Consider the following 144,179-nt stretch of genomic DNA (forward strand, 5'->3'; position numbering starts at 1 on the left):
AGATGAGAAAGGGAGGGACCTACTGCTACGCCAGGCCTGAAGGAACAAGGGGAAACACGGTGTGATTAGAAACGAGGTGAGAGGGGCGCCTGTGTGGCTCAGTTGTTAAGCGTCTGGCTTCAGCTCCGGTCATGATCCCAGGGTCCTGGGATCGAGCCCCGCATCGAGCCCCCTATCGAGCCCGGCATCGAGCCTCGCATCGGGCTCCCTGCTATACGGGAAGCCTGCTTCTCCCTCTCCCACTCCCCCTGCTTGTGTTCCCTCTCTCGCTGTGTCTCTCTGTCAAATAAATAAATAAAATCTAAAAAAACAAGAAAAAAAAAGAAATGAGGTGAGAGCTAGAGCTATGGAAGGAAAGCTGCCTGGAAGAACCGAGGGCCATCGACAAAACACAGCCATCTCCAGGACCACAGCCAAACGGAGGGAGCGGGGCAATACCTTGGGTTCTCTTCGTCCTGTGCCCTCTCTCCTCCTGGAGCTCCCTACCGCCAAACCCAGTGAGCAGCCAGAGGCAAGGGAGCCCAGGTGGTGCCGCTCCATAGGGTCAGTCTCTAAGGGTACACCTGGCAGGGTGGACAAAAATGCAGAACAAATGTGGCTGGTGACAAATGGAGTATAATCAGTATAATATTCTGTTAAGATAAGAGATTACCAGTAATTTACCAGATTATAGAAAGGAGGGAAAAAAAGTCTGTTAGGAAAAAATGAGTGAAGCGAATGAAATATTTTTGTAGCAGGTGGATGTGTGCCCACATGATAAGGACAGTTTCGTAAAACCAAGTAGTTTCTTTCTAATCTACTAAATTATTTGAAAGAGGTAACATAAATGACAAAGGAGGGTTAGCCAGTGAATACAATTTATTCAGATTTTGCAATGAATTGTGATAATGCCTTCTTATAGACGATGAAAGATACTTAATTCTCGTGGAATAAGGGATAAGGCAAATAGTTATAGGTAACTTGGTAAGGTTTAGCAAATTAGTAAGAAACAAAACAAAGAGAAAAAGAGACAAACCAAAAAGAAAAACCCACAGACTCTTTTTTTTTTTTAAAACATTTTATTTATTTATTTGACAGAGAGAGAGAGTACAAGCACGGGGAGCAGCAGGGAGAGGGAGAAGCAGACTTCCCACTGAGTAGAAACTCCCCAGGCGGGGGCTCAATCCCAGGACCCCTGTGATCATGACCTGAGCCGAAGGCAGACACTTAACCGACTGAGTCACCCAGATGCCCCAAAACCACAGACTCTTAACTATAGAGAATAAACTGATGGTTGCCAGAGAGTGGGTGGGGGGCTGGGTGAAGTAGGTGAAGGGGATTAAGAGTACACTTCTCATGAGGAGCACTAAGTAATGTACAGAATTGTTGAATCCCTATGCTGCACATCTGAAACTAATGTAACACTGTGTGTTAACTATACTGGAATTAAAATAAAAAAATAATAAAGATTTAGCAAATTAGACAAGGATTTCATATTACAATGGACCCTCAACAAGGATTTCAACTGCCTGGTTTCACTTACAGGCAATTTTTTTTTTATAAATACAATATAGTACTGTAAATGTATTTTCTCTTCCATATGATTTTCTTAGTGACATTTTCTTTTCTCTAGCTTACATTATTGTAAGTATACAGTATATGATACATATAACTACAAAATATGTGCTAATCGACTGCTTATGTTATCCATAAGGCTTCTAGTCAACAGTAGGCTATTAATAGTTAAGTTTTTGGGGAGTGAAGAATTATTCATGTATTTTCGACTCTACAGGGGGTTGGCACCCCTAACCCCCATGTTGTTCAAGGGTAAACTGTAATTCAACTAACAGTAGGTTAAGATATAGGGTACATGTGCCATATTTCAGTTTGTAACCTGGAATTTGATATATTATAAAAAGGAAAAAAAACCTGCTAACCTTGGCCAGAGATAATCTAGGAAAATCAAACATTGGATGAGACCTAACAAGCGTCGTAAGCGGGCAACATTATTGTAAAATATAATCATATTTGCTTGTCTTATTCTGAGATGGCTCTCTACACGCAGCTGGTGTCTTCCAGGCCAAGGGTGAGCTAGAGCCTGGGTATTTCTCTGCCTTTAGGACCCCGCTAATAATGATTGGCTCTACACTTCACCCTGCAGCGCTCCTGAACTCCGGATGGGTGCACTGGTTGTTGCAAGAAGTGCAACATTAAGTGGTTCCAAACACATTTGCTACTGCACTGTGTCAATCCTCTGTGTCCTCTTCTGCTGCTTTTGGTTCCTTTCTGTGTGTAAGAAAGGTGCCAAAACCATCACAGCTATTGCTGTGCCAAGTGTGTCAGACTGCAGCATGGGGCGTTCGAGAATTCTTCTCACGTCCCCTTTGTTACCTGGTTCCCATAAACAACAAGTCCTGCGCTCACAGGTCCCTAAGTGGTTTCAGTGAAATGTCTCTTTTACACATTCTTCTTTTGCCTCCCTGCGCAGGGTAACTCTCATGCTTGCAAGGCACTGGGCAGAAGCAGGGCCCTGAGGCACACACTCAGGCTTGCCTTCTCTGCCACACTGGTGCTGTGTCCTTCAAATGCTCTCACCTCCCTTACAAGAACAGCTCCTCAGAGCCAAGCAAAGACACCCTGCAGCTCTTCTGTCTGTCCAAAGGGCATCTGAATCTCGAGACACACACAGCCTGAGTTAAGAGGAGCCCTCCTATGACACAGCCCCTACTTCCTGAATCTATTCTGTGTGCTGTAAGAGTGGTGAGTTGTGGTAACACTGCAGAAATCCCCACTCACTGTCAACCACGGAAGGCTCCAGGCCTCTTCCGATAGTGAGACATAGGGAACCAGGGCATCTTACTCTCCCTGAATTTCTGTAGCCCTCCTTCTGGAGAGAGTTCAGAAGAGCAATGCATTCTTGTGTCTTCTTGAAGAATTACAGGTTTTGTATTAGTTTTGGTGGCATCAACTATTTTATTTTTATTTTTTTTATTTTTTTTTAAGATTTTATTTATTTATTTGAGAGAGAGAGCACACGAGAGGGGGGAGGGTCAGAGAGAGAAGCGGACTCCCTGCCGAGAAGGGAGCCCAATGTGGGACTCGATCCCGGGACTCCAGGATCATGACCTGAGCCGAAGGCAGCTGCCTAACCAACTGAGCCACCCAGGCGCCCGGCATCAACTATTTTAGAACCTAGATTATTACAGTTGAAAATAAATGTGATTTAGAAATCCATCTAACCTTATTTCTAATCCCAGCCATTACTGTTTTCCTTTGACCTTTGGAGAAATTCATTAATTTTTCTAAGTACAATGTACTTTTCCTGATGGATAAGGATGCTCATTACTCCCTTTCCTTGGGCCCCTGTATATCTCTTTGACCTGTGCTTGTTTTGTTTGTTTGGGTTAGAGCTCTGCATCTCTCCTAGAGGAGCCAGAAGCATCTTATAGTGTCCATTAAAAATTAACCCTTAACAATTATTCATAGTTGTTGAGCATAAATTAATAAGATGTCGTTGACACTAAGGAAGTGCAGTGGAGAATCACATGCCACAAAAAGGCTGTCATCCCTATTTTCAGATGGAAAGACTAAGGCACTGAGCAGGGACATAACTTGCTAGCATTGGCTATGCCAGGAAAGCCTGACCTGAGCCTCCGGCTTCTGGATTATTAAAGGTTCCTCCACTCTGAGTCTCTTTTCTCCCGGTCACTCTCCCACCGTTCCTCCAACACCACTACTCTTCTACCTCTATCACTAATAACTAAGGGAAGAAGACAGATGCTAACCCACTTAAAACAACAGAAAATTTGTTAGACGGAATGAGATGATTTAGATAAAGATGAGATGCTACTATACATGGGTGAATATTGGAGTATTTAGACTCACTATTTTTCAGATAAATTGACTAAGAAATAATTCCCAAGATTCCCTAAAAACCTTGGGCTTCTTTCCTGAAGCAGTAAAGAGGAGATGTCTGGAGTGAGATAGAGAAAGAGCTTGTTAACCCCTAAGACTGGGGCTTGAACACAGCCTCAGTTCGACTTTATATAAAAGAGAGAGAGGACCTGAAAAAAGTGCAACAACAAAATGTCAAGTTCACTTCTAAGTCTATAAAACAATAAAGCCGCACAGTACAAAAGGGAGGAAAAGAGTCACATCCTTTCAGTCACTTACAGCCTCCTCTTGTGGGTTGGGCACACTCTTCTATGAAAATAAAACATTTTCCTGAGAATTGCTTTGTTGGTACTGTTACTTTCCTCAGAGCTATAAAATGTGTAAAATATGCCTTTCCAGGGGCACCTGGCTGGCTCAGTTGGTAGAGCATGTAACTCTTGATCTCAGGGTCATGGGTTCGAGCTCCATGTTGGGTGTAGAGATTACTGAAAAAATAAATAAATAAACCTGAAAAAAAATTTTAAAAAAGGTTGGGTAAGAGAGGCTCTTAAAAAAACAAATTAAAAAAGTAAAAATGCATTTCCATATTTAGATAAATATTTCAAGCAAGTTTTACCACTGCATACATTGAAGGTAAAAACTAACTCTAATTAGTGTTTTGTTGGTGCTTGTGACTTACACGCTTGGCTTTGAAGATCAAAAAATAATACACATGTGCTTACATATTATTTACTTTCTCCCACACACTCTGATATTATCTGGCCATTTTCTAATTTAAAACTTCGGCATCAAAAATATTGAGTCATGGGTGTACGTATGTTTAAACACCAGAGTTTCAGGGCAGTGAAGCCGGAGGAAGGTGCAGTGGTCAAATATACTGAGCTGATACTAGGCTCTAAGACTAGCTTTGTGGCCTTTGGCAAGTCACTAACTTCTTGGAGCCTCAGTTTCTTTTCTATAAAATAGGAATTAAGCAAGATAACGATATGTATGGTGCTTAGCACAGTGTCCAGCATGAAGTATGTGTGTGATACATGTATAATAGTGGTTATGAATGTAGTCTCTGGAGCCAGGCATCCTGGGTTGAAATCTCAACTCAAGTACTTATTAATTGGTCAAGTTTCTTAATCTCCCAGTGCCTCTGTTCCTTCCTCTGTAAAATGAGAATAATTATAGTGCCTATCGTATAGAGTTGTTATGAAGGTTTAAACACTTAAAATATGTAAGCCCTTCTGAAAAGTGCCGGGCACACAGTGCGTGTTCAATAAGTGTTAGCTATTAATATTCTTCCAAAACTGTGCTAATGTGGTAGCCACATGTGGCTCTTGAGCATCTGAAATGGACTTAGTCCTAGTTGTGATATGCTCTACGTGTAAAATACATATAGAACTTCAAAGACAGTATAAAAAAAGAATGTAAACTGTCTCAATATTTTTATATTACACATTGAATTGATATTATGAATATATTGAGTTAAATTGTTAAAATGAATTTTGTGTCTTTTTAATTTTTTAATGTGGCTACTAGAAAACTTATAAGTACGTATGTGACTTGCATTATATTTGTATTGGACAGAGGTATTCTAAAACATAGAAATCTTAAAGCAAGAAATTCATCAAAAAGAAACTCATTTTTTGGTTTAGCTCAAATCTGGGATACTTGTGATATGCTTTTAGTCATAAATAAAGAAGTACTGAGGAGAAGCAAAGGAATTACAATGTACTAAGTGAAGCCATTAGAAATTGCTGCAATTTTAGGTTGTGTTAATTTTTCCAGGAGTGATGCTCCTTTCTCCTCTGGAGTGTTTTGTTCAATTTTGAGATTACATTTTAAGACAGACACAGGCAATCTAGAGTATATCCTTGGTAAGCCTCCTAGGAAAATAAGAAGTTTTCATCACCATGCCGTGGAAGAGAGAAACTGTGGGTGGGTAAGAACATGAACATACTCAGCTAAGTGAGGAGAAGACCTAAGAAGCATGACAGCTGTCACCAAATACCAGAAATGTAGATTTGCCACGTGGAAATGGAATTGGAAATGGAATAATTGACCCAAAGGGTTCAATTGGGTTCAAGTTAGAGGGAAGATGATTTCAGCTTTAATATAGGGAGCAGCTTTAACAATTAAAGTTGTCCAAAAATGGAGTGAACTACCTTATAGAATATTCAAGAATTTGCCACTATAAATGTAAGCAGGGTTATAGATAGGGTTAATACATCCAGTAGACAGAAAACCTCAGAAGCTATTCAAACTCTGAGATTCCATGATTGAGGCTTTGCCACTAATTCTGGTAGAGAGCTGCCAATTCATGCGTCATGACCAGAATAACTAGAGTTCCATGATTTTAATTAGCTTTCTAGTTTAGGTTTTTTTTTTTTTTTTTTTTTTTTGGTTCTTTGTTTAGAAGATACAGATGTTCACTGGTACTAGCTCAAGCAAACAGGAGTTCTTGTGGGGATCCATATATGGTAGATAGGGATCTCACAAGAACGCCGGGAGAGGCATAGTGATACAGCGGACTCGACGGAAACTGTAACAGGAACTGAGGCTACATCTGCTATCTTCCTCTCAGAGTCTGGCTGATCTCTTCTTCATGATAACTCTGCTTTCCTCCGCACGCATCCTCGGTCTAGCCTATTCTTGAAACTGACTGGCTTCATGTAACTCTGTTCATGCACCATTTCTGCTCACTAATAATTTCAGCTGGTCTTTCAAAGTTTCTCTGGACTTGAATCTACTCATGACCTTAAAACTTGGGTTCTCCCATCTAAATGTTTTGGTCTTTCATTTTCCCCAATTCCAGTTTATGAGAAAAAGGATTGGCCTAGCTTTTTTTTTTCCAAGCCAGATCACTGGCTGCAGTATGGATGGACTTTCCTTGGGTGAGATGGCTTCAGCTGGTCCAGATAGCTGGGGTTGGGAAATTTTATTTATGTGGGAGGGGGAAGTTTCCGCCAGAAACAGATGTGGGTGGGGCAGGGAGTTACTGTTATTTCTGGTATCACTACTGAAAGATGGAGGTCATGGAGTTTATACTCAGAAATTTGGGAATGCATTTCAGTTTATTCTGTGTATTTTTTTTAATCTTTTTTTTATTTTATTTTATTTTTTTTATTTTTCGACACAGAGAGAGAATGCAAGCAGGGGGGAGTGGGAGACGCAGGCTTCCCACCGAGCAGGGAGCCCGATGTGGGACTCGATCCCAGGACCCTGGGATCATGACCTGAGCGGAAGGCAGACGCTTAACGACTGAGCCACCCAGGCGCCCTTATTCTGTGTATTAAGAAGAGAGACCCTATTCAAAAGATTCTGGTTTGAGATTAATGATAGAAATATGAATTTTATTCTAAGATGTGTTCTAAGAACTTGTTACTCAAAGTGTGTTTCATGGACTAGCAGCATCAACATTGCTTAGGAGCTTGTTAGAAATTAGAAACTCAGGCTCCATCCCAGATCTACTAAATTAGAATCTACATTTTAATAAGATTCCCAAGTGATTTGTATTCACATTGAGGTTTGAGAAGTGTGGCTCTAGAATCAGTTGATCTGGTTTAGGTCTTTTAAGTTACCAAAGGCTTTTACTAGGGAACTTCCTATAGTGTGCTATAAGCATGTGAGAACCAAGTGCTACATTGTCAGAATTTTGTGAATAGGTTGAATTTATGTAGAGCCAGTTGTTGAACATTTACCAGCATTCCACTGGACAGTTCTAAATCTCCTAATTCAGTCTGGAATTAAAATAGTCTCCTAGAGGGCACCTGGGTGGCTCAGTCGATAAGCGTTTGCCTTTGGCTCAGGTCATGATCCCAGGGTCCTGGGATCAAGCCCTGCATCGGGATCCCTCCTCGGAGGGAAGCCTGCTTTTCCCTCTCCAACTCCCCCTGCTTGTGTTCCTGCTCTCGCTGTGTCTCTCTCTGTCAAATAAATAAAATCTTTAAAAAAATGAAATAGAATAGTCGCCTAGAGGTTGTGGGACAGAGTAACTTCCATATTGGGGTGGGTGTGGAGCAAGACAAAATGAATTTTAATTCCTCACCAAATTTTCCACCTTATGACTAATAAATCATTATTCTAGATAGATGTTTCTGTATAAAAAGAAATAATCTGAGTTTGCTATAAGCACCAGGAGGGAAGGCAATCTCGGACTTGGTGATACTTAAAATATGGATAGACAAACAGGCAGAGACCAGAAAATTTCCCAGCTGGTAGCTGGACAGTTTTGGAGCTGAAACCTAGGTATGGAATAGCAGTTTCTGTATAGAGGAGAGGTAAGGGTGGGAAGATTCTGGTCCTAGAGACATACCACATATGGGAATTAATGCTTTTATTGCCTATATTATACTGAATATAAAATTGTTAAACAAAACAACTCCAAGTTAATGATAGGTATGGATGCCAATGTTTCATGGTATCACATAGGGAGTGGTTTTTAAAGTGTGGTCTCTGGACAACTATACCTCTTCTCAGCATCACCTGAGAAGCTATTATAAATACAAATCCATGGGCCACACCCAGGCCTACTGGATCAGAAACTCTGGGGGATAGAGCCCAGCAATCTGTTTTAACAAGGCTTCTGGGCGATTCTGATGCATACCATTGAAGTAGGAAATGTCACTGAGTTCCTTATTTTTGTCCAACAAGAGAATCCATTTTCAACTTGAACCCAAAATGGGAAGTGACTCTTCTTGCAAAGGAGTTTCCAGAACAGCTGAAAGATGGTTGGAGAAAGCAGAGAGCACAGATCAAGGGAACTGTGGGGTTAGGCAGATATTTAGAAGCTTTTCCCAGGGAAGTTAGCCAAACAGGCAGGCACCTGGCATGTTGCCAAGACTCCTGGAGAGTATAAACTGTCCTAGAAATCTACTGGGAAAAGTTGCGTTTAAAGTGAACTTTAAGGAAGTGCATAAAGACAGCCTAAAGACTCTCTGCAAATACTAATAAAAGTTCTGATATAAAGAATGTGACATCCTAGTCCATGTATCATACATGTATCAGCATATATTATATTAAGAAATAAGCAGATAATGGAAAAAAGGTGCTAGGACAGCTTATTCATTTTGCCTCTCTGGTTAAGAGCTCTCACTGGTTCCTCACTAATGACAACTTGTAACATTTAACGAGTGCTTACTCTGTGCCAGGTACTGTAGTAAGTACCTCAATAAATTATCTCATGAGCCCTGTATCCCAGATAAGGAAATCAAGGCTCAAAGAAGTATAGTACCTTGCCCCAGATCATATAGCTGGTAAGTGATGATACTGAGATGCAAACCCAGGAAGTTTGATTCCAGAGTGCCATTGCTTAACCAAAAGCTCCACTGCCCCTCTTTAGTGAGAACTTCATTGCATATTAAATATTTAGAGGCTTGGAGTTCCTATTTCAGAGTATGAATTTTTGTAGTATTTATTTATTTATTTATTTTAAAGGGAGAGAGAATTTTTTTTAAGATTTTATTTATTTATTTGACAGAGACATGGCAAGAGAGGGAACACAAGCAGGAGGAGTGGGGGAGGGAGAAGCTGGCCTCCGCTGAGCAGGGAGCCCGATGCGGGACTCGATCCCAGGACCCTGGGACCATGACCTGAGCTGAAGGCAGATGCTTAACGACTGAGCCACCCAGGCACCCCGAATTTTTGTAGTTTTTAATAAGCATCAAACTAAATAACCTCTTTACATATTGGTATATACAGATAACTGGACTCTGGACCCCATCTGACTAATGCCATCAAGTTCTGGTGGTCAAAGTGGGCAATCAGAGAAATCGCACCTCTTTAAGAAGGACGCTGCTTTAATAAGCTACTACTACAAGCATACTACATATTACTCTGAGTCCCAATATCAGGTGCTTAAATTATCTCGTTATAACAGGAGACATAAAGAAGTACACAGATGGGGGCCAAATGACCCTGGGTACAGAAAAGGGGAGTTGTAGATGCTCAGGAAAAGCACCTTTAATCAACTTTTTGTCTGGAAATGAATTTGGTGAACTTGCCCTAATTCTTGAATTTACCTTCAAATGAAATTAGTTTTTAAGCATCATGAGAGCAATGGCTATGTTGGTTTTGTTCGCCGCATCTATGCATAGCCAAGCACACTGCTTGACACACGGGAAATAGGCACAGATTTGTGAAAAGGGAGCAGAAAAGAAAAGAAGGAGGGAGAAGAGGAAGAAAGTTAATAAAGGTAGATTCAAGTTCTTTGAATTTGGTGTGTGTGTGTGTGTGTGTGTGTGTGTGTGTCTAACAGTCATAAATGGGTATGGAACCTTTGAAGTAACTGCTTAGGTGTTAATAGGATAGGGGAATAAATTAGAAATCTTATTCTTCTTGTAGTTGAGTACAATATATACATAATAAATAAATCATCTGGGAAATTCCTACTTTGATCCAGTCCAACTTCTCATGGGCAGCTTCATGGAAGAAGTTAATTCTGCTAGCTTGCCATTTCTAATGGCCAGAAGGGAGCTCCAGTGTGTGTGTGTGTGTGTGTGTGTGTGTGTGTGTGAGAGAGAGAGAGAGAGAGAGAGAGAGAGAGAAGGGATAGAGGAATGTTGGCAGGGTGTTGAGGCTGGGAAGATAAGCAGAGGCCAGAAGGGAGCTCCAGAAGTAGTTACTGGAAGGCTTAGGGAGTTAGAGAGTGTGTGTGTGTGTGTGTGTGTGTGTGTGTGTGTGTGTGTGTGTGTGTGTGTGTGTGTGTGTGAAGATAAGCAGAAGTAGTTACTGGAGGGCTTTTATTTAAACTGGAAAGCGATATAATCTATGATCAGATTTTTTTTAGATTAAACTACGTTGACTACAGCTGTGACGTAATGGAAAGGATACTGATTTTTTCTTCCAGCCTTAATAACCTGTGCGTAGGTCTCAAGACTTGCCATTTTAAAACCAGAAGAGTTATATAAATTTTTTTCAAGTATTATTCAATTGACCCTAATGGCTCAGCTTGCCAGCAGAGAGAAAATATAGAATACACTGATTAATGTTAAGATGAACTTAAAACTACGCTGATCTCGAGTTGAGATAAAAAGAAAGTTTGTTGGGGCACCCGCCTTGGGTGGTAGTGGAAAGTTTGGTGATTTTAAAGTTTTTACAAGGCTGGAAATGGGGCGATGGAAGCTGGTGAGATTCTTCAGATTTTTTCATGCTTTCCTGGGGACTCTCTCAATATATTAAAGTTATCGTCCTGAGTACAATTGAAGACTCAAAAAGGAAAGAAGAAATAAAATAGGGTAACGCCAACAGGGCCATATTTTCCATGAGGGCAGATTTCTCTGAAGTTGGTTTAAGCTGTCGTACCGGAACCACGAAACACAGGGTCCTAGCACGGAAGACTGACTGTAACACCGCCACGGGGCACCGGCGTCGTTCGCGGTTCCTTGGCGGCTTGAAAGCCTATTTTGGTTTCCGCCCCTTTTTCTCTTGCTCTTTCTAATCCTTCCCCCTCTGCAATTACGGCCAGGAACCCTTTTGAAATTTCTTCTAAGTTGAAGCGTAGGACCAATTTCGTCAACACAATCCGGAATGGTCAACATGGCGGCCGCCGTAAGGTGCCTTGGTAGAGGTAACCCAAGAAGTTATCTGGGCTTGGGGGGAAAATAGCTCTGGTATGGAGTCTCCTGTTGTAAGCCGGACTCTCCTAGGCACGGGTCTGCACTGGGGGCTCGAAAAGCTTCTCAGGGCTCTAGGTTCTCCAGAGGTTATTACTACTTAAAAGCGACCTTATCAGATGTTTCACTCCTTTCTGGAGCTGTCCTTCCTAGGGGTGGAGCGGGAGGGGGATGTGCACTGCCAGTTCTCCACCCACCCGTAGGGACGGACGTGAAGGCGCGGTTCTGTCTCCAGTACTGGGGGCGAGGGCTGCGCGGGAGAGTTTGATAAGCGAAGTGAGCTCTGGTATGGCAAAGGTGGTATGTTTAGGTGATCTACATCTGTAAACTTTAACACTTTACAAAATGCTTGGTGCTTTGGGAGTACATCGTTGCAGGCAATTCTAATTCTTAAACGTCCAGACGTTGTCTAATTCGCATCAACATTTATCATTTGGAGACTAATTGTGTAGTACTTCTTGTTAGCAGCTCTTTTCAGCAGTTAGTAAACTCCAATTTATTGTCTAGGAGACAGCCCTTTTTTGGTGCAATGCTTTTTTTTTGTACAGTGCTTTTTAATTTTTGTTTGGTGTTTTTGAAGCACTGATACGTATTGTTATTTAATTAAGGTAGCTCTTTAGGTGGAGGCAGTAGCCAGCATCACTCCCATTTTACGGAGGAATCAGATGGTCCTGTTAAAGTATGTGGTAGCACTCGGATAACTAGTAAGTGGCAGAGGCAAAACTGAAGCTTCACTCCTAGGCCAGTGATTTTTTTTTTTTTTTTTTAAACTACATCTTAGTTTTCTCTCTGAGCTTCTTACAGGAACGCCTAGTATTAAGACAGGATTCTGTGTTTGGAATAGTTGTTTAAAGTGGTGGCAAGAGATCACAGCAGACCCTGATAACTACTAAGTGAGCAAACCAAAAAGTATATCTTTACTGAAAAGAGACTTATGGTATTTTCTTCATGTATGACAGAAGTAACATTATGTTAGACAAATCAAATAAATCAAAAAGAGAACTGAAGATTATCGTTCTCTCCTTGCCACGTTTTCTCTTGGCTTCTAGGATTCCTGACTCTTGGTTTTCTTTTTATCTCACCTGTCATTTCTCATATTACTTTGCTGGCTCCTCCTCTCCCCAATCTCTTACCTTGGAATGTCTCAGGAGCCAGGATCCCATCTTTGATCTTCATGTCTTTTGTATATAAATTCACTCCTCTTGTGATTTCATCCAAGTCTCCTGGCTTTGACTATTTTCTATATCGTAATGGCTCTCAAATTTATATCTGCAGTTGGGACCTCTTGTGAACTTTAGATTCTTAAACTCGTCTACCAGTTCTAGATCTCCACTTGTTCATCTCATTAGCATTTAACACTTGTCTAAAATCAGACTCATAGCCTGCAGTCTTCTCCATCTCATTTCAGGGTAACTTCATCCTTTCAGTTGTCTGGGCCAAAACCTCAGAATATCCTCAACTCCCCCTCTTTTTCCCACACTTCACATTAAATAGTTGACAAATCTGATTGGTTTTACCTTCGAAATAAATCCAAAATCTAACTTCTCACTACACTATAGCAACTACCTTGTATGCCATTACCATTCCTCACCTGGATTTCACTGTATTTTCAACAAGTATGAAATTGGTCCTTTGAGAACTAAGTCATGTTATTCTTGTGCTTGAAACTCTGCAAGGCCTCCCCATTTTTCTTAGTCCTTAGAATGGCCTACGGTTGTGCTGTCTTTATTGTTATCCTCTATTGAGCACTTCAGATGTGGTTAATCTGAATAAAGTGTATCAAATACACATTAGATTTTGAGGACTTAGAACCCAAAAAAGTAAAATATCTGAATTTGTTATATTGGTAACATGTTGAAATGATAATATTTTGGGGTATTAGCTATAATAAAATATGTTAATCTTTTCTATTTTTTTTTAAGCTTATTTATTTATTTATTTATTTGACAGAGAGAGCAGGAACACAAGCAGGGGAGTGAGAGAGGGAGAAGCAGGCTTCCTGTCAAGCAGGGAACCCGATGCAGGGCTCGATCCCAGGACCCTGGGATCATGACCTGAGCCGAAGGCAGATGCTTAACGACTGAGCCACCCAGGCACCCCTAAAATATGTTAATCTTTATTAATTAATTTCACTGGTTTCTTTTTTACCTTTTTTAATGTGGCTATTAGAAAATTTAAAATTATACATGTAGTTTACATTCTACTTCCATTGGAGAGCACTGACCTAGGGTCTTCACATCATCTTGTGCCTGCCTTGCCACCCCCCCCCTTATCCAATTTACCTCTCTGACCTCTTCTCCAGGTACCCTCCCCCTCACTCTGTGTGCTCTAGCCACACTGGCTTCCTTGTTCCCTAATCAACACCAAGAACATTTCTGCCTTGGGAAGACTTTCTCCCAGTTGGGGTGAGTCTTGAACACTTTTTCTAGATATTTGTGTAACTAATTTTCTCATTTCTTTCAAGTCTTTGCTCAGGTGTCCCACCTTTTTGATGAAGCCTACTTTAACCATCTTACTTAAAATTGCAACCCACGGGCGCCTGGGTGGCTCAGTTGGTTAAGCGACTGCCTTCGGCTCAGGTCATGATCCTGGAGTCCCGGAATCGAGTCCCGCATCGGGCTCCCTGCTGCTCAGCAGGGAGTCTGCTTCTCCCTCTGACCCTCCCCCCTCTCATGTGCTCTCTCTCTCTCTCTCATTCTCGCTCTCTCAAATAAATAAATAAATAAATAAATAATCTTAAAAAAAAAAAATTGCAACCCACTTTCTCTTTGACTCCATTTTACCCGCTGGGTACCCCCATCACTACCATTTTGTGTTATTAGTGTTGTCTCCACCCACTAGGATGTAAGCTCCATGAGGACAGGAATTTTTATTTGTTTTGTTCCGTAAATGTTTTTTTTTTTAATTTTTTTTAAGATTTTATTTACTTTTTTGTCAGAGACAGCACAAGCAGGGGGAGCGGCAAGCAGAGCAGGTAGAGGAAGAAGCAGGCTCTCCGCCAAGCAAGGAGTCCGATGCAGGACTCAATCCCAGGACCCTGGGATCATGACCTGAGCCAAATGAAGTCAGACGCTTAACTGACTGAGCCACCCAGGCGTCCCTGTTCCGTAAATGTTTAAAGTGGTGCTAGCACATGTTTTGTTGGCATATTGTGTTGAATAATGAATAAATCAGTGGATCTTCAACATAATGCCACCCCTCTTCCATGTGTTGTAACATAATACTTAAAGTCATTTGAATCCAGTTTTTGCTTTCATTTGTTCAGATTTCTTTCCTCCATTCAACGATGGTGAATAAACTGTACACATTTCCCTCCCCATGATGCTTATCATTTATGAGGAGCAGGCATGAACTGGTTAATTATTTTCTTTAATTACAGTTGTTCTAAGTGATGTGAGGGAAAAGTACAAGGTGCTATAAGAGTGTTTGTGAGAGACCTAGTCTATTCTGAGTCTTTAGGGAAAACTTTTCTGAAGAAGTTTTAACAGAGTCCCTGAAAAATGGTGGCTAATTAGGAATTAGCTATGGAAGGGGGAGTGGAAGGTAGTAGGGGAGAATGTTATAGATGGAGGGAAGATTATATTTGAAATACCAAAGTGGTTAAAAAACACAGTGTGTTTAAGAAACTGAAAGGAGGGAGCACCTGGGTGGCCTAGTCAGTTAAGCATCTGCCTTTGGCTCAGGTCATGATCCCAAAGTCCTGGGATCGAGCCCTGCTTGGGGCTCCTTGCTCAGAGGGGAGCCTGCTTCTCCCTCTGCCCCTCCCCCAGCTTGCTCCCTCTCTCTCTCTTTCTGAAATAAATAAAATCTTTTTTTTAAACATTTTATTTTATTGTTATTTGAGAGAGAGAGAGAGAGAGCACAAGAGGGGGGAGGGTCAGAGGGAGAAGCAGACTCCCAGCTAAGCAGGGAGCCCGATGTGGGACTCGATCCCGGGACTCCAGGATCATGACCTGAGCCGAAGGCAGTCGCTTAACCAACTGAGCCACCCAGGTGCCTGAAATAAATAAAATCTTAAAAAAAAAAAACAAAACTGAAAGGAGACCAGTGTATTTGAAGTACGGCAAGCATGAGAGAGAGTAGTGTTAGATGAAGCTCACTGTAGGTTAGAAGTAGCTCATGGAGGACCTTGTTAGGAATTTACTTTATTCAAAGATCAAGGTGAAGCCATCCAAGTGTTTTAGGGATGTGATGATATTTTCACTTTTTTTTTTTAAAGAAATTATTTATTTATTTATTTGACAGAAAGACAGCAAGAGCAGGAACACAAGTAGGGGGAATGGGAGAGGGAGAAGCAGGCTTCCCGCCGAGCAGGGAGCCCGATGCGGGGCTCGACCCCAGGACCCTGGGATCATGACCTGAGCTGAAGGCAGATGCTTAACGACTGAGCCACCCAGCCGCCCCAATATTTTCATTTTTAAATGATCCCTCTTACTAGTAGGTAGAAAAGAAATGGAGAAGACCAAGAGTGGAAGATCGAATAGTTTGTAATTTGTTGCAGTAATCTATGTGGTAAATGATGGTGGTGTGGACTATGATGGGTGTAGTGGGAAGGCAAAGACTAGATGGATAAGATCTTCTAAGGAAATTGAAGATTATAGAACTCTAAGCTTTCAGTATCAGATATAAGAATAAGCTAGGAAAGGAGATGGAGTAATTTCCATCTCATTGCCAAGGGGTGGGGGAGGTGGGAGTGACTTTTGAGAACGAGTACAGATTCGGGTAGGTTCATAAGTCCTTGAGATAATTCTGTTTTCTCTGAAGTAGCAAGTGAGGTTATCTGCTAAGAGTAAAGGGAGAAGAAATATGTTAAAGGAGTGTAATAATACAGATAGACAAAATGACCCCAGAGGGATTGAAAATGCAGATATTATGGTCTAACAGTGCTATTTAAATATAGTTGACCCTTGAACAATGTAGGGATTAGGGGTGCCCCCCCCCACCCCATGCAGTTGAAAATCTGCATATAATATTTTTTTGAGTTTCTTTCTTTATTGAGTCTGTCCCCAGCCAGGGGAACAGCGACAGACCATGGTAACTGTCACACAACCTCCCTCCCCACTGTCCCCCACCCTGTCATAATTTTTGATGCTTCAAAAACATAACTACTGAGAGCCTAATGTTGACTGGAAGCCTTACTGATAACAGTTGATTAACACATATTTTGTATGTTATATGTATTATATACTGTATTCTTACAATAAAGTAAGGTAGAGAAAAGTATTATTAAGAAAATCATGAGGCAGAGAAAATACATTTACAGTACTGTATTTATTGAAAAAAATCTGTGTATAGTGGACCCATGCAGTTCAAACCCATGTTGTTCAAGGGTCGCTATAGTGGTATTTTTGTAATTTGGTTTTTATTAGTCTGTCACAGTTTCATAGATTTCTGTTGAAAAGTTCAATTTCTGGTTGTCATGACTTGGGGATTTTAAATAGTAGTGGTTGATTGTTTTATAGTAGGTTGCAATTGATGTATTCGAGAAGATTATTATTTTGAGGACCTTACCAAGGTTGTTGGGTTCTTGTTTAGTACAATTAGAATTATTTTTTATTTTATTTATTTATTTATTTTTTAAAAGATTTTATTTATTTATTTGACAGAGAGAGACACAGCGAGAGAGGGAACACAAGCAGGGGGAGTGGGAAAGGGAGAAGCAGGCTTCCCGCCGAGCAGGGAGCCCGATGTGGGACTCGATCCCAGGACCCTGGGATCATGACCAGAGCCGAAGGCAGACGCTTAACGACTGAGCCACCCAGGCGCCCTAGAATTATTTTTTATTGTTTGGAAGTGTTTGCCCAGCCTTGAACGGATAATTGCTGTTCCTTCATATACCATGTGTGATTTTTTGAAGGTACCTGGCTTCTTTGAAGATGTGGAGGATCTCCTCTTAAATTGTTGCATACCACCATAGCCCACTAAATTTGAGATTTATGAGGGCAGGTACTGGATCTCTTGTCTATTTCCCTTTTCTTCCATAGCCATTAAAGCCCCAGAATTCCCAACATTAAACAGGTTTCCTACACTGCCCCAAATGTTATTCCTGTATGTTCATAGAATTCAGTTTTAGTGATTATCTTGTACTTCAACTTTCTTTTGAAAGATTAGGGATGAAATTAAGTTGTTAGGCATGTGGCTTTGATGGTATTTGAACTGATGATAAGAAGGAGTAGCTAAGGGAAGATATGAAGATGGCACATCCCAGTCAAATGTAACATTAAATGCAATGGCACAGAGGCAGCAATTAACTTGAGGGATTCAAGGATTAGAAAGTAGGATCATAGTGAGCAAGTAGGAGAGTGCTATTGAGTGATAGGCAGGAGCCAGCGCACAGAAAACCTTGTAGACCTCAGTAAGGAATTTGTACCTATTCTGCATGCATAGTGCTATGCACTTGGAAACTTACTAATGAAATGAATTCACTTGATGTGTAGGTAAGTATTATAATTCCGATATTACTGGTTGTTGCGTGGTTTTATATAATGAATGGATTTTAAGATTAGATTTTAAGTCATATGAAAATCTAGTTGTAGAGTGCTAATTTAAAAAAATTGAGCTGAAGTCCATTCAATAGAAAAGACAATTTAGAAGGCCAAAAATATGGAAACTTACTCAAATGTTTAAGAAAAATGCAAATTAAGACAATTCTCCATACCATCTTTCATTTACTAGATTGACAAAGACCAAAATGTTTGGTAACATACTACGTTGGCATAAATGTGTGGAAATTGGGGTGCCTAGGTGGCTCAGATGGTTGGGTGTCTGCCTTCGGCTCGGGTTATGATCTCCAGGTCCTGGGATCTAGCCCCATGTCAGGCTCCCAGCTCAGCGGGGAGTCTGCTTCTCCCTCTCCCTCTGCCTCTCCCCCTGCTTGTACTCTCTCTGTCTCTGTCTCTGTCTCTCTCAAATAAATAAATAAATAAATAAATCTTTAAAAAAGATAAATGTGTGGAAATAAGCAACCTTTTCATTGCTGGTAGAACTGTATATGGCACTGTCATTATGGAGAGCAGTATTTATCAAAATTACAAATGTTCATATCCTTTCACTTAGCAAATTTACTTGAAATTTCTTCTGTAAGTATATTTGTATGTGTACAAAATGATGTTTACACCAGGTTATTTAACACAGCACTGTTTATAATAGCAAAATATTATAAATGACCTAATGGTTGGTCATTGATTAAGTAAATTATATAACCACACAGTGGAGTACTTTGCAGCTGTAAGGAGATAAAGGCTTTATGAACTGATAGGAAGTTATCACTTTTTTTTTAAAGATTTTATTTATTCATTTGATAGAGAGAGTGAGCGAGAACACAAGCAGGGGGAGCTGCAGAGGGAGAAGCAGGCTCCCCACTGAGCGGGGAGCCCGATGCGGGACTCGATCCCAGGACCCTGGGATCATGACCTGAGCTGAAGGCAGGTGCTTAACTGACTGAGCCACCCAGGCACCCCAGACATTATCACTTTAATATATACATATACTTTTATGAAAGGCCCACATGAAATTATGTATACGCACCTCACATAAATGTGTGTATTTATATCTACATATGCGTGTGTGTGTGGTGTATATGTGTGTGTGAAAATAGACTCTTAACTACCTTTAAGTGAGAAAGCAAAGTGTATAGAATAGTGAGTAGAGTGTACTACCATTTTATTGAGGAGGGAAATAATATGTCTGCAAGGATGCACAAGAAATTGCTAACATGGGGTGGGGGAATGCGCGGGGCTAGTGGGAGGAAGACTTATTTTTGAAGATTTTATTTATTTATTTGTCAGAGAGAAAGAGCAAGCACGTGCACAAGCAGAGGAGCGGCAGGCAGAGGGAGAAGCAGGCTCCCCAGTAAGCAAGGAGCCCGATGCGGGACTAGATCCCAGGACCCTGGGATCATGACCTGAGCCGAAGGCAGATACTTAACCGACTGAGCCACCTGGGTGTCCCCCCTCTTTTTTTTAAAGATTTTATTTATTTATTTATTTGACAGAGAGAGAGAGCGAGCGAGAGCAGGAACACAAGCAGGGGGAGTGGGAGAGGGAGAAGCAGGCTTCCCGCTGAGTGGGGAGCCCGATGTGGGACTCGATCCCAGGACCCCGGGATCAGGACCTGAGCCGAAGGCAGATACTTAACCGACTGAGCCGCCCAGGTGTCCTGAAGACTTTATTTTTGTGTTTTCTTTTGTGATTCTTAAATAAGGACATTTTCCTTGTATTTCTGCATGTAAAAGAATATAACATATATAAAGAAAAATGTAAAATTCTGAATACTCACTATTAATGTTAAAGAAATAGAACATTATCAATTCTTCAAATGCCCAAGTGCCTTTTTCTTTCATCTGCTTCTTCCCCAGTAGTAAAGTTTCCCTGAATTTCTATTTTATCCCTCCCTTGTTTTTATGTATAGTTCTAATGCACACACATACATACAAATAATATATATATCCATACAGTATTGATTAGTTATGCATGTTTTTGAACTTAAAATAATACCAAATGAATTCTTCTGCTACTTACTTTTTTTGCTCAAAATTATGTTTGTGAAATTCATGCATATAACATATAGTTTAGTCATTTTTACACTTCTCTAGCTTTCCATTATAGGAATATACCACAATTTATCCATTCTACTGTAGATAAATGTTTGGGTTCTTTTCTGCAGTTTTGCCATTACAGAGATGTTATGATGATGATGATTTATTTTAATTCCAGTAGAGTTGACATACAGGGTTATATTAATGTTTCAGGTGTACAATATAGTGATCTAGCAATTCTAAATATTGCTCAGTGCTCATCATGATAAGTGTACTCTTAATCCCCTTCACCTATTTCATCCATGCCCCCACCCACCTCCCCTCTGGTAACCATCTGTTTGTTCTCTATAGTTAAGAGTCTGTTTTGTTTTGTTTTTTCTTTTTTTGGTTTGTCTCTTTTTTTCTTTGTTCATTTGTTTTGTTTCTTAAGTTCCACATACAGGTGAAATCATATGGTATTTGTCTTTATCTGACTTGTTTCACTTGCTGTTATAATTTTTAGATGTATCCATGTTGTTGCAAATGTCAAGATTTCATTCTTTTTTATGGCTGAGTAAGATTTCATTGTATGTATACACACACACACACACACACACACACACACACACACAGAGATCCCACATCTTTTTTATCCATTGATTGATTGATGGATACTTGGGCTATTTCCAAAATTTGGCTCTTGTAAATAATGCAGCAGTAAACATAGGGGTGCATATATCTTTTTGAATTAGTGTTTTCATATTCTTTGGGTAAATACCCAGTAGTGGAATTAGTGGATCATATGGTAATTCTAATTTTAATTTTTTTTCTATTTTTAATTTTTTGAAGAACCTCTGCATGGTCTTCACAGTGGCTACACCAGTTTACATTCACCAGTAGTGCTCTAGGTTTCCTTTGTCTTTGTATTGTTGCCAACACTTCTTTCTTGTGTTGTTGATTTTAGCTATTCTGATAGGTGTGAGGTGCTATCTCCTTAAAGTTTTGATTTGCATTTCCCTGATAATGAGTGATGTTGAGCACCTTTTCATGTGTCTGTTTTATGTCTTTTTTGGAAAAATGTCTGTTCTTCTACCCATTTTTTTTTAAAGATTTTATTTATTTATTTGACAGAGAGAGACACAGCGAGAGAGGGAACACAAGCAGGGCGGGTGGGAGAGGGAGAGGGAGAAGCAGGCTTCCTGTGGAGCAGGGAGCCCGATGTGGGGCTCGATGTGGGGCTCGATCCCAGGACCCTGGGATCATGACCTGAGCCGAAGGCAGACGCTTAACGACTGAGCCACCCAGGCGCCCCTACCCATTTTTAATTGAATTATTATTGTTGTAGAGTTGTTTAAGTTCTTTATTTATTTTGGATACTAACCCTTTATTGGTTATGTCATTTGAAAATATCTTCTCCCATTCAGTAGGTCATCTTTTAGTTTTGTTGTTTCTTTTGCTGTGCAGAAGCTTTTTATTTTGATGTAGTCTCAATAGTTTGTTTTTGCTTTTGTTTCTCTTGCCTCAGGAGATATATCTAGAAAAATGCTGCTACAGCTGATGTCAGAGAATCTACTGCCTATTCTCTCTGCTAAGATTTTTATGGTTTCCAGTCTCACATTTAGTGTTTTTTTTTGTTTTGTTTTAAGATTTATTTATTTATTTTAGATAGAGAGTGTAAGCAGGGAAAGAGGCAGTGAGAGAGGGAGAGGAGAGAAAGAAACTCAAGCTGACCCCGCTCTGAGCATGGAGCCTGATGCAGGGCTCGATCCCACGACCATGAGATCATGATCTGAGCTGAAACCAAGAGTTGAACGTTAAACCAACTGAGCCACTCAGACACCCCTTGCGTTTAGGTTTTTAATCCATTTTGAATTTATTTTTGTGTATGGTATAAGATAGTGGTCCAGTTTCATTCTTTTGCATGTAGCTGTCCAGTTTTCCAGCACCATTTGTTGAAGAGATTGTCTTTTTTCCATTGCATATTCTTTTTTTTTAAGGTTTTATTTGAGAGAGAGTGTAGAGCTAGAGAGAGAGAGAGTGCACAAGCAGGAGGGAGGGGCAGAGAGAGAGGGAGAAGCAGGTTCCCCACCAAGCTGGGAGCCCCATATGGGGCTCGATCCCAGGACCCTGGGATCATGACCTGAGCCGAAGGCAGACGCTTAACCGACTGAGCCACCCAGGTGCCCCCCATTGCATATTCTTACCTCCTTTTTCAAAGACTAACTGACCATGTAATTATGGGTTTATTTCTGGGCTTTCTATTCTGTTCCATTGATTTATGTGTCAGTTTTTTTGTGCTAGGACCATACTGTTTTGATTACTGCGGATTTGTAGTATATCTTGAAATCTGGGATTGTGATACCTCTAGTTTTGTTTTTCTTTTTCAAGATTGCTTTGGCTGTTCAGGGTCTTTTGTGGTTCCATACAAATTTTAGTCTTATTTGTTCTAGTGATGTGAAAAATGCTGTTGATATTTCGATAGGGATTTCATTGAATCTGTAGATTGCTTTGGGTAGTATGGACATTTTAACAATATTTGTTCTCCCAACCCATAAGCATGGAACATCTTTCTTTCTTGGTCTCATCTTCAGTTTCTTTCTTCAGTGTTTTATAGTTTTCAGAGTACATGTCTTTCACCTCCTAGGTTAAGTTTATTCCTTTGTATTTTGTTATTTTTGGTGCAGTTGTAAATGGGATTGCTTTCTTAATTTCTCTTTTCTGCTATGTCCTTATTAATGTAAAGAAATGCAGTGGATTTCTGTATATTGATTTTGTGTCCTGCAACCTTACTGAATTCATTTATCAGTTATTGTAGGTTTTTAGTGGAGCCTTTCCTGTTTTCTTTATTTTATTTTATTTTTTTTAAGATTTTATTTATTTATTTTAGAGAGAGAGAATGAGAGATAGAGAGCACGAGAGGGAAGAGGGTCAGAGGGAGAAGCAGACTCCCTGCCGAGCAGGGAGCCCGATGTGGGACTCGATCCCGGGACTCCAGGATCATGACCCGAGCCGAAGGCAGTCGCTTAACCAACTGAGCCACCCAGGCGCCCTCCTGTTTTCTTTATATAGTACCATGTTATCTGCAAATAATGAAAGTATGACTTCTTCCTTACTGATTTGGATCCTTTTATTTCTTATTGTTGTCTGATTTCTATGGCCAGGACTTCTACTACTATGTTGAATAAAGGTCATGAGAATGGACATCCTTGTCTTGTTCCTGATCTTAGGGGAAAAGCTCTGTTTTTCCTCATTGAGGATCATGTTAGCTTTGGGTTTTTCATATATGGCATTTATTATGTTGAGGTATGTTTCTTCTAAGCCTACTTTGTTGAGGGTTTTTATCTTGAAGGGATGTTATACTTTGTCAAATCCTTTTTCTGCATTTATTGAAATGATACTCTGTTTTTTATTCTTTCTTATTGATGTGATGTATCACATTGATTAATTTGAGAATATTGAACCACCCTTGCATCACAGGAATAAACCCCACTTGAGTGTGGTAAATGAGTTTTTTAATGTATTATTGAATTCAGTTTACTAATATTTTATGGAGGATTTTTGAGTCTATGTTTAGAGATACTGACCTTTAGTTCTCTTTCTTTGTAGTGTCTTTTTCTTGTTTCAGCATCAGGGTAATGCTGGCCTCATAAAATGAATTTGGAAGCTTTCCTTCCTTTTATATTTTTTGGAATAGTTTGAGAAGAATAGGTAATTCTTCTTTAAATGTTTGGTAGAATTTATCTGTGAAGCCATCTGGAACTGGACTTTTGTTTGTTGTTTGGACTTTTGATTACTGATTCACTTTCATTGCTGGTAATTGATCTGTTCATTTTCTGTTTCTTTCTGCAGTCTTGGTAGATTATATGTTTCTAGGAATTTACCCATTTCTTCCAGGCTGTCCAGTTTGTTGGCATATAGTTTTTCATAATATTCTCTTATAATGCTTTCTATTTCTATGGTGTCAGTTGTTATTTCTCTTCATTTCTGATTTTGTTTATTTGAGTCTCTCTCTCTGTCTCTCTTTTGATGAGTCTGGCTTAAGGTTTATCAATTTCATTGGTCTTTTCAAAGAACCAGTTCTTTGTTCTATTGTTTGTTTGTTTGTTTTTAGTTTCATTTATTTCTGCTCTAGTTTTTATTATTTCCTTCCTTCTACTGGTTTGGGGTTTCGTTTGTTCTTTTTCTAGCTCCTTTAGGTGTGTGGTTAGGTTGTTTATTTGAGATTTTTCTTGCTTCTTGGGATAGACCTGTATTGCTATGAACTTTCGTCTTAGAACAGCTTTTGCTGCCTCCATTTTGACCACTGTGTTTTCATTTTCATTTGCATGTATTTTTTGATTTCCTGTTTGATTTCTTGGCGACCCATTCATTGTTTAGTAGCATGTTATTTAACCTTCATGTATTTGTGTTTTTTCCAGATTTTTTCTTGTGGTTGATTTCTAGTTTCATAGTGCTGTGGTCAGAAAAGATGCATGGAATGACTTCGATGTTCTTGAATTTGTTAAGACTTGTTTTGTGACTTAATATATGATCTGTTCTGTAGAATGTTCCATGTGCGCTTGGGAAGAATGTATATTATTCTGTTCTGTTCTGAATATATCTGTTAGATATATCTTGTCCAGTGTGTCATTCAAAGCTACTGTTTCTTTGTTGATTTTCTGTTTGGATGGTCTATCCATTGATATAAGTGGGGTGTTAAAGTCTCCTACTATTACTGTGTTACTGTTGATTATTCCCTTTATGTTTATTAGCTGCTTTATATATTAGGTGCTCCCATGTTGGGTGCATAAATATTTACAATTGTTTTATCTTCTTGTTTTGTTTTTCCCTTTATGATTATATAGTGTCCTTCTTTTTTTCTTGTTACAGTCTTTATTTTAAAGTCAATTTTGTCCATTATAAGTATTGCTACCATGGCTTTCTTTTCACTTTCATTTGCATGATAAATGCTTTTCCATCCCTTCACTTTCAATCTGCATGTGTCTTTCTTTTTAATTAATTAATTAATTATTTTAAAAGATTTTATTTATTTATTTGTCAGAGAGAGAGAGAGAAACAGAGTGAGCACAGGCAGGGTGAGGGGCAGAGGGAGAAGCAGACTCCCTGCTGAGCAGGGAGCCCAATGCGGAACTTGATCCCAGGACCCCAGGATCATGACCTGAGCTGAAGGCAGCCGCTTAACCAACTGAGCATTGTCCCCTGTTCATTGGAATCTGGCACTTCAGGTGTGTCTCCTGTGAGAGTTGCATGTGCCCTGCTGTTGTGGCTGAGCCATGTTTGCCTTCAGTCCAGTCATCTGCAGTGGCTCTCTTTGCCTGTTGTGGGCAGGGTTTGGTCCCTGTGTTATTAGTGGACTGGTCTGGGGACACGTTGGGCTTAAGTTGAGTCAGACCAGGCATTTGCCAGGGATGCAGTAGCACCTAACTGCAGGTGAATGTGGGGGCAGGTTGCTTGGTGCCAACAAGGTTCAAGCTGACAGGACTGGACCTCCAGCCCGGGGGACTGAGGCAGATTGTGTTGGAGGGGGCAGATCTGCAGAAGTACTCTGGGTTGGGATGCATGGTGTTAGCAAGGTTTACGTGGGTCTCTTGTGAGAGGAGACTTGGATCAGAGGCCTGGCTGGAGGGGGCATGTCAGCTGGAAAACGGGGGTGGGGGGGTAGGGGTGGGGGTGGCGGTAGGGTCAGGGAGAGTGCACTGTTAGCAAGTTAGTAGCAAGTGTTGGTGCTGCACTGGTTGCCAAAGGTAGTGTGTTTATGCTGGGGGTGAGTCATGAGAATGGTACCTGGTAGTAATTTTGTTCCTGGAGAGGTCTCCCAAAGATCCCTGCCTCTCCAGCACATGCTCTGAGATTTGTATAAACAAATCTCCCTCTTGTACACCCTAGGCATTTTTCAAATTGCTGCTTTTGTGCTGTATCTGCATGGGGGCTGTTTGTTTTGCTGTCTCTTTAAGGGCGGGGACTCAGTTTCTCTTGCCCTCCTGGCTCCCTCCTGTCTCTCCCTCCTGTCTCTCCCTCCTGTCTCTCCCTCCTGTCTCTCCCTCCTGTCTCTCCCATAAGCTTGCTGATTTTTAAACTTCCAGATGTTAAGCCTTGCTGATTGTTAAGAACTCCTGAAATTCAGCTCCTGTGGTTTTCAAAGCCAGATGTTATGAGGATTGGTCTTCCCTGTGTGGGCTCCCTGGTGTGAGGGTCTGTTTCTCTCTCCTCTCTGTGCCCATGGTGTTCCTCCCTCCTGTGGACAGTCCTGCAGGTCCATTTAGCTCCCAGCCACATCTCTGTCCTTCCTACCTTCTTCAAAGTGGCCTCTTCTCTACATTTAGTTGTGTGGAGTCTGTTCTGCCAGCCTTTGGGTCATTTTCTGGGTTATTTATACTGAATTGGCTGTTACCTAGTTGTGTCCCCGGAATGAGGTGAGCTTATGATCCTCTTACTTTGCCATTTTCTCCAGAGGTCTCCTGATGTTATGATGTTGTTATTTTTGTGCATGTCTCTTAGTACACATGTGCAGGAGTTCCTCTGGGGCATATTCCCAGAAGTGGAATAACTGCATCATTGATATGTGTATGCCCACCTCATTGAATTATGCCATATTGTTTTCCAAAGTGGTATTCCAATTCATATTCTTATCTACTATGTGTAAAATTTACCCTTACTTAACATTTTCAGCAATCTCAGACTTTTTAAAAAAAGTTGCCAATCTGATGTATGTAAAACATTGCTGCTTAAATGATCACATGTAGAAACTGTTACCTGTCCACAATTTAATGAAAGCGCTGCTTGCTTTACTGAAGAAGTCTTGTGAAAAAAAATATTGTCAGCTGCAGTAAATAATATACTTAGTAATGTGGTTGATTTACATGCTGATGTAATTTTAATTTACAGGCCAACTGACCACTCTTTAAATAGCAAGGTGGAATGATATTTTATTGTGGTTTACATTAATATTTACCTGATTACTATTGAGATTGTGCGTTTTCCCCTACATTCATGTATCATTTATGTTTCCTCTTAAATTAGAAACTTGTTCATCTCTTTCGTTTATTTTTTATTTTTGTTTTTTATTTTTTTTAAAGATTTTATTCATTTATTTGACAGAGACACAGCAAGAGAGGGAACACAAGCAGGGGGGAGTGGGAGAGGGATAAGCAGGCTGATGCAGGGCTTGATCCCAGAACCCTGGGATCATGACCTGAGCCAAAGACAGACGCTTAACGACTGAGCCACCCAGGCGCCCCTCTTTCATTTACTTTTTAATTGGGTTGATCTTACATATTCTGGATATTAATCCTTTGTTATATAGGTTGCTATTCTGTTCTTCCAGTTTTTGGCTTGCTTTTCACTTTCTTTAATAAACAAATGTTCTTAACACTAATAAGTCACTTTTTGGCTAGTGCTTTTGGGTTTTGTTTGTGAAATTATTCCCTCCCAAACAGTCAAAAAGATATTTTCCTGCATTCTAAAAGTCTTTAGTTTTGCCATTCAAATGTAAATCCTTTTTTTTTTTTTTAAGATTTTATTTATTAGAGAGTGAGAGAGAGAGAGAAACAGCATGAGAGGGGAGAGGGTCAGAGGGAGAAGCAGGCTCCCTGCTGAGCCGGGAGCCTGATGTGGGGCTTGATCCCAGGACCCTGGGATCATGACCTGAGCCGAAGGCAGACGTTTAATGACTGAGCCACCCAGGCACCTCTAAAATTTAAATTAAAAAGAAATTCAGGGTACATATACATATTACATAATAGTAGAGCTAACATACTCTGTTGAGCCTGAACTGGATTAAGTTAAAAATAAGTGAAGACAGGGGTGCCTGACATGCTCAGTTGGTAAGAGCATGTGACTTTCCATCTCACGGTTGTAAGTTCGAGCCCCATGTTGGGTGCAGGGATTACTTAAAAATAAAATCTAAAACAAAAAAGTAAATGAAGACAGAATTGTTCAGTTAGATGTTTGATTGGCTTTACTTTCTGGAATTGCAGTTTCTACTCTTAGTGTTTTTGTTTTTAAGATTTATTTATTTATTTGAGAGAGAAAGAGCACAAGTGGGAGGGGCAGAGGGAGCGGGGAGAGAGTCCGAAGCAGACTCCACACTGAGCACGGAGCCCAACACTGAACTTGATCCTGCGATCCTGAGATCACAACCTGAGCTGAAACCAAGAGTTGGACACTTAACTGACTGGGCCACCCAGCCACCCCTACTATTACACTTTTTAAAGAATGGTTGAGATTCCGAAAGTATTGACTATTTTTGTTTTGAAAAACATTGATTAAGAATGTAAAAATTATGGATGTAATGGTTAATATTAATATTTTACATGTTTTTTTCCTTTCAAGTCTTGATACATCATCAAAAGCATAGTCTTTCCAAGATGGCTTATCAGACACCTCTTTATCCTTGTTCTGTATATGTTCAGGTGCCCAGCAGACATTTTGCTGCTGCTACAAAGTAAGTATTTTTTTTTATTAATTTTGTTTGTTTTCATTTAAAATTTTGATTAAAAAACATGCTTTTGTCCCATAAAGATGTACAGGGACATACAGTTGTGAAAGTTTATCATCTCTGCTTTTTTGACCTTTTGTAGTTGTAAAGGAAAATATGACTTATAGTAATACTTAACATTTATTGAACACTGACATTCAATGGCTGATTTATGTTCCGCAGCTACTTTATGTGGAAGCTGTTATTAGCATGTTCTTTTTTGAGTTGAAAAGCATGGTGTTGAAAGATTATGTAACTTGCCTAGGTTCACAGGGGTGGTAAGTGTTGGAGCTAGGACTTTGTGACATAATAAGAAATATTTATATTAGTCTCTGACTCCAGTTCCTGATACAGAGCTCCTAAAACTCCTGTAATCTTCTGAGTGATTTTAAATCCTTCTGAGTGATTTAAATCCTGGATATTAATCCTTTGTTATATAGGTTGCTATTCTGTTCTTTCAGTTTTTGGCTTGTCTTTCACTTTCTTTAATAAACAAATGTTCTTAACACTAATAAGTCACTTTTGGCTAGTGCTTTTGGGTTTTGTTTGTGAAATTATTCCCTCCCAAACAGTCAAAAAGATATTTTCCTGCATTCTAAAAGTCTTTAGTTTTGCCATTCAAATGTAAATCCTTAGTCCACCTAGATTTGATTGAGTGTGTGTGTGGTGTGAGCTAGGGATCTCAGTATACTCTTTTCCGTATGGATAATCCCTTTCCTTAATACCACGTAATTGAACTATTCGCATAGTGATTTGTAATATTTGTCATATTTCCGATATCCACATGTGTATGGGTTTGTTGCTGGGCCCTTTTTGCTTTATTAGTTTGTCTTTCTATACTTGTGCCAATAGCCAAGTGTCTTAATTACCATAGCTTCATAACAAGTTGATATCTGGTAAGGCAATTCCCTCCACTAGGAGCATCTATTATTCTAATATTTGTTCTTTGACCCATTTCCTGATACAAAGCTCCTAAAACCCTTGTAATTTTCTGGGTGATAGGAGCATCTTTTGTTCTATTTTTTTTTCATCTTTTGTTCTAATAAGGAACTCTTGGTGGGCTCCTAGATGGAGGCTGGTCACCAGAAAGACCAAGCCATGATTAGAAGCTTTCAGCCCCACCTGTCATCCAGAGAAGCTAGAGATTGAATTCATAATCGATCACACCTCCATAAAAATCCCTGTATTATGAGGTTCTAAAAGTTTCTGGATTGGTGAACGTACACATTTGCCCAAAGGGTGGTGCACCCAGACCCAACGGGAACAGAAACTCTTGTACTCCAGACTCTTGTGGACCTTGCCCTGTCTACCTATTCATCTGTATCCTTTATCATATCTTCTATTACATAATAAACTGGTAAATGTTAAATTAGTGTTTCTCTGAGTTCTGTGAGTTATTCTGGCAAATTATGAAATCTGTGGAGGGGGTCACAGGATCCCTTGATTTATAGCCAGTTGGCCAGAAATACCAGAGGCCTTGAATTGTGATTGGCATCTGAGGTCGGGGCAGTCTTATGGAACTGAGTCCTTAACTTGTGGGACCTATCCAGGTAGATAGTATCAGAACTGTTTTCCATTGTTGGATACCTGGCTTGTAACAGATAATTGGTTGGTGTGGGAAAGAAATCCACACATTTAGTGTCAGAATTGTTGTTTCTTATTTAACTGTATATCCTGTTCTACATCTTGCTTGCTTGCTTTTAACTTAACAATATATCTTGGAGATTGTTTCAGATGGAGCTGTCTAGTTATTTCTTTTATTGAGATATAACTGAAATATAACATTAGTGTCATTTGTACAACATAATGATTCAGTATTTGTATGTTTTGGGAAATGCTCACCACGGTCAGTCTGGTTAATATCTATCACTATTCAAAGCTACAATTTCTTTTCTTGTGATGAGAATTTTTGAAGACTTACACGTTCTTAGTAACTTTCAGATAGACAGTGCAGTATTATTAATAATAGTCACCATGCTGTACATTACATCCCCATGATTATTTATTTTATAATTGGAATTTTGTACTTTTGACCGCTTGCCTGCCTCTGGTAACCTGCCTCTGGTAACCACCAATCTGTTCCCTGCATCTGTGAGGGTTTTTTTTTTTTTTTTAATATTTCATGTATAAGTGAGATCATATGGCATTTGTTATTCTCTGACTTATTTCACTTAGCATAACACCTTTACAGTCCATCCATGTTGTCTCAGATGGCAAGATTTCATTCTTTTTTTATGGCTGAATACTATTTCATTTTGTATATGTACCATATTTTCTTTATCCATTCATTTGTCAATGGACATTTAGGTTGTTTCCATGTTTTGGCTATTGTAAATAATGCCATAATGAACACGCATATAATATTTCATTGTGTGAATATACAGTAATTTATTTAACCACTTACCTGTTTCCCCCTATGGCACACATTTATCTTCTCAATCTTTTGCTATTACAAATGAATAATCATGTACATAGATCTTGTCAAAGATTATAAATGTATTTGTAGTATAAACTCTGAGAAATAAAATTTTTGAATCAAAAGATATGTGCATTTATAATTTTGATAGATAATAGGTAATACTAAATTGCCTTCATAGAGATATTGCTAATTTATGGCCTTACCAGTATATTGTATTAGAATGCCTACTTTTCCATATATAGTATAGTTAAAATTTTTGAACTTTGCCAATTTGATAGGTCATAAATAGTATCAAGTTTTAATTTTTTTTCATGTCTGACAATGAGAGTTACTCAGTAGCTTGATGAGAAGTTGTGGTCATTTTTTTAAAGATTATTTATTTATTTATTTGAGAGCAAGAGTGCCCAAGCATGCATGCATGCAGTGGGGAGGACAGAGAGGGACAGGGGAGAGAGAATCCCAAGCAGACTCCTTGATGAACACAGAGCCTGATGTGGTGCTTTTCTCATGATTCTGAGATCACAGCCAGAGCTGAAACCAAGAGTTGGGTGCTTAACCCACTGTGCCACCCAGGTGCCCCTGTGGTTTTAATTTTTTAATGTACTGACTTTATAATACACTAAAAAATCGTTTTTGTACGGCAAAAAAAAATTTATCAGGATCTGAGACAGGATGGAGAGGCTTGTGCTTGCTTCTCTCTTTTTCTCTTGTCATTTTGAATCCCTTCATTGGTCCATGTCTGTGCATATACTCATGGTTTGCCGGTGGCAGATCCCTGATAAAAAAGGCCACTTTGTTCATCTCTGACTTTGGTTCTGTTTCTCTGTTGATAATAGGTTCTTTTTCTTCTTCATGTATCTCAAAATTTTTTATTGACTGCCAAACATCTTGTGTAGAACAGTTGAAACCAAAGTACCTAGTATTTATGCCCGGGAATGCACATGCCTGTTGTCACAGTGTTGAATTAGTCCAGTCAGAAGTCGAGCTAGGTTTTGCTTTTGTTGTTGCTATGGTTACCACCAGCTTCAAATTTCTGTACTTTACCTTGTGCGTAGGATGGGGGCTGGGTTGCTTGGAAGGTTTTTCTCAGTGTTCCCGTTTTATGCTCTGTTTTCTGCCTTGCCAATGCAGGCAGTTGTGCCTCAGAGGGGGAGGTCTCTCTTTATACTCTTGCTCCTTCCCTAGTGTAGATTGCTGTTGCTTATTAGTGCTTGCTAGTCTGGAGATGGGTGCAGGAGGGATTCTCTGTTTTCCAAATCAGACTTTATCCTAAGTGGGCCCAGTGTGGCTGGACCTTCGGGATGGAGTTTTCTCAGTATTTCTATCCCTTCTCCCCATAGTATTTCTCTACTGCTGGTCTTTGCCAGAGTGTCCAGGCCCTTACCCCCAGCTTTACTGTACTGGTAGAGGATACTGTGCTCCGGACTGTTTCCTGACCTACCCCTAAGGGTAGAAGTTTTTCTGTTTTTTCTTCTTTCTTTTCCCTATGCACATGGGTGATTACCTGTGCCCTACATGGTTTCAGGGTTACATGCCTTTCTAGCAGCAGTGGCTAATCTCTGTGCCTGTACTCTTTAGGGAGGCTTTCTGGGCTCCTGGCCTGCTCCAGTCTTTCCCAGGAGCATCTGGTGGAGGTCTGTGGAAAGAGCCTACAAATTGAGTATAGCCTACAAATTGAGTATGAATTCCCGTTGTGTGTGAATGTCCCAGGGGCTTTCTAGTAGCCCTAACATTATTACCTGTTTCCCTTCCTCTTATACTCTGCTATAGGTGAGAGTGTCCTGAGTATGCATGTGGAGTGGGAGAAGGGAATGTGGGCTGATTCTTCTTGGATTTAAGGCTACTTGGTTGACCTGTGATCTCAGCTTTGTGATGCATTCAAGAAAAGTGATTTTATCCGACTCTCTAGTTGTTAATACTCTTTCCAGTTTTTATTTTTTAATTTTCATTTATTTGTATTATTGACTGGGTTTTATTCTTTTGACTTTGACATTATAAGCATAAGCAGAACTTCTTTTTTTTTTTAAAGATTTTATTTATTTATTTGAGAGAGAGAGAATGAGAGATAGAGAGCACGAGAGGGAGGAGGGTCAGAGGGAGAAGCAGACACACCCGCTGAGCAGGGAGCCCGATGCGGGACTCGATCCCAGGACTCCAGGATCATGACCTGAGCCGAAGGCAGTCGCTTAACCAACTGAGCCACCCAGGCGCCCCATAAGCAGAACTTCTGCATTTAGTTTCATGAATAAACCAGGGTCAGAGATATTAGTGAATTTATTTACATGATTATACTGAGAAATGAGATGTCCAGATGTTTGCATTCCATTAATAATTCTGTTTAGTTTGACAGAAGTTGTGTATCACCATGCCCCCCAACTTCCATCCCCTAATTCCTCAATGTAAAGGGTTTTTCAGCCTTGAAGGGTCTTGGATCTCTGGGGTCACAGATCTTTAAAGGTCTTGAAGTGAGCTTTATTATAGCACTGAATTTTTTTGTTTGTTTTATTTGAGTATGACCATGGAGTTATTTTTCCTTTCATGCTTTTGGAGTTAAGGGACAGATGAGGCAGGGGGAAAGTTATTACCTTAGTATAATCTCTCTCTTTTTTTAAAGATTTCATTTATTTATTTGACAGAGACACAGCGAGAGAGGGAACACAAGCAGGGGGAGGGGGAGAGGGAGAAGCAGGCTTCCCGCGGAGCAGGGAGCCCGATGCGGGGCTTGATCCCAGGACCCTGGGACCCTGACCTTAGTCGAAGGCAGATGCTTAACAACTGAGCCACCCGGGTGTCACTGAGTATAATCTATTATTACTCATTTAATCTATGTGGTTTAGGTACCCAGGTAACTGCAGCTAAATTTTCTTTGATTCAGACTGCCAGGCATTTTTCCCTCACCTTGGCAAAAACCTTTTTTAAGTATGATTTATTTTTATTCCCCAAGAATCAAAGTATTTAAGCTCTCCTGATAGGGCCTTACAGAATTGCATGAACAACAGAGGTCTTCTGGATATGATTCTAATGAATAAAGATAGGCATTTTTTGAAGGGTCATGGAAAACTGACAGTGGGTCTATTAAATTAATTATTGACAGATTTTGTTCAGTTGTGCTTTTTTTTAATTTTGGAAGAAAGTGTTTTTTTTAGAGTCCTATTTGATCTCTGTTATAATGATATTATGCTTTTTTTTCTTTAAAACAGTGTTCCATTTGTAACTTAAAAATATTTTTACTGAATCACCTCAAATATTTTGTGAAACAAGGACCAAAGTATAAATAAACAAATTGCTGTATACTCAATGCACTCTATGTATCAGACTTCTATTGGGTGTTGAATATATTTATGAATTTAAAAATCATGTTTCAGTCACTGGGGAATTTGATATTAATTGCAATTTAAATGGACAGGTTTGGCCATGATAAAAAATTTTGTGGTGAAATCAGCATTTATGTAAAGTAAGTCTGTAGGTTACAGCTAGGACATTTATTTGTTTTGTTTAGATGGAGAGTATTTTACTAAAACATTCTCTTTAGGCTCCTTCTTTTATTGGCCTCCCTATTCTTTTACTAAATATAAAATTAAAATGTGATTTCTCTAGTTTGGAAGATTTGGAATTTTGTGGAGTACTTCCAAAGTAGCTATTGAGGCATGTTGCATCCATACACTTGGACACCTGCTTAGACTTGTTGTCATCAGTCCAGAAGGACACCTGTGTCCCATTAAAAATGAGCATTGTCATTATCTGCTATTCTGTGAATTGCTTATTAGCTGGGAGGATGCTGTTAGTTGTGGTAATAAGGATTCATTGAGGGCTAAAGAGTGTGAATGGAATTATACATTGGATTGGATTTTGAGTTTCTTTTTTAAAAATTTATTTTACTGTCATCTGTTTCTGTCACATAAATTTTATAGGACCTGTATTTGTTTTCTGTTAACAAATTACCACAAACTTTGTGGTTTAAAACATCAGAAGTTTGTTATCTTGCAGTTCTATAGGTCAAGTCTGTCATGGATCTCACTGGGCTAAAATCAGGGTGTCAGCAGGGCTTCCTTCCTCTCTAGAAGCTCTAGGGGAGTATCTGTTTCTTCTCCATTCCCACTTTTGAGAGGCTACCGACATTCCTGGGCTTGTGGCCCCTTTCCTCCATCTTCAAAGCCGGAATGGCAGATTCCCTTTCATGCTCGAATTTCTTCTGTCTCTTCCCATCTCTTTCAAATGTAGGGGGGAAAGAGGAAAGTTTCTGTGCTTTCAAGGACTTGTGTGATTAGATTGGCCCCTGGATTATCCAGATAATCTCCCCATCTCAAAGTCTTTAGCCCAAGCACATCTGCAAAGCCTTTTTTGCCATGTAGATATAACATCGTTGGAAAGCCATTATTCTGCTTACAACAGAACTTAAACCTTTTTCTAGAAATATTACTTAACTAATTTAAAACTCTGTGGTCAAAAGATTATAGGTGTGATTTGAAATAGTGTTGAGAAAATATATATTATCTCTAGCTCTTTTTTTTTTCTGTCTTCTTAGGTTCAAACTCTTATCTGTTCTCTTAACTTACCTGTTGAACATATTTTCCTAGATATTTTGTAAACACCTTGTTAGCTTTTGTTATATACCAAACCACTCAAGAATTCTTTATCATTGCCCATACATCTGTGGGTCAGCTGATCTAAGCTAGGTTTGGATGGGTGTCTCTTGGGACTTTGGCTGGGCTTGCTGCACATCTGTGAGTCTGCACATCAGTTGTGAATTGTCCAATCTAGCCTGGGCTTTGTGGGGGCAACTCTGTTTCACAGTCTCTTATTCTCCTGCCTTTGGAGTGGCACAAGCATGTTCTTATGGAAATGGCAGAAATACAAGCATGCAAGTGGAAACATATGAAGCTTCTTATTGGCCTAGGCTTAGAGCAGAGAACTATCACTTTTGCTTTATTATATTGGCCAAACTAGTCACATGACCAATCCAAGTGCTGGGACATATGCTCTACCCCTTTAAATGGGAGGAACTGCAAAGTCACTCAGCAAAGTGACTTGAATGAAGAGAGGGGATAAAATTAGGGTCGATGATGCAACTAACCCCACACTCAAACTCTGTATTGCCCCAAACTGAACTCATCTCACAAGAAACCTGTTTTGCCTTTATTTCTGGTCTTAATGATACTACGCTATGCCTGGTCACCCAAGCCAGAAACAGAAGTATTGTATAAAAATAGTCTTCTTTTTTCATCTTTATTTTTCTGCAGTATTTACTTTATAAATATCTAATCTCTCATCTTCTCCAGCCTATCACCATCACTGCTGTCATACCTCCTTGAGAAGAAAAGGAGGGGTAGTCTTTATATTGTCTCCAATCCAACTTCCTTCAAATCTGTCTCTTATATTGTAGCCGGAATATTCTACTGGAAATACAGTTGTCACTCCTGTTGTGTAGCTTCTCATTGCCTCTAGCGAAGGCCCTCTATGATCTAGATTCTCCAGCCCTATCTTCAGATGTTTCTTGCCTTCTGTTTTGCCCGGTAGTTCAGGAGACAGCAAACAATGTCTAGTGGGCCAAAAAATCTGTTCTACCATCTATTTTTGTATGGTTCATGAACATAGTTCTTACATTTTTAAGTGATTGGATAAAAAAAGAAGAAACAGTATTTTGTGACACATGAAAATTAGGAAATTTAAGCCATTTGTTTGTAAATAATGTTTTATTGGAACATGGGTACACTCATTCATTTTTCAATGTCTATGGCTGCCTTCACATTACAGTGGCATAATTGAAATACTGAGGTAAGAGACTATAAAATATTTGCTGTCTGGCCCTTAGAGAAAAATTTTGTCCCCCTCTGCTCTCATCAGAATTTATAATAGCTCTCCTTGTGTACTTGTATTCTGTTTGATGACTCAATACTTTTATTATGTTGTTTCTTTGCCTGGCTAACTCTACTTTTTAAGGTAATAGCTTTATTGAGATATAATTTACATACCATTCAATTTACCCATTTAAAGTGTACAGTTCAGTGGTTTTTAGTATAGTCACACTTTTGCCACCATCAGTGTTATTTTTAGAACATTTTTGTTAACTTGCCCTAAAACCTCATGCCTATTGGCAGTTTAGGCCCCATTTTTCTAACCTCCTCTCCCAGCCTTGGACAATCACTAAATCTACTTTCAGTTTCTATGGATTTGCCCATTCTTGATGTTTCATACAAATGGAACCATAAAATATGTCATCTTTTGTGACTGGCTTCTTTCATTTGCATAATGTTTTTAAAGTTTATACTTACTGTAGCTTGTATCAGTACTTCATTCCTTTTCACTGCTGATTAATATTTTATTGTGTGGATATATCATATTTTGTATCCATTCATCTGGGTTATTGAACATTTGGGTTTTTACTTTTTGACTGTTAGGAGTAATGCTCAGTGAACATTTGTGTACCTGTTCTCATGTAGTCATATGTTTTCATCTCTCTTGGGTATATACTTGGGCTAACTCTTCCTTATTCTTCAAGAATTGATGTTAGGGTCATCTTCTCTAGAACACTTCCCTAGCTTCCTAGACTGGATTAAATGTCTTCCCTGCCGCTCCGAGAACACTGTGTCAAAGTACTTACCCATTGTATTGAAATAATCTGTTTGCATGTCTGTCTCCTCTATTCCTCTAAATTTTTGGAGAGCAGCATCAATGCCTTATCCAACTTTGGGTTAGCTGCAAACAGTACAAAAGTTTACTTAATATTTGTTCAACTAGAAACATTGTAAAGCAGTCTATGCTTTTGAATTAAAATAAACTTAAAAAATAAAAATAAACTTTATCTTTTGTTATTTTTTGTGTTTTATGTACATTGGCTTTTTATTTTTTATTTTTTTAAAGATTTTATTTATTTATTTGAGAGAGACAGACTGAAATAGCGACAGAAATAGCCAGAGAGAGCTTGAGCAGGGAGGAGAGGGAGAAGCAGGCTCCCAGCTAAGCAGGGAGCCTGATGTAGGGCCTGATCCCAGGATCCTGAGGTCATGACCTGAGCCGAAGGCAGATGCTTAACTGACTGAGCCACCCAGGTGCCCCTACATTGGTTTAAAAAAAAAAGTTTCTTAGAATATGTACTGAGATAACTGATCTTGAATTTGTCTTTTTTTAAGGCCTGCAAAGAAAACAAAAAAAGGTGTGAAAGACAAAGCATCAGATGAGAAAAAAGATGAGATAGAAAAAATAAAGTCATACTCCTTTAGGGAAGGCGAACCTGAGGATGATGTCTACTTAAAGCATTTATACCCAAGACGGATATATGAGGTGGAGAAAGCTATTCAGTTACTTAAGAAATTTCAAACTCTAGACTTTACTAATCCAAAGCAAGGTGTTTATCTTGATTTGACACTGGATATGGCATTGGGGAAAAAGGTATGTAGACTCAACTAAAATAAATTTATTTGTGAACAGGGGCTGTATGAATTGCTGTTTCTTAATTTTTAAAGTTCCTTGTTTCCTATAATAATTTTTGGGAAGTCTTATGCTCTTTCTATACTATGGGATGAAAAATTTTGTTTTTATTTTCCAAATATAAAAATACATTGAACATACTCTGCAGAGTCAATGAACATTCATCTCCTAGTTACCTGAAAATCACTAGTATAAATTTCAGCAAAAGTAGTGTTAAAATTAATTGAGGTATTACTGTAACTTTGAAAAATGACTTAAGCTGCCTGGGTGTCATATTCCTTTTCTGTAAATGAGGGTTTGGGATTAGAGGTATGTTCCTTGGAGTCCTGCGTTGAGACTAAGTTTGCATCAGTGGGGTGCCAAACCCCTCACTCTTGCTTCAACCAAAACTTTTCTGCTTTATTTGTTTCTATGCAGTTCCTTGGATGACTTTTGTTTATAAAACTCTAAAAGTAGTAAAAATACTGAATTAGAGTTGAGGTCCATTACAACTCTAAATCTCTTTTAAGAAATCTAATTTTCTTGGAAATGGTATTTTAATTTTTATTCTGAGGATGTCTTTTTTTGGTCAAACTAGAAGGTACAAATTTTTGAATACAATTTAACAACCTCCACAACAACAATAGTTGAACACTTAGGGGAGGAGGTTATATAGTGTAGCGCTTAAGAGCATGGGCCCTGGAGTCACATTACAGTACAGGCCAGAATCCTGGTGTCACCACTTACTTGCTTTTTGACTTTGGGTTTCTGGTTTAACCTTTTCAGATCTATTTTTTCCCCACCTCTTTATAAAGGGAGATAAAATGCTTAGTTTACACAGTTTTTAAGAGGATTAAATGAGACAGTGCATGTAAAGGACTTGCTAAGTGTTTAATAATCACAGTCAACATTTACAGGAAACTTTCTGTGTACCAGCCACAATGCTAAGTGCTTTGCATGCATTTTCTTATTTAATCCTATAATAACCTCAAAAGAGGAAGCTGAGACAGAGAAACTGAAGTAACTTGTTCATGGTCACAGAATAAGAGATGAAGTTAGGATTTGAATCAAGGTCTATCTTATTTCGTAGTTCTTATTTCTTAGAAACAGTTTATACCAGCCATGCTGTAATTTTATTTTATAGCACAATTTTACTGTTAGTTCTTTTATTTTAAAAATGTTGTAGTATCCAAGATACTTTCTCACTTTCTCAGTCAGCCATTAATGTACTGTTGACCCTTGTTGACCCTTGAATAACATAGTTTTGAACTGTGAGGATCCACTTACATGCAGAGTTTTTTTTTTTTATAAAGGCAGTATACTACTATAAATGTATTTTCTCTTTCTTATTTTCTTAATATTTTCTTTTCTCTAGTTTCTTTGTTATAAGAATACAGTATCTAATACAGACAACATACCAAATATGTGTTGGTTGACTGTTTATGTTATCGATAAAGCTTTTGGTCAATAGTAGGCTATTAGTAGTTAAGTTTTGGGGGAGTCAAATGTTACCTGCAGCTTTTCCACTGTGCTGGGGGTAGTGCCCCAACACCCGAGCTCTTTAGTGGTCAACTGTGATTCATAATGAAGAGTTGTAGGACCACAAGCTTCATTTCATAAATGAAAGCCACTTGTAGACTATTAACATTGAAAGGGTACTATTGTCTTCCTAAGACACTTTTTGTTTTTGATAGAGTGCTTATACAACAAGCCAGTATTTCCCCAGGGGATGCTTCTATTGTGATTACTTGCCATTGAAATATTTACTGAAACTAGTTGTGACATGTTAATGGCAAAGGAATGCCAGTCGGTAAAATTGAGTTGCATGTCTGATGTCAAGTGTGCTTAAGAGTTTGTTCTTTTTTTTTTAACCAATGTTGGTACTTTATTATTATTATTTTTTAAAGATTTTATTTATTTATTTGACACAGAGAGAGAGAGATAGTGAGAGAGGGAACACAAGCAGGGGGAGTGGGAGAGGGAGAAGCAGGCATCCCTACCCCCCCCCAGCAGGGAGCCGGATGTGGGGCTCGATCCCAGGACCCTGGGATCCTGACCTGAGCTGAAGGCAGACGCTTTAACGACTGAGCCAGTTAAAGGCGCCCCGAGTTTGTTCTTTCTTGTCTGAAAAGAAATCCTCAGGAGGTTATCTCTACTCAAAATAAAGTTTTGCTAAAAATATAACCTTTCAATCAGTCTTAATTAGGGAACAACCTTTTTTCCCTTTCTTCTAGAGCTTAAAACTGTACTAAAACTATGGGCCTAGATTTTCCATGTGAAGTCTAAGTGATATGAGCCACAGGACTAGACAGGTCCTTGGCTAGAAAACTGAACCAAAAAGTTCTGAGGCCCTGTAGCATCTCCATCCATATTTGGGTGCCTTAATGCATGCCATTATATATTTTGGATTTTCCAACTGACTTCCCGAAAATCTTCGAAATTGGTGGGCAGTCCATGTTGTTTCAAAATAGACCCACTCAGAAGAGCCTTTCAGGCTTGGCACTCTGGCTTAGATTTGGTGTTAATAGTGACCTACAGAGCGGATTAGCTGGAAATTTTTTGTCATCTGTTAGGCATAGCTGTGCTCATGTCCTCCTTGGTGGTGTTAAAAAACTACATGTTCTTTTGAATTTAATTCAAGTTAGTAAACATTATTATTATTTTTTAAAGATTTTATTTATTTATTTGACAGAGAGAGACAAAGTGAGAGAGGGAACACAAGCAGGGGGAGTGGGAGAGGGAGAAGCAGGCTTCCCGCTGAGCGGGGAGCCTGATGCGGGGCTCGATCCCAGGACCCTGGGATCATGACCTGAGCCGAAGGCAGACGCTTAACGACTGAGCCCCCCAGGCACCCCAAGTTAGTAAACATTTATTGATATCCATCATGTAGAAAGCATTATACTAGGTGCTGCGGAAGATATGGATATGCAAACACATCACTAAATACATGAGAGATTGTGATGAATGATGTAGAGGTAGAAGCCAAGTGCTGTGGCAGTATGGAGGTGGAGAGAGAGATGCAGATTTTCATTATGATTTCTTAGAAAAGAAATAGTCTCTTATGCTTTAAATTGTAATCAGTGAATAGTTCTAGATTAATTAGAGGACATATGGTAGAATTAAAACATTGAAAACAAAACATCAGTTTTGTTTTTTTATAGATGTGAGATATATAGAAAAGATGAATGAATTTTTCATTATTATTTTTCCATTGTTGTGTATCTAGAAAAAAGTGGAGCCATTTGCCAGTGTTCTTCGTTTTCCATACCCATTCGTTTCAGAAACCAATAAAGTTGCTGTATTTACAGGGGTGAGTAACCTTTGTCAACTTTTCATATCATTTAATTTTTTGCACGTATCACATTAATCAGTGCTTAGATTAACTGAATGAGTAGACTATTCACATAGTCTTGTTTTCCCCATTTGAGGCAGTTAGATGACTTATTTGAGGTTATGTCATTTGAGAAAGAGCTAAACTAGAATATTAATTTCATCATTATTAATCTACTACATTATGTTTCTCACAAGAAACTGAAGAGAAACAGAGAATTTGTCCTACTACCTCCTGTTTCCTACTCAGAGTACTCTCTTCAAACAAAAACAATGAGATTATTATTTTTTTTTAAAGATTTTTATTTATTTGACAGAGAGAGAGGAAGAGCGCATGTGCGCACATGCAAGCACACAAGCACCCAAGCAGGGGGAGCGGAGGCAGAGGGAGAGGGAGAAGCAGGCTCCCTGCTGAGAGGGAGCCCGATGTGGGGTAGGGCTTGATCCCAGGACCCTGAGATCATGACCTGAGTTGAAGACAGATGCTTAACTGACTTTGCCACCCAGGTGCCCAGTAAAATTGTTTTAAAGCAATGGGCCCACTTAGTGCTGTGAAGACACAGAAACCACACTTAAAAATATGTAGTCTGGAAAACCAGGAAAGTCGAGGCTGTAACAAATAGAATCATATGGCTCTTTGTCAGTCTTTTTGTATTATAAACATTTGAAATGTATTTATGAATTTGTTTTGTAGAGTGTTTTGATTTTTCTGTATCTGCTTCACTTTCAAGGAAGAGATTTTTTTTTTTCTAGAAAAGTGGAGAATATAGCTGTTGGAATGCTACAAAACTTGAGTGACTTAAGGGAGTGATATATTTTCACAGTAAAACCAAATGGCATAAAGGGAACATAGAAAATAACTAATACTGTATGTATATATATATATTTTTAAAGATTTTATTTATTTATTTGACAGAGAGACACAGCGAGAGAGAGAGAGTGAGAGAGCACAAGTAGGGGGAGTGGGAGAGGGAGAAGCAGGTTCCCTGCTGAGCAGGGAGCCTCATATGGGGCTTGATCCCAGGACCCTGGGACCATGACCTGAGCCGAAGGCAGATACTTAATGACTGAGCCACCCAGGCACCCCTACTGTATATTTTTCTTTTGAATTTTTAGACAACTGGCTAAAATTTTTTTTTTAAGTTTTTAATTCTAGTTAGTTAACATACAGTGTTATATTAGTTTCAGGTGTACAATATAGTTTTGATTCTAGCATTCCTTAAGTAATTTTTCCTTTTTGGTTTGGTGTCTCCATTTAAGTTAGCAAAACTAAATGTATCTTAATCTTTTACTTTTGGAAGATGATGTATTGAAGGCATTGAAGAATTAGATTGAGCCACTTCTTAGGTTCCTAATATGTCATTTCAGTGTATTTCCTCATGTGTTATTCAAGAAACACCTTAATCTACTACAAAGTAAACTTGTTCAGTATACAGTATCTCTGATGCATCTGATTGAGAAATGATGCATTTTCAGTTAAAAGTAAAAACCATAATTTTTATTTTGAACTGTGATATTATTTCTTACCAAATACTTGAAATCAGACTGAATTTGTTTAAAGATTGATATTCAAACTATTGTATTTTTATAGAATGCATCAGAGATTAAAATAGCAGAAGAAAATGGAGCTGCATTTGCAGGAGGAATTAATCTAATTCAGAAGGTACAGTGTTGTTTTCATATTCATTAGTAATAGAAATTGTTCTCTTATCTTTGCCATCCATTGATTTATTTCATGTGAAACATAACCACCATGCCTATATCTTTTGACAAATGGTTAGTACAGCTTTATAGAACAGGGAAAAATTTTCCTGCTCTTTTGAGTCTCAAAATCAAGCTAAGAAAAAACTATCCAGACAGTCTGATATTAATTATGCTTGATTTACATCATGATTTTTTTAACCCCTTGCTTCCTATATGTTTGTAAGAGTTTTTTTTTTAAAGATTTTATTTATTTATTTGAGAGAGAGAGAATGAGAGATAGCACAAGAGGGAAGAGGGTCAGAGGGAGAAGCAGACTCCCTGCCGAGCAGGGAGCCCGATGTGGGACTCGATCCCGGGACTCCAGGATCATGACCCGAGCCAAAGGCAGTCGCTTAACCAACTGAGCCACCCAGGCGCCCCTGTTTGTAAGAGTTTTTGTGGGTAGACTGGAAAGGGCAATATGACTCTCTGTGGTTTTGAATGCGAGATTTAAAATGGAATTTAAAAGGTAGCATTCATGAATATCACTGTTCATGTTTTGAAGATCAAATATTTGTTTTGCCTTCTTGGAGTGAAAAGTGTGATTAACTTTATAGATCACAAAGGATAACATCTGACCTCTGTAGTAATACAATACTCCTGATTACTCTTAACTTTTACTCTCCAACCACTTCAGAGTGGCATAGGCTCAGCATGAGGCAACAAGTGGTTATGTAGCCTGTGTTAAGAAAGTAACAAAGAATTTGTGGAGCTTGTTTGCAAGCAGAACAATGTTTTTTTGTTTTATTTTGTTTTTTAAGAGGGAAGAAGAGGCATGTCTGTTGAATTTTGGGCGTTATTTCTGAAAATATGAATTTCAAAAGTCTTCTAAATTTAATTGTTTAAGTTATAGAATACCTTTTTGTTTTTAGAACAGGAGAAAGTGATTTGAAAATTTCTCTTTGCTCCACATCCAGATTTTGATTTGGGGAAAGTTTGAACTGGGCCCTTCTTTGGGATGTACAAGAGTGCTTGTAGTGTGTTTTTTTCCACCCCAGTAGTACTCTAAATGTGGTGGGGATTCTGGATTTTTTTTAAAAGATTTTATTTATTTATTTAAGAGAGAGAATGAGATAGAGAGAGCATGAGAGGGGGAGGGTCAGAGGGAGAAGCAGACTCCCCGCTGAGCAGGGAGCCGGATGCGGGACTCGATCCCAGGACTCCAGGATCATGACCCGAGCCGAAGGCAGCCGCTCAACCAACTGAGCCACTCAGGCACCCTGGGGATTCTGGATTTTTAAGGAGAGTCTCCAGAATGATTTTTGGGAGTAGCACTAATGGAAAATACAAAGAGATTATGCTTTCATGCAGACTCTGGGTTAAAGTCAGAGGGTGGTACCCAGTTGTTTCTGATGTATCATAAGCTTTAATTTAATAAAATTATTAAAATTCTTTTAATTTTTAAAAAATAAGCAATACCACAGATTCTTTGGAATTAGAGAATAGAGCTTAGTTTCTGGAGCCAGAGAACTAACTATTCTTATTAAATCAGTGTACTGCCTTCCATCTGTTTGTTTGTTTTTTTTTTTCTGAAAGCGTAAGAGTGTCTTGTAGAACTGTCAAAACAACAATAGAGTTTAAATGAAGTTAAATGTTAAGCAAGAAATTACTTCTCAAGAAAGAAATGGTAAAGGAGCAGAAAGTCTTCTGTAGAATTAAGTTTGTTAAATAAAACATATTTGAAAAAGTAACCCAAATAAGGAAACCAAGTATATTTTGAAATTATTTGGTAAATAAGATGTTACAGTACAGAATTTCTCTTTAAGGGTGCCAGTGGTGATTGATTACTAGAGGGAAAATGCCAGTTGTATAAGGCATCACTAACATATTCTTGCAAGTTACCCCATGGAATCTTTCAAAGCTTATCCATGTTATTTGATTTTTTAAAATTTTTTAAAGATTTATATTTTTACCTGAGAGAGAGACAGAGAGTACGCACACAAATGGGGAGAGGGGCAGAGGGAGAGGAAGAATCCTTAAGCAGAGTTGCTGGAGCTCAAGACCTGAGCCAAAACCAGAGTCAGCTGCCCAACCGACTGAGCCACCCAAGTGCCCCTCATCCATGTTATTTTTAGAAGCTATTCAGATTATGAAATAATTTCAAGACACTTTTGGTAGATAGTATCATGACTGTAATTTTTTTTTTTTACACATTTCTGTACTTTTTAGTTAGGTTAAATACTATTTTACTTAGCACTTATAGAAGGTAGATGTAAGGTAAATTTAATGAACTAATAGTCATTTCTTAAGTTAGGCCTTTAATAAATTCATTTTGTTTCATAACTTCATTTTTATTTGTCTCTAAAGCATAGTTTTCATTTATATAGTTTTGTATTATTCCAAGAGGTGATCTTAAGGTTAACTTTAACATAACTTTTAAACAATTTTAAATTTAAAGGAGCATGTCATAAAATCCGTCTTAAAAGGTCTTAGAGTAGAAATTTCACACGCAGTTCTTTGACATTTCAAAATTGCCTCTGTTTTCATATTTCTATGAATAAGAGCCATTGCATGTGTTTGAAATCTGGATCTGCTCTTTATAAGTGCACAGACTGACTAATCTGTTCTAAGCCCTCAGTTTCCTGATCTGGGATGTGTGGTCAATATTAGTACTGGCCTCATAGGGTTATTATAAAGACTGGATGAACTAAATCATTTGACATGTTCAGCAGAATGCTTGGTCCATGTGCTAAGTGCTCATCTAATGCAAGTTGTTACTATTAAGGGGACCACAGTAAGCTATTTAGGGAGTAAAGAATTTGGAAAAATAAGAATAATAACAGGAAGGTTAAATTCCAGAATCACTGCTTAATTTTGCCATGGTACAAGATTTTAGGGTTCACTGTATAACACCAAACCATGTCTTTGAATGACATATTGTGGTAATATTATATGCAAAAAGAATCATTGGTAAAATATTTGTTGTCCTAGCAGTATTATTGTAAAAATTTGCTTTTTTGTAATCAACTAAATGTTTTTGTAATCATTTTGTAATCAACTAAATGTTTAAATGGAGTATATTGTAGTAGTCTAATAATTATTTCGGATGCTTGCCTGAATTAATTAAAACGGTCTTTTAAAAATTGGATATTATTCTTTTTGCTATTAAAATGGAATTAGAGTGTGGATAGATAAATTATAAATGAATTTGTCTTTGACCATCCCATTCCTCTTTTATTTTTAGTTATTGGAGGCAAATAGAATTTTAGTTTCAGTTCTTTGTGAAAATAATTATAGATTAGTTCTCTTGATGCTCTAAATTTAGGAAAGCAGTGTGGTTGCTAGTGATTTGGTTGCTAGTTTATTTGAGTGTTATTAATTTAACATGTTATATTGCAAAATTTTCAGCATTGTTTCTTCAGTTTTAATGGACATATGAATTCAACTTTGTAGGATTATATGAGCCATGTATACACATCAGTGCTATCTTCTAGTTGATTACACCTTTGCCTAACATAACCCCACAGAAGAATTAAACCCAGTAAATGGGTTTTTGTTTTGTTTTGTTTTGTTTTAAAGGATGTGGCTATTTTTAAAAGAGAACATCAGAAAATGTTTTGGTTCTAATGGTTTTCATAATTGGTAAATGTGTTTGTAGGATCTTTGAAGGAAAGAATTGTGCTTAATGTCTGTTTTCTAAATTATAAGGGAAATTACTACATTATACTTTATTTTCAGAAGGATAAACCTTTTCATATAATCTAAGGTTATCTTTTTTCCCCTGATTTTCAGATTTTGGATGATGAAATTCAATCAGACTTTTATGTAGCTGTTCCAGAAATAATGCCCGAGCTTAATCAATTAAAGAAAAAGCTGAAAAAAAGATTTCCAAAACTAACTCGAAGTAAGGGAGAATTCTTTTTATTCTTTTTATTATTTATTCTTTTTACTATTTTTATATGCTGTCAACTTTCTAATATGTATGTTTAGTTATAAAACAAAACTGCTAATATATATGAAGAGTAAATAATACGTTCTGGTATTTGAATTTCATGTTGTGTAAGAACATGTGGATTTGATTTTTTTTTTCCCTTTGGCATTAATATTGGTAGTCTAATAGTTTGAAAACCTAGTTACTTTATGTTCTTTAAATTTAGGCCATATTCAGGTTTGAAATTTAATGGCACATATTACCCATTAGGTATGTTATCATACTGTTTTATACTTCTTTATCAATATAATATGTATGGTTATTTATGTCAGCATTCAACTTCTTTTTTTTTTTTAGCATTCAACTTCTATATTTATATATTATATATATAAACATTTATATACACACACATATATATGTATGTGTATATGTATTTATATATAAATGCTTATTGTGTACATGGCTCTGTAGATATTTCCTTTAAGGAACTTTTCCCTTATGGATATTTCCCCCTTAGGAAGTCTAGTAGGAGGTAATGTTGCTACATAAATAGCCATAGTGTTAAGTATTATATGATAAATTCACAGGATGCCAAAGGTGTTTAGTAGAGGAGGATTTCACACATTGTTGGGGAAATCAGAAAAGGCATGCTGAAGGAGATAACATTTAAACTGTAACTTGAGGGGCACCTGGCTGGCTCAGTCAGCAGAGCATGAGACTCTTGACCTGGGGGTTGTGAGTTTGAGTCCTACGATGGGTATAGAGATTACTTAAAAATAAAAAAGAAAATCTTAAAAAAGAAAATAAACTGTAACTTGAAAGGGGCTCCTGGGTGGCTCAGTCGGTAGAGCATGTGACTCTTGATCTCAGGGTTGTGAATTGAAGCCCCACGTTGGGTATGGAGGCTACTTAAACAAACATAAAAACTGTACCTTGAATAACTGGATGACTGGATTGAGGGTATTATTTTATATAGAAGGAATCTATTAATGATATACATTGAAGTAAGTCAGATATTATAGGCCATGTACCTATTATAGGCCAAATTATATCAGTTAATTCTCTTTGGCTTATAGTGAATGGCACCTCTACATTGAAATGAAAGAAAATAAAGGGAATCATATTGGAAGATGGATACCATATTGAGAAAGATCTTGAATAAGATCCTAAGAAGCTTGGACTTTTATTCTGTTTTTAGCAGGAATCTCTTAGAAGTTTTTATTTATTTATTTATTTATTTATTTATTTATTATTATTTTTTTAAGATTTTACTTATTTATTTGAGAGAGAGAGCACAAGCAGGGGGAACAGCAGAGGGAGAGAGAAGCAGACTCCGTGCTGAGCAGGGAGCTTGACACGGGGCTCGATCCCAGGACTCTGGGATCGTGACCTGAGCCAAAGGCAGCTGCTTAACTGACTTAGCCACCCAGGTGCCCTTCTTAGAAGTTTTTAAAATGGGGAGTTCCTTAGAGCTTTAATCTAGAGAGAATTTATAAGATGTATTGGCATTAATCAAAACTAGAAGTTGGGACACCAGTTTAAGTGCAATTGCCAGAGACTAATAAAGGTATTATTTAAACTAAAGTCTTCATAATGAGACTGTAGTGAGGCGATAAATGTCAAAGAGACTAGGTCTTTGTGCTACAGTTAGGAATGGACAGGTTGAGGGAGTGAGAGGCGGGGAGTCATATGATGCTGAGATTTTGAAGCCTAGGGATCTCCTAATAAGTTGATATTAATGGAAACAAGTAATAGATTCGGGAGGAAAAATAAGTTCATTTGCTGACATAGTTTGTTTTGGGTGTGCTGAATTTGGGGTAAATTTTGTAGTATAAACAGAACAAGTATTTCAAATTGTTTTAGTAGATTCATGTTCAAATTTGAATTCAAGTTGAACTAATTCATCAAACATGATAGCCACTAATACTTAACCTGAATTATAGATCATGTTCTGTACTTTAAGCAAATTCAAATGTCCTCTCTGATTCTTTTATTGTAGAATTTTATTTGTTTATTTTTGGTAAACTGCACTGAATAACATCCTTATTAGATATCTGACTGAGGTTTGGTACTTTTTGTTAGGGATATCCATTATGGGAGTATCTGTTGTCATGGAATCAGACTTATATTCTTTCCTAAGTAAAACCTGAAACTGAACATTATTTTAAAATTTAAACCAAAATTACAGTTGAATTTGATGAAAATATTTTTCATAATTTTTTTTGTGTCTAATTAAAATCAAGCTCTCTAAAACCAAACAATACTAAATATAGTCAATTAGAAGTGAAACGGAATACCAAATATATCAGTATCCCGTCATCTCCTTGCTTTACACAGTGAAATGATTTTTCATAGAAATTAACTTTGTCACCTTTGCTACTTTTCCATTCTCTAAATAATCTTTTTGGCCTCAATTTTCTTTATTCTTTAGCCTTGAGTTTTTTTATTACTGTTTTCATCATAAAACTCGAGACTATTGTTTTTTAGCCTGAAAGGTTTTTAAATAATTTATTTCTTTATCTCAAATAAGAAAACTGTCCCTTTAAAATGTTTATTTTTTTAATTGACTTTACTTTATTTGCACTTTCATAATGAGTCATAGGTTCCGTATACCATGGTCAAGTTTCCTAGTTATGTAGTCCCCCTGCTTCCATTTGCTTTAACAAAGCATGAAAAAATAGACCTTTCTCCTTCTCTAACATTGTCTTTTCACCCCCTGCCCACCCCCGCCCCAGGATCTGTTTAACAGTACTGGCAAAACATTTGTGTTCTTTAAACTTGAAGACAAACGATTAACCTGTCAAAAATGTTAAAACAGAATACACCAGATGTGCATTAGAACAAATGAGGCTTGTATTATGCATTTTCAGAGCTTATTCCGATTTTTGTTTAGGAACATTTGATTCCCCTTATATCCAACAAAAGACTTTAGGGTAAAATAGAAACTACGTTTTGAGCAAATGGATGAAATTAAAAAACAAACAAACAAGCCCCTGCAGCTGAGCTCATTAGTTTCCCATTTTGTCTTACATTTTGTTTTACTAATGGGAGTGGGTGTAACTATCTTGGCTGGATTGAGTGTGCACATTTTGCAGCATGTTTAATGCTGCGTTTTTATTCATTTTATTTTAATTGCTTACGTAACTCTAGGCAAGTTCTCTATTTTTCAAATGCACATTTGGCTTCTTTTCCTAGTATTATTTTTTTTTATTTTTTAAAAAAAGGCATTTAAAACTTGCTTTTTAAATTTCTTGGAAGAAATTGGGCTTCATTTTGCTTATCAACTAGCTTTTTTCTTCCAATGTAAGTGCCCTCTGAAATCCTTTCATCTTTAATATAGATATGTTTTATTGATAAATTGGATTTTTAAATTGCTAACCTATCTTTTAGCACTTAGTAAACAAAAAATATGAGTATGAAAAATATCTTGACTAATGGAATTAGTTTTTTATTATACATGTTAACCCATGAATGGGTATTATGGCATATATGGAGAAAGTTGAATTCTTTTAAACCATGCTAAGTTATCGGCAGGTAGGTGGAAAAGGGACATGATTAGGAAATTGGACTCACTAATGTGTATTCCTCTTAATGCATAGAATTGAACATCAGTGCTCCAGTTGGAGTCTTGTCAAAAGGATGTGGTAGCAGTCTTGCCCAAAGAGTATCCATATTTACTGAGTAGGACACCGCTTTCTGTATGGAAGTTGGGGTTGTTAATCATATTTGAGACTAGTGGATGTGAACTTACTGAAATCTAATGTGAAATATTTTTAATTCATAGATTGACATTCTGTACTTAAAGAGTATTGCTTGCATTATTGAAATAATTAGAACTCTTTGGTTATATAAAGAAAAATACTAAGACATAGAGAATTTTTGCACAGTAATGAATTTGAAATTTTCCAAATTTCCCCCCTCATGTATTAGTTTAAAAACGATGTGTTTGTGAAAGACTCCAATGATTATTATGAATAATTATAATTATTAGAGATGAATTATTGATATATTACAGCTGGTTCTATTATTCTTTCCTTCATTTCCTTTACTCTAGCTATAGTGGCCTCCTTGTGCTTTCTCACACACACTAAGTGTTCTCCCTTCTCTGATCTTTGGACTTACTGTCCCATCTGTCTGTAATGCTCATTGCTTATTAGCTTGGTTCACTTCCTCATTCAAGTATCACCTAGACAGAGTGGCCTTCCATAACTCTACTATATAAACTATTATTCCCCACCCTCCCTTATCACTGTATTTTTCATTGTTGTGATTTTTTATATCTTTTAGGACTTAACACTCTTAGCGTCTTACTCTGGCAACCACCATATTGTTCTCGGTATTTATAGCTCTTTTTTGCCTTTTTGTTTGTTTGTTTTGTTTTTTAGATTACATATACAAGTAAAATCATATGGTATTTTCCTTTCTCTGACTTATTTCACTTAGCATAATACCCCCTGGGTCCATCCATGTTGTCACAGATGACAAGGTCTCATACTTGTTTATGGCAGAGTAACATTCCATTGTATATATATATATACCACACCTTTTTTATCCATTCATCTATTCATGGACATTTGGGTTACTTCTGTATCTTGGCTATTGTAAATAATGCTGCAGTAAACATAGGAGTGCATATATAAATTTTTTTGAATTAATGTTTTCATTTTCTTTGGGTAAATACCTGGCAGTGGAATGAATTACTGGATTGTATGGTATTTCTATCTTTAATTTTTTGAGGAAACTCCATACTGTTTTATACAGTGGCTGCACCAATTCACATTCCTACCAACAGTGTACAAGGGTTCCTTTTTCACCATGTCCTCACCAGCGCTTGTTATTTCCTGTGTTTTTGATACTAGCCATTCTGGCCAGGTGTTAAGGTGATGTCTCATTGTGGTTTTGATTTTCATTTCCCTATGATTAGTGATGTTGATCATCTTTTCATGTGTCTTTTGGCCCTCTGCATGTGTTTTTTATAAAAATGCCTATTCAGATCCTCTGCCCATTTTTAATTGGATTGTTTATCTGGTGTTGAGTTGTGTAAGTTCTTTATATATTTTGGCTATTAACCCACTATCTGATATATCATTCGTACATATCTTCTCCCACTCAGTAGGTTGCTTTTTCATTTTGTTGATGATTTTCTTCACTGTGCAAAAGCTTTTTATTATTTTAGTGTAGTCCCATTAGATTATTTTTGCTTTTGTTTCCCTTGCCTGATGAGACATTATCTAGAAAAATGTTGCTAAGGTTGATGACAGAGATTACTGCCTATGTTTTCTTCTGGAGTTTTATGGTTTTAGGTCCCACATTTAGGTCTTTAACCCATTTTGAGTTTATTTTTGTGTATAGTGTAAGAGTGGTCCAGTTTTATTCCTTTGCATGTAGCTGTCCACTTTTCCCAGGACTATTTATTGAAGAGATTGTCTTTTCTGCATTGTATTTCTTGCCCCCTTTTTCGATGATTAATTGACCATGTAAGTGTAGGTTTATTTCCTTTTTTGGGGGGGATCTTTAAAATCTTTTTATTTATTTATTTTTCCATTTTCAGGATATGCTTTTATTTATATGTATTTTTTATTATGTTAATCACCATACATTACATCATTAGTTTTTGATGTAGTGTTCCATGATTCATTGTTTGCATATAACACCCAGTGCTCCATTCAGTATGTGCCCTCTTTAATACCCATCACCAGGCTAACCCATTGCCCCACCCCCCTCCCCTCTAGAAGCCTCAGTTTGTTTCTCAGAGTCCATGGTCTTTCATGGTTCATCTCCCCCTCTGATTTCCCCCCCTTCATTTTTCCCTTCCTATTATCTTCTTTTTTTTTTTTTAACATATAATATATTATTTGTTTCAGAGGTACAGGTCTGTGATTCATCAGTCTTACACAATTCACAGCGCTCACCATAGCACATACCCTCCCCAATGTCTATCACCCAGCCATGCCATCCCTCCCACCCCCCACCACTCCAGCAACCCTCAGTTTGTTTCCTGAGATTAAGAATTCCTCTATCAGTGAGATCATATGATACATGTCTTTCTCTGATTGACTTCTTTCGCTCAGCATAATAACCCTCCAGTTCTATCCACATTGTTGCAAATGGCAAGATTTCATTCCTTTTGATGGCTGCATAATATTCCATTGTCTGTATACACCACCTCTTTATCCATTCATCTGTCAATGGACATCTTGGCTCTTTCCATAGTTTGCCTATTGTGGACATTGCTGCTATAAACATCGGGGTGCTCATACCCCTTTGGATTCCTACATTTGTATCTTTGGGATAAATACCCAACAGTGCAATTGCTGGGTTGTATGGTAGCTCTATTTTCAACTTTTTGAGGAACCTCCATACTGTTTTCCAGAGAGGCTGCACCAGCTTGCATTCCCACCAACAGTGTAGGAGGGTTCCCTTTCTCCATACCCCCACCAACATCTGTCATTTCCTGACTTGTTAATCTTAGCCATTTCCCCTGCTGTCTATCTTCCCGAATATCACCTTGGATTCACTTCTCCGCACGTCCTACCTTCCAGAAAGTGGTCGCTTTTCTGTTCAGAGGGTTGCTGCTATTCTTTTCTTCTCCAATCTCCTGTTGAGTTCGTAGGTGTTCAGAATGGTTTGATCCCTATCTAGCTGAATTCCTGGGACCAGACAAAATTTAGGTCTCCTACTCCTCTGCCATCTTGCTCCTCCCCAGTGTAGGTTTATTTCTGAGCTGTCTGTCCTGTTCCATTGATCCATGTGTCTGTTTTTGTGCCAGTACCATACTTTTCTGATTACTACAGCTTTGTAGTATATCTTGAAATCTGGGATTGTGATATCTCCAGCAGTGTTCTTTTTTTTTCAAGATTGCTTTGGGTATTCATGGTCTTTTGTGGTACCATACAAATTTTAGGAGTCTTTGTTCTACTTCTGTGAAAAATGTTGTTGGTATTGGTAGGTATTCTATTTAATCTATAAATTGCTTTGGGTAGTATGGACATTTTAACATAATACTTAATTTTAACATAATATTAATTCCTTCAGTACATGAGCATGAAATATCTTTCCATTTGTGTCATCTTCAGTTTCATCCGTGTTTTATAGTTTTCAGTCTTTCACCTCTTTGGTCAAATTTATTCCTAGGTATTTTATTCTCTTTTGGTGCAATTGTAAATGGGATTATTTTCTTAATTTCTCTTTCTGCTACTTCATTGTTAGTATATAGAAATGCAACAGATTTATTTATATTAAGTTTGTATCCTGTAAGCCTACTGAATTCACTTATTTTTTTAAAGATTTTATTTATTTGAGAGAGAGGGAGCTAGCATGAGCAGGGGGAGGGGCAAAGGGAGAGGGAAAAGCAGACTTCCCACAGAGTGCAGAGCCCAGTGTGGGGCTTGATCCCAGGACCCTAAGTCATGATAGCTGAAGTCAGATACTTAACCAACTGAGCCATCCAGGCAACCCTCATTTATTACTTTTAATAGTTTTTGGTGGTCTTTAGGGTTTTCTGTATAGTATTATATCATCTGCAAATAGTAACAGTTTTCTTCTTCCTTACCAATTTGGGTGCCTTTTATTTATTTATTTTTTTTCTTGTCTGATTGCTGTGGCTAGGACTTCCAGTAGGTGTTGAATGAAAGTGGCAAGAGTGGTCATCCTTATCTTATTTCTGATTTTTGAGCAAAAACTCTGTTTGTCACCATTGAGTATAGTGTTAACTGTAGATTTGTCATATTTGACCTTTATTAGGTTGAGGTATGTTCCTTCTATATTGATGTTGTTGAGAGTTTTTATCATAAGTGGATGTTGAAATTTGTTATTGTTTTTTCTGTATCTATACTAAGATAATCAGATGATTTTCATCTTTCATTTTATATTTTTTGTTGTGGATGTGTATTTGGTTCCTCTTGTTAGAGTATGAGCATTTTTTGGTTTTGTTCACTATTTTATTTCCATGGTCTAGAGTAATATGTGGCACATAGTGGAACTCAACAAATATTTGTACAATGAATGCACATTTAATGCAACATTCAGTTGATAGTAGATACAGCATTAAATTAATCAACTGAGGGGGCGCCTGGGTGGCTCAGTTGGTTAAGTTGCTGCCTTCGGCTCAGGTCATGGTCCCAGGGTCCTGGGATCGAGCCCCGCATCGGGCTCCCTGCTCGGCGGGGAGCCTGCTTCTCCCTCTCCCACTCCCCCTGCTTGTGTTCCCTCTCTTGCTGTCACTCACTCTCTCTCTCTCTCTGTCAATTAAATAAATAAATAAAATCTTTAAAAAAAAATAAATTAATCAACTGAGGAATGAATTATCTACAACTTACAGATTTTTTTGGATTAGAATAATTGTATGTACAGTTATTGAGTATCTACGTCTCAAGTCTTGAGTGTGGTGAGTATGAACAAGACAGATGAGGTCCTTACTGTCACAGAACTAACAGTTTTTGTTTTTTGCAGCAGGCAAACTGGTTTAATTTAATATTTAATCATGCTCAGATTCTCTAGTCAAACAAAAGAACAAAAAACAAAACACATACCCCCAAAACTTTTATTTGATTTAGCTATCCTTTCTAGCTACGATCTTATCTTTTCTGTTGTTTTATACAAAGTTTTCTAAACAAGTGGTCTTCACTGGTTGGGTGTCTCCATTTCCTTACCAAGTGTTATTCTTTCTTACATCCTCCTTTCTTGTAATTCAACTAAAATGTTGCTCTCAGTAATAATCATCAGTCTTTCTTTTACCACATTCAAAGATCTCTTCTTAGAAGTTTTTTTTTTTTGTTTCTTGAGACTTTATTTTACACTGTATGATCTTTACCTCCTTTCTTACTAACTGGTCCTACTTGGTTTGGAAAACAAACTTTGGCTGTCTTGTTTTATTCTACTTCTTCCCTATGATATTCTTGGGTAAAGAAGAAAAGAGAGTATTAGGGTGAAATACCTGATCATATAGTTTAGTACTGATTATGTTCATTATGGAAATTGATAGAATTAGAGGAAGAGAAAGGGAAAGGAAGAACGAGGAGAGAAGTAGAAGAACATAAAGGTACAGAGAAAAGAGAACGTGAAGAAGAGAGCAATTACAAAGCAGTAAGGGGCTAGCAGAGGCTTAGAAATAGCAGTGAAGATTTAACATTGGGCTATATTGAAAAGCAGAATAGAATAGTAGTTAATATAAACCTCTCGGTCTTGGTTTTATCACTTACATTGACCTTGAACCCGTTTTTTAACATTTTTGTGCCTCTGTTTATTCATCTACAAAATGGGTTTCGTAATAACATCTCTCTATAGTGTTTTTGTTATAGTGTATGTAAGAGCTTAGCACAGGCTGGGTGATAAGTACATAATATAAATGAACTGCAATTATTATTGACTCCCTACAATTTAGGTACAAATACCTAAGGTAGCTACTTATTCTTTGCAATTAATTTAGGAGTATTCATTCTTTTTCATGCCTTCGTATATCATTTCTACTTTCATAGTTCATTTATTGAATAAGCACATAACAGTTGAGTACCTACTATGTGCCAGGCAGTACACTTAGTACTGAGGGTTGAAAGATAAAAAGATAGTTCCCATCTTTAAGGAGATAAAAATTGAGAGGCGAGAGAGACAAGAACAAACTGCTGCACTAAAATGCAGAAAGTGTACGAGTGTACAGTATACAAAGTGCTGAGAGAAGTGAGGGACTACTTTGTAGAATCAGATTATATAAAGAAGATAGCAGTTAAGTTGAGAGGTTAAGCATGAATAAGTATTTTCTTTTCTGACATGCATGGGGAGAACATTCCAGGTAGAGGAAATGGCCTATACTAATGCACAAAAGTATGAGAAACTCAGTTCTGTGTTCAGGAAATTATAAATACCTTTCTATCATTTGGCACATAATATTTTATCAGATAGTGGTGGTCAGTGGGGTTAGACAGCAATAGGCAGTGGGCCAGATCACCAAGGGCTTTGCGTGACGTACTGTGGAGATTAGATTTTATCCTTTATGCAGTTAGGAGCCATTGAAAAATGTTGCTCAGAATAATGATGTAAGATTTGCATATTAGAATGACTATATGTGGGAGCTGTTTAAGTGACAGCGTGGTAATAGGGAAATGATGAAACTCAAACAGACCAGTAGGAGGCGAATGCAGTAGTCTAAAAGATGAATAAGGACAGAATTTGAGCAGTGGCAATGAAGACAGAGAGGAGGAAAGCTGTTGTGGGATATTGAGAAGGCAGAATGAACAGGAGTTACTGATTAGATGTGGGAGGTAAGGGAGAGGGAGGAATCTAGAATGATTCCCTGATTTCTGTTGTGAGTAACCCAGTATAAACTATGAAACATAGAGGAGGTAAAACAGGTTTGGGCATGATCATAATATCAGGTGATGGAGGGAAGATGGAGTTAGGCTGGCACAAATTTATTCTGTTTTCCTGGAAGTCAGTATTAAGATAAAGTAGGTTGTGATAAACAAATATGCACATTGTAATCTCTAGAGTAAGTAAAAAACATATACAAAGAGATGCAGGTTAAAACTCAGTAGAGGAATAAAAAATAAAAAAGATATACTAAAATATTTTTGTTTAAAAGAAAAGAAGGCAGTAAAGGAAGAATAGAGGAACATATGAGATGAGACAAATAGAAAACACATCAAAATAAAGACCTAAATCTAGCCATATCATTAGTTTTGTTAATTGGAAATGGAATGAATAAACATTCCACCCAAAAGGCAGAGATTATAAAACAAAGAAAAAACAATCCAATTATATGGTGTTTACAGGAGACACACTTTATATTCAAACACACAAATAAACTGAAAGCAAAATGATAGATAAAGATATACCATGAAGGGCACCTGGGTGGCTCAGTCAGTTAAGCGTTTGCCTTCAGCTCAGGTCATGATCTCAGGGTCCTGGGTTGGAGCCCCACATTGGCCTCCCTGCTCTTCAGGGAGCCTGTTTCTCTTTCTCCCTCTGCCTGCCACTCTCCCTACTTGAACTCTTTCTGTCTATCAAATAAATAAATAAAATCTTAAAAAAAAAAAAAGATATACCATGAAAATAGTAAGCATTAGTGACCTGGATCGACTATATTAATACCAGACAAAATAGACTTTTGAGACAAGGACTGTTAGGAACAACTTTATGCCAATGAAATGGGCAAATTTCTTGTAAGACACAGGTCACCAAAGTGTCTAGAAATAATAGAAAATCTACATGGATCTATATCAGCTGAAGAAATTGAATTAGTAATTTACAGCTTCCCACAGTGAAAAGTTCAGGACCACATGACTTCTTACAGGTGAATTCTATCCAACATTTAAGGCAAAAATAATACCAATCCATTAAACCTCTTTTAGAAAATAATGGGGAAGGAACACTTACCAACTTATTTTATGAGCTCAGCAGTACCCTGGTATCAGAGGTAGACAAGGATATCACAAGCAAACAAAACACATGAACATAGAAGCACAAATGCTTGACAAAATATTAGCAAATTGAATCTGGAAGTATGTTTTTATGTATATATGTATGTATGTATTAAAGGTTAGTAAACATTAGCCAAGAAGATTTATTCTAGGATTACAAAGTTAGTTTGACATCTGAACGTCAATATAATATATCATGTTAATAGAATAAAGGAAATAGACCTTAAGATCGTCTCAGTAGATGCAGGGAAAACATTTGACAAAGTCTAATAGCCATTCATGCTAAGAACTCAGAATACTAGAAATAGAAGTGAACTTCCTCAGCCTGACAAAGCACATCTATGAAAAATCAATAGCTCATATCATTCTTAATGATGAGACCATTAAGACTGAATGCTTTCTGGGCGCCTGGGTGGCTCAGTTGGTTAAACGACTGCCTTCGGCTCAGGTCATGATCTTGGAGTCCCAGGATCGAGTCCCACATCGGGCTCCCTGCTCAGCAGGGAGTCTGCTTCTGCCTCTGACCCTCTTCCCTCTCGTGCTCTCTATCTCTCATTCTCTCTCTCTCAAATAAATAAATAAAATCTTTAAAAAAAAAAAGACTGAATGCTTTCTGCCTAAAGTCAGGAACAAGGTGAAGATTTGTGTTCTCACCACTTATGTTCAGCATTGTATTAAAAGTCAGTGAAATAAAGGGCATACATATGGGAAAGGAAGAAATAAAACTCTTCATGCCCAGAAGTAGGATTCTAAGTGAATTCTTTTTTTTTAAAGATTTTTTATTTATTCACTTGAGACACAGAGATAGAGAGAGCATGAGCAGGGAGAGAGGCAGAGGGAGAGGGAGAAGCAGGCTTCCTGCTGAGCCAGGAGCCCGATGTGGGGCTCCATCCCAGGACCCCGGGATCATGACCTGAGCCGAAGGCAGATGCTTAACCATCTGAGCCACCCAGGCGCCCTAGGTAGTGAATTCTAATAAGTGAATTTAGTGAGGTTAAAGTATTTAAGATCAATACACAAAATCAACTGTATTTCTATATCAGCAATAGCCAATCAAAATGAAATTTATAAAACAGTTCCATTAATAAGAGTATAAAAAGTCAAATAAAGGAAAAATAAATCAAAATAAGGAATAAATTTAACAAAAGATGCAGGACCTACTTAGAGAAAACTGCTAACTGTTGCTAAAAGTATCAGAAATACCTAAGTAAATAAAGGTACATGGCATTGCTGTGGATTTGAAGGATAATATTGTTAAGAGGGATTTTTCCTACATTTTGTACAGATTTAGTACAGTCCCAATCAAGCTCCCAGAAAGCTTAAAAAAAATTTTTTTTTGGAAATTGACAAGCTTATTCTAGTATATAAGTAGAAATACAAAGGACCTAGAATAAAAAATGTTTTTAAAAAGGAAGAACAGAATTGGAGGACCTGCATTAGCTGATTTAAGACTTTAGTCTATAGTAATCAAGACAGTGTGGTACAGCATAAGGATGGATGTGTATAGATCAAACCTTGAGAGGTAAAAAATAGACCCAAGCCTAAGGGACAATTGATTTTTGACAAAGGTACCAAGATTATGTGGGGGAAAGAACAGTTTTCAGTGAATGTTTCTAAAATAACTGGATATCCCTTTCCTCCCATCAAATACAAAAATTAATTAAAAGTGGATCACAGATCTAATTGTAAGGGCTAAAGCCATTAAATTCTAGAAGAAAATTTTCTGGAAGAAAATCTTTATGGCTCTAGATTAAGCACAGATTTCTTAGGACACAAAAAGCATGAGCCATAGAAGAACTTGCTAAAATGGAGTATCAATATTAAAAACTTGGCTTATGGGAAGACACCACTAAGAAAATGAAAAAGACAAGCCACAGTTTGGGGTAAAATATTTGCTACATATTTATCTGACAAAGGACTTATTTCTAGAATTACAAAGAACTCTTACAACTCAGTAAAAAGACTATTTAAAAAAGGGGCAAAAGAACTGAACAGGCAGCTTACAAAATAAGATATACAATTGGCCATTAAGGACTAGAAATGATGCTCAACATCTTGGTCATTAGGTAAATGCAAATTAACATCGACAAACTTTGCTTATAAGACAAAGAGGTAGGAAAAGGAATATGTAAAGTCAAAGAAAGATTTTATTTGTTTTGGGATGGAATTGGCCTGAAAACTCAAATGTGCATCATTACCCCCAATCTATCACTTTTTTTCTTGTTTCTTATTCTAACTGTATACACACTATATATTTTTTTCAATCCTCCATCAGAACCTTCTCTTCAGTATGTTTTAATGAAAAACTATTTCTGTTTTCTTCCTAAGCCCTAGTCTTTCACACTCATTATTACAATGTCACTATGAGATCAGACGCAAAATTATGAAGTCATTTATTCATTCTTGCAGCAAACATTTGTCCTTTGGTACTCCTGCTAATTACCTACCTGCATCTAGACAGAGATATCAAGTAAGTGATTGGAGATCATGAGAGAGGTTGTGGCTAGAGATGTAAATTTGGCAGTTCTTGGTGGATGAATTGTTTTTAAAGCCATGTATCTGGATGAGATTGCTTAAGGTGTGATTGAGTAGAAAGAGAAGTCAAAGACTGAGCCCTGCAGTAGTTTAATCTTTGTAAGTCACCTAGGTGAGCTGAGGGTGAGGTGGCTCAGCCAACAAATTGAGTGGAACAGCCAGTGAGAGCAATGTTTCAGAGGACAAGTCAGGATATTTTAGGGAAAAGGAGAGATATACACTGAACTGCTCTTGATAGGTCAAGTCAGAGGAACATTGAGAAATGATTAATAGATTTGTCATTGTGAAGGTCATTGGTGACCTTGACAATATTATTTTCAGTGGATGATAATCTGTTTCAAGTAGATTTAAGAGAAAATGGAGAAGTAGAGAAAGGATAGACAGCTGTTTTGAGAACTTAAACTCTTAAGGGAAGTATTGGTCACTGGAAGACAATATGAAGTTGTAGACTTATTTTAAAATAAGATGGGAGATTTTATAGCAAGTTTGTAAGCTGGTGATGATGATTTAGAAAAGCATGTCTAAGAAAATTGACGGTGTAGTAGAGAGAAGGGAGGGGTGGGATCCAGTGCACAAATGAAGAGGGTTGGCCTTTGCTGAGAGCATAGACTCTTGATTCACCATGACAGAAAGGAAGGCATTGTGGTTAACATAATTCTTGAGCTCTCACTATGTAGAAGGCACTATTCATGAGAAACAAGCTTAAATAGAGACATAAATGATTTAACCAGGTTCCCGTTTTTTTGTATATCACTTTTAGCATTTACTGTTTTATTATACTGTTTTCATACTGTTTAATACTAGTTACATCAGAATTTGATACTAAAAAAAGGTAGCATTTTTTTAGTGGTAGTTCCATCTGCAAGTCCCTTTTCTCCCCATCAATTACAATTAGATTGTAAGCTTCTTGTGGATAATTGCTTTCATTTACAGTGACGTGCTCCTGAGCCATACTGAACAACTCCCGAGATGATCCTTGACAGTAATATATGCTGAAGATATACTGTACTCTCTATATAATGAGATCTTCATGTTGACTTATGGGAAGAATTATTGGAGACATATTAAGAGTGGTGTGTCTTTAGTAGCACATTCTTTATTGTCTATTTTACTCTTCAAATAATATTTTCTATGTACAAAATTGAAAAATTTTCAAGTTAAGGTATGTTGTCATGAAATATTAAAAACTTGTATTTTTGTGTATTAAATTTGAGTTAAATGTTAATGACTAAAAATTTGGAAGGTACGGTTTATTTTTGAAGTCTTCTGTGTGATCTGTTGAAAATTCTTAATTTTTACCTTGACTTCATTTTTCTCCTTTCTATATTCAGTTGTACTTCTTTTGCTACCATAATGGAGGACAAAGTGACATTAGAATCCAAAAAATTGAGTTTCTTTTTTTTCTTTAAATTTTTTATTGTTATGTTAATCACCATGCATTACATCATTAGTTTTTGATGTAGTGTTCCATGATTCATTGTTTGTGCATAACACCCAGTGCTCTATGCAGAACGTGCCCTCTTTAATACCCATCACCAGGCTGACCCATCCCCCCACACCCCTCCCCTCTAGAATCCTCAGTTTGTTTTTCAGAGTCCATCGTCTCTCATGGTTCGTCTCCCCCTCCGATTTACCCCCCTTCATTCTTCCCCTCCTGCTATCTTCTTCTTCTTTTTTTTTTCTTAACATATATTGCATTATTTGTTTCAGAGGTACAGATCTGTGATTCAACAGTCTTGCACAATCCACAGCGCTCACCATAGCACATACCCTCCCCAATGTCTATGACCCAGCCACTCCATCCCTCCCACCCCCCACCACTCCAGCAACCCTCAGTTTGTTTCCTGAGATTAAGAATTCCTCATATCAGTGAGGTCATATGACACATGTCTTTCTCTGATTGACTTATTTCACTCAGCATAACACCCTCCAGTTCCATCCATGTCATTGCAAATGGTAAGATCTCATTCCTTTTGATGGCTGCATAATATTCCATTGTGTATATATACCACATCTTCTTTATCCATTCATCTGTCGATGGACATCTTGGCTCTTTCCACAGTTTGGCTATTGTGGACCAAAAAATTGAGTTACAATTCTTAACTCTTTTTTCATGCCAGCTTCTGTAGCCATTTATGCAGTAATGAACTGCCTCTATACTATCAGTCACTGTGATTATTATTTCTACTGCTAAATCTTGTGACTTCTAGTTCCTTTCCCTTTTTTATGGTAAGGCAGGTCAGGTGAGTTTCACATGAAAGTAGGTAAAAACTTCCTAAAAGATTTCAAGACTGTACTGTTTGCTTTTATCACAGAAAATATTATAGATTTAATTTGTCCGTAAGTTTCTAAAGGGTGATAAGCATCATCCTTGCATAAACTTACTTACTGATTTTCTATTAGTGTGCAACAATATTACCACAAATTTAGTGGCTTAAAACAACACACATTTACTATCTCATAGTTTCTGTATATTAGGAATGTGTGTACACCTAAGCTGGGTCCTCTGCTTCATTGTCTCATAAAGCTTCAATCAAGGCATCAGTCAGGGCTGTGGTTTCATCTGAGACTTGACTGGGGAAAGATCCACTTCTGGACTCATGTGGCTTTGGGGCAGGATTCAGTTCCTTATAGGCTGCTGGGTTGAGGGCATCAGTTTCTTATCTTGGGGCCCTTTTCCTATGTCAACTTAAAACATTGCAGCTGCTTCTTCAAAACCAGTAAAGAAGAGAGTCTCCTCCAAGATGGGCATTACAGTTTTATGTAATGTAATCACGTGCATGTAAACATCCTGTCTCTTGGTTAGAAGTAACTTGCAACTCCCATCCACATTCAAGAGGAGGGGGTCACAAAAGGGCATGAAAGCAGGAAATGAGCATCACAGAGGCCACTCTAGAAAGTCTGTCTGCTACAACTTGTTTGCTATATCTTAATACAGGATGAATGTTTCTCTTATTCAGTAATTTTTGTTACTTATTTATTTGTAGTGATAACTGGATTTTTAATTTTTCTAACCAGATTCCATTGGCCGTGACATCCCCAAAATGCTTGAATTATTTAAAACTGGACATGAAATTAAGGTAGATGAAGAAAGGGAGAACTTTCTCCAGACCAAAATAGCAACAGTAAGTTACAATGGAAATTGTTATTAAATAACCATCTTTTTTTTTTTTTTTTTGCTTGAGTGACTGACAATTTATAATATGCCAGTCCTTTGAACTTGTTCTTGGCACTAACATCAGGAGTAGCACTAAATATACAGAGAGATAATTTCTTTTTATTCTGTAGATTGAACTCATAAATTTTAATGGTATTTGAGAATTCCTTCATGTGCCACTCAGTGATACTGTATTTTGTCTTATTTGATTGTTCTATGTATGTATTTTTTGCTCTCTAATATTCTAAGTTTATTGAGAGTAGGGATAGATCTTGTACATCCCCTGTGGAACATTGCATAATGCTGAGTGCATAGTAGGTATTTAATGCTACTATACTGGAATTGAGTAATTTGCTTTGTTTTTATGAATTGTTTTGATTATCCCTGCTTGGGTTTTAAAAACTGCCTCCTTATAGAAGATGCTGGAAATCAACTCTCAAAGCTATTTTTTGGACTCTGATATAGATATGTCAGGTTTATAGGACTATGTTTTTAGATATATAGTTATTTGCTAATATCTTCTTTATGCTGAGGAATCTCTAAAATACTTTTTACTGTTCAGTAACCATAGGAATAATAGTGATATATATAATAAAATTTAAACAGTGCCTAGCAAGTGCCAGGCACTATTCTAAACATTCTTCATTTCATATATTCTCTCTCTTAATCTTCAACACTATGAGAGGACAAATTATCATCCCCATTTTATGGATGAAGGCCAAAGAGGTTAAATAATCTTTCCAAAGTCTCACAGCAACTATGAGGCAGAATAGGTATTTGAACGTTGGCAGTCTTTTCAGGAGTCCAGGCTCTTTGCCCAAAACCATCTTGCCTCAGGCCTGGAATTACTTGAATAGCTGTAATTCCTCTTCCCATCCTGCTCTTAGAGGATTTCTGCATTACAGCCCCCAGCTAGTAGTCCAGGCTAATTGAGCTATGCCTACTATAGATCATCAGAAGTAGAGAAAAGGTACTTAGCTAGTTTTATGGAAGGAAAACTTGCTTTAGAAAGAGGGCAAAACAATGTAATCTAGTCAGGGATTGGGAAAGCCCTCATTGCTGTCATTACATCAGAGCTTGGCACCAATTGTGTGGCATTGTGTTCTGCTAAAATCTGATGTTGTACTTTCCTTATTTCCAAAAGGCCCTTGACAGTGCTTCTTGTTTGTTAGGGATGAAATGTAAAAAAACAAAAAAAAAAGGAAATTTTAAGAAAATATTATAAAGCTATAAGAGTCTTAGGTTTGAATACCTGTTCTGCTGCTTATGGGATGGCAGACTTTAAACAAGTTTCTTAATGTTGTGTCTCCAATTCCTGAGTTATCGCATTTACGTAGTAATATTTATTTCACAATGTGGTTTTGAAGATTAAATAAAAATTTGAAATGGTAGCAGCAGTTGTTAGTGTTTTTTGTTTTTAGAGATTCATTTTATTTTATTTTAGAGAGAGGGGGAGGGGCAGAGGGAGAGACTCTTCAAGAAGATTCCCCACTGAGTGGGGAGCCCAACACAGGGCTTGATCCCACAGCCCATGAGATCATGACCTGAGCCAAAACCAAGTCGGATGCTCAACTGACTGAACCACCCAGGTGCCCCATTGTTACTGTTTTGGTTGGACTTTTGGGGACTACAGGACATCTTTGTAAGACTATTTCTTTTCAGCTGGATCTTTTCTTTTGGTTAAGTAATATTTTCCGTATATTCAGGAGTTAATAGTTTATATGGATCCTGACTCTGTATAAGAAACTGTGGCATCTCATTTATTCTTCTCAACAAATACCATAGTTCTTAAGTGATTACATGAGCTCCAGGTCAAACTACTTGTATCATTTAGAGGTAGAATGTTTTTTCTTAATGAAAAATAAATTAATTTCTGTGTTTAAGAGAATCTTGTTGAATACTACTTAAATATTATAGTATTATATAGTATAGCAGATTAAGAGAGTGGATTTTAGATTTATACTCTCTGGATTCATACCCTAGTTCCGGATTGGAATTGTGTTCCCTTGCTCTCTGAGCCTCAGTTTTCCCCCATTCCCCATTTCCCCTAAATGCAAAATGAAGTTAATAATGATGCATATTTTCTAGGCTAGGAAGGAGTAGTTGAAATAATGACTATAAAGCAGACTTCTACTTCTGGCTAACATGGAGTAATAGGGACCTGATTTACTCTTTCACCTAAGATAATCAGCATTACCTTGATACCAAAATCAGGCAAAGAAAGATACAGTCCAGTATCATTTATGAAAAATAGATGTTAAAATTATAAACTAAATTTTAGCCAATGGAATCCAGCAGTATATATGAAAAAAGGATAACATGTCATCACCAAGTAGGGTTTATCCTAGGAATACTAAATTAGTTTAACATTCAATGATCAATTGTTAAATTTCACCATATTAACAAACTATAAATCAAAAGCTGTCTGATTATCTCAGTAGATACAGAGAAAGCAATTGACAGAATCCAACATTCATTCCTGATTAAAAAGTCTCAGCAAAGTAGGAATAGAAGTTAATGTCCTTAACCTGATAAAAGGCATCTAAGAAAAACCAACAGTTAACGTCATACTTAGAGGTAAAGACTGAATACTTTCTTTCTAAGACCAGGAGCAAGTTAAGGATATCCACTTTAACCACTTCTGTTCAGCATTGATCTAGGGATTCTAGGCAGTGCAATCAGGCAAAAAAACAAGGCATCCTGATTAGAAAGGAAAAAGTAAGATAGTGATTATTCACAGACGATATAATCTAACTACTAAAACAAAGAAGTAAGTTAAGGTTGCAGGATACAAATATACAAAAATCATTTTTGCTTCTATATAACAGCAACAATTAGAAATTAAATTTTTTAAAAAGTTAAAATTTAAAAATAATAATTTATAGTAATATCAAAAATAAGAAATACTTAGAGATAAATCTGACAAAAGATGTGAAAGATCCATACACTGAAAATTTCAAGACACAGTTGAGGGAAATTAAAGAAGATCTAATAATTGATGAGGTGTACCATATTTATAGGTCAGTAAATCCAATATTGTTAAGATGTCACTTGTCCCCAAAGTAATGTATAGATTTAGTACATTCTTGATCAAAATCCCATTTAGCCTTTTTTTTTTGTAGAAACTAGCAAGCTGATTCTGAAATTCATATGGAAATACAAATGTTCTAGAATAACTAAAACAACTTCAACAAATAGCAAAGTTAGAGGTCTACCTGATTTCAAGATTTATAAAGCTACAGTATTTAAGACACTGTGGTATTGACATCAAAAAAGACAAAATGATAATGGAGTAGAATAGAGTCCCAAAAATCAAAACAAAATGTATGTGGACAACTGATTTAAAACATGTTGCAAAGTCATTTTTAATGGATAAACATTAAGTCATTTCGAGAAATGGTACCAGAACAATTGAATATCTATATATAGTAAAATAAACTTTGACCCATAACTTCATACCACATATAATTAGCTCAAAGTGTATCAAAGACCTAAACATAAAGCCTAAAATTATAAAATTTGTGGAAGAAAAAGTTGAGTTAGGGAGTGATTCTTTTTTTTTTTTAGATATGAAATGAAAAGCATAGCATGATCCACAAGAGAAATTGATAAATTGCACTGTATAAAAATTTAAAGCATTTACTCTTTAAAAGACATTGTTAAGATAAGTCACAGACTGGGATAAAATATTTACAAATCATGTAACTGATAAATCCATAATATATAAAGAGCTCTTAAAGCTCAGTAATAAAAAAACCCAGTTTTAAAAATCAGCAAAAGATTTGAACATACCTCACCAAGGTGTGACAAACACATGGCAAACAGAGGACAAATACTTTGAAAGATGCTCAACATTATTAGTTGTTACAGAAATACAAATTAAAATCACAGTGAGATATCACTACACATCTATTGGAATGATTAAAATTAAAAAAGACTGATCCATAGCAAGTATTGGTAAGGATGTGGAGAGACTGGAACATTTACACTACTCTGGCAGTGTAAAATGATACAACCTCTTTGGCAAACAATTTGGCAGTTTAAGAAATTTAACATCCAGGAGTGCCTGGGTGGCTCAGTCAGTTGGGTGGCCAACTCTTGATTTTGGTTCAGGTCATAATCTCAGGGTCCTGGGATTGAGCCCCACATTGGGCTCCACACTCAGCGGGGAGTCTGCTTCAGGATTCTCTTTCTCCCTCTTCCCCTCCTCCCACTTGCTTGCTCATTCTCTGTCTCTAAAATAAATAAATACATCTTTAGAAAAAAAAGCAATTTAACATCCACCTGCTAGATGATCCATTATTCCACTTTTAGATATTTATCTAGGAGAAATGAAGACATACGTCCATACAAAAACTTATGAACAAATGCTTATAACAGATTTATTTGTAATAGCTAAAAACTGGAAACATTCCACATGTCCATTGACAGGTGAATGTATAAACAATCTTTGTTATATCTGTGTAATAGAATATTTTTTAGTAATAAAAAATAATTGATACATGCTTTAACATGGATGAATTTAAAAATGATTATACTGAGTGAAAGCCAGAGGAGTACATACTGTATGATTCTATTTATATAAATTCTGGCAAATACAAACTTATATAGTATCATTAATGTATAGTGAAAGAAAGCAGACTGGTTATTGCTTTGGGCATAAGTGGATAGGGAGGGGTGGGAAGGAGGGATTACAAAGGAGCACATGGAATTTTGGGGGTGATTGACATGTTTGTTATTTTGACTGATGAGGTTTTCACGAGTATATGCATATGTCAAAACTTAATAAATTGACACTTTAGGAATGTGCAACATATCCTGTGGAATACCATTCAGCAATGAGTACTATGGATGCCTGCTCTGATGTGGATGATTCACAAATCATAATGCTTAGTGAAAAATCAGACATAGAAACCACATATATGTGATATCATTTATATGAAAAGGTAAAACTATAAAGACAAAAACTAGGTGAGTGGCTGCCTTGGGCAGGGGTTGGAGCAGGAAGTATAGGCACTAACAGTAAATGCATGAGAGATCATACTGGGGTGATGAAGATATTTTAAAACTGAATTATGGTGATGGTTGCACAATCTGGTAAGCTTACTACAAAATCAAGAAACATAAATTAGAAAATGGTAAATAATATGATATGCAAAATATACCTCAATCAAGTTAAAAATGTTCAGTGTGTCAAGTATACCCCAATATAGTTATTTAAAAAGGAATAAAAATGTGTTTACAGTTGTATCTAATGTAAGTATTACATGAATTTTATTTATAATTATCAGAGATAACAAAGATTTTAAAACAAAGTAATATATCTTTCTCAAAAGTTTGAGATTTCTATGAGTGATGTTCTTCTTTTTTTTAAAGATTTATTTATTTGAGAGAGAGAACACAAGCAGGGGGGTGCAGAGGGAAAGAGAATCCCCAAGCAGACTCCCCACTAAGTGTGGAGCCCCACATGGGGCTTGATTCCAGGACCCCGAGATCATGACCTGAGCCAAAACCAAGAGTTGTTTGCCCAACTGACTGAGCAACTTAGGCGCCCTGAGTGATATTATTCTTACTATACAGTTGGAAATATTGAAGATGTTGGGTTTTTTGTTCATTTGTTTTTGCCACCTGTGTGATATGAGGACTGGATTTAGAAGGAGTATGCAGATGAAGGAGCACTGACAGTATTACATACCTATTAGGGGTTCTTAGTTTGGTACGTAGAAGGTAGGAAGGTATCTAGATCAGGGGTCAAAAAACTATAGTTCGTGGGCCAAATCCAATTGCTGACAGTTTTTGTACAGCCCATGAGCTAAGAATACTCTTTACAACTTTAAAGGGCTGTAAAAAATAAAACAAAACAAAGAATTTGCTACAGAGATTATATGTAGCCTGAAAAACCGAAATATTTACTCTCTGGCTCTTTAGAGAAAGGTTTGCTGACCCCTGATCTAAAAAGTTTTTTTTTGGAAGAGTGAAATGTATTAATTTTGTGTTTCTATCTGCCTGTAGAAGAGAGACTGTCGTACTTCAGTTAAATTGTTTTGGTATCCCTTGTTACGATTCTCAAAGGGTCTGTACTGCCACATGGCTTCAAGATCCAGTTCTAGTATCGATGTAATATAAAATTGATCTTGATTAGTTTAATCTGGCTTTCCTTCTGTATCAAAGGGATGAGTACAATCAGTTGAATGATCTTTCTTAGTTATCTGACTTGAAGATTAGTATCTTGGGTATTAGAACTCAACCACTAATGCCCTTGTATATCAAACCTGTACAAATGCTCTTATAGCCAACCAGTATCTAACATTTGGCAGCAGTGTTACTTACAGGTAAATTAGTTTTGTTGCTGATCTTTCCTACCATTTATGTCTATAATTTACATATTCATGAGATTGGCTATGACTGCATGCTGTCAGATCAAATGCTCATATCAGTGAAAATGCCATTTATTTTTTTTTTGAAAGAAAATATGTTTTTATATATTTATTTCTTTCATTTGTGGCTAAATATTCTTTATTTTTTATTATTTTCAAGTTTTTATTTATGAAAATGCCTTTTAAGTGATATGTTGAACATCATGCAAACACAATAGATTATCATTGCTATATTTTATTTTTCAGTCAGCTGACTGTCAAGTAGTCACCATTTATTTTTTCTCAGCATGAAGGATATGTTGGTTGGGATAAAAGTAAATTGCTAAGTGACCAAATTTAAGGGAAAGATTTTAAACTAAAAATAAAAATTCACAGGGGAGAAAAACACATTTAACTGGACCCTAACTTACTTTAAAAATTATGGTTCTTTCCATGAAAAAGAGATGAAACTAAGGTAGATCCTCTAAAAACTTTGAGACATTAATTATGTACCTGGCTAGCCTGGCTAGTATATATATTCTAAATAGCAGTTCAATTTCAGATAGTAATTTGATAATTTTAAAATGATTTTTCTGAGTTTATAATATAGAAAACAATATATAATGTTCACATAACTCTGTTGACACTTTTAAATTTTCAAATTAATATATGCACTTGGTTAAATTCAAGCAGTTTACAAAAAGGATACACTAAAGTCCCTCTCCCTGCAATGTTTTCTCCTAGAACTTTTTTTTATTGTTATGTTAATCACCATATATTACATCATTAGTTTTTGGTGCAGTGTTCCATGATTCATTGTTTGTTCATAACACCCAGTGCTCCATGCAGAACGTGCCCTCCTCAATACCCATCACCAGGCTAACCCATCCCCCTACCCCCCTCCCCTCTAGAACCCTCAGTTTGTTTTTCAGAGTCCATCATCTCTGATGGTTCGTCTCCCCCTCTGACATACTCCCCTTTTCTTCCTCTCCTGTTATCTTCTTTTTCTTTTTTCTTAAAATATGTTGCGTTATTTGTTTCAGAAGTACAGAACTGTGATTCAACAGTCTTGCACAATCCACACTGCTCACCGTAGCACATACCCTCCCCAATGTCTATCACCCAGCCACCCCATCCCTCCCACCCCCAACCACTCCAGTAACACTCAGTTTCTTTCCTGAGATTAAGAATTCCTCATATCAGTGAGGTCATGTGATACATGTCTTTCTCTGATTGACTTATTTCACTCAGCATAACACCCTCCAGTTCCATCCACGTCGTTGCAAATGGCAAGATCTCATTCCTTTTGATGGCTGCATAATATTCCATTGTGTATATATACCACATCTTCTTTATCCATTCATCTGTCGATGGACATCTTGGCTCTTTCCACAGTTTGGCTATGGTGGACATTGCTGCTATAAACATTGGGGTACACGTACCCCTTCGGGTCCCTACATTTGTATCTTTGTGGTAAATACCCAGTAGTGCAATTGCTGGATCGAACGGTAGCTCTAATTTCAACTGTTTCAGGAACCTCCATACTGTTTTCCAGAGGGGTTGCACCAGCTTGCATTCCCACCAACAGTGTAGGAGGGTTCCCCTTTCTCCACATCCCTGCCAACATCTGTTGTTCCCTGACTTGTTAATTTTAGCCATTCTGACGGGTGTGAGGTGGTATCTCATTGAGGTTTTGATTTGGATTTCCCTGATGCCGAGCGATGTTGAGCACTTTTTCATGTGCCTGTTGGCCATTTGGATGTCTTCTTTGGAGAAATGTCTGTTCATGTCTTCTGCCCATTTCTTGATTGGATTATTTGTTCTTTGGGTGTTGAGTTTGATAAGTTCTTTATAGATTTTGGATACTAGCCCTTTATCTGATATGTCATTTGCAAATATTTTCTCCCATTCTGTCGGTTGTCTTTTGGTTTTGTGGACTGTTTCTTTCGCTGTGCAAAAGCTTTTTATCTTGATGAAATCCCAATAGTTCATTTTTGCCCTGGCTTCCCGTGCCTTTGGCAATGTTTCTAGGAAGAAGTTGCTGCGGCTAAGGTCGAAAAGGTTGCTACCTGTGTTCTCCTTTAGGATTTGGATGGACTCCTGTCTCACATTTAGGTCTTTCAACCATTTGGAGTCTATTTTTGTGTGTGGTGTAAGGAAATGGTCCAGTTTCATTCTTCTGCATGTGGCTGTCCAATTTTCCCAACACCATTTGTTGAAGAGACTGTCTCTTTTCCATTGGACATTCTTTCCTGCTTTGTCAAAGATAAGTTGACCATAGAGTTGAGGGTCCATTTCTGGGCTCTCGATTCTGTTCCATTGATCGATGTGTCTGTTTTTGTGCCAGTACCATACTGTCTTGATGATGACAGCTTTGTAATAGAGCTGGAAGTCCGGAATTGTGATGCCACCAGCTTTGCTTTTCTTTTTCAGTATTCCTCTGGCTATTCTGGGTCTCTTCTGGTTCCATACAAATTTTAGGATTATTTGTTCCATTTCTTTGAAAAAAGTGGATGGTATTTTGATGGGGATTGCATTGAATGTGTAGATTGCTCTAGGTAGCATTGACATCTTCACAATGTTGATTCTCCGAATCCATGAGCATGGAACGTTTTTCCATTTCTTTGTGTCTTCAATTTCTTTCATGAGTATTTTATAGTTTTCTGAGTACAGATCCTTTGCCTCTTTGGTTAGATTTATTCCTAGGTATCTAATGGTTTTGGGTGCAATTGTAAATGGGATCGACTCCTTGATTTGTCTCTCTTCTGTCTTGTTGTTGGTGTATAGGAATGCCACTGATTTCTGTGCATTGATTTTATATCCTGCTACTTTACTGAATTCCTGTATGAGTTCTAGCAGTTTTGGGGTGGAGTCTTTTGGGTTTTCCACATACAGTATCATATCATCTGCAAAGAGTGAGAGTTTGACTTCCTCTTTGCCGATTTGGATGCCTTTGATTTCTTTTTGTTGTCTGATTGCTGTGGCTAGGACTTCTAATACTATGTTGAATAGCAGTGGTGAGAGTGGACATCCCTGCCACGTTCCTGACCTTAGGGGAAAAGCTCTCAGCCTTTCCCCATTGAGGATGATATTCGCTGTAGGTGTTTCATAGATGGCTTTTATGATATTGAGGTATGTACCCTCTATCCCTATACTCTGAAGAGTTTTGATCAAGAAAGGATGCTGTACTTGGTCAAATGCTTTTTCTGCATCTATTGAGAGGATCATATGATTCTTGTTCTTTCTTTTGTTAATGTATTGTATCATGTTGATTGATTTGCGGATGTTGAACCAGCCTTGCAGCCCAGGGATAAATCCCACTTGGTCGTGGTGAATAATCCTTTTAATGTACTGTTGGATCCTATTGGCTAGTATTTTGGTGAGAATTTTTGCATCCATGTTCATCAAGGATATTGGTCTGTAATTCTCTTTTTTGATGGGGTCTTTGTCTGGTTTTGGGATCAAGGTAATGCTGGCCTCATAAAATGAGTTTGGAAGTTTCCCTTCCATTTCTATTTTTTGAAACAGTTTCAGGAGAATAGGTATTAATTCTTCTTGAAATGTCTGATAGAATTCCCCTGGGAAGCCGTCTGGCCCTGGGCTTTTGTTTCTTGGGAGATTTTTGATGACTGTTTCAATTTCCTTAGCGGTTATAGGTCTGTTCAGGTTTTCTATTTCTTCCTGGTTCAATTTTGGTAGTTGATACATCTCTAGGAATGCACCCATTTCTTCCAGGTTATCTAATTTGCTGGCATAGAGTTGCTCATAATATGTTCTTATAATTGTTTGTATGTCTTTGGTGTTGGTGGTGATCTCTCCTCTTTCATTCATGATTTTGTTGATTTGGGTCATTTCTCTTTTCTTTTTGATAAGTCTGGCCAGGGGTTTATCAATCTTGTTAATTCTTTCAAAGAACCAGCTCCTAGTTTCGTTGATCTGTTCTACTGTTCTTTTGGTTTCTAGTTCATTGATTTCTGCTCTGATCTTTATGATTTCTCTTCTCCTGCTGGGTTTAGGCTTTCTTTGCTGTTCTTTCTCCAGCTCCTTTAGGTGTAGGGTTAGGTTGTGTATTTGAGACCTTTCTTGTTTCTTGAGAAAGGCTTGTATTGCTATATACTTTCCTCTCAGGACTGCCTTTGCTGTATCCCAAAGATTTTGAACAGTTGTGTTTTCATTTTCATTGGTTTCCATGAATTTTTTTAATTCTTCTTTAATTTCTTGGTTGACCCATTCATTCTTTAGTAGGATGCTCTTTAGCCTCCATGTATTTGAGTTCTTTCCGACTTTCCTCTTGTGGTTGAGTTCTAGTTTCAAAGCCTTGTGGTCTGAAAATATGCAGGGAATGATCCCAATCTTTTGGTACCGATTGAGACCTGATTTGTGACCTAGGATGTGATCAATTCTGGAGAATGTTCCATGGGCACTAGAGAAGAATGTGTATTCCTTTGCTTTGGGATGGAATGTTCTGAATATATCTGTGAAGTCCATTTGGTCCAGTGTGTCATTTAAAGTCTTTATTTCCTTGTTGATCTTTTGCTTAGATGATCTGTCCATTTCAGTCAGAGGGGTGTTAAAGTCCCCCACTATTATCGTATTGTTGTCAATGTGTTTCTTTGCTTTTGTTATTAATTGCCTTATATAATTGGCTGCTCCCATGTTCGGGGCATAGATATTTACAATTGTTAGATCTTCTTGTTGGATAGATCCTTTAAGTAGGATATAGTGTCCTTCCTCATCTCTTATTACAGTCTTTGTTTTAAAATCTAGTTTGTCTGATATAAGGATTGCCACCCCAGCTTTCTTTTGGTGTCCATTAGCATGGTAAATGGTTTTCCACCCCCTCACTTTCAATCTGGGGGTGTCTTTGGGTCTAAAATGAGTCTCTTGCAGACAGCATATTGATGGGTCTTGTTTTTTAATCCAATCTGATAGCCTGTGTCTTTTGATTGGGGCATTTAGCCCATTTACATTCAGGGTAACTATTGAAAGGTATGAATTTAGTGCCATTGTATTACCTGTAAGGTGACTGTTAACTGTCTGTTGTCTGTGTTCGTTTCTGCTCTTTGCTGCTTTTAGGTTCTCTCTTTGCTTAGAGGACCCCTCTCAATATTTCTTGGAGGGCTGGTTTCGTGTTTGCAAATTCCTTTAGTTTTTGTTTGTTCTGGAAGCTTTTTATCTCTCCTTCTATTTTCAATGATAGCCTAGCTGGATATAGTATTCTTGGCTGCATATTTTTCTCGTTTAGTGCTCTGAAGATATCTTGCCAGTCCTTTCTGGCCTGCCAGGTCTCTGTGGATAGGTCTGTTGCCAATCTAATGTTTCTACCATTGTAGGTTACATGTCTCTTCTCCCGAGCTGCTTTCAGGATTTTCTCTTTGTCTCTGAGACTCGTAAGTTTTACTATTAGATGTCGGGGTGTTGACCTATTATTATTGATTTTGAGAGGGGTTCTCTGTGCCTCCTGGATTTTAATGCCTGTTTCCTTCCTCACATTAGGGAAGTTCTCTGCTATAATTTGCTCCAATATACCTTCTGCCCCTCTCTCTCTCTCTTCTTCTTCTGGGATCCCAATTATTCTAATGTTGTTTCGTCTTATCATATCACTTATCTCTCGAATTCTGCCCTCGTGATCCTGTAGTTGTTTCTCTCTCTTTTTCTCAGCCTCTTTATTTTCCATCATTTGGTCTTCTATATCGCTGATTCTCTCTTCTGCCTCATTTATCCTAGCATTTAGTGCCCCCATTTTTGATTGCACCTCATCAATAGCCTTTTTGATTTCGATTTGGTTAGATTTTAGTTCTTTTATTTCTCCAGAAAGGGTTTCTCTAATAACTTCCACGCTTTTTTCAAGCCCAGCTAGTATCTTTAAAGTCATGATTCTGAACTCTAGGTCCGACATCGTACTAATGTCCGTATTGAGTAGGTCCCTGGCTGACGGTACTACCTCTTGTTCTTTTTGCTGAGGTGATTTCTTTCGTCTTGTCATTTTGTCCAGAGGAGAATAGATGAATGAGAGAACAAAATGCTAACAGGTTTACAACGTCCCCAGCAAATATAGTGTATACAAATCAGACCTGAAACCAGGGGAAAAGAAAGGGAAAGAAAGAAAAAAGAAAGAGAAAAAGAAAAAAAAAGATAAAAACAAAAACAAAACAATACAAAAAAGGCAGAATATGATCAAATATGATCAGGCTAGTGCATAGATCAGTGCCACACACTAGATTTTGGGCGTATTTTGGTCTGTTAGAAAAAAGTGCCTCCTAAAATTTTAAAGGAAGAAAGACATATATGTACCAAATAAGGGTTGATACAATGAAGGGATGGAAGATGACTGTAAAGATGAAAATTATAAAAGATTTTAGAAAAGGACTTGGTAAAATAAGTTGTTTGAAAAAAGAAAGAAGATTTAAGAAAAAAAAAGGAAAAAGGGAGAGAATGTGATCAGGCAGGAGACTAGAACAAAGCCATACACTAGTGATTTAGAGTATATTTTGATCTGTTAGAAGAAACTGTACCTCAAAATTTTAAAGAGAGAACAACTTATATATATATGCCAAAAATAAGGGTAACTACTATGAAGGGATAAAATAGGACTCTAAAAATGAAAAATAAAAAATGTTTTTTTTTTTTAAAAAAGGGATTTATAAGATGTTGGTTGAAAAAGGGAAAAAGAAAAATAAAAAAAACAGTCAACAAAAATTAACTTTGATGAAATAATGAATCATGGTAAAAAAAAAAAAAAAAAATCCATGAATCTATGTGCAGCATTCCCCTAGCGCTGGAGTTCTCCTATTCTCCTTGATCGATCAACTTGGTCTTGGCTTGCTGGCTGTTTGTGTTGATCTTCTGGGGGAGGGGCCTGTTGGTGTGGTTTCCAAATGTCTTTGCCGGAGGCGGAATTGCCCCGCCCTTGTCGGTCCGGGCTAAGGAAGCTGCTCCGGTTTGCTCTCAGGAGCTTTTGTTCCCTGCAAGCTCTCGGTACAGCTTTGGAGGACCAGGGCAGAAATGGTGGCCTCCCAATCTCCACTCGGAGGAGCTGAGAACTCGGGGCCCTGCTCCTCAGTGCGCCCCCAGAGAAAAGCAGTCACTTCCGTGTCCCCCGTCTCCAGCCGCACTCCGTGCTCACCCGGCCTGTGATCGAGCGTTGCTATCTCTGGCACCCGACCCCGCGCGGAGTCTCCAAACCCAGCAGATCCCTGCAGTGCGTTCCCGCACCGCTCCTCCCCGGGAAGGAAGGGGAGTCTCCCCGGATCTGCTGCTTGTTGGGTCCCTGCTGGGGGAGCCGTGCCCCGACTGGGCCGCGGATCACAGTTTATGGCAACCCCGAGCTGAGAGCCCGCGACTCTGCTCCGTATCTGCAGCCGGCTTCCCTGGTCTGATACCTGGGAGGTCTGGCGCACTCAGGCACCCCCGGTCTCTCTGTGACTCCAAGGGTCCTGAGACCACACTGTCCCGGGAGGATTCCACCCCCCGCTTAGCCACTGCAGCGACGTCCCTCCACCGAGCCAACTTCTAAAAGGTCCGATTTTGTGCTCCGCGGCTCTATCACTTGCCAGAAGCGGCCGGCGGAGGCCCCTCCCCCGCTGTCTATCCTTCCGAATATCGCCTCGGATTCACTTCTCCGCACGCCCTACCTTCCAGTAAGTGGTCGCTTCTCTGTTCAGAGAGTTGTTGCTACTCTCCTGTTGGATCTCCTGTTGAGTTCGTAGGTGTTCAGAATGGTTTGATCCCTATTCAGCTGAATTCCTGAGACCAAACGAAATCTAAGTCTCCTACTCCTCCGCCATCTTGCTCCGCCTCGTCCTAGAACTTTTATTAATAGTTTTTTGTTTGGGTGTCTGGCTGGCTCAGTCAGAAGAGCACCTGATTCTTGATCCCAGGGTCATAAGTTCAAGCCCCATGTTGGGTGTAGAGATAACTAAAAATAAATACATTTTAAAATGGATGTTTTAAAGTTAATTTATTATTTTAGAGAGCATGAGCAGGGGGAGGGGCAGAGGGAGAGGGAGAGATAATCTCTAGTAGACTCCCTACTGAGTGTGGAGACCAACATGGGGCTCCATCTCAGTGAGATCATGACCTGAGCTGGAATCAAGAGCTGGAAGCCCAACTGACTGAGCCACCCAGGCGACCCTAAAATAAATACACTAAAAAAAAATAGTTTTTTGTCCTAGAAATGTTAAGGCGTAACAAACACCCTTATAAAAATTCACTCACATACAGGATATGCCACACACACTGTTCCATACCTTTCTTTTTCACTTAAAATGGCATGGATGTCTTCAAAGATGCAAAGAGATCTGCTCTGTTCTTTTTAATGGTTGCATAGAGTTGTATTCCCTTGTGTGCATGTACAATAATCATTTCCTGTTGATGGACATTTAGATCATGTCCAGTTTTTTTCTATTAACAATAATATTTTAATGACATTCTTACAAATACATATTGCCAGTTTTTTCCAAGTATACCCAGAAGGCAAATTTCCAGAAATAGAATGCATATTGAAAATGTTATTGTAACTATCACTAAATTGCTTTCTAAAATGCTCATATTAACTTATAATTCATCCAGTAGCATGTTATGGTGCCTCACATACTCACCAGAATTAGATATTATCAAATGTAATCATTTTATCAGTTTGTTAGGTCATGTATTACTGGTGTGTGTGTGTGTGTGTGTGTGTGTGTACTTTTAATAGCTTAAAAATTCCAAGGTAAACATTACCATTGTTTTCTTCTTTAGTTACAGTCTTCTGTTCTTCTTAAGATTCTGAGTTTCCTCATCTGTTCCCCCCATTCTTACTCCTTTTTTCTCACATTTCTAGGCCTGTTCTGATTCTCCCCCACTCTCTTTTTTTTTCTGTGTGGGCTCCTGTGACTCCCTTTACTGTGGACCCTGTCTGACTCACCTCTACCATGACTTGCTCTGTTTACTAGTGCCTACTAAATGAAATTGACAAGAGCTATGGTCATTGAAGGTGCTTGTAAAATTGAAGTGTTTACAAACACTGAGATTGCCTGGCATATGCTAATTACTAAAAATAAGGCCTTTTCTGCCCAGTGTTTGGGACTGATTTTTCTGACCCATAATGTATTAGAGATTTTCACTGCATCCTATATTAAAAATATCTTCATTTATTGATTTTTCTTAAACTTTATTCTTTGAATAGGAAAAATTACTAGTTCATTTATAACCTAACCAAAAAAGAAAAAAACAAAACAAAAACTAATGTGTTTTATTTAATAAATATTAAGTACTGACTCTTTGCCATAGTGTGATACAAAAAAGAAGACATTTTTGTTAAGAAAGACACATCTAATAGATAAATATGGAAATAAACTATAGTAAAGTGTGATAAGTGTAATCTTAGAGATACATATAAAATATAAAGAAGTTGCACAAAAGAAGCAGGGATTGATGTAATCATGGCATGGAGTAGATCAAGGATGGCTTCTATGAGGAGTCTGAAAATATATACCAGGTAAATTCACGGTCATTATTCATATTTTAAAATAATACACAAAATGATGAGTGGACTCCTACACATCTATATTGGTTTAGTTGGTTTTTGTTTTGTTTTGTTTTTAAAGATTTTACTTATTTGACAGCGAGAGAGCACAAGTAGGGGGAACAGTAGAGGGAGAGGGAGAAGGAGAAGCAGGCTCCCTTCAGGGAGCCTGATGCGGGGCTCGATCGCAGGACCCTGAAATCATGACCTGAGCTGAAGGCAGACGCTTAACTATCTGAGCCACCCGGGCACCCCTGGTCAGCTGTTTTAAAGGGACCAAATAACAGTGACTTAACCACAGTAGAAAGTTATTTTTCTCCCAAGTTTGAGTTGGTGCGCAGTTTGGGACTGTTCTGCTCCAGAGTCATCCAGGGGTCAAGGTTCTTCCCCCCCACCCTTTTTTTCCCCATCTCCTAGGGTCTTTTATTCTGTGTGGTTGAATCTTGCTGAAACCATGTCTGATTTGTAGCCTGTGTGAAGGAGGCAAGAAGGAGGTGGAGAGCAAGCAACTTTCTTTCAAGCATGTAAACCATTGACCTCATCATTTCTGCCCCCATACCATGGTTCAGAGCTTATGCACATGACTTAGCTGAAAATCTGTGCTAGCTGAGTGGCCATGTGCCCAGAAAAACTTTATTTAAAAGAAGATTGGCTGGATTTGAGAGACAATTAAGGCTTTGGCACAGCTGAGGAGGAGCCAAGAAACCTAAAAGGATAAGAAAATAAAAGGAATTTTTGTTCATTTTGTTTATTGCTGTATCCCCAATTCTTAGAATAGTACCTGACAAATAGTAGGTGCTCAATAAGTAATTGTTGAATGAATGAATATACAAATACATGAATAACAAAAGCTACTGCCAATTGAAGATCAGTTAGAAATAAAGACATTTTAAATGTATATATAGTGAATCAATGTCTTGTTTTATAAAAATTTGATTTATACCCAACTTTTCAAACAGTCCTAATGGAGTAATATTAAAAGTGAAAATTTTAATTCCCAGAATTTCTCAGAATGAGAGAATTATAGAAATGCTTAGCCAGGTATATATTTTGACATTACACACAAGAAAATTAAACTGTATCCAGATATTATAGCATAAACCTGCCAGGATAAAGACTTTGAAGTAATTTTCAAAGGGTGCCTATTAGTATTTTATAACATATCACAAATACATTTTATGTTAGCCGTGAGGCTTTCAGAACATGCGTTGTATTTTTTTCTCTTTGATAGATTTCTTGTGTGATTTAAGATACTTGGCCTCCAGCCTACTTTTTTTTGGACTTCTAAGTGTAATTACAGGACAGCTGCATTGTTGATTGGCTTTCTTATTTCCCTTTATTTCTTATTTTCCTTTATTATAAGGTAAAAGTTCTTTCTAATTTTTAATTAATATGGGATTTCCCATTTTACAGAGACACACAGAATACTTTTATATTTGTCAAATACTAAAATGTTCTCTCTTTGTCTCCTTTCACTTTTGTTAATGTTGACTGCCTCACATATTTCCAAAACAGGTGTGGTAATGTTGTAGTTGCTGAGAATGGTGGAGATTAAGGGACAGAACTTTTCATTAGGAAAAAACTACTAGAGCTGTAAAATATGGCACATTAAGACTTGTAGTAGGAAGCATTTATCTGGAACAGAGGACATGCACTGTAGTTTAAAAGAAAATTTGCAGTGTGCTTACTTGGTGTATTTAGCCTATCGTAGTATTTAATACCATAATAAATTATATGACTCTCATGGCCTGTTACATATACTCCTAAAAGAGCCTATAAAATCAGCGCCATGTTTCTGTATATATGTTTTCAACTAGCAACTAAGCTAACTTTTTTTTTTTAACCTGGCCCCCTCAACTAAGCTAACTTTTACGTCTGAATCCAGCTTTTATTAGAATCTCACATATGTAGAAGTACTCATTGTAGTTTCCATGGGTTTTAGGCTTTGGTTTTCAAATTGAAAAGTCTTTTGTGATTAACAAAGTTGGATAAAGTTTGAGGATAAAGACATAGATTTGCATTGTAATGCACACTGGACCTTTTAAAGGGTGCAATGTACTATGAATCTACTTAATTTCAGATTTTTTTTTTTGTAGTCTTGTTTCCTTTATTAAGTGTTTTGCTGTCAGCACAGCAACTTGTCAGAATTTTCCACACTTTATAAAAAGTGTTTGGTCTTTGAAAGAATGGTTACTGCAGACCTGCTTCATTTCCAGTCAACTTTTTGTTTTAATTTTTCACTTCGAAGGAATTCTTTTCAAGTATACACGTACATAAAGTGAGGATTTTTTAAATGACTTTTCATTATAATATTTTCTAAAAAACCATAAAATCAGGAATCTTGATGTTTTATCTTCATTTTATCTTAGAACAATGGGGGTCCAGGGTTCATAGCACTTTAGAAAAGAAAATCTGAAGGGCAATTAAACAATATTCATTGTTTCTGGTAAGAAAGTAAAGAAATTAAATACCACACATTTTCTTGGAATTTATTGCTTTATAATTTTTTACCTCTAGTTAAGCTCCTATTTGTAAATGTCAATGTCTGCATATTTTTCTTCAGTTTTTTCTTTTGAAAAATTTTAAGGATGGAAAGTTGAAAGACTAGTACAGTGAACACCTATATACTATATTCTCATCACGTAGATTCACTAATTTTCCACATTTGCTTAGAAAATCTAGTAAAAGTAGTTTGCTTAGAGAAAATAATAAATATCTTTTTTATTTTCTAAAACACAGAAAATTAAGTTGCAGACTTCATAACATTTCACCCTTACATATTTTCTCACACGGAGCCTAAGTACAGAACATTCTCCTATACGTGCTTTTCAAAGTAGTTTTATTTTTTAGTATGGCCTTTAGAATTTGTTTGTTGGTACCTTTTTCTATTTATAATTTATTTATAATTTATTTATTTGCTCTTTTTCTTTATCCTGTTACCCTGAGATTTTTGCTGTTGTTGGTTTTCTAATTTTCTAAGTTTTACATCAGATTTGTAAGTTTTCTTTTTGTTTGTTTGTTTCAGCTTTTTATTTAAATTCTAGTTAGTTAACATATAGAGTTGTATTGGTTTCAGGAATAAAATTTAGTTATTTATCACTTACATATAACACCCAGTGCTCATCCCAACAAGTGCCCTCCTTGGTACCCATCACTCGTTTAGCCCATCCCCCCACCCACCACCTTCAGCAGCCCTCAGTTTGTTCTCTACTATAAGAGTGTCTTATGGTTTGCCTCCCTCTCTCTTTTGTCCCCCTTGCCCTTTGTTTCTTAAATTCCAAAGAGTTTAAATCTGTGATTTTGCCTCTGATTATATGTCTTGATATTTCGCTTTCTTGTCATTATTTTTTTAAATAATGTGTCATGGTACTTTTTAATCTTACTTGGCAGAGTATTAAAATTTGGAACCTTTTTAAAAGATATTAGGAACCTTTTTTGACTTGTTTACATTTTAGTTATATTCTAGTTTGCCTTATTGTTGAAGAATGCATTGTTTGTAGTTTTCTACTTTTTAAAAAATTTCTGGAGTCTTTCATTATGGCCTGTGGTGTAAGATTGGTATTCTTTTTTCAAGTATACCAGTGACACTTGAAAATAACATGTATTGTGAGGCTTCCAGGTAAAGATAAGTGTATTCAACATCACAGTGATAACTGATTAGAAAATGCCAAATCTAAGTCAGCAATGGAGAAAGCCAAACGAACTAGTATAGTCTACATTTCAGGATCTTGCAAAAGGCTCGGGATCTCCCTCTAGGTACCTCTGGAACTGGTTAGTGGTATGTCTGGGGATGGGACAAAAACCCTCTGAAATAGGGAGCATTAGTTAAAACTATTGAAGATTCTTACATACTTCACAACACTGGGTAACTGCCCTTTCCCATGCTAGCAGATGGATGGAAAGATTAAAACAAGTTTCTAAACTGGGGGAGGTTGGGAGTTGAGAAAATTGAAATGGAGATTAAGTAAATCTATGTATACTGATGCTGAGAAATCCTTCTGCTATCCCCTGTCCCCTTCCGCCTCCCCTGACTTGGCTTTCAGAACTCTGGCAGGAGGGGATTAGATGAGGCTTGGTTCAATAATAATAATTAATAATAATAATAATAATAATAAGCAGCAGTCGTAGTAAGGTTTGTTTTCAGGTTCCTCTTTCCCTTCTTTCTTCCTTCCCCTCCTTCTCTTTCCTTTTTTTTTCTTTTAATAGCTCTCTGAAGTTTTTCTTTTCTATTTTCTTCCCCCCTCTCCTTCTTTTTGCTTTTCTTTTTTTTACTTCTTTTCTACTCATCCCTCCCTCTTTGGCTGTCCACCTACATAATGGAAAGACAAAAATATAATTAAATTTATGGGAAAATGAGTATGAATTAGTGGGAAGTGAATACCACAGAATAGTTTTTCAGTGGCATTCAAGTTAATTAACTTTGATGAGACAGGTTATCTAATCACAAAATGTTGCCTGGTAGATGCTGCCTGAGTTAATAATGCTATATCATTAACAAATCACAAACGCCTATTTAAAAATGTTTTTAATACGAAAGTTTGTTCTCTAAAGATGTTTAAATGTTTTCCTGTAATCATAGTATTCATTTGTTACGTTATAAACTTTTTAAAAACATTTGATGGTCTGTGAATTATTAATTCCAAATTAGTGGCATCAGTAAATTTATTAGGAATCATTGATTCCTCCTGTGAGTGAATGGAGTCTTACTCTTCCTATTTATTTTCTTATATTACAGAACAAGATCCCACTAGTATATTATAAAAACAAGTAAATAAAAGAGAGTATTCTAAAGCAACTATATACTTTAAAAATATGTGTGTCATTTGTTCTGTTTCAGTTTAGAAACTATTTCTATTCTTTTAATTTATTAATATGTACCCCTTCAGATCACTATATTTGTACCCTTTGGATAATTAGAACATAAAATCTTGAATGATTTGGAATGAGGAACACTTGTAAAAACTTCACTAAATAGTATTGAAATTTTGAGGAATATCTTTTTTTTAATTGTTTTTTTTTTTTTTATATTTTTTTATTTGAGAGAGAGAAACAGCATGAGAGGGGAGAGGGTCAGAGGGAGAAGCAGGCTCCCCGCCGAGCTGGGAGCCCGATGCGAGACTCAATCCCAGGACTCCAGGATCATGACCTGAGCTGAAGGCAGTCGCTTAACCAACTGAGCCACCCAGTATGCATTATGTAATAGACTGGCTTTGACCTGAACAGTTACCATAGCATTAAAGAAAAACAGGTGTAGCCCTTTTACAGTCATATAAATAACCAGATTTTGAAGACTTTTAAATGATAAAGATAGCAAATAAAACCTATGCTCATTTTCTAAAAGGAAAAAAACAGGGCAAGACAGCTCAGATTTACATTTATACCAAATCATGCCAAGACCTGATTTAACTAGTGTTTCTAGTTCAGGTTTCAAAAATACTTGGATCTTTGACACACTTAATATAAATGCAGTGTCTTTGATGTGCTTTTTCTTCTTTTTAAAGTTGTAGACATGGTTCATTCATAGGCTTGTATCACTATGCTTTGCTTATGTAATAGTGAATTGTTTTGTGGCAAGAAATATTGTTAACTTGGCAGCTGATAAAAGCTGAAGTATATTGTAACAAAAATAAACAAGTTCAGGGTAAGGGAATATAAACATAGTAAAATCTTGTGTTGAAATCAGAGCCTCCAGTTTTAGTGAACATGTTACAACAGGAAAAGTCAATGTGTTGAAGTTCAGTTAAACAAGATGTGGATAATATAGTACGTGGAAATTGAAGGCTTATTTTATAGCAATGAGGCCCATAAACTGTGAAAGTGGCAAGTGAAGATTATTGCTTAAATCAGTTAGATAGAAGCCATAGTCGGATAAAAAGTGGTTAGCCCATTGGCTCATAGCTCACTACCACTTCCCCTCCTCCTTTTCTTGCATTCCTTCAGCTTGATAATTAACTTTTCATTTGTTGTATAATTTCTGGTATACAACTGTGTGCTGTCTCATAGGTAAGGGAATTATAAAGAGAAGAAAATAAACTGTGGAATGTAAAAGTAAAATTCTGTACTTGTTAGTTCTCATTAAAAAAGAAGGAAGTAGATTGGAGATAGATCTTAGATCTTCAAGAGTATGGTGCTAAGAAAGAGGAGAGAGAAACAAATATTTATCCAGAACCCAATATGTGCCAGCATTCTGCTTGATGCTTTATTGTGAGAGATGTATATTTAACTGGGTTGAATAATCCTTGCAGTATGTTATGTTACATCCTTTGGGTGGATAGTCATTAGTGTTATTACCAGTAGGAGTATTAGGTCAAGAATCATTTATTATTTTTTCCAATTTTCTTACCTATATTGTCATGAAATTAGAGGATAATTTCCCAGAACTTTTGGGAATTGAAGGTGTGACTTTCCTCTTCTATCGGATATAAATAATAGCATAAAAAAACCCATCCCATTTGAAAAAAACTGCTAACTTTTCTTTTTAATTCATTGCATTAACTCAATAATGTAGTGATGATTGATTAATAGAATAACATGATGAAAAATATGAGTGTGTCATAACATGTAAAAGGGGAGTACACTGACTTGCTTTCCTTTGTTAATCCATGTGTTAATAAGTAGTTGTCAGTATACTGCACACACAGCTTTATTTTGTTAACTTTACTTCGAAGACCAGTGATAAGTTTGGTAGCTTTTACTGCAATCTGTTTTTATCCAAATGCTGGGAGAGGACATTGAATGGATCTGAAAGATGATTCCTTTTGAGTGTCATCAGTGTTACTTTCAAACAAATAACATTCACTAATACAGTATATATAGTAAATCATAAAACACCAGTAAGACCCTATTATGAATTATTAAATATATTAAATAGAAACACAAAATTAAGTATTTTCCAAAAAGCTTTAGCATAAGCAATGATGAAAGGTGCTGTTGCCTGAGAGCACCCTCCTTCCCCCCATTTAGATTTTGGTAAACATAGGAATTTTTCTTTTTAATTTTAATTTATTTGAGACAGAGAGAGAGCACAAGTGAGGCAGTCTGGGGCAGAGAGAGAGGGACAAGCAGACTCCTCACTGAGCAGGGAGCCCGACATGGGGCTCGACCCCAGGACCCTGAGATCATGACCTGAACTGAAGGCAGATGCTTAACTGACTGAGCCACCCAGGGGCCCTGAAAGTTAGGAACTTGTTAAAGTGATGTAAAGCATAACTCATACCACAACTTGTCTTTTGCATGAATTTTTATATATTTGGAGACAAATAATGTATTCTGATACAGCAGTTGGCAAACAGTGTCTCTGCGAGTCTGTTTTTGTACCACTTGTGAGCTTAGAATGATCTTTTGAAGGGTTGTGAAAAAAAGGAATATGCAGCAAAAATCATATGTGGCCTTAAAAGCCTATAATATTTACCATCTGGGTCTTTGCAGAAAAAGTTTGCCAATCCTGAAATATAAATACATAACACATAAGACTGAAGATCTGGTTCCAGGTGATATGGTGTAATCACATGACAACCTGTCTCTCGCACTGAATGCAGCTATTATAAAAGCTGGACAGAATGCCTGGAGTAGCTATTTGAAGACTCTGAAAAGGGGAGCCTGGGTGGCTCAGATGGTTAAACGTCTGCCTTCGGCTCAGGTCATGGTCCCGGGGTCCTGGGAGTGAGTCCCCCATAGGGCTCCTGGCTTAGCAGGGAGCCTGCTTCTGCCTCTCCCCCTGCTCATGCTCTCTCTTTCTCAAATGAATAAATAAAATCTTAAAAAAAAAATGAAGACTCTGAAAAGTAAATAGTAACAGGTAAATTACAGAAGACCAGAATTTGAAGTACCACCACTGGTGGTGAGTTTGCCATTTTTCTCCTTGTGTTGTCACATGAGCTGGTCTCACCATAGTCTGAAACTGGGACGTGGACATTGGCACAGGCAGAGAGAGCTTCAGGAGAAGCCCTTTACTTCAGGTTTGAGAAGTAGAGATCATGGATCCTAGTGGGGACAATTGGAGCAGGAAAGGGTACAGGTTATCTAAAATTTGAGAAGGGGGAACCTTCCTTTCTGACTGGAGGATCTGTGGTCACAAGAGTGGGGGCATACTGTCTTTGCTTCTTTTCTCTGTCCTGTCAGTTGGCCCCCAATGCAGGAACAGTTACAGAGAGTAAGTGGCAAAATGGGGTAAATAAAGCCCCAGCTTTCTGGCCAGGGTTCCAAAAGGAGGGCCTTAGGGAACCAGAAACACTGGGAAGATCAAGGAGAGGAGGGAACCTGGGAAAGGGACCTCATAAAAATTATTTATGAACTACTGGAGATGAAATTAATGGAGATGACAGAGGAAAGAAAGAAAGATCATAGGAATTATCCAATCTGAAAAGCAAAGGCAAAAGACTCGAAAAAAAAGAGAAGGCCTTAGGGTCCTATGGGCCAATAACAAAGATGTAACTTTCCTATTATTGATGTCCCAGAAGGAGAGGAAGCCCAATGCGGGGCTTGGACTCATGACCCTAAAGAGTCAGATGCTTAACTGACTGAGCCACCCAGCTGCCCTTAGAGTTGAAACATTTAAAGTGAAATCAGAACTTACATTCACACAAATATCTCAACACATGTTTATAGGAACTGTATTGAAAAGCATCAAAAGCTGGAAAAAACTCAGTTGTCCTTCTATATATGAATGGATTAAAAAACCCCATCTGGTATATCATACAATGGAATACTACTCAGTGACAAAAAGGGTATGAACTGTTGATAGAACAACTTAAGTGAATCTCAAAAAGGTTACATTCTATAACCCAAGTGAAAGTAGTCTCAAAAGGTTACACACTGACACCAAAAGCACAGGCAACAGAAGAAATAAATGGGACTTCATCAAAATTCAAAACTTTTGTGCATCTAAGATCACTATCAGCAGAGTAAAAAGGCAACCAACTGAATGGCAGAAAATATCTGCAAATCATATATATATGGTAAGAGACTTGTATCTAGAATATATGAAGAACTCTTATACAGTAGTCCCCCCTTATCTGTGGTGTCACTTTCCACAGTTTCAGTTCCCCACAGTCAACTGTGGTCTGGAAGTAGATGGTCCTCCTGATGCCTTGTCAGGAGGTCAGTAACAGTCTAACACTATGTCACAATGTCCGTGTCACTCACCTCACTTCATCTCACCATGTAGACATTTTTAAAAAAGATTTATTTATTTCAGAGAGAGACAGCAGGCCGTGGGGAGAAGCAGAGGGAGAGGGAGAGAGAGAGACTCTCAAGCAAACTCTCCGCTGAGCGTGGAGCTTGGCGCAGGGTTTGATCTCACAACCCTGAGATCATGACCTGAGCCAAAATCAAGAGTCAGACACTTAGCTGACTGAGCCACCCAAGTGCCCTACCATTAGGCATTTTATCATATCACATCATCACAAGAAGGGTGAGCATAGTATAGTAAGATATTTTGAGAGACCACATTCATGTAACTTTTATTGCAGTATATTATTATAATTATTCTATTTTATTATTTTTCATTTTTTACTGTGCCTAATTTATAAGTTAAACTTTATCATAGATATGTATGTATAGGAGAAAACATAGTATAGAGGTTTGATACTATCTGTAGTTTCAGGCATCCACTGGGGGTCTTGGAACATTAGTGGGGGGACCCCTGTAACTCAATAATAAAATGATAAATAATTCAAAAATGAGCAAAGGGTCTCAATACACATTTCTCAAATAAGATATACAAATGGCCAATAAAGACATGAAAAGAGGCTGAGCATCATTAGCCAACAGGAAAATGCAAATTAAAACCAAAATGAGATACTGCTTCATACTTACTGGGATGGCTATTATAAAAAAAAACAAACAGAAATAAGTGTTGGCGAGGATACAGAGAAATTGGGACCCTTGTGCATTGGTGGTGGGGATATAAAATGGTGCAGTTGCTGTGGGAAATGACATGACAGTTCCTCAAAAAATTAAATAGAGAATTATCATAGATCCATAGATTCTAGTTATAGATAATATACCCCAAAGAATTGAAAGCAGGAACTCAAACAGGTGTATGTACAGCCATGTTCATAGCAGCATTATTCAAATAGCCAAAAAGTGGAAGTACCCCAATTGTCCATGACAGATGAATGGATAAACAAAACATATATTCAGGCGTACTTTGGCGATACTGCAGGTTCAGTTCTAGACCACTGCAATAAAGTAAATACTGCAGTCAAGTGAGTCAAATGAATTTTTTGATTTCCTACTGCATATGAGAGTTATGTTTATACTATACTGTAGTCCTTTAAAGTGTGAAATAGTATTATGTCTAAGAGAACAATGTACATACCTTAATTAAAAATTACTTTATTGCTAAGAAAGCCTAGCCATCATCTGAGCTTTCAGTGAGTTGTAATCTTTTTGCTGATAGAGGGTCTTGCCTTGATGTTGACGGCTGCTGACTGAACAGGGCAGTGGTTGCTAAAGGTGAGGTGGCTGTGGAAATTTCTTAAAATCAGTCAGCAGTGAAGTTTGCTGTATCGATTGACTCTATAACAAATATGATAGTAAAAAAGTTTGAAATAACAAAAAAATAGTGAAAAAGTTTGAAATATTGTGAGAATTACCAAAATATGACAGAGAGATGAATTGAGCAAGTGCTGTTGGGAAAATGGTGCCAGTAGACTTGTTCAATAGAAGGTTGCCACAAACCTTCAATTTGTGAAAAACACAGTATCTGTGAAGTACGGTAAAGTGAAGCTCAAGAAAACGAGGTATGCCTGTCTGTACAATGGAATATTATTCAGTCTTAAAAAGGAAGGAGATTCTGACACATGCTATATATAACATGTATGAACCATGACGACATGCTAAATGAAGTAAACCAGTTGACAAAGGATAAATACTCTATGATTCCACTTGTTTGAGGTACCTAGAGCAGTCGTTTTCATAGAGACAGACAGTAGAATGGTGGTTGCCAGGGCCTGGGGGAAGGGGAGAATGGAGAATTATCGTTCAACGGGTATGGTTTTAGACGAGGAAGATGGAAGAAGTTCTGGAGATGGATGGATGGTGTTGAGAATAGCACAACAATGAGAATGTACTTAATGCCACTGAACCGCATACTTCAAAACAGTTAAAATGGTAAATTTTGTGCTGTGTATATTTTACCTACCACATTTTTAAAAAAATTACAAAGGAAAGAAAAAAAGGTTACATACTGTTACTCCATTTGTATGACATTTTTGGGAAGACAACACTATAGTGACACCAAAGGTTGCAAGGCTTAGGAGTGGCTAAGAGAGATCAAATGAAGTTATTTTGGTTGTTTATCATATATTGTGGTGGTTCCTCAAATGTATGTGTGAGTTAAAATTCATGGAACTGTACACCTAAAAAAGGCCAATGTAACTGCCTTTTAATATTGAAAATATAATTAAAAATTATCTAAGCTGTAACAACATAATTAGCCTGTTGCAGCTGTGGTGGTGGTGAGGGTGGGGGTTTCGCTCTTTCCTCCACTATCACTATGAATGAGTCTCATTTCAAAAAAACATGAAGAAGTAAAGTATGCCTTGTAATTTGTAGCATCATAAAGGCCTGGCTTTGTAATTTTAAATGCTAAACTGAAACTAATTTTTTTATTAACAAGTACATAAGAAAATATTTGAAAAATATTAAATAGCATAAGAAAATAAAATTCATTCAGAGATTGTGTTTGGTAACATTGCTATCATACTATATGTTAACTTTTGTATTCTCTTTTTCCTTAAATACTGTTTCTTGAATACTTTTCCAAATTACTAAAATTCTTGCAAGATATAACTTTAATAGCTATATTGTAATGTCATGTAGATATCTCATAATATATTCAACCTTATTCCTTTTCTTGGGCATTTAGACTGTTTCTGGTATCTCTCATCATATATATCATTGCTGTGAACATAAGTGCATGTCTTTTATATGTACAGAAATACAGTTCTGTGTATAAATGTGTAACTCTTTTTTGAAAAGTCTGAATTTAGTGGGATCCAAACATGGAATGGTTTTCTCCGCTCTCTGATTCTAGCTGTGCCACGTGTACTTTTTCCTTTCTCTGTTCCCTTCTCTGGCATGTGAGATAGATCTCACAATTCCAGTAACTGCCAGTAATTAAAAGTGCAGTCTGATCCAGTTCAGGACCCTAATCTCCTAGGCAAAGATTTCCCTTGCCCAGTTTGGAACCAGGCTTTTATGGCCCATGTGATCTGAAGTGAGGAGGGCTTTATTAAGTTTTCACTCACACCTCCTCCCACTGTAGACATGAAGTGACTTGATTCAGTTCTAAAATACCTTGCCCCAGTCGCAAGGTATTTATCGCAATACCTTGACTCCTCTGGGGTAGAGGCCTGATGAAGGAAATAAGGGAGAAGAGGCGCATGCCTCTGCTTACCTATATTTCTTGTCCCCACATTGATTATTGCTACTTCTCTGGCTAGCCCTTTATTGGCTTGATGTCCTTCATAGCACATGTTCAGCCAGCTAGTCTCCCCTCCTGACAGGTGCCCCCTATCTCTGCAGAGTAGCTGCTTGAAGCCTTGCCTCCTCACTTGGCCTGCTTCTACTCAGGTGGATGTTGATTATAATAGGACCTTTTTGGCTCCTTTAATTGTTGGCATCTTTCTTTAGAGTATAGGGTACTACATGCCTTTTTTTGCTTTCAGATTTAGGACTTAATCATCAGTCCTGAAGAAGCTTCCAGAAAAGTCCCATACAACATCCTCTTCCAAACACATATCTAAGCTTAGGACAGCTGTTAAAACAGTTGCTAAGCATTTTTCCTCCTGTTATTTTAAATGGCAATGCAATACTTAGCCTGACAAAACATTTTTTTTTTTTTTGCTTCATCTGCATAGTAGGTAGATACATAGCAAAAGTCTCTCAGCACCTAACAAAGCTTTCTGTTAACAAAACAATCTTTTTTGATCTGGCAAAAGTTAATGGCTGTTTTTGCCCATTCATTTCCTCAAACATCCTTCAGTCTGTCTTCCAGCAAGCTGGCCTGGGAACCATTTCTAGCTCTTTACCTGTTTTTGTAAGGCAAGTTTCATTGGAACGCAGTTGCATTCATTCTTTCATGTATTGTCCTTTTGTGCTAAAAGGGCAGAGTTGAGTAGTTGCAACACAGACTGTTTGGCCTGCAAAGCCCAAAATACTTGCTGTCTGACCATTTATAGAGAAAGTTTGCCAGTTCCTGTTTTACCCCCTTCCTGTGGAATTCTTCCTAAAACCTAGATCAGATATACCATTTGTCTGCCGAGAAACATTAGTTTCTCACTGCTTGCAGTTCTAAATAAAATCTTTAGCTTTACATTCAAATCTTTCTGTAGTCGCCAATCACTATGTCAAGTTCAAATTCAGTATTTCTTGCTCTTTTCAGTGATTCAGGCTGAAGCTTGGCAGCTTACAGGCTGAATTTGGTCCCCATACTTATTGGGTCCCTATAGTGGTTTTGTTTTGTTTTCTTGAATCAGCATTTAAAAACTAGATGATATCGGGGCGCCTAGGTGGCTCAGATGGTTGGGTGTCTGCCTTCGGCTCGGGTCATGGTCTCAGGGTCCTGGGATCGAGCCCCACGTTGGGCTCCCTGCTCGGCGGGAGGCCTGCTTCTCTCTCTCCCTCTACTCCTTCTGCCTGCATGTACTCTCTCACTCTCTCTGTCGAATAAATAAATAAAAACTTAAAAAAAAAAAAAACAACTAGATGATATCACAAAGAAATTCAGATTTCTAGTTCTTGACAAGTCAGGAATTCTGTTAACCCTGGCCCCACAGCTCCCAGTGTAACAGTCTATTAGTGCTGAGCAGCTTCCTGCCTCCCCCATATGGAGTGGTGCTGTCCACTTCTGCACAGCCTGCGTCACACAGGTGTTGTAGCCATATTGCACCCAAACCTAGTCCTCCTCAATCCTACACATCACATGCTCTGGCTGCTGTAGGCATTTGAGTTTGCAATGCTGGGCCTAGATATAGCGAGCCACGTTATGGTCACCTGTTCTACCTTGTTATCACATTATCTCGTGCTGCACCTTCTGCCTGGAAGATCCTCATTGTCCCCGAAAATTCTTCATCCTTTAAGACTCAGTTAATCTTTAAGACTCACATGTCCCCTTCTTAGCGTAGCCTTCTCTGTCAAAGTCAATCACTTCTTCCTCTGTGCCTTGCTGCTACGTTGTTCATATAGTTAGAGTGGCACCTGTGATGTTGTATTTTAGTTACCAGTTTGTAAGTTTCTTGAGGGCAAGGTTTGTATCTTATTCATCGTTTGTTCCTAGGTCCCAGCATGATGATGGATAGAATGGGAGCCAAAAAAGGGTTGCTGAATTATGTGGTACCACCTAAAAGCTTGGAAGGTAGTTAAGGATTCATTTGGTAGAGAGAAAAATTCATATTTTTCCCACCTAAATGTATCTTCTTTTCCATTAAGCATTTCACTTAGTTTCCTCTTTTTCTACCCTACGTTTATAACAAACTCATTTGTGTTTTCCAGGCAACTGATACTTCATTTTCCATAAGGGTTAAAACTGTCCAGGCTTAGAGTCTCTGCCTTTAGTTAGAGCTCATGCACACAGCTGCTGAGCTGCTCCTTACCAGGGGTGTGTGCCCTTGGATAAGTTACAAAGTTTTCCAAGTCTCAGTTTCTAATGGTAAAAAAAGAATTGCAGTAGTTCCTATCTCAAAGGATTCTTGGGAGAAATTAACGAGAATATTTACATAATGCTTAGAATAGAGCTTGGCACAGAGTATTTACTCAATAAATAGAGCTGCTCATTCAATCAATTATTCTTATTATTACTTTCCTTAATGTTGTATAGGAGGCATGCAGATTATCTTCCCTTTTCTTGGTTGTGACTGTTAGGAGTCATGGTGATTAAGACCATTGGCCCATCTGCAGAAACTATATGCCAGGCCATCCTTTATTTAATCTTAGAACATTGCATTTGAAGAGATTTTGGAGATCAGATGTTCTAACAAGTGCTTGCCAAAGGAGCAGTCTCCAGTTAGAGATGCTCATTCATCTATGGGCTATCAGAACATTTCAGTGACAGCAGCTGACCACTTTGGGGAGGATCATGTGATTGTTAAAAAATCATGTGAACATTGCTTGTTGTCATTGTTTGTTTCTTTCTTAGTTTTATTCCCCTGTAAAAGGTGAAAAATTAAGTCAGATCCTTTTTCTACACTGTAGTCCCTAGTCCTCCAAAATATTTTAAGACTTAACCTTTTGTCTAGCAGTTCTCCAAGTGTGACTAGAGATTCCTTTTAACTGACACACTTTCCTCAGAAGCCTTTCTTCTCTTTTCCCCTTTCTTTTAATCAGAGAATCCATGAAGACCCTGAAAGCATAGGCTAATTTTTTTATGTGCCTGTGTGCAGTTTTCTGGAGTGAGGTTTGATAACTGAAAGGAAGTTTAAGAATCATTGCCTTAGAGGGGGTGAGCTAAAATGGTGGTGTAGTAGGAGGACCCTAGGCTTGCCTTGTCCCTCGAACACAGCTAGATAACTATCAAATCATTCTGAGTACTCAGGAAATCAGTGTGCGGACTGAGAGAACAGACCGCACAGCTAGAGGGAGAGAGGAGGCCCCTTCAAGGAAGGTAGGAAGTGCTGAGATGTGCCTTGGGGGAGACATGGATTGCAGGTGCAGGGGAGGGAACGGAGCCGTGGTGGCAGAGAAAGGCAAGAGAGTGGAGCACACAGGGATAAGCACAGGGAGACCACTTCCCCAAAGCCATTGTCTGGGAAAAGGAGAGGGGCTGAATTTTGTGAGTTTTCGCAACTGGCGGGGCTCAAAGACCAGAGTTTCAGAGGCTCCCCGGCTGGGCTGTGATAGAGACCTGAGGATACTGTCCTACTTCTGGAGTGGCGGCCCGCCAACAGCTCTGGTGCAGACTATCTGAGAATTAGGCTATCTGAGAATCGCCTGAGCGGTGTGGGGAGGGACTTTGTACTTTTTGAGGCACATCCGTGAGAGGTGGCATGGCCTCTCTATGGACAAAAGAACTGGTGGGTGCCATTTCCCTCCCCTGCCCCTCAGCAGAGGTGTAGAGACACCTGCTGAGGGCGGCTAACTGGGACACCCCTGTTTAGCCTGCTTGCTCCAAATCCCATGCCCCTGCAGTCTGGTGCCACTGCTCTTCTGGACAAACCTGCATCAGTCCCAGCGCAGTGAGACCCTTTCCCAGAAGACCAGCACAGGTCCCTGTCACACCAGTCTCTGAAGTTTGGAATTTTAAAAGTCAGCAGGCCTGGTAAGATTAGAGCCCAAGATGTGCTGTGCTGCTCCAGGCAGGCCAGCAGTCCAGAGACAGGCAATGTGAAATCAGTGATCTGAAAAATGCCTGTGACACACGAGGGGGATTATTCGCTCCTCCGAAAATGCTTCCCTGAGAGTAGCAAGTACAGACTCCTCTCTCCAGGGACAGAGGAGCAGGCTGGTGCCATTTCCTTCCTCTGCCCCTTGGCATAAACCAACTTCAGTAAACAGCACAGTGCCAACACTGGCTGCATAACCTGCTTACACCAAGTGTCGTCCCCCCACCGCCCCCGCCGCCATCTCCATGCTCCACTGGTACTGTTTTAGGGCAAGTGTGCCTAAGGACCAGGGCAGCGGGCCCTTACCCCAAAAGACCAGCACAAACCCCCACATACACCATGTCTGCTGACCAGAGTTCTGCAAAGCTTCAGTTCTAGTGGAAATAGCATCAGGCCTCTTTTAGCAAGTTGACCAGAGCATACCTCATTAAAACTCACCACACTCTGGTCAAGGTCCAAACACTCCCCACTGCAGGCAAGGAGAAATTCTGCAGAGGCCTGACCTGAGGGATAGAGCAGCCAAAACACAGCAGCAGGGTGCACGCAGCACACACCAGAGACACTTCCCGAAGTGCCAGGCCCTGGACAGTATTACTCTCAGGTTCAGGAAACATTAACAGGCTGTCCTAACACCCAGAAGACAGAAACCTAGACAAGATGCCAAGACAGAGGAATTCATCTCAAAAGAAAGAACAAGAAAAGGTCATGGCCAGGGATCTAATACATCTCCTGAGGCAAGGGAAACAAAAGCAAAAATAAACTCTTGGGCCTTTTTCAAGATAAAAAGCTTCTGTGCAGTGAAGGAAAAGACAAAACTAAAAGGCAACCTTCAGAATGGGAGAAGATATTTGCAAGTGACATATCTGATAATGGGTTAATATCCAAAATATATAAAGAACTTATAAAACACAACACCCAAAAAACAAATACTCCAGTTAAAAAATGGGCAGAAGACACGAATAGACATTTCTCCAAAGACAACATACAGATGGCTAACAGACACATGAGAAGATGCTAAGCATCACTCATCATTAGGGATATACAAATCAAAACCACAATATCACCTCACAGCTATCAGAATGGCTAAAATTAACGGCAGGAAACAACAGATGTTGCAAGGATGTGGAGAAAGGGGAACCCTCTTACACTGTTGGTGGAAATGCAAACTGGTGCAGCTACTCTGGAAAACAGTATGGTGGTTCCTCAGAAAGTTGAAAATAAACTACTCTACCATCCAGCATTACACTACTAGGTATTTACTCAAAGGGTACAGAGATACTGATTCAAAAGGGTATATGCATCCTAATGTTTATAGGAGCATTATCAACAACAGCCAAATTATGGAAAGAGGCCAAATGTCCATTGACTGATGAATGGATAAAGAAGGTATGGTAAATATATACAGTGGAATATTACTCAGCCATAAAAAAGAATGAAATCTTGCCATTTGCAATGATGTAGATGGAGCTAGAGAATAGTATTATGTTAAGTGAAATAAATCAGAGAAAGACAAATAACATGATTTCACTCATGTGGAATTTAAGAAACAAACAGATGAACATAGGAGTAAAAAAAGAGGCAAACCAGAAAACAGACTCTTTAAAAAAAAGATTTATTTATTTTAGAGAGAGAGAGCACAGCAGGAGGGGCAAAGAGAGAGAGAGAGAGAGAAATCTCAAGCAGACTCCATGCTGAACTTGGAGTCCAATGCAGGGCTCAGTCTCACAACCCCATGATCACACCTGAGCTGAAACCAAGAGTTGGATACTTAGCAAACTGCCACCCAGATGCCCCTACAGACTCTTTTTTTTTTTTTTCTGTGCATCCATTTGTTTTTTTTTTTTTTTCTGGTTTTTGTTTTTTTGTTTTTAATTTTTTTATTGTTATGTTAATCACCATATATTACATCATTACTTTTTGGTGCAGTGTTCCATGATTCATTGTTTGTTCATAACACCCAGTGCTCCATGCAGAACGTGCCCTCCTCAATACCCATCACCAGGCTAACCCATCCCCCTACCCCCCTCCCCTCTAGAACCCTCAGTTTGTTTTTCAGAGTCCATCATCTCTCATGGTTCGTCTCCCCCTCTGGCATACTCCCCTTTTCTTCCTCTCCTGTTATCTTCTTCTTTTTCTTTTTTCTTAAAATATGTTGCGTTATTTGTTTCAGAAGTACAGAACTGTGATTCAACAGTCTTGCACAATTCACAGCGCTCACCGTAGCACATACCCTCCCCAATGTCTATCACCCAGCCACCCCATCCCTCCCACCCCCAACCACTCCAGTAACACTCAGTTTCTTTCCTGAGATTAAGAATTCCTCATATCAGTGAGGTCATGTGATACATGTCTTTCTCTGATTGACTTATTTCACTCAGCATAACACCCTCCAGTTCCATCTACGTCGTTGCAAATGGCAAGATCTCATTCCTTTTGATGGCTGCATAATATTCCATTGTGTATATATACACCACATCTTCTTTATCCATTCATCTGTCGATGGGCATCTTGGCTCTTTCCACAGTTTGGCTATGGTGGACATTGCTGCTATAAACATTGGGGTACACGTACCCCTTCGGGTCCCTACATTTGTATCTTTGTGGTAAATACCCAGTAGTGCAATTGCTGGATCGAACGGTAGCTCTAATTTCAACTGTTTCAGGAACCTCCATACTGTTTTCCAGAGGGGTTGCACCAGCTTGCATTCCCACCAACAGTGTAGGAGGGTTCCCCTTTCTCCACATCCCCGCCAACATCTGTCGTTCCCTGACTTGTTAATTTTAGCCATTCTGACGGGTGTGAGGTGGTATCTCATTGAGGTTTTGATTTGGATTTCCCTGATGCCGAGTGATGTTGAGCACTTTTTCATGTGCCTGTTGGCCATTTGGATGTCTTCTTTGGAGAAATGTCTGTTCATGTCTTCTGCCCATTTCTTGATTGGATTATTTGTTCTTTGGGTGTTGAGTTTGATAAGTTCTTTATAGATTTTGGATACTAGCCCTTTATCTGATATGTCATTTGCAAATATTTTCTCCCATTCTGTCGGTTGTCTTTTGGTTTTGTGGACTGTTTCTTTCGCTGTGCAAAAGCTTTTTATCTTGATGAAATCCCAATAGTTCATTTTTGCCCTGGCTTCCCGTGCCTTTGGCGATGTTTCTAGGAAGAAGTTGCTGCGGCTAAGGTCGAAAAGGTTGCTACCTGTGTTCTCCTTTAGGATTTGGATGGACTCCTGTCTCACATTTAGGTCTTTCAACCATTTGGAGTCTATTTTTGTGTGTGGTGTAAGGAAATGGTCCAGTTTCATTCTTCTGCATGTGGCTGTCCAATTTTCCCAACACCATTTGTTGAAGAGACTGTCTCTTTTCCATTGGACATTCTTTCCTGCTTTGTCAAAGATAAGTTGACCATAGAGTTGAGGGTCCATTTCTGGGCTCTCGATTCTGTTCCATTGATCGATGTGTCTGTTTTTGTGCCAGTACCATACTGTCTTGATGATGACAGCTTTGTAATAGAGCTGGAAGTCCGGAATTGTGATGCCGCCAGCTTTGCTTTTCTTTTTCAGTATTCCTCTGGCTATTCTGGGTCTCTTCTGGTTCCATACAAATTTTAGGATTATTTGTTCCATTTCTTTGAAAAAAGTGGATGGTATTTTGATGGGGATTGCATTGAATGTGTAGATTGCTCTAGGTAGCATTGACATCTTCACAATGTTGATTCTCCGAATCCATGAGCATGGAACGTTTTTCCATTTCTTTGTGTCTTCAGTTTCTTTCATGAGTATTTTATAGTTTTCTGAGTACAGATCCTTTGCCTCTTTGGTTAGATTTATTCCTAGGTATCTAATGGTTTTGGGTGCAATTGTAAATGGGATCGACTCCTTGATTTGTCTCTCTTCTGTCTTGTTGTTGGTGTATAGGAATGCCACTGATTTCTGTGCATTGATTTTATATCCTGCTACTTTACTGAATTCCTGTATGAGTTCTAGCAGTTTTGGGGTGGAGTCTTTTGGGTTTTCCACATACAGTATCATATCATCTGCAAAGAGTGAGAGTTTGACTTCCTCTTTGCTGATTCGGATGCCTTTGATTTCTTTTTGTTGTCTAATTGCTGTGGCTAGGACTTCTAATACTATGTTGAATAGCAGTGGTGAGAGTGGACATCCCTGCCGCGTTCCTGACCTTAGGGGAAAAGCTCTCAGCCTTTCCCCATTGAGGATGATATTCGCTGTAGGTGTTTCATAGATGGCTTTTATGATATTGAGGTATGTACCCTCTGTCCCTATACTCTGAAGAGTTTTGATCAAGAAAGGATGCTGTACTTGGTCAAATGCTTTTTCTGCATCTATTGAGAGGATCATATGATTCTTGTTCTTTCTTTTGTTAATGTATTGTATCACGTTGATTGATTTGCGGATGTTGAACCAGCCTTGCAGCCCAGGGATAAATCCCACTTGGTCGTGGTGAATAATCCTTTTAATGTACTGTTGGATCCTATTGGCTAGTATTTTGGTGAGAATTTTTGCATCCATGTTCATCAAGGATATTGGTCTGTAATTCTCTTTTTTGATGGGGTCTTTGTCTGGTTTTGGGATCAAGGTAATGCTGGCCTCATAAAATGAGTTTGGAAGTTTCCCTTCCATTTCTATTTTTTGAAACAGTTTCAGGAGAATAGGTATTAATTCTTCTTGAAATGTCTGATAGAATTCCCCTGGGAAGCCATCTGGCCCTGGGCTTTTGTTTCTTGGGAGATTTTTGATGACTGTTTCAATTTCCTTAGCGGTTATAGGTCTGTTCAGGTTTTCTATTTCTTCCTGGTTCAATTTTGGTAGTTGATACATCTCTAGGAATGCACCCATTTCTTCCAGGTTATCTAATTTGCTGGCATAGAGTTGCTCATAATATGTTCTTATAATTGTTTGTATTTCTTTGGTGTTGGTGGTGATCTCTCCTCTTTCATTCATGATTTTGTTGATTTGGGTCATTTCTCTTTTCTTTTTGATAAGTCTGGCCAGGGGTTTATCAATCTTGTTAATTCTTTCAAAGAACCAGCTCCTAGTTTCGTTGATCTGTTCTACTGTTCTTTTGGTTTCTAGTTCATTGATTTCTGCTCTGATCTTTATGATTTCTCTTCTCCTGCTGGGTTTAGGCTTTCTTTGCTGTTCTTTCTCCAGCTCCCTTAGGTGTAGGGTTAGGTTGTGTATTTGAGACCTTTCTTGTTTCTTGAGAAAGGCTTGTATTGCTATATACTTTCCTCTCAGGACTGCCTTTGCTGTATCCCAAAGATTTTGAACAGTTGTGTTTTCATTTTCATTGGTTTCCATGAATTTTTTTAATTCTTCTTTAATTTCTTGGTTGACCCATTCATTCTTTAGTAGGATGCTCTTTAGCCTCCATGTATTTGAGTTCTTTCCGACTTTCCTCTTGTGGTTGAGTTCTAGTTTCAAAGCCTTGTGGTCTGAAAATATGCAGGGAATGATCCCAATCTTTTGGTACCGATTGAGACCTGATTTGTGACCTAGGATGTGATCAATTCTGGAGAATGTTCCATGGGCACTAGAGAAGAATGTGTATTCCTTTGCTTTGGGATGGAATGTTCTGAATATATCTGTGAAGTCCATTTGGTCCAGTGTGTCACTTAAAGTCTTTATATCCTTGTTGATCTTTTGCTTAGATGATCTGTCCATTTCAGTCAGAGGGGTGTTAAAGTCCCCCACTATTATTGTATTGTTGTCAATGTGTTTCTTTGCTTTTGTTATTAATTGCCTTATATAATTGGCTGCTCCCATGTTCGGGGCATAGATATTTACAATTGTTAGATCTTCTTGTTGAATGGACCCTTTAAGTAGGATATAGTGTCCTTCCTCATCTCTTATTACAGTCTTTGTTTTAAAATCTAGTTTGTCTGATATAAGGATTGCCACCCCAGCTTTCTTTTGGTGTCCATTAGCATGGTAAATGGTTTTCCACCCCCTCACTTTCAATCTGGGGGTGTCTTTGGGTCTAAAATGAGTCTCTTGCAGACAGCATATTGATGGGCCTTGTTTTTTAATCCAATCTGATAGCCTGTGTCTTTTGATTGGTGCATTTAGCCCATTTACATTCAGGGTACCTATTGAAAGGTATGAATTTAGTGCCATTGTATTACCAGTAAGGTGACTGTTAACTGTCTGTTGTCTGTGTTCGTTTCTGCTCTTTGCTGCTTTTAGGTTCTCTCTTTGCTTAGAGGACCCCTCTCAATATTTCTTGGAGGGCTGGTTTCGTGTTTGCAAATTCCTTTAGTTTTTGTTTGTTCTGGAAGCTTTTTATCTCTCCTTCTATTTTCAATGATAGCCTAGCTGGATATAGTATTCTTGGCTGCATATTTTTCTCGTTTAGTGCTCTGAAGATATCTTGCCAGTCCTTTCTGGCCTGCCAGGTCTCTGTGGATAGGTCTGTTGCCAATCTAATGTTTCTACCATTGTAGGTTACATATCTCTTCTCCCGAGCTGCTTTCAGGATTTTCTCTTTGTCTCTGAGACTCGTAAGTTTTACTATTAGATGTCGGGGTGTTGACCTATTATTATTGATTTTGAGAGGGGTTCTCTGTGCCTCCTGGATTTTAATGCCTGTTTCCTTCCTCACATTAGGGAAGTTCTCTGCTATAATTTGCTCCAATATTAGGCTTCTGCCTAGAGGGCTTCTGCCCCTCTCTCTCTCTTCTTCTTCTGGGATCCCAATTATTCTAATGTTGTTTCGTCTTATCATATCATTTATCTCTCGAATTCTGCCCTCGTGATCCTGTAGTTGTTTCTCTCTCTTTTTCTCAGCCTCTTTATTTTCCATCATTTGGTCTTCTATATCGCTGATTCTCTCTTCTGCCTCATTTATCCTAGCATTTAGTGCCCCCATTTTTGATTGCACCTCATCAATAGCCTTTTTGATTTCGATTTGGTTAGATTTTAGTTCTTTTATTTCTCCAGAAAGGGTTTCTCTAATAACTTCCACGCTTTTTTCAAGCCCAGCTAGTATCTTTAAAGTCATGATTCTGAACTCTAGGTCCGACATCGTACTAATGTCCGTATTGAGTAGGTCCCTGGCTGACGGTACTACTTCTTGTTCTTTTTGCTGAGGTGATTTCTTTCGTCTTGTCATTTTGTCCAGAGGAGAATAGATGAATGAGAGAACAAAATGCTAACAGGTTTACAACGTCCCCAGCAAATATAGTGTATACAAATCAGACCTGAAACCAGGGGAAAAGAAAGGGAAAGAAAGAAAAAAGAAAGAGAAAAAGAAAAAAAAAGATAAAAACAAAAACAAAACAATACAAAAAAGGCAGAATATGATCAAATATGATCAAGCTAGTGCATAGATCAGTGCCACACACTAGATTTTGGGCGTATTTTGGTCTGTTAGAAAAAAGTGCCTCCTAAAATTTTAAAGGAAGAAAGACATATATGTACCAAATAAGGGTTGATACAATGAAGGGATGGAAGATGACTGTAAAGATGAAAATTATAAAAGATTTTATAAAAGGACTTGGTAAGATAAGTTGTTTGAAAAAAGAAAGAAGATTTAAGAAAAAAAGGAAAAAGGGAGAGGATGTGATCAGGCAGGAGACTAGAACAAAGCCATACACTAGTGATTTAGGGTATATTTTGATCTGTTAGAAGAAACTGTACCTCAAAATTTTAAAGAGAGAACAACTTATATATATATATGCCAAAAATAAGGGTAACTACTATGAAGGGATAAAATATGACTCTACAAATGAAAAATAAAAAATGTTTTTTTTTTTTAAAAAAGGGATTTATAAGATGTTGGTTGAAAAAGGGAAAAAGAAAAATCAAAAAAAAAAACAGTCAACAAAAATTAACTTTGATGAAATAATGAATCATGGTAAAAAAAAAAAAAGCAAAAAAAAAAAAAAAGCCATGAATCTGTGTGCAGTATTCCCTTAGCGCTGGAGTTCTCCTATTCTCCTTGATCGATCAACTTGGTCTTGGCTTGCTGGCTGTTTGTGCTGATCTTCTGGGGGAGGGGCCTGTTGCTGTGGTTTCCAAATGTCTTTGCCGGAGGCGGAATTGCCCCGCCCTTGTCGGTCCGGGCTAAGGAAGCTGCTCCGGTTTGCTCTCAGGAGCTTTTGTTCCCTGCAAGCTCTCGGTACAGCTTTGGAGGACCAGGGCAGAAATGGTGGCCTCCCAATCTCCACTCGGAGGAGCTGAGAACTCGGGGCCCCGCTCCTCAGTGCGCCCCCAGAGAAAAGCAGTCACTTCCGTGTCCCCGGTCTCCGGCCGCACTCCGTGCTCACCCGGCCCGTGATCGAGCGCTGCTATCTCTGGCACCCGACCCCGCGCGGAGTCTCCAAACCCAGCAGATCCCTGCAGTGCGTTCCCGCACCGCTCCTCCCCGGGAAGGAAGGGGAGTCTCCCCGGATCTGCTGCTTGTTGGGTCCCTGCTGGGGGAGCCGTGCCCCGACTGGGCTGCGGATCACAGTTTATGGCAACCCCGAGCTGAGAGCCCGCGACTCTGCTCCGTCTCTGCAGCCGGCTTCCCTGCTCCGATACCTGGGAGGTCTGGCGCACTCAGGCACCCCCGGTCTCTCTGTGACCCCAAGGGTCCTGAGACCACACTGTCCCGGGAGGATTCCACCCCCCGCTTAGCCACTGCAGCGACGTCTCTCCGCCGAGCCAACTTCTAAAAGGTCCGATTTTGTGCTCCGCGGCTCTAGCACTTGCCAGAAGCGGCCGACGGAGGCCCCTCCCCCGCCGTCTATCCTCCCGAATATCGCCTCGGATTCACTTCTCCGCATGCCCTACCTTCCAGTAAGTGGTCGCTTCTCTGTTCAGAGAGTTGTTGCTACTCTCCTGTTCGATCTCCTGTTGAGTTCGTAGGTGTTCAGAATGGTTTGATCCCTATTCAGCTGAATTCCTGAGACCAGACGAAATCTAGGTCTCCTACTCCTCCGCCATCTTGCTCCGCCTCCGCCCCTACAGACTCTTAACTATAGAGAACAAATTGAGGATTGCTGGAGAGGGGGTGGGTGGGGGGATGGGTTAGATGGGTGATGGGGATCAAGGAGGGCACCTGTGGAGATGAGCAGTGGGTATTGTATATAAGTGATGAATCACTAAATTCTACACCTGAAACTAGTATTATACTGTATATTAACTAAATGAAATTTAAATAAAAACTTGGGGAAAAAAAAGAATACTTGTGTTAGACACTCATGACTACAATTTTCTTTGCATACATCAGCATTTCAAGGGGATGAAAAAATGGTCAGGAACCACTAACTTTTAGTTTTCTCATAATTGTAAAAACTGAAGACAAAGGTTAGGAATTGCATGGAAAGAGGAAAATCTGAGAGTTAAAGTGAAGAGAGACAGAGTTCATCTGTATCCACTGAGCCTCCACCCAAACATCTTTGGTAAGTCTTCCATCTAGTCTGTTTAGGGAATTATTTCTTTTTTCTTTTTTTTTTTAATTTAAATTCAGTTAGCCAACATATAGTACATCATTAGTTTCACAAGTAGTGTTCAGTAATTCATCAGTTGCGTATAACACCCAGTGCTCATCATACCACGTGCCCTCCTTAATGCCCATCACCCAGTTGCCTCATCCCCCCTTCCACCTCCCCTTTCACAACCCACAATTTGTTTCGCAGAGTCAGGAGTCCTTCATGATTTGTCTCCCTCTCTGATTTCTTCTCATTCAGTTTTCCCTCCTTCCCCTATGATCCTCTGCACTATTTCTTATATTCCATATCTGAGTGAAACCATATGATAATTGTCTTTCTCTGATTGACTTATTTCATTTAGCATAATACCCTCCAGTTCCGTCCACATCGACGTAAATGGTAGGTATTCATTTTAGGGAATTATTTCTGACATAATAAAAGATGTTAAGCAGAAGGTAGGATTCAGTAAGGTAGTCTTTTCTTGAAACCGTATCTGCTACAGAATGAGGAATAACTATCTTGTCCTGTAGTGGGCAGTCACTTTAGCTAAACATAAATAGTATTGTAACTAGGTCCTCAATTAGATGTACTTGTACTGTAATTAGATACTCAAATGCACACGTATGCACATGTGCAAATATGATGCTTACCGTAGTTCAGGGTCCACCAATCCCAGTTTTTTTTTTTTTCCTTTGGTGTACCAAGTCTTATGCTTTGATATTGAGAATCTAACAGATAATAAATCATCTCAAAATGGTCCATCCTTACCTTTGTAAGATTACAGATTGTTATTGCATGAGAGCACCATGAAGTGCAGAAGCTTGCAAATGTTGCTTTCCTGAGTTATCTTTAGGTTATTGTCAGCCCAAATACATTTCCTATGCAAATTTTCATAAAATTCATGCATGCATACTTTTTTTGACCATAATTAACATCAGTAGCCAATTAAGTAATCACATTTTATGGTTTAGATAAACCATAAAATATATAGATTTTTCATAATTTTATATAATATCTAAAAAGTAAAATGAAGTACTATGGTTATAAATATTTTAAAATTCAACAGAGGACAGTACTAAGGATTAGAGGTGCTAAAATTTGGACAAAAATGTAAACTGTGTTCGAAGACATTTTTATATATTTTAGAACTTAATGAAATCCTTGAAGTCATCCTAATAATGAAAGTCACAGAGGAAGTATATGGTGCATGTGTTTAGCATCTTATTTTAGCTAACTGTAGGCAGTATAAGTCCACAAAAGTATTGTTTGATATATTAGTTCAGTATATTATAACAGTGTAGAGCATAACTTAATTGTAAATAGGGAAGGCATATGTTGGACATCTTGCTTTTTCTTGTATCTATTACTTTCCCAAATTTAAGGTAGCTATAGGTCTTTTTTTTTTTTTTTTTAAAGAGTTTATTTATTTATTCATGAGAGACAGAGGGAGAGAGAGAGAGAGAAGCAGAGGGAGAAGCAGTCTCCCAAGGAGCAGGGAGCCTGATGCGGGACTCGATCCCAGGACCCTGGGATCATGACCTGAGCCGAAGGCAGACGCTTAACCATCTGAGCCACCCAGGAGCCCAGGTAGCTATAGGTCTTTAACAAAGGGTGAAGGAACTTCCTAGGGCTGTGGTGGTACTTCAGTTGATAATGGAAAGAAGGACGATTTGATTAATGTGGAGAATTAAGAGAGGAATGAATGGAGACACATGTTGATAGCATTAGTTTTTGTTTTACTTTGTTTTGTTTTGTTTTTTAACATAGCAGGTGCCTTTCCTGCCAGTGAACTACTTGATTAAAGCTATAAGTTCTCTGGACTTAAGAAGGTGAATTAAGCATTGCTTGATTTTTTTTTTTTTTTCCTCTCAGAACTCCCCCTTATGGATTAGCTTAAGTGAAAATTCCTCCAATACTGTCCAAACCTTCTCATTTAGGGTTTGATACTGCATCATGTCCAAGTGAGTGTCAAATGTTGTCTGGTGGTGATGAGAATATTTTTTTTTCATGGGGAATTCTCTTAATGCTTACACAGCACATTTCTCACAGGGGTCTCAGCGTCCCTGGAAAATAGAAACCTTGCTTAAACTTGAACTATTACCATGTGATTTTTTTTTTTTTTTGCCAGTTACGCTATTACGAGTTTTACATGAATTTTTTAAAAATTCATTCATTTGGCAAAGTGTAAAATCCTTTAAACATTGGGATGTAATATAACTGATTTTAACTGGTATATTTTAGAAGAGTAACATGCATTGAATTTGAATGATAAACATAAGGACTTTCCAAAGTTGTGAGCTAGGTTTTGAATAGGACTTGTTCACTATATATTTACTTACTATAATTTTCATTGAATAGCAGGATATCTGTTACTGCATAGAGTGTTACCATAGCATTCTGAAAATGTCTCTATATCAGATATGTGTTATGTGAATGTGTGTGGTTAAGTAGTCTTATTTTGTACTCCTGAAAGCATGAGTTTCTAAGCATTTTCTTAGTTTCCTGTAAAAGTAAATCAATAACAGGGGTGCCTGAGTGGCTCATTTGGTTAAGTGTCTAACTTCAACTCAGGTCATGATCTCTGGGCACCACGTCGGGCTCTGCTCTCAGCATGGAGTCTGCTTGTTCCTCTCACCCAACTCCCCTTGCTCGTGCTCTCTCTCTCTCAAATAAATAAAATCTTAAAAAAAGAATAATAAAAAATAAAAGTAAATCAGCAAAAAACTTCAAGAAAATATCCCTAAAACCTTGGGTGTAGGGATCAGGGGATGGTGTATTCTGCCTCAGAATGTGCTCTGGGGAAAATACTGGGAAATCAAGGAATCTCAAGTAGAGCAACTTCAAAATACTTTGCTATGACATGTTCCATAAGGTAATTAAGTCTTGACGTGTAAAGACATGTGAATGTAGCATTCTGAAAGAAGAGTTACAGAAGTTTTTTTCTTTCACAGTAACGTCTCCTAATAGTTTGCATTAGTTGAATATTTGAAAAACACTAAAATAAATACTTGTACAGTTACCAGAAGTTGTATTATCTTCTCACTTTCACATTATTGTTACATATCCTCATTTCAGCTGGATATGCTAAGTAACCAGATAGCTGCGAATCTGCAAGCAGTCATCAGTGAAGTTTGTAAGCACAGACCACTCAGTTTGGGTAAGTGATTTGCTGGGGTACACTTCCCTAGAGCTCTGGGATTCTTTAAAAATGTAAAATATTAAGAAAACAATCAAGTTAATAGCAAGTACAGTATCCAATAGCAGCAATATTTTCAGGGATTAAATAAATAAAATTTATCCAAAGGATTCCTAATCCCCTTATTAACAAGTTATAGTTGTTTGGAGAGGAGGCCTCTTTAACATGAATAAGGAATACATCCTGAAATCTTTGTAAATTCCATTATTTCTACCATTAAATGTAATAAACTTTGAAAGAAAGCTGTAACTGATTGCCTTAAACTTGCAATGGTGTTAAATAGAAACTAAAATCAGGGGCGCCTGGGTGGCTCAGTTGTTAAGCGTCTGCCTTCGGCTCAGGTCATGATCCCAGGGTTCTGGGATCGAGCCCTGCATTGGGCTCCCTGCTCCGCGGGAAGCCTGCTTCTCCCTCTCCCACTCCCCCTGCTTGTGTTCCCTCTCTCGCTGTCTCTCTCTGTCAAATAAATAAATAAAAAACTTAAAAAAAAAACCACTAAAATCATTTATGAATTATTTTTTGGCTAGACCATTCACTTTATCACTGGAACTAGCAATTGTCTTTTTTAATCTTACTTATTTTTAAAAAAGAACAAAGTTTTTAATCATGTCATTAGAGTCGCTTCTTATAAACAGGGTGGTTCATGGAGAGCAGTGAAACTTGATTGAGATGTGGGAGCTGTTTCATAGGCTGGGAACACATAGCCAGACCCTTACTGTTGCATTATGTACCAAGCATGTTCTCTCCTCAGACGAATTTCACTCCTGGCCGGTTGCCGCCCAAAAAGGGTTCATTATACTCAGTAGACTCTTCATTTATAGACTTAACATGATAGGACTCTGTCTGGTTTAGTTTTATAACCAAGTGTGTAATTAAAACATAATCCTAAGCTATTTTTTACCTTCTTTGGCAGTTAGCACAATGGTGAATAAATAGCTCACTTGTTAATTCTGGTGCCATAGATATGGTCATGGTACTTAGTAATTGTATGTGTATGCATTCTTATATTCCATGGAGCACTTCGATTTCAGTATAGGATCTTCTGAGACTATGGCAGGAATGAAATGATGGACAGCAAATCTCTAAAAGCAGTGTGTCCTCTTTTTGCCATTTTTTAAATTGCAGTGTAGTTAACATACAATATTCTTTTAGTTTCAAGTGTACAATGTAATAATTCAACATTTGTATACATTGCAAATTGATCACCACCATAAGTCTAATTACCATCTGTCACCATACAAAGTTAATACAATAACACTGACTTTATTCCCTGTGCTGTACATTATATCCCCTTGGCTTATTTATTTCATAACTGAATGTTTGTACCTCTTGATTCCCTTCACCCATTTTGTCCCCTCCCCCAACTTCCTTCCCCCTAGCACCCACCACCCTGTTCTCTGTATCTATGAGACTGGGTTTGGTTTGGTTTTGTTAGTTTGTTTTGTATTTTAGATTTCACTTAAAATGAAATCACTGATATTTGTCTTTCTCTCTCTGACTCATTTCACTTAGTATAGTATCCTCAAAGTCCATTACTGTCACAAATACTAAGATTTCATTTTTTAAGATGCCTGAGTAGTATTCCATTTTGTGTGTGTGTGTGTGTGTACGTGTGTGTGTGTGTGTGCATGTGTGCGTGTGCATGTGTGCGTGTGTATACACCACATCTTCTTTATTCATTCATGTATGGATGGACACTTAGGTTGTTTCCATATCTTGACTATTGTAAATATGCTGCAAGGAACACAGGGGTGCATGTATCTTTTCAAACTAGCATGTTCATTTTCTTCCGATATATACCCAAAAGTGGAATTGTTGGGTCATATTGTCATTCTCTTGGTGATTTTTTGAGGAATCCTCATTCTCTTTTCCAGTGTCTGCCCTAATTTACATTCCCACTAACAGTGCATGAGGGTTCTTTTTTTCTCCACATCCTTGCCAACCATTATTTTTAATAATAGCCACTCTGACAAGTGTGAGGTGATAACTCATTGTGGTTTTGATTTGCATTTCCCTGTGATTAATGATGTTGAGCTTCTTTTCATGTGCCTGTTATCCACTTGTACATCTTTGAGAAAATGTCTATTTAGATTCTGTGCCCAATTTTAAATTGGATTTTTTTTTTGGTTATTGAGTTGTGTGAGTTCTTTACAAATTTTAGATATTAATCCCTTATTGGATATATGATTTGCAAATACCTTCTTCTATTCACCAGGTTGCCTTTTGATTTTATTGTTGGTTTGCTGTTCAGAGCTTTTTAGTTTGATGTAGGCCCATTCGTTTATTTGGTTATTGTTGCCCTTTGTAGTCATCAAAAAAAAAAAAAAAAAAACCCTGCTAAGACCAATGTTGAGGAGCTTACCAAATGTGTTTTCTTCTTCCTAGAAGAAATGGTTTCAGGTCTTACTTTCAAGTCTTTAATCTATTTGAGTTAATTTTTGTATGTGGTGTGGGATATTGGTTCAGTTTCCCTCTTTTGCATGTAGCTGTTCAGTTTTCCCAACACCATTTATTAAAGAGACTGTCCTTCCTCCATTGTATATCCTTGCCTCCTTTGTTGTGGATTAATTGGCTATATATGTATGGTTTTATTTCTGGGCTCTCTATTCTCTTCCATCAATCCATATGTCTTTTTATGTCAATACCATACTGTTTTAATTACTGTAGCTTTGTAGTATAGTTTAAAATCAGGAAGCTTGATATCTCTTTCTTTGTTCTTTCTCAAGATTGCTTTGGCTATTCAGGGTCTTTTGTGGTTCCATACAAATTTTGGAATTATTTGTTCTATTTCTGTGAGCAATACTCTTGGAATTTTGATAGGGATTGCTTTGAATTTATAGATCACTTTGGGTAATGTGTACATCCTAATATTAATTCTTCTAATCCATGAGCATGGAATATCTATTTCTTTGTATTATCTTCAGTTTCTTTCATCACTGTCTTACAGTGTCCAATATACTAATCTTTCACCTTCTTTATTAGATTTATTCCTAGGTATTTTATTCTTTTCAATGCAATTGTAAATGGGATTGTTTTCTTAATTTCTCTTTCTGGTAATTTGTTGTTAGTGTATAGGAACAATTGATTTTTGTATATTGATTTTGTATCCTGCCACTTTACTGAATTTTTTTTATTGGTTCTAACAGTTTTTTGGGGTAGTCTTTATCTTTTATATATAGTATCATGTCTTCTGCAAACAGGGACAATTTTACATCTTCCTTTCCTATTAGGGTGCTTTTTTTTTTTCTTTCTCATCTAAGTTCTGTGACTAGGTATTCCAATGCTGTGTTGAGTAATAGTGGGGAGAGTGGGCATCCTTGTCTTGTTCCTGATCTTAGAGGAAAAGCTTCCAGCTTTTCATCATTTAGTATGATATTAATTGTGGGTTTGTATATGACCTTTATTATGTTAAGGTGTGTATATTCTCTCTTTAACTGCTTTGTTGTAAATGGATGTGACTTTTGTCAGATGCTTTTTCTGCATCTATTGAGGTGATCATATGATTTTTATTTTTCATTTTGTTAATCTGTATCACACTGATTGATGTACACATGTTGAACCATCCTTTCATCCCTGGAATAAATCCCACTTAGTCATGGTGTATGATTCTTTTAATGTATATTTGAATTTGGTTTGCTAATATTTTGTTGAGGATTTTTGCATATGTGTTCATCAGGGTTATTGACGTGTAATTTTCTTCTTTTTTTGTGGTGGTGGTGTCTAATTTTGGTATCAAGGTAATGATACTGTCCTCATAAAATGAGTTTGGAAGAATTCTGTCCTCTTCAGTTTTTTGGGAGAGTTTAAGAAGGCTAGGTACTAAATCTTCCTTGAATGTTAGAATTCACCAGTCAAGCCATCTGGTCTTGGATTTTTGTTTGTTGGGAAGTATTTGATTATTGATTCATTCAGTCTGTTTGCTGTTATCAGTCTGTTCAGATTTTTTGTTCTTCCTGATTCAGTCTTGGAAGTTTGTTTGTTTCTAGGTATTTGATGATTTTTGCTAGCTTGTCCAGTTTGTTGGCATATAATTGTTCATAGTAGTCTCTTGCGATTCTTTGTATTTCTGTGGTATCAGTTATAATTCTCTTTCATTTCTGATTTTATTTATTTGAGCCACCCTTTTTTTTCTTAGTGAGTCTAATTAATGGTAAGTCAATTTTGTTTATCTTTTCAATGAACCAGCTCTTATTTTCATCCATCTTTTCTATTGCCCTTTTAGGTCTATTTCATTTCTTTCTTTTTTTTTCATTTATTTCCACTCAGATCTTTATTATTTCTTTCCTTCTGCTAACTTTGTTTCATTTGTTCTTCGTTTTGTAGTTCCTTTAGGTTTTAAAGTTAAATTGTTTGAGATTTTTCTTGTGTTTTTGAGGTAGACCTGTGTTGCTATGAAATTCTCTCTTACAACTGCTTCTGATGCATCTCATAGATTTTTGTATGTTGTATTTCTGTTTTCTTATGTCTCTAGGTATTTTTAAGTTTTTCCTTTTATTTCTTTGATGACCCATTGTTGTAGCATGTTACTGTGGTTTTTCCAGTCTTCTTCTTGTAATTGATTTCTAGTTTCATACCATTATGGTCAGAAAAGATTCTTGATATGATTTCAGTCTTAAATTTACTGAGAGTTGGTTTTTTTATTTTTATTTTTTATTATGTTATGTTAGTCACCGTACATTACATCATTAGTTTTTGATGTAGTGTTCCATGATTCATTGTTTGTGTAAAACACCCAGTGCTCCATGCAATACGTGCCCTCCTTCATACCCATCACCAGGCTAACATATCCCCCCACCCCCCCTCCCCTCTAGAACCCTCAGTTTGTTTCTCAGAGTCCATAGTCTCTGGTATCTCCCAGGACCCCGGGATCATGACCTGAGCCGAAGGCAGATGCTTAACGGACTGAGCCACCCAGGCACCCCTCAGTCCCTACTTCTGAACTGAGTCTCTTGTAGGCAGGGTAAAGATGAGTATAGATGAGTCTTGTTTTTGTTTGTTTGTTTTAAAGATTTTACTTATTTGTCAGAGAGAGAGAGAGAGAGCGTGCAAGCAGGGGGAGCGGCGGGCAGAGAGAAGCAGGCTCCCCGCTGAGCAAGGAGTCTAATGCGGAACTCGATTCCAGAACCCTGAGATCATGACCTGAGCTGAAGGCAAATGCTTAACCAGCTGAGCCACCCAGGCGTCCCTTGTTTTTGTTTTTAAATCCATTCAGCCACTCTGTCTTTTGATTGAGGATTTAGTCCATTTACATTTAAAGTAATTATTGATAGGTGTGTAGTTATTGCCATTTTGTTAATTGTTTTCTGAGTGTTTTTGCTGTTCCTCTTCGTTTCTTCTCTTTCTCTCTTCTGGTTTGATAATTTCCTTTAGCGTTATGTTTAGGTTCCTTTCTCATTTTCTTTTTATATTTGTGATAAGTTTTTCTCTTTGTGGTTACCATGAGGTTCACATATACCATTCTATGTATATAGCAGTCTGTTTTCAATTGGTAGCAACTTAATTGAAATTTATTCCAGAACTCTACATTTTAATTGCACCCTCTGTATTTTATGGTTTTTATGTCACATTTTACACTTTTTTCATTTTATGTATCCCTTAACTAATTATTATAGTTTTAGTTTTGCCACTTTTGTCTTTTGACTTTCATGCTAGCTTTATAAGTGAATAAATGTACTACCTTTACAACATATTTTCCAGTGAGATTTTTACTTCAGTATGTTTTCCTGTCATTATTAGTACTATTTCCTTTCAGCTTAAAGAAGTTCCTTTGACATTTCTTGTAAGGTTGGTTTAGTGATCATGAACCCCCTTAGGTTTTACTTATCTGGAAAACTCTATCTCTCCTTCTATTTTGAATGATAACTTTCTTTGTATTCTTGGTTGTAAGTTTTTTTCCTTTAAACACCTTGAATATGTCCCGTCAGTCACTTTTGGCCTTCATAGTTTCTTCTGAAAAATTTGCTATTAGCTTTATGGGGTTTCCTTTGTATGTGTTAAGTTGTTTTTTTCCTACTGCTTTTAGGATTCTCTCTCTTTTTTTTTAAAGATTTTATTTATTTATTTTACAGAAAGAGACACAGTGATAGAGGGAACACAAACAGGGGGAGTGGGAGAGGGAGAAGCAGGCTTCCCACTGAGCAGGGACCCCAATGCGGGGCTTGATCCCAGGACCCTGGGATCATGACCTGAGCCAAAGGCAGATGCTTAACGACTGAGCCACCCAGACGCCCTAAGATTTTCTCTTTAACTTTTGACATTTTAACTATAACATGTCTTGGTGTAAATCTCTTTGGTTTCATCTTATTTGGAACTTTCTGACCTTCTTGGATCTGGATGTCGATTTCCTTCCTCAAGTTAGGGTTTTCAGTTATTATTTCTTTGTATAAGTTTTCTGCCCCTTTCTTTTCCTTCCAGGACCCCTATAATGAGAATGTTATTCTGCTTGATGTTGTCCTATGTGTTCCTTAAACTATTTTCACTATTTAAAATTCATTTTTCTTTTTGTTTCCCTGTCTGGGTGAGTCCATTGCTGTGTCTTCCAGGTTATTGATCTGTTCTTCATCCAGTCTGCTGTTGCCCCCTCCCGTGTAGTTGTCAGTTCAGTAATTTTATTCTTCAGCTCTATTCTTCAGTGATTTTTGTTTGGTACTTTCTTCTTCTTTTTTTTTTTTTTTTGTTTGGTACGTTCATATATTTTTCTCTCTTTTTGTTGAAGTTCTCCTTGTGTTCGTTCATTCTTCTCCTGAGTAAGCATCTTTATGACAATTAGTACTTTGATCTATTTATCAGGTAGATTATGTATCTCCATTTCATTAAGGTCTTTTTCTCAGGTTTTGCTTTGTTCTTTCATTTGGAACATATTCCTCTATCTCCTAATTTGGCCTGATTCTGTGTGTTTCTATGTATTGAAATAGCTCCCTCTCCCAGTCTTGAGAGAGTGGCCCTGTGTACAAGATTTTCTGTGGGGTTTAGAAGTAGGAGGGAGCCACACGCTCAAGGGGAATCCCCTGTGTGGGCTTCACACACCTGCCAGCTGTGTGGGGGGTTTGGTGGGATGGGTGTGGGGTGCTTGTCTGTCTGTGGCACAGTAGGAATGAGGTAGCAGGGGTGGGGTCTCACCTGGCTGGCTGTGCAACAGGTTGCGTTTTTGGGTGGGACTGCTCACCTGGCTGGTTGTGGTTTGGCTGCAGCACAGCAAGGTAGTCGTGCATGGGGCTCTTGCCCACCAGCTGTGCTTTGGCTGTGGCATGGGGGTGCAGAGCATGCCCAGTGGCATTAGCAGGTTAGAGTGGGATTGCCAACATGGCTGTTGCCAGCACTGGCATTAGCAAGGTTGAATGAAATTGCAAAAATGGCATCCACCTGCACTTTCATCCCCAGAGAGAGTCTCAGCAGGTTCCTACTTTCCAGCAGTTTCTTTAAGATTAATAAGGGGGTTTCCTTCACATACGGTCTAGAGGCTTTTCAAACTGCTTCTTTTGCACCAGGTTGTGGAGTGAGTGAGTTTGTGTGTGAGCCCTTTAAGAAATTCTCTGTTCTTTCCAGTTCTGTGGTTCTCCTGGATGCACTCTGTTGATTTTCAAAGCCATATATTTTGGGAGCTCATCTCTCTGGTACAGGACACAGTGGTTGGGGTGCCTGGTGTGGGAGACAAAACCCTTGGTCCTTAGGGAAAAGTTCTGTATTTTTGAAATCCTTCCTGATTGTCAGTCACTTTGCCTGGGATGGGGTTTTTGCAGAGAGTGTTGTGTCTGACTTTCCTGCCTGTCTCAGTGCAGCCCTTTTATCCTTTCTTATGGATGTGTTGCTCATCTAGTCTTCAGGACTTTTTTGAGGATTTTATTCCATATGTAGTTGTAGATTTGCTGTGTCTGTGGGAGGTGAGTTAAGGATCTTCTTATGCTGCCGTCTTGAACTATCCATCTTTTTTTTTTTGCCATTTTAAATGACGTCCCTCAATTGTTCTTATGATTTTTAATTTTTAGGGACTTTTACTGAATGGTAACACAGAAATAGCATCAGTGCTGTTTCAAATAAATATTTAGAATATTGCCATCAAATGTAAATACCATCACCTGCTCCCTTCACTTTCAGCTTTGCAGTAAAATAAATTCTAGGTAGTCATCTTCTGGAAGAAGGAAATGAATTATTACAGAATATGTAGTTTCAAGGATAAATCTCTAATATGGTAGAGTACAGTTAGTTTGTCTTCTACTCTAGACATGAGAGGATATTCCTTATAATTCAAAATATTAGTTCAGTAATATCAGTACTTTTCAAGGGGAAAATATAACATGAGTTTTATAAGGTTTGTCATCTGTTTCTATTTGCTCATACGTTTATGGAATAAAATAAAAGTTGATTCTTGTCTTTGTTTCCAGGACCTTTTGTGGTACGAGCTTTCCTTCGTACTTCAACAAGTGAAGGTTTGTTACTAAAGATCAAGCCATTGTTGCCTAAAGAAGTAGAAACCGAAGAGGGTAACAAAGAAGATGCCTAACAATGTTATATTTTGAAATTATTTTCAGTGGATTAAGAAGCAACAAAGAAAATTATAAAACTGTATATAATTTCTACATTTGGTGTCTTGTTATTTCTCAATCATCATACTTGACAGTGAATTTTAACACTTGGAAAATCTTACAACAACACTTTTTTTTTTTTATAAGATTTATTTATTTGAGAGAGAGAGAGCACGAGCAGGGTGAGGGTCAGAGGGAGAAGCAGGTTCCCTGCTGAGCAAGGAGCCTGATGCGGGACTCCATGCTGGGACTCCAGGATCATGACCTGAGCCAAAGGCAGACACTTAACTAATTGAACCACCAGGCACTCCACAACAACACTTTCGAAAATAATAAAGTTTTCTGTGTCTGAACCTATATTTTAAATCCTATTAAATTGTCTTCCTTAAAATTCAGATTCTGCATGCTGGTAATTATAGCAGCAATTTCTAGCTTAGTAACTTTCCCTTGAGAGCGATATCATCTGAGGGAAAAGTAATATTCTCAATTTTCATAAGACAGAATGGCAGAGTCATGAGCCATATCACAAATATGACTATTTTCTAAAGAAAAAGTGTGGCAAGTGTTCATTCTAAAAATTGTAAATGTCCTTTGTGACAGCATGAATATAGAAAATGACTAAGACATTAAAACATGTGGGTGGGAAATCTTTTTCCCTTTTAGGAATTAATTTACAATATTTGTGTTTTTTGGTAATAACAATACTATATAACTTAATGGTGCTTTGCAATATACATACAGTGTATCGTGTTTTCATATACTTAACCTCATTTGAGCTTGAATTCCTTTGCTTAATAGCAAGTAATAGGTTTGGTTAGTGTTTGTTGAATGAACATCCGAGGATGTAAATAGAAAAACTTCATTTAATGGAGAAGAATCAGGCTAGGAAGTTGAAAGTCTTTCATCAAGTGTCAGTTTGCAAACTGTTGTTGTTCTTTAAGTATTTACTGGTAGGTGACAAAATGGAAAGCATAAGGATGATTTTGGCTTGCAGTTACCCACTGTCCTTTCTTTGGAATGATTTCCTTTACTCAGAGACTACATTTTTTTTTTCTTTTAGTAGATGTTCAAAAGCTGCTTCTTTCATGAAATAAGAGCGTTGATAAATTTGTTGGTGGGTTTTAGTAACACCCACTTTGTACAAAGAGTATTTTGGCAGCTCCCAAACTGTTTTTGAAATACAAGTGGTTGGAGAAGTCCAAATGACTGAGCAACCACTGTACCTCATTAAGCCTTTTCCCAAAGGAAAATTAAAATTTGAGGGCTGTTTATCAAAAACAAAGATTTTATTTATTTATTTGAGAGAGAGAGTGATAGCACATGCAGGCAGGGGGAGAAGCAAACTCCCCACTGAGCAGGGAGCCTGATGCGGGACTCAATCCCAGGACCCTGAGATCATGACCTGAGGCGAAGGCAGGTGCTTAACCGACTAAGCCACCCAGGCGTCCCACCAAAAACAACTTTAACTACAAAACAGTAATAGCAGTTACCTTCTGTTGAGTGCCTACTACTATCTTATGCTTTACATGCATCCTCATTTCATCCTCACAGCAGTTCATTGAGGGAGGGTTGGTACTCCCACTTACAGGTAAAGGAAATTGAAACCTGTGTGAGCTCCCCTAAAGTAAGACTCCAACCTAGATCTGATTTTAAAGTCTGTTCTCTTAACCATTGGGGTATTTGATCTCCTTTTTATATATTCTAAGATAAACTGTTTAGCTGAACAGTTTAAAACTGTAAAAACATTGGATATTCAGTGTCTTCATATCTCTAGTTACAGGGTTATGGCAGAGCTAATGTGAAGAAAGTAGAAATAAAAGGGTTAGGAGTGATAAGAGAAAAGAGTAGTGTAGGATGGGGAGAGAAAAAGATACTTGTTTTTCCCAGTTACTGTCTTTTGAAAGCTTACTGGTTAATCATTATTTGAAGATCCTAATTTAGAGTAGAAGTTCTATTATTACATTTGTAGATCTTCTGATTAGTAGATTAAGTGTACTCTTATGATGGAAAGTTTTAGAAACACTAATAAATGCGCAAAATAAATCTATTCATAATCCTACTACTCAGAGATAACCAGCATTAATATTTTGGTGCTCTTCATTGTCTTTTTCAATCGACAGAGAGAGAGAACATACACACACGATGCTATAAAGTAAGCATTTTCCCATATTATTTAAAGTCTCATATGGAAAGCATCATTTTAATGGTTGAGCAATATTCCATCCTGTTGATGCTGTAATTTATGGAATCATTTCTTAATTGTTGGGCATTTAACTTGATTTCAGATTCCCCTCCTCTATTCTTTACAGTGCTTTGGAGAAAATTGTTGAGTCTAATTTATTTTCCTCTCTATTCCTAGCAGTGACATTCCTGGGTTAAAAGGTATGATATGGCTAGAAGTCTTTTTTTTTTTTAAGATTTTATTTATTTATTTGGCAGAGAGATACAGAGAGAGAACAAGTAGCCAGAGAGGCAGGCAGAGGGAGAGGGAGAAGCAGGCTCCCCGCCAAGCAGGGAGCCCGATGCGGGGCTCAATCCCAGGACCCTGGGATTATGACCTGAGCTGAAGGCAGCCACTTAACCAACTGAGCCACCCAGTCGCCCTTAGAAGTCTTAATTATGTCTTAGAAAGGTGCCTTTGTGATCAGAACAAACCAGAACAAGGAAATATGGCTGGAAAACTTGTCTGGGCAAGAACATTCCAGGGTTTTATTAACTGGCCTGTGGTTAAATTATTCCCTACCCTTCCATTAAGCATTTTTCCTATTGGCTAACTAGAACTAATGTTGAATGTTTATAATGGTTTATTTCTGGAAAATAGAACTGTACTAGATTACCCTTAATGTAAATATTTCTCTTTTGTATTATTATATTTTCTTCTTAGAGAACAGAAAATTAAATCTTATATTTAAAGAGATTAAAAACTTAAAAATTTTATGTTAAGTACCAGTGATATTCAAACTTTAGCCTGCATCCAAATCCCCTGGTAGGCTCACAATCACAAATTTCTGGGCTCTGCTTAGCAGTCTTAGGTGGCCCTTGAAAATTTACAGTTCTAACAAATTCCCAGGTGATGATATTGCTGTTCCATGGACAACACTTTGAGAACCTTTGTTATTTACTAATGGCTCTTTTAATCCTGGCTAGATTAAAAAATAAAACAAACAAAAAACTCTGGCTGTGGTACCAGCAACAATTTATTTAAAAATTCCAGGGGCACCTGGCTGGCTCAGTCAGTAGAGCATTCAACTCTTAATTTCAAGGTCATGAGTTCAAGCCCCATGTTGGGCAGGGAGCCTACTTAAAAAAAAAAAAAAATTCCACAGGTAATTCTAATGCAACAGGATTGAGAATCACTGGTATATGCAGTTAGCTAGGTTATAAAGAAAAGTAAAATTTTCAATTAAAAGTTACAAGCGATTTAAAAGATAATAAAAAGATAATGCACCAAATTTAAGAGCCAGGGCTAATTTATAGGTTTCTGGTCTATCTCTATGTGTAAATAATTTAAATTCTGGGTTCTCTGTGAGAAAACAGTTCAAAATCTGGAATCTTCTGTAAGATAAGGACATCATAAAATGATCACCACTATACTTTCTGACAAAATTTTGATATACTTTTTGCAGGTGGCATTTCATGTTGTTAGAAGTAATGTGATATTAATATTACTAATGTAAACATACATGTGAACATAAATTTAATGTTTTTTTTTTTAAGATTTTCCTTATTTATTTGACACAGAGAGAGATAGCACAAGCAGGGGAGCGGCAGGCAGAGGGAGAGGGAGAAGCAGGCTCTTCGCTGAGCAAGGAGCCTGATGAGGGGCTCGATCCCAGAATCCTGGGATCGTGACCTGAGCCGAAGGCAGCCGCTTAACCGACTGAGCCACACAGGTGCCCCATATTTAATGGTATCATTAGGATTATCTTGTGAAGGACCAGATGCTTGGCGGGAGATGGGTGCTCTGACTCCAAAGTGAGTTTTTCTGTAGCTAGCAGTTAATCACAGTGTCCAGTAGGTGGCGATCATAACCTATCATACAACTTTTAAAGAGCCTTGTGCTTCTTGGTGAACACTTGTTTTTTCATTTGATTAGAAAGATAAAAAAGCAAAATTATTATATAGACCACTTGGAGCTTTGTTTATAGTGGGTCTTTTCTATTTGTTCATTTTATTCTGTTTTGGATATACCATGGACTTTTCTTTAGTTATTGTAAATAGAGCATTTAGAATTCTTTTATTCCTGTTTTAACTTTTATCATAGAATTTTTCAAAAATACAGTAAATTTTAAAAAATAATGAACACCTATTTACTTGTCACCCAGCTTCAGCAATTACCAACATTATGCAATTGTACTAGTTACATCTATCCCTTTCAGCAGCCCCCAGTTTGTCCTTAGGCCTGCTAGGGTAATTAAAAGCAAATCCCATATATCCAAAGTCAGATGTTCTATCCATTAGGCTACATGGCTCTCTGAAAAATCCCATATGTCATATCTCTTAACGTATAGCATTTTAAGAATAATCAAGCTATAATTACAAGAAGATTTTAGGTCTCAGAACCCATTGCTTTTGTGGCCATTGAGAGCATTTAGTTTTTATTATATTTTTCATGTAATGCTGGGCAGATATCTATATGTTTTTCATGTAATGGCAAATATCTATTTCTATTGCTCTGAGAACTTAGTACATAGTAACATAATTAGCTATAAAAGGTTGTATATAAATATCAATACTTGAAAAAATATGGAAGAAGTTGGTTTCTTCACTTAAATATTTTTTAATCAAAGTATAAAATAAGAAATGTGACTATTATAAGGAATAGGTTGAAAAAATATTTTCATCTGAGCATATCCAAAGGAATAAGTTTTACTATATTGTTTTATTAAAAAAAATAGAAGCATATTAAATAAATTTGGCAAAGTGGAGAAAGAAAGAACACAGTGAAAAATTTAAAGAAAACAATGGCCCATAATTACTTAAATAACCACTTAACATTTTGCTGTACTTCCTTTGTTTCCTTTTCTCTATGTGGAGGTCTCCTTTTTCCCTGAAATAGCATAGCTGTGGCCATGTTGGGTTCAGAGTAGAAGGGACACTTCTTGGTTCTGGTGGTTTCCCACATCACCAGCTCTTCAGTCACTTCCTTTTGAAAAAAGGCAACCAAAAACAATCACTAAGTATTTGCTGAATGAAAGGTCTAACACCTTCTGTGTCTCATCAAATGTTACATAAATTTTATATTATTGTTTCCTAAGTTGCTAATTGCTTTAATGAAAATTAATTTATACATTTTTTAATAGAAAAAAACAGTGTTTCCCAAAGGGCAACAAGTATATACCATTTAGTGGCACGAGAAATGAATTTTAATGTAAGTGAACCACATTTTAAATTAATAGATAAGTATATCTTCAGTGTATCATAGAAAAATATAACTAACATATAAAGACCATGATTTCATGGGTATCATGACATGGGATGACATTACAATAGGTGATTATTTGTAAAGTCCATTTAAAACATTAAGTAAATTATACAAACATAAACTGCTTTCCAAAGTAGCTATCCTATTTTACATTCCCTCCAGCAGAGTATGAAGGTTCTAGTTTCTCCACATCCTTGTCAACATTTGGAATTGTCTGTCTTTTTTATTATAGCCATTTCTAGTGAGTGTGTGGTGGTCATATTTTAATTGAGAAAATGAGTTTTTCTGCTGAGAAAGTATTTAGCTGTAAATGATAGTAGTTTTTAAATACATACCATTGCAAGATGGAGCTTGGATACTATGAAGCTCCATAAGTAGAGCTAGAACTAGTGTAGATTTTATAAAGAAGCAAATTCTGGCATAAAGTTAAGCAAAATTTCAATGCTGTGGACTCTTAAAAAGTAGTGGTGATCTTCTTATTGAGTGTATTGACATCCAGCTGTATCAGTTAGCATTCTTCAATTACTGTCAATAGAAATTGACTGACTGACTTAACCGGAGAAGGAATATATCATAAGGATTTGGGTTGATTCACAGGATCTAAGGAAAAGTCACACAGCTGGTATTGGGAAAGGATAGGAAGCAGCTCATGGAATCTAAGTAGCAGGAAACAATGGACAGTTTCCTCTAGAGCTACAAAATCAGCTCTGTTTTCTGACCTTATGTCATTCCACTCAAGATTTAAGTTCTCAAGGCAGAGAGTCTGCTTGGCCTAGTTTAGTTTACACACCCACTCCTTGGTCAGGAGAAGACAGAATTGATCATCTCACCTAAAGTGCATGCAGTAGGGTAAAAGAAATTTCCTAGAAGAACATTGCAGTGCTTTTACCAAAAGAAGCAGCTACTGCATGCTGGGCAGGAAGACCAATAGATGCCCACTACATTAGGTCACTACAGCTTGGATGGATATTTAGGAAGAATTTGGAGCACTGATCGGAGGGTTAACAAATCTCTAAGGCCCATTCATTCCTATCATTTCTGTGAAATCAATAACTTATTTCTACGAGCTCAATATTTGTTACTCAAAGTATTTTTACACACATAGCAAATATTCTTTGCAGAAAAAAAAATGTTGCCCATTTATTTTTGGAGGGGAGAAATGTCAATTTCATTTTGTTAAACATAAACACATGAACAGATTGCCACGGTAAAAAGATTCAGTCAGACCAAAACTTCTGTGAATCCCCCACCCAACCTCTCTGGTGGCTCCATGTGAATCTTCTATACTTAACACAAATTCTGTTCCCACATCTAGACAGTCAACTGCCTGTTGGCATATGGATAAAAATTGATCATATTCTATATTTAATGTTTTACAATTAACTTTTTACTCAACAATATCTGGAGCATTATTCCATGACTACTATATTTTTAAAAAGTTTTTATGTTGCTCCACCGTATAAATATACCCTGATATATATATATTACCAGGTGTATGTTACTAGTTTCTATTGATAGATATTTAGGTTTTTTTTCCAGTATATTTTGATGAACATAATTGTTATGTGTGTCTTTGTAAGTATGAGCCGATACTTCTCTAAGGTAGAGTGCTAAAATAATACAGTGATTAAGAGCACAGACCCTGGAGTCAAACTATTAAGGATTCAAGCTCCAACTCTGCCATATACCTGTACATTGTTGTTATTGCCCAGTAATTTAAAGGCAAGTTTTATTGACTTAAAACCTAAATTCAGAAATCTGAACACCTTGATAAATTTTCCCAAAGTGAGTAGGTACCTAGCACATAGATCAAGAAATAGATGATACCAACACCCCAGAAGCCCCCTCATTCCTTCCTTGGAAACTACTATTCAAGATGACCAGTATCATGACTTCTAAGACCACATATTTGTTTTATCAATTTTTAAACTTCATGTAAATGGAATAATAATTATCATGAGTATTTTTGGGGGAGGTCTGGGTTCATTCAACAGTATGTTTATGAAATTCATCATATTGTGTGTAGTTTTAATTTTGCTCACATGCTAATTGCTGTAGAATATTCCATTGTGTGAATGTATCACGGTTTTCCATTCTACTGGTGATGAATGTGTGGATTGTTTACAGTTTGGGGTATTACAAATCATGCTTATATGAACATTCTTGCACATTCTAGTGAAGTTTTAGAGTTACAAATAATGCTTCTTGTTAATAATCTTGTCCATTTTTTTGGTGAACAAATATATGCATTTCTGTTGGATATATACCTAAGAAGTGCATTTCCTGGATCATAAGTTAGGTATATGCTCTTTTATAGTTGATAATGCTCAAGAGTTTTTCAAAGTAGTTGTGACAATATATACTCCCAATAACATGTAAGAGTTATACCTGCTCCATATCCTTGCCAATAATTGGTTTATCTTTTTCATTTTAACCATTTTGCTGAATAGACATTATCTAGTAATATTTGAAGAATTTTTAAATTGCATTAGTAGAGGAAACAGAATTTAGGATATCACTCTCCACAGATTAAAGTTGTAATACGGTGATCTAGAGTTTTCTGGGATTTATAAAATAATTTTTTCTTAAAAGGTGTTAGAAATCAATCGTTTTCTGATTCCAACAAGTTACTGGCTTCCCTGGAAGGGATTAATTTTGTTCGGATTATCCTATGTAATGAAAGGTTCTCTGTCAGACTCTAGAACCTGGGTTTGAACATTCCCCCTCTTTAAATCTGAATCCCAATATTCAATAAAATTAGGCCTCTAAAGTTTTAAAAGTATTGTTTCTGGTACATTATGCAATTTCAAATACTTCTACTCAACCTAGAATTAGGACTGCAAATTCATGGCTTACATTCTATCATCCCCCATCTCTGATCAGGCAAATTGCAACAGATGGTGCGAATCACAGAATTCATTCCCACTGACCTCTACATGGTTTCAGATTTTTTTTTCTCAATCCGGTGCTCTACATAGCTCTACATAGAAGTGTGGTGGAACATTAAGACACTTTTTTCATCCTGTACCTCAAGGTACAAGGTAATTTGCTGAGTCTTAAAATTTTCTAAAGTGTTGCTGTGTTTGTCAGCCCTGTATTAGGCTAAAAGAAATGAGACTCATTCTTAGAAAGCTGCAATTTAAATCTATTACTTAACCACAGTGACTGAGGAGCAGGCTTACTTTTACTTTAGTATTGTTTCATTTTTAAATTTTCTTTTTCCTTTCAACATTAATCAAAAAAAATTTTTTTCCATTTGGACTAGCAAAAATTCTGAGAGGGTTGCTACAGCTTCATAGGTCAAATTAAGTTTTGCCTGGAGTCACTTTCCAGACCAGGTACAGGAGAGGGGAAACCAAAGAAAAGATGGCAGTTTCTGTATAAAAGACACTGAAATCAGATTATGGGAGGTCTGTGGCAGCTTCAGTTTGTGGGGCACAGCAACCAGAGATATAGGTGCTTGGTAGAGAAGCTCTAGGAATCTGCAGGGATGTCAAAAGGGCTTTTGCTGTTTGCTAAAGAGCACCTGCATAGAATGAAATGCCGTAAGGTCAGGCAAAAAGCTGTTACTGGGGAACTATAAATTGGACAATTCCCAGAGCTTACACATGGGGGAGATACATATGAGTTTTCGCCACCAGAGTGGCAAGACCTCATTGAAAATCTTGGGCGTTCTAGATACCCCAGAGTCATGCCTTAGAATGGGCTAAAAGGACTGTAAGTTAAGGCTACTCTAGACCAATACCAGCAAAGTTTAAAAACGATTTAAAAAGGATGAAGCTGATTAGCAAGTAACTGCCTGCCAAATTCAATGAATAAAACAAAATCTAAGATCTTAGGAACATGGGACTGGGGCGCCTGCGTGGCTCAGTTGTTAAGCGTCTGCCTTCAGCTCAGGTCATGATCACAGGGTCCTGGGATTGAGCCCCACATTGGGTTCCCTGCTCGGCAGGGAAGACTGCTTCTCCCTCTCCCACTCGCCCTGCTTGTGTTCCCTCTCTCGCTGTGTCTCTCTCTGTCAAATAAATAAAATCTTAAAAAAAAAAAAGGACATAGGATTTATGGTGTCCCGGTACTCAATAAAAATTATGACATGCAAGTAAGCAGGAAAATGCAAAGAAGAAAATCAATAGAAACTGACTCGAAATGACAGAGATTAACGTAGTAGCAGATAACACTGAACTTTAAAGTAACTAGTATACATATGTTCAAGTATGTAATGGAAAACATGAACATAATGAGAGAAGTGGAAGATATTTAAAAGAAGCAAAGGGAACTTTAGAGCTACAAAATTCAGTATCTGAATGGGAAATTCACCTATGGATTATCAGCTGATTAGGCACCGCAGAAGAAAAGAATAGTGAACCTGAAGATACTGCAATAGGTACTATTCAAATTGAGCTATAGGAAAAAAAAGTAGTAATAAAAAGAACACATTCTCAGTGACCTGAGAAATATTCCAAGTGATCTAATGTATGTGTAATTGGAATTCCTGAAAAGAGCAGGGGAGAGGAGCAAGAAAAAAGAGTTGAAGGAACAATGGATTAATTTTTTTCAAACAAGGTGGAAACTGATTCCTACATCTAAGAAACTCAACAAATTCCATGCAGGATAATAGAAAGGAAAACTATTATAAGGCATATCATATTCAAATTCTTGAGAAGCACTAATAAAGTGAACCTCTGAAAAGCAGAGAAAAAAAAGAAACATTAAATATAGGAGTACCAAGATAAGAATTACTACTGATTTCTTGTCAGAAATAATCAAGCCAAAACAAGGAATGCAATGATAACTTTAATATGCTTTTTAAAAAAGTTAATCTAGGATTCTATGTCAAGTGAAAATAACCTTTAAAAATGAGAGCAACATAAAGACATTTTTGGGCAGACAAAAGCAAAGAGTTTATTTCCAGCAAATCCAAATTACAAGAGATGTTAAAAGAAGTTCTTCTAGAGGAAGAAAAATGATACCAGATACAAAGTGAGTTTCATACAAATGAATGAAGAATGCCAGAAATGGTAAATACGTGGGAAAATATGAAAGTTTTTTTTTCATTTTTTAAAAAGATTTTATTTATTTGAGAGAGAGAGAGAGAGAGAGCATGAGCGGGGTGAGGAGCAGGGGGAGAAGCAGAATCCCCTCTGAGCAGGGAGCCCGATGCAGAGCTTGATCCTGGTACTCCGGGATCATGACCTGAGCTGAAGGCAGACGTTTAATTGACTGAGCCACCCAGGTGCCCCTGATTTTTTTTCATTTTTATCATTAAAAATATTATCTTTCAAAGCAAATGTGGTAACAGTGTATGGTGTGGTTTATGACAGTTTGAAGTAAAATATATGAAAGTAGTAGCATAAAGATTGGCGGGTTCTATATACATGTCTTACTTCAGCTGGGTACAATTTTCCTGTGTTCATCTGGTGTTTTTTAGTGCATGAAATCATACATAAAATCCAAATGTAAGTTATATTAAATTTTTTTGTACTGTGTTAGAACAAATTTGCATTGTCAAAAATAAGCATTATAGTAGAACTGACTGTACAGTTCACTGAGTTTGACAAAAGTTTATACCCATGTGACCATGATGAAAATCAAGATGCAGAACATTTCCATCACCTCAAAGAGTTTACTTAGTGCACTTTGTACTAATTCCTGCCTTAGCCTCAAGCAACAGTAGATTTGCATTCTCTCACTAGTTTTGCTTGCTCTAGACTTTCATATAAATGGATCATATGATGTGATGCATGTATTTTATGCTTGGTTTCTTTTGCTTAGAATAATGTTTTGAAATTCATTCGTGTTGCTGTGAATATCAAATACATTGTCCTTTTTTTATTGCCAAAATATATTCTCTCATATAGATATGCCAAGTGTATGTATCCATTCAACAGATGGGTATTTGTGTTGTTTCCAGTTTGGGGCTATTATGAATAAGACTTCTGTGAATATTCATGTACAAGCTTTTTTTTGTGTGTGTGGACATTTGCTTTCATTTCCCTTGGATAAATAATGGAACTGCTAGGTCATATGGTAACTGACAACTTTCTCAAGAAACAACCATATAGGTCTACAAAGTGGTCATACCATTTTATACTCCCCCCAGCAACGTCTAAAAGTTGAAATTACTTCATATCTTCAGTTGGGTTTTTCATCTGTTTAATTTTAGCTATTCTAGTGGGTGTGTAGTGGTATCATTGTGATTTTAATTTGCATTTCTCTGGTGACTAATGATGTTGAGCTTCTTTTCATGTGCTAATTAGATGTTCTCATATCTTCTTTTGTAATTAGAACAAGGTGTCTGTTCAAATGTTTTGCTCTTAAAAATTATGTTGTCTTATTATTCGGTACTTTATATAACCTGGTTTCAAGTCTCTTGTAATATATGTGTTGCAAATATTTTCTTCCGGTTGTGGACTGACTTTTCATTTTCTTAGTTATGTCTTTCAGAGAGTGGAATTTTATTAATATTTCTTGTATGGTTAATGCTTTCTGTGTCCTAAGATATCTTTTCCCTTCTCAAGTTTGCAAAAATTTTCTTATATATTTTGCTGTGTTACATTTCTCCTATAAGGTTTATAAGTTTTTTGTTTTTGTTTTTTAAAGATTTCATTCATTTATTTGACAAAGAGAGACACAGCGAGAGAGGGAACACAAGCAGGGGGAGCGGGAGAGGGAGAAGCAGGCTCTCCACAGGGCAGGGAGCCCGACGTGGGACTTGATCTCAGGACCCTGGGACCATGATCTGAGCCGAAGGCAGATGCTTAATGACTGAGCCACTCAGGCGCCCAGGTTTATAAGTTTTAACATTCATTTTTAGGTTTTGGGTTTATTTCATTTTTTTTTAAGATTTTATTTATTTATTTGACAAGAGACACAGCCAGAGAAGGAACACAGGCAGGGGGCATGGGAGAGGGAGAAGCAGTCTTCCCACAGAGCAGGGAGCCTGATGTGGGGCTCTATCCCAGGACCCTGGGATCACGATCTGATGATCTGAGCCTAAGGCAGATGGCTCAACGACTGAGCCACCCAGATGCCCCAGGTTTCTGGTTTATTTCAAATAGATTTTTTTGCCTGGTATAATGACTGAAGTGGATTTTTTCCATGTAGATCTAATTTTTCTAGCACCACTTGTTGAAAAGACCATCTCTTCTCCCATCTTTGACAACTTGGTCAAAATTAATTAATCATATATGTATAGGTTTATTTTTGAACACTCCATTTTGTTCCACAGACCTATTTATCTGTCTGTATACTAATACTGCACTGTCTTGATAACTATAATTTATAAGCCTTAAAATCAGATAATATAAGCATTCCAACTTTTTTTTTTTTAAGTTTGTTCTGGCTGTTTTAGGCCATTCATATTCCTATATATAAATTTTAGAATCAGCTCATAGTTGCTACAGAATGGGCTGTTGTATTTTGATTGAGATTTCATTGAATCTGCATTTTAATTTAGAGAGAACTGGTACGTTAACAATATTGTCTTCTAATCCATGATCAGTGTCTCTCTGTTTATTTAAATTTTCTTTAATGGCTCTCAGCAAGAAAAAGGTTGAGGAAGTTCTTTTCTATTGCTAGTTTGATGAGAATTTTTTGTTATTGTTGTTCATGATGTGTTAAATTTTATCAAGTGCTTTTTCCACACATATAGAGAACCATATGGATTTTCTTTTTTAGTTAACATGGTGAATTACATCGGTTGTTTTCAAATGTTAGACCAACTTTCTGCTTCTGAGATAAATCCCACTTTGTCATGCTGCATTATCTTTTTTATATGTTGCAATTTAGATTTGGTAAGATTTTATTAGAAACTTTTCCAGCAAGGTTCAGGAAAGATTTTGGTCTTTAATTTTTTATTTTTTGGTAATAGCTTTACTTTTAGCATCAGGGTAGTGCTGGGTTCAAGATGAATTGGGAAGTACTCCCATTTTCTGAAACGTTCAGTAAGATAACTATTATGTCTTCCTCAAATAGTGAATAAATGTTAACCAGTGAATCCATCTGGAACTAGGGTATTTTTTGTGGGAACATTTTAAATGACTAATTTCATTTATTCAAATGATATAGGGCTATTCAGGGTTTTTTAAAAAATATTTTCTTCTATCAGTTTTGGTTTTGTCTATTTCTTCTAAATTATCAAATTTGTTGCAATAAATGTCTTTAAAGTATATCTTTACTACCCTTTTAATATTGATAGTATCTATGGTGATGCCCCTCTTTTCTATACTGGTAATTTGTGTCTTCTTTTTTCTTGATTCTTCTAAGCTAGAAGTTTATTATTTTATTGATCTTTTTAAGAAAGCAGATTTAGATTAATTGATTTTTCTCTGTTGTTTATGCAGTTCATATTTAATTGAAAATTTTATAGCAGCTTTATTAAGATATAAGTGACATACCATACAATGCACCCATTTAAAGTGTACAGTTTTTTTTAGTATATTCAGAGTTGTGCAATCATTACCATCATCAATTTGAAAAAAAATTTATAACCCCCAAAGACAATTTCCTATCCATTCATTCTTCATTTTCCTAACATACATACCCCAGCCCTAGGTAACCACTGAACATTCTATCTTTAAAAAATTTGCCTATTCTGGACATTTGATACAAATGGAATCATATAATATATGGTCTTTTGTGACTGGCTTTTTGACTTAGCATAATGTTTTTAAGGTTTATGCTATAGCATGTATCAATACTTCATTTATTTTTATTGTTGATTAATATTCCATTGTATGGCTACATCACAGTTTGTTTACCCATTCATCAGTTAATGGACATTTGAATTATTTCCATTGTTTGGCTATTATGAATAATAGTACTATAAACATCTGTATACAGGTTTTTATATGGACATTTTTTAAAAATTCAATTTAATTAACATATAATGTATTAGTTTCAGAGGTAGAGTTTAGTGAGTCATCAGTTGCATACAACACCCAGTCTCATCACATCAAGTACTCTCCCTAATGCCCATCACCCAGTGTCTTCATGTTCCCACTTACCTCCCCTTGAGCAACCCTCAGTTTGTTTCCTATAGTTAAGAATCTCTTATGTTTGGACATATGTTTTAATTTCTCCTAAATATTAACCTAGTGGACCAAATGGTTACTCTATGTTTTGTCTTGGAAGGATATACCAGACTGTTTTCCAAAATGGCTGCATCATATTATAATACTCCTGGCGGTGTGTGAGGATTCCAATTTCTCCACATCCTCACCAACACTTGTTATTATCTGGGTTTTTAAAAAATATAGCCATTTTAGTGGGTATGAATTGGTATCTCATTGTGGTTTTGATTTGCATTTCTTGGATAAAGATGTGCTTATTGGACATTTGTTTCTTCTTTGGAGACATGTATATTCAAAATTTTTGCTCATTTTTTAACTGGGTTATTTGTTTTCTTTATTGATTTGTGGGAGGTCTTTATGTGTTCTGGATACAAGTTTCTTATCAGATAAATGTTTTGCAAAATTTCTCTCTCATTCTTTGAGTTGGCTTTTCAATTTCTTGATGGTGTCCTTTGAAGCACAAAAGTTTTTACTTTTGATGATGTCTGATTTCCTTGCTTTTTGTTGTTGGTGTTGTGTTTTTGGTATCTTATTTAAGAACACCCTCCCCCCTTTTCCCAAGGTCATGAAAATTAACACCTGTGTTTTCTTCTAACTGCATTAATAGTTGTAACTCTTACATTTAGGTCTTTGATCCATTTTTAGTTAAATATTTATAGGGTGTGAGGTAGGGGGTTCAACTTCATTCCTTTTGTGTATGGATATTTGGTTGTTCCACCACCATGTATTGCAAAGACTACTCTTTTCCCCTGGTAATGGTCTTGGTACCCTTGTTACAAATCAAGTGACTATAAATGTGAGGGTTTATTTCTGGACTTATTTTGGGTCTTTTAAGTTTCCATTACAAGTTATAGAATTAGTTTGTCAGTTTTTGCAAAAAGCCAGCCAGAGTTTGTGTGTGTATATGTGTGTGACATGTAGAACATTTTTAACTTTTATTTTATTTTATTTTTAAACGTTTTTTTTTTTTTTGAGAGAGAAGGAGAGAGCACACAAATGGGGGGAAGGAGGGACAGAGGGAGAGAATCTTAAGTAGGCTCCACTCAGTGTGGAGCCTGATGTGGGGCTTGATCTCAAGACCCTGATCATGACCTGAGCTGAAATCAAGTCAGACATTTAACCAACTGAGCCACCCAGGCACCCTTGACACATGGGACTTAAAAATTGAGATATGGGGCACCTGGGTGGCTCAGTCATTAAGCATCTGCCTTCGGCTTGGTTCGTGATCCCAGGGTCCTGGGATCGAGCCCTGCATCGGGCTCCCTGCTCTGCGGGAGGCCTGCTTCTCCCTCTCCCACTCCCCCTGCTTGTGTTCCCTTTCTCGTGCTGCCTCTCTCTGTCAAATAAATAAATAAAATCTTTAAAAAAATAAAATAAAATAAAAAAATAAAAATTGAGATATAATTGATATACAACATTATATTTGTTTTGGGTGTACAGTATAATGATTTGATATATGTATACATTGTGAAATGATTACCACAATAAGTATAGATAACATCCATCACCACACGTAATTCATTTTTTTTCTTGTAATGGGAACTTCTAAGATCTCTCTTAGCAACTTTCAAATGTATAATATAATAATGTTAACTGTAGTCACCATGCTGTATATTACATCCCCAGAACTTACTCATCTTATAACTGGAAGTTTGTACTTTTGACCATCTCACCCATTTCAGCCACCCCACCTCTGGTAACCATTAATCTCTTCTTATTATGCATTTCTGTATGGTCGGTAGTAATGTCTACTCTGTCATTCCCGCTTTTGGTGATTTGAGTCTTCTCTTTGCTTGGATAATCTAGTTTAAATTTAGTTTGTCAATTTCATTATTTTTTTCAAAGAACCAAGTCTTGGTTTTATTAGTTGTCTTTACTGTTTATTTTCTTTCTTTTTTTAAAGATTTTATTTATTTGACAGAGAGAGACACAGTGAGAGAGGGGAACACAAGCAGGGGGAGAGGGAGAAGGAGAAGCAGGCTTCTGGCAGAGCAGGGAGCCAGATGCAGGGCTTGATCCCAGGACCCTGGGATCATGACCTGAGCCGAAGGCAGACACTTAACGACTGAGCCACCCAGGCGCCCGTGTTTTTTTATTTTCTAGTGATTTATTACCACTTTATTATAATGTCCTTCTTTCTGCTTGTTTTAGATTTAATTTACTCCTTATTTTCTAGTGTCTTAAGGTAGAAGGTTAGGTTATTGATTTGATATCTTTTTTCTTTTTTAATGAAGGGACTTAAACCTATAAATTTTTCCTTAAGTGCTGCTCAAGCTGCATCCCATAAGTTTTGGTTTGTTGTATTTTTATTTTCATTCATCTCAGAGTATTTCCCAATTGCCCTTGTGGTTTCTTCTTTGACTCATTGGTTATTTAGTATGTTCTATGTGCATTTAAGAAGAATGTATATTCTGCTATTGTTGGGTAGAGTGTTCCATAAATGTCCATTATTTCTAGCTGGTTTAAAGTTGTTCAAGTGTGCTACCTTTTTATTAGGTAATATCTTTTTCTTCTTCTCCTCTTCCCCCTTGCCCTCCTTCCTCTCCTTTTCCTGTTGTCAAAGAGTCTTTGACTTTTGCTTTCCTAACCCCATTTTCCCCCTGGGCCCTTTGTTTTTTATTGTGGGAATTTGCATAGCACTGTGATTTTTAGGAATATTTATGCTGAGTTATAGAAGAAATGGCTGCTTAAGATGGATGCATTTTATTTTATATAAATTATTCCTCAAAGTTGATTTAAATAGAAATTAATAATTCTGGGGCAATATTATTTAAGGTGGTAAATTATAATTTCTTAGAGTAACAAACTATTTTATTTAACAGAAAGCTTCTGAAAACTTACCCCTTATAAGAGATTTTTTAAAAATCTATCACAACTTTTCTAAGGAGTAGTTAAATCCATTTTTCTACCTCCACTAGTCTTGTCATATAAATCCATTTTTTCCCATAAAGGCTTAATTATTCTTTTCTCTTAAATTGTTTAGTAAAATGATTCTGCCTTTAGTATTATTTTTTTAAGGTTTCAGAAATTTACTGATAATTGACAATATCTGACCTTAACATTTTAACTGTCAACTAAGAGCATATTTACCAACAGTTGCTCTTTAATCCTAAATACAATGTACCCTTTCTTTATGTTCATTTCAAAATAAAGGGTTGATTTCAACTCTTGCTCCTTTCTTAATATTGCCTGTAAGGTAGAAAGCAATTTTGCATTGATTAAAAGCCTAAATTAACCATTCAAAGCAGGTGGACTTATCAAGTCATTTCAATGGATTCGTTGATAATTCAAAGGAATAATAAATCAGAGCCTTCATTACATGTAGTGAGTTTGGGAGAAAACAATGAGAAAGTTAATCATATAACAAATATGTGTTCCCATGGGAAAATAATATTTGAGTATAACTATGATAGCCCTCAATATTTTAAAAGAATAAAATTCAAAACAACGGAATCCTTTGAGTTCCTACTAAAAGTAAGTCATGGTGTAAGTTTGTTCTTAGGATAGTATATAATTTTGAAGGCATGTTTTAAGACTTATAGCCAAGTTTTAATATTGAGGTCAGCAAATATCATTGAGCATCTAGTTGTGAGAACTAAAATGGCAGGAGTGAGTGAATAATGCTGTCATTGTTTTTCCAAATTTTTATTTTAATAGATCTGTCTTGGATGGTTAATTCTAGATGATACTAAGTTTCTCCTGATTTGGTGATAGCTAGAAATAGTGATATGAATAAAAATGAATGAACATTCTCTTAAAATACACATCTTGTCAAAAAATGAACTGCTTTTGTGGTAAACTTTAGCTTAAACTTTTAGTCTAGATGTAAATTAGGAAACCCTCTCATTTTCTCATCAGATGCTGTTCTTACTTTATAGCTCTTATTAAGTTTATTTGTATGTTCATCTGTTTAATGCCTATGTCCCATGTCTGGCTCTCATGTATATATTTTTTACCACTATATATCCTGTACCTAGCGCCTTGGTGGCGTATATTTGCACTCTAAAAAAATTGTTGAATGACCAGATAAATAAAATGCCTAGACCTCAAAGATTAGCCTTAACTCCATTCTGACTTAGGAAATAGCTTGAGCAATTACTTACCCTCTTTCTGCCTTTTTTGCCTTCCACAGTTTAGTGAATAATAATGGTATCCTACATATACTACATTACATCTCTGTAATAGTCAAAACATTCTTATAGCATTCACTAAGTGTTTACTATGTGCCAGGTACCCTATTGAACCAAAAAAAAAAAAAAAAAGACAAAACTATGCATTCATGGAGCTTACATTTCTAGTAAAATCTGTTGTTTTGTTTTGGTCCTCACAACAAACATATGTATTATGACTTAATATGTTTAGTATGTACAGTGGGTAGGACTGATATTAATTTACTAATGCAGACATAGAGACTTGGTAAAGTTTTTACTCAAGATCAATCAGCTAGTGAATCCAAGCACTAGATAATGTCCAGTGTTTTTCTTCCTCCCTAACTCCTCATCTATTGTGTAGGCATTTTTTGAGGAAAAGTAAGATCAATTTATTCAACATCTGTAAAATATACTGCATAAACACAAAGAGATGGTGTGATTCAGGTTTTTTAAAATTGGGCTATAATTGACATACAACATTATATTAGTTCCAGATGTACAATACGATGATTCAATATTTATATACATTGTGAAGTGATCACCACAGTAAGTCTAGTTAACATCCAATCATAATTCAGTTTAAAAAATTTTTTTTATTTTAAAGATTTTATTATTTATTTGACAGAGAGAGAGAGAGAGCACAAGCAGGGGGAGTGGCAGACAGAGGGAGAGGGAGAAGCAGGCTCCCCCAGGAACAGGGAGCCCGATGCGGGACTGGATCCCAGGACCCTGGGATCATGACCTGAGCCGAAGCCAGTCGCTTAACCAACTGAGCCACCCAGGTGCCCCCATAATTGAGTTTTTAAGGTGGTTTTAAAAACTATAGCATTTTAAGATATCTTAAATCCAAAGAAAATTTAAAATTTAAGCTTGAATTCCTTTGTTTAGATATGGCCTGTTATTTATGTAATACCTGACTCTTATACCTAGACCATCGACTAGTTGGAGCTTCTTATTGTTAAATGTTCTAATGCTGTATATTAGCATGGGAATCTAGACAGTGCCCATAGCAGATGACATATTAGTTGCTAAGCAAAGGAAATTATTATGCCTTCTGCTGCCTCTTATAAGGTGTGTTATTACCCAACGCATTTTCTGAGCCCACACACCAAATGCACCATAAATAATATGAATTATAGTAGCTGGTTTATTTTTTGACTAAATAAGCAGTTTATGAGAAAAAAAACAGCTTTTTGCCTCTTGTCAATTTCAGTGGATGCCTCGGAAATTTTTTTTTGTCCTTTTAATTTTGTTTTCAGGAGATAATCTTTTATTAGATCATCAGATATTCCATATTCAAACTTAAACAAGAATTTTTCTTTGTTATGAGTTTACAAGTTCTTTAACATTGAGAATAAACTATAGAGAATCTGGTATTTTATTTTGAGTACTTCGAATTCTAGAAAGCATTAAAATGCCCCCCAAATTTGCTGAGGCTTACATAGAGGAACCTAGATTGGAAAATATATCTATTTGACAGAAATTCCAAAGTAATTTTTTTGTAAATCTGCCCTAAAGGTCATACCTTTCATATACTTTAATTGGACCTTTATCCTACTAAAGGGTTAGAGTACCATAGAAAAACACTTCTCAAAGTGTATTTCTTGAGTGTATTTCTTAAAGATATTAACAAGTGTTATTGGAGAGAAGGAAGGTTTCTGTAATCAAATATGATGAAAGTGCTAAAGATGTTTCTTTACTACCTGACTTCTCAGAATCATTAATACATTAATATGTTAGTGTGTATTATATAATCCCTGGTAGGTGGCATTTTTCACATTTTACCATAGAATTTTTTTCTTTTTTCTTTTTTAAAGATTTTTATTTATTTGAGAGAGAGAGAGAACATGAGCATACAAGTGGGGTGGTAGAGAGAGAGGGGCAGAGGAAGAGGGAGAAGCGGACGCCCCACTGGACATGGAGTTCGATATGGGGCTTGATTACAGGACCCTGAGATTATGACCTGAGCTGAAGAAAGATGCTTAACCAACTGAGCCACCCAGGCACCCCCAGAATTTTTTTTCATAGGAGTGTCTTGTGAGACTAAAGTTATTCGAAACACAATTAATCTTGGAGTATATATGAGTTTTTGCATATAGCCTATGAAGTCTATATTTGCTACAGGTTACTCCTCTGTCCTCCTCTCTCTGGGCACTCTCAGTTGTACCCATGGCCTTCAAGGTCGCTTGTAGTCTGATATTGCCCATATATGTAAATCTTATCAGCTCTGTTTCCTGAGCTCCACATCCATATGTACATCTGCCTACCTAACTTTTCCAACTGGGTACTAAGGCCTTCAAATTCAGTTATCCAAAAGTGAACTCAGTATCTTCCTCTTAAATCTGCTCCTCCTGCTCCTCTCCTATCTTATGAAAGATCACTAATATTCACTTGGTTGCCCAAGCCATATACCTGGATCCAACCTTAAGTCTTGCCATTCATTTCTCTTTTCTCATCCAGCCATCAACATGACCTAATTTTCCCAGTTCTGTATATCTCTTAAGTAAGTCCACTTCACTCAAATTGCATCTAACTTAATTTAAGCCTTCATCATCTTATACAGATTGCTAAAATAGCCCTTTAACTCAGCACTGTTCAATAAGATGCAATATAATGCAAGCCACAAACCCAAATCGTGAACGGAATTTTAAAATTTCTGATAACCACATTAAAAAAATAAGGCAAAATAGGTGAAATTAGTTTTTATAATATATTTTTATTTAGCCCAATATATCAAAAATACTATCATTTCAACATATAATCAGTATAATATATGTATAAATTATTGATATTTTACATTCTTACTTTTGTGCTATGTCTTTGAAATCCAGTGTGTATTTTACACTTTTGGCCATCTCAGTTTGTGTTAGCCATAATTGAAGAGCTCAATAGCTACGTGTGGTTGATGGCTGTAATGGACAGCACAGCTCTTAAGTTGTTTTCCTTTCTGTAGATTCTGTCCTTTCTTATGCATTCTCCCCAAGGCAGACAGTGTGGTGTACCTGATTGTATCACTCCATTGTTTAAGATCCTTGGTTGATTGCACATTGCCTCACCCTTCAAGACCCATGATAATAAGCTATACTTACCTCTCCAGCCTCATTTCATTTAACCCTACTCTAAATTCCATGCATACTGATTTATTTGAGGTTATTTCCCACAGATATCATGCTTTCTCTCCTCTAGCCTTTGAACATGTGACTTCTGCTTGGAATAAATCTTCCCTACCACTTAGCCAGGTAAGTTCATATTCAGGTCTCAGCCTAGATTTCATTTCTTCCAGGAAATCTTCTCTAAAATGCCAACTCTGAATTAGGTGCTACTCCTATGAACTCTCATTGTACATTTACATGTATAATATTAGTACTTACTGAACTATATCTTATATATAGTTAAAATATATACTTTTTATATCATTTATTAATAACATCTCTAATAGCTAGACTGTGAACTATAAAGGTAGGAGTTATCTGTTCTTAATTCTATGATTTAACTAACTAGACTAAAAACTCCTTGAAGAGCAAGCACATGGTATATGCTCAATATAGGATTTTGAAGTGAAAGAATAGAAAAAATAATGTGACAGCGAAAAGACCTCTGGCCTACCTTCTCTGATGCCATCATTAGTTCCTAATTCCCCACAACTAGAAGTATATTCATTCTTTTTTTCAATTTAAGTTTTTATTTAAATTCCAGTTAGTTTAGTTTCAGGTATACAAGATAGTGATTCAGCACTTTCATACACACCCAGTTCTCATCTAGCAAGTGCACTTCTTAATCCCCATAACCTATTTTACCCATCCCTCCAACCACCGCCCCTCTGTGACCATCAGTTTGTTCTCTAGAGTTAAAAGTCTGGGGGCACCTGGGTGGTTTGGTCGGTTAAGAGTCTGCCTTCAGCTCAGGTCATGATCCCAGTGTCCTGGGATCGAGTCCCCCATCGAGCTCCCTGCTCACTGGGGAGTCTGCTTCTCCCTCTGCCTGCTGCTCCCCCTGCTTGTGCTCTCTCTCTCTCTCAAATAAATAAATAAAATCTTTAAAAAAATAAATAAAAGTCTGTTTCTTGGTTTGCCTCCCTCTCTCTTTTTTTCCCCTTTGCTCATTTGTTTTGTTTCTTAAGTTCCACATAAAAGTGGAATTGTGTGGTATTTGTCTTTCTCTGACTTATTTTGCTTAGCATTATACTCTCTAGCTCCATCCATGTCATTGCAAATGGCAAGATTTCACTCTTTTTTATGGCTCAGTAATATCCCATTGTATATATATATGCCACATCTTTATCCATTCATCAGTCAATGGACACTTGGGTGTTTCCATAATTTGGCTATTGTAGATAATGCTGCTATGAACTGGGATGCATGTATCCCTTTAAATTAGTGTTTTTATATCCTTTGGGTAAATACCCAGTAGTGTAATTGCTGGATCATAGGATAGTTCTATTTTTAATTTTTGAGGAACCTCCATACTCTTTTCCAGAGTGGCCACACCAGTTTGCATTCCCAACAACAGTGCATGAGAGTATCTTTTTTCTCCACATCCTTGCCAACACTTGTTATTTCTTGTGTTTTTGGTTTTAGCCATTCTGATATGTGGGAGGTGATACCTCATTGTGGTTTTGATTTGTATTTCCCTGATGATGAATTATGTTGAGCATCTTTTCATGTGTCTGTTGGCCATCTGTATGTCATCTTTAGAGAAATGTCTGTTCATGTCTTTTGCCCATTTTTTAACTGGAGTATTTGTTTTTTGGGTGTTGAGTTGTATAAATTCTTTATATATTTTGGATACTAACCCTTTATCAGATATATCATTTGCAAGGATCTTCTCCCATTCCTTAGGTTGCCTTTTAGTTTTGTTGATTGTTTCCTTTGCTGTGCAGAAGCTTTTTATTTTTATGAAGTCCCAATAGTTTATTTTTGCTTTTGTTTCCTGTGAATCAGGAGACCTATCTAGAAAAAAATTGCTACAGCCAATGTCAGAGAAGTTACTGTCTGTATTTTCTTCTAGGATTTTTATGGGTTCAGGTCTCACATTTAGGTCTTTAATCCATTTTGAATTTATTTTTATATGGTGTAAGAAAGTGGCTCAGTTTCATTCTTTTGCATGTTGCTGTCCAGTTTTCCCAATACCCTTTGTTGGAGAGACTATCTTTTTCCTCTTGGAAATTCTTTCTTGCTATGTAGAAGATTAGTTGACCCTATAGTTTTGGGTTCCTTTCTGGGTTTTCTATTCTGTTCCATTGATTTATGTGTCTATTTTTGTGCTAGTACCATACTGTTGTGACTAATATACAACTTTGTAATATAACTTGAAGTCTGAAATTGTGATGCCTCCAGCTTTGCTTTTCTTTTTCAAGGTTGTTTTGGCTACTCAGGGTCTTTTGTGGTTCCATACCCATTTTTAGGATTATTTGTAATAGTTCTGTGAAAAATGCTGTTGGTGTTTTGATAGGGATTGCATTAAAAACTACCCAAAATAGATTGCTTTGGGTAGTATACACATTTTAACAATATTTGTTCTTCCAATCCATGAACATGGAATGTTTCCATTTTTGTTTGTGTCATTTTCAATTTCTTTCATCAGTGTTTTATAGTTTTCAGAGTACAGGTCTTTTACCACTTTGATTAGGTCTATTCCTAGGTATCTTATTGGTTTTAATGTGACTGTAAATGAGATTGATTCCTTAATTATTCTTTCTGCTGCTTCATTGTTGGTGTATAGAAAAGCAACAGATTTCTGTACATTGATTTTGTATCCTGTGAGTTTACTGAATTTGTTTATCAGTTTTTGGTGGAGTCTTTCAGGTTTTTTAGATAGAGTATCATGTCATCTGCAAATAGTGAAAGTTTGACTTTTTCCTTGCCGATTTGGATGCCTTTTATTTCTTTTCGTTGTCCGATTGCTGTTGCTAGGAATTCCAGTACTATGTTAAATAAAGTGGTGAGAGTAGACATCCCTGTCTTGTTCTTGACCATAGAGGAAAAGCTTTCAGTTTTTCCCCATTGAGGATGGTATTAGCTGTGGGTTTTTCATATATGGCCTTTATTGTGTTGACGTATGTTCCCTCTAAATATACTTTGTTAAGGGTTTTTATCATGAGTGGATGTTGTACTTTGTCAAATGCTTTTTGTGCATCTATTGAAAGGATCATATGGTTATTTTGTGATGTATCACAATGATTGATTTGAGAATATTGAACTACCCTTGCATCCCAGGAAAAAATCCCACTTGATCATGGTTAATATTTTTTTAATGTATTGTTGGATTCGGTTTTCTAGTATTTAATTGAGGCATTTTGCATCCATGTTATCGGGGATATTGGCCTGTTGTTCTCTTTTATAGTATAGTCTTTTTTTTAAAGATTTTATTTATCAGAGAGAGAGAGAGAGAAAGAGAGAGCACAAGCAGGGAGAGCTGCAGGCAGAGCAGGCAGAGGGAGCAGCAGGCTCCCAGCTGAGCAAGGAGCCCAATGCAGGACTTGATCCCAGGACTCTGGGATCATGACCTGAGCTGAAGGCAGATGTTTTTTTTTTTTTTAATTTAATTTAATTTTATCATAATTTAATTTTATTATGTTATGTTAGTCACCATACAGTACATCATTAGTTTTTGATGTAGTGTTCCATGATTCATTGTTTTCATATAACACCCAGTGCTCCATGCAATACGTGCCCTCCTTAATACCCATCACTGGGCTAACCCATCCCCCCCACCCCCCTCCACTCTAAAACCCTCAGTTTGTTTCTCGGAGTCCATAGTCTCTCATGGTTCATCTCCGCCTCTGATTCCAACCTCTTCATTTTTCCCTTCCTTCTCCTAATGTCCTCCATGCTATTCCTTATGTTCCACAAATAAGTGAAACCATATGATAATTGACTTTCTCTGCTTGACTTATTTCACTTAGTATACTCTCCTCCAGTGCCATCTATGTTGATGTAAAAGTTGGGTATTCATCCTTTCTGATGGCTGAGTAATATTCCATTGTATATATGGACCACATCTTCTTTATCCATTCATCTGTTGAAGGGCATCCCGGCTCTTTCCACAGTTTGGCTATTGCGGACACTGCTGCTATGAACATTGGGGTGCATATGGCCCTTCTTTTCACTACATCTGTGTCTTTGGGGTAAATACCCAGGAGTGCAATTGCTGGGTCATAGGGTAGCTCAATTTTTAATTTTTTGAGGCACTTCCACACTGTTTTCCAAAGTGGCTGTACCAACTTGCATTCCCATGAATAGTGTAAGAGGGTTCCCCTTTCTCCACAACCTCACCAACATTTGTTGTTTGTTGCCTTGCCAATTTTTGCCATTCTAACTGGTGTAAGGTGGTATCTCAATGTGGTTTTGATTTGAATTTCCCTGATGGCCAATGATGATGAACATTTTTTCATGTGTCTGTTAGCCATTTGTATGTGTTCTTTGGAGAAGTGTCTGTTCATGTCTTCTGCCCATTTTTTGACTTGATTATTTGTTTTTTTGGGTGTTAAGTTTCAGAAGTTCTTTACAGATCTTGGATATCAGCCCTTTGTCTGTAGTGTCATTTGCAAATATCTTCTCCCACTGAAGGGAGACGCTTAACCAACTGAGCTGCCCAGCTGTCCCTACAGTATAGTCTTGATCTGGTTTTGGTGCCAGGGTAATGCTGGCCTCATAGAGTGAATTTGGAAGTTTTCCTTCCTTTTCTGTTTTTTTTTTTTTTTGGAATTGTTTGAGAAGAATAGGTATTAACTCCTTTAAATGTTTGATAGAATTCCCCTCAAGCCATCTGGCCCTGGACTTTTGTTTTTCGGAAGATTTTTGATTCAATTTCTTTGCTGGTTATGGGTCTGTTTCAGTTTTGGTAGTTT

At 37.4% G+C, this 144,179-nt stretch overlaps 1 protein-coding gene across 5 annotated transcripts; it reads left to right on the forward strand.

Moving 5' to 3' along the window:
- The first annotated feature begins 11,216 nt into the window (after positions 1 to 11,216).
- Positions 11,217 to 117,737, forward strand: MRPL1 (mitochondrial ribosomal protein L1). Of its 5 annotated transcripts, none has more exons than XM_027598925.1 (9): positions 11,217 to 11,428; positions 28,321 to 28,432; positions 38,015 to 38,273; positions 41,518 to 41,601; positions 43,213 to 43,284; positions 47,097 to 47,208; positions 64,203 to 64,309; positions 109,041 to 109,122; positions 117,543 to 117,737. In XM_027598925.1, the coding sequence occupies exons 1-9, from the start codon at positions 11,389 to 11,391 to the stop codon at positions 117,659 to 117,661; spliced, it is 987 nt and encodes a 328-aa protein (XP_027454726.1). In that variant the 5' UTR covers positions 11,217 to 11,388; the 3' UTR covers positions 117,662 to 117,737. The 5 variants fall into 5 exon arrangements, with proteins under 5 accessions (XP_027454726.1, XP_027454727.1, XP_027454730.1 ...); XM_027598926.1 differs by having other exon boundaries at positions 11,217 to 11,414; XM_027598927.2 differs by lacking the exon at positions 11,217 to 11,428 and adding an exon at positions 13,858 to 13,879.
- The last annotated feature ends 26,442 nt before the right edge of the window (positions 117,738 to 144,179 follow it).

This window comes from Zalophus californianus, chromosome 2, assembly GCF_009762305.2.
Source record: "Zalophus californianus isolate mZalCal1 chromosome 2, mZalCal1.pri.v2, whole genome shotgun sequence".
Taxonomy (NCBI): domain Eukaryota; kingdom Metazoa; phylum Chordata; class Mammalia; order Carnivora; family Otariidae; genus Zalophus; species Zalophus californianus.

What these genes read in the sequence shown, in the direction of transcription:
- MRPL1 (XM_027598925.1), top strand. Translation starts at nt 11,389, where the DNA reads ATGGTCAACATGGCGGCCGCCGTAAGGTGCCTTGGTAGAG. An exon ending in ATATGGCATTGGGGAAAAAG is followed by an intron (nt 38,274 to 41,517) that starts GTATGTAGACTC and finishes TTGTGTATCTAG; the next exon opens with AAAAAAGTGGAGCCATTTGC. An exon ending in ATTTCCAAAACTAACTCGAA is followed by an intron (nt 47,209 to 64,202) that starts GTAAGGGAGAAT and finishes TTTTCTAACCAG; the next exon opens with ATTCCATTGGCCGTGACATC.